This window comes from Oncorhynchus kisutch, linkage group LG30, assembly GCF_002021735.2.
Source record: "Oncorhynchus kisutch isolate 150728-3 linkage group LG30, Okis_V2, whole genome shotgun sequence".
Taxonomy (NCBI): Eukaryota; Metazoa; Chordata; class Actinopteri; order Salmoniformes; family Salmonidae; genus Oncorhynchus; species Oncorhynchus kisutch.
The window spans coordinates 10933726-11077904 of record NC_034203.2 but is presented as its reverse complement, the minus strand read 5'-3'; the positions used below and the strand labels follow the sequence as shown (position 1 = coordinate 11077904).

The 144179-nt window shown below is 43.0% G+C and overlaps 3 protein-coding genes across 6 annotated transcripts; 2 read left to right on the top strand and 1 right to left on the bottom strand.

The window, feature by feature from the left end:
• Window positions 1-15766: 15766 nt before the first annotated feature.
• On the bottom strand, window positions 15767-17542 carry rps28 (ribosomal protein S28). Its single transcript, XM_020467698.2, has 4 exons — window positions 17454-17542; window positions 17106-17153; window positions 16536-16660; window positions 15767-15891 (listed from the first exon to the last, which is right to left on the bottom strand). Exons 1-3 carry the CDS (start codon window positions 17490-17492, stop codon window positions 16538-16540), a joined length of 210 nt encoding a protein of 69 aa, XP_020323287.1. The 5' UTR covers window positions 17493-17542; the 3' UTR covers window positions 15767-15891; window positions 16536-16537.
• Window positions 17543-66078: 48536 nt separating this feature from the next.
• Window positions 66079-129931, top strand: LOC109875218 (small conductance calcium-activated potassium channel protein 2). Of its 2 annotated transcripts, XM_031810304.1 has the most exons (10): window positions 66079-67455; window positions 94785-95228; window positions 101535-101630; window positions 103865-104283; window positions 114517-114658; window positions 114917-115027; window positions 118855-118982; window positions 119649-119657; window positions 121166-121235; window positions 124912-129931. In XM_031810304.1, the coding sequence occupies exons 1-10, from the start codon at window positions 66274-66276 to the stop codon at window positions 125215-125217; spliced, it is 2907 nt and encodes a 968-aa protein (XP_031666164.1). In that variant the 5' UTR covers window positions 66079-66273; the 3' UTR covers window positions 125218-129931. The 2 variants fall into 2 exon arrangements, with proteins under 2 accessions (XP_031666164.1, XP_031666166.1); XM_031810306.1 differs by lacking the exon at window positions 119649-119657 and having other exon boundaries at window positions 66080-67455.
• Window positions 129932-132164: 2233 nt separating this feature from the next.
• LOC109875013 (MARVEL domain-containing protein 2) lies at window positions 132165-139921 on the top strand. 3 transcript variants are annotated; one of them, XR_004206366.1, is made up of 7 exons: window positions 132165-132698; window positions 133282-133439; window positions 134104-135323; window positions 136664-136872; window positions 137106-137273; window positions 137573-137623; window positions 137947-139921. XR_004206366.1 is itself a non-coding variant. In XM_020467136.2 (7 exons), the coding sequence occupies exons 3-7, from the start codon at window positions 134190-134192 to the stop codon at window positions 138061-138063; spliced, it is 1683 nt and encodes a 560-aa protein (XP_020322725.1). In that variant the 5' UTR covers window positions 132422-132698; window positions 133282-133439; window positions 134104-134189; the 3' UTR covers window positions 138064-139921. The 3 variants fall into 3 exon arrangements, 1 of the variants encoding a protein (XP_020322725.1); XM_020467136.2 differs by having other exon boundaries at window positions 132422-132698; window positions 137102-137273; XR_002252773.2 differs by lacking the exon at window positions 132165-132698 and having other exon boundaries at window positions 133128-133439.
• The last annotated feature ends 4258 nt before the right edge of the window (window positions 139922-144179 follow it).

Genomic DNA, 144179 nt, shown 5'->3' with positions numbered 1-144179 from the left:
GTCAGGACATCGCCGACGGTCTTGAGAACATCAACAAGACTGGGAAGCTCAAGCTTTGGTGCCTACAGTTTGGACTTCTCCCCCGGGTAATGTGGCCACTCACCGTCTATGACGTCCCAATAACAACAGTGGAGAAGATGGAGCGAACCATTACCTCATACGTGAAGAAATGGCTGGGTGTCCCACGATGCCTGAGTAACATCGGCCTCTATGGCAAAGGGGTCTTTGAACTACCTCTTACAAGTCTAACGGAGGAGTACAAGTGCTCTAAAGTGAGACTTCAGATGACATTGAAGGACTCCAAAGACCAGACCATTAGCAAGGCTGCACCTCCCCTACAAACTGGACGGAAATGGACATCATCCAAGGCTGTGCAGCAAGCAACATCAGCCCTGAGACACCAAGACGTTGTGGGGAATATCCATCATGGAAGAGGAGGCTTTGGCCCGGCAGCATGCAAACCAACGTTCCATAAGGCAACAACATCTGAACGCAGGAAGCTGGTGGTCGAGGAGGTGCGCAGACAGGAGCAGACTGCAAGAAGTGCAATGGCTGTCTCTCTTGCTAAACAAGGGCAATGGACACGGTGGGAAGGCCTGGAGAGGAGAAAGATCAACTGGAGTGAGCTTTGGCAAATGGAGGCAAGCAACAATCAGGTCCTCAAGAGCCTGGCTGCAGCACTTGAGACGAAGAGGAGTGCAACCAAATCATTACCTCCAAAAACAAGCAATCCCGTCAAAACAACAACATTCATCCGGGAGGGACAGAAAAGGCCCAAGCATCCTCCTACGAAGCCAGAAATTGGACACCTAGTTATGGCCCGGGACTGGAAGATGCTTGTCGATATTGACCAGCAACTAATTTTTCCACCTGAGATTGCTTCTACCAACCTTAGGCCAGACATGGTACTCTGGTCCCCTTCACGAAAGTCTGTGTACATCACAGAGCTCACAGTCCCGTGGGAAACCTCTGTTGAAGAGGCCTACGAGCGTAAGAAACTGCGTTACACAGAGTTGGCAGCAGATGCAACTCAGCGTGGCTGGAATGCAAAAGTCTGGCCAGTTGAAGTGGGATGCGGAGGATTCGTGGCTTCTTCCACCATCAGGTTGCTGAAATAACTTGGAATCCATGGACAGGCTCTGCGGCAGACCGTCAGAGCAGTTTCTCAAGCAGCTGAAAGAGGCAGCCAGTGGATCTGGATCAAACGGAAGGACCCTTGCTGGGCAATAACTTCATGACCCCCCACCTGAGCACCCAATTCAGATCCCTCCAACTTGAGGAGGGCATATGAGGTATGGGGTCAGCTGTAGGGCTGGCTCAGGGAAGAGGACGCCCCTGCCTTGCATAGTCCCGTGGGAAATCTTAATTGGGCATGGGACACAAGCTAAGGCTTGATCACCCTTTAGCTGGCCACCTTTGATGAGGGTGTTTAGTGATTAAAGGCCGAAACACCCACTGATTCGAAGGCACACTACTGAGGATGTGTCCCAAAATGGACATCTTAACCCAGTCTAAGAAATAAACCTCCCATGCCACTCTGTCAACATCACGGCAAATCTCATGTGAGTGCATACCATCTATTGGCACAATGGACAGTTATTAACATCTCGTCCCGTGTTTTATGATTCTGATATTACAAAAGCAGAAGGTAATTAAAGTGCAATTTACATGGGCGGATTGGCCGTCTGGCAATTCTGGCAAATTCCAGAAGGGCCGGACCATCTTTTATTAGGGTGGGTCAGTCAAAACAGCTGTTTCTCTGTCATAATTGTCTATACTGAGCATTTGGCTGACCAGTGGGCAAAGGCTGACCTGGTTTTCTGATTGGCTGAGCCGAGGTGGCGCACATTTACAGTCAAAGTCAAACTCACATAATCAAAGCGAGTGAGACCAGCTCTGACTCTGAGTCAGTCACTCAAAAAAAAAAAACGGAAGGGTGGTGGCAAGAAAGTTAGAGACCAAAAAAGGGCTAGAGGCCGACGCTGCTAAATGTGTGAGGTGAGTGCAGTGGAGGAAGGAATTAAATAGAGACACAGATGTACTGTCAATTCCTTAATATGTTGGCTTTATATGTAATAGCAAATAACACTTAGGAGTGACAGACAGACAGACAGACAGACAGACAGACAGACAGACAGACAGACAGACAGACAGACAGACAGACAGACAGACAGACAGACAGACAGACAGACAGACAGACAGACAGACAGACAGACAGACAGACAGACAAGGAGAAGCAAAGACAGTGTGAGGGGGAGGTGATGTGGGCTGGTGGCTGAAATGCCTAGGCTGAATTTTTGTCCCAGTCCACCCCTGGCAACTTACCTCTGATCACATCTGGCTACTAACCCACAAACAAAAATATCCTCAGGAGTGAAGACATGCTTCACTTCAAGAGCCTTGGTGGAGATGCAGGGTTTGACGGAACGCTAATGGACTTAAGAGTTTTGATGACAAGCTATTTTGAATACATTTCATTGGTCAAGGGGTCGTGAAACCTTCACACTGACGTAAAGGGGAACCAATAGTATCGATTTATGTACAAAAATGAAAATCACAAAATTTGGAGTTGAGGATTTCATCCAACAGCGATGATATAATAATAACCCAGCTACCTGGAGTATACCAAACATTAGGAACATCTTTGTAATATTGAGTTGCACATGTTGTCATATTCTCTTTGTAGGTGTGTCAGTGGGCTGTTTAATTGTAGTATTTTGATATATTTTTTTACGGTCATGAAATTACAGCATTGTTTGTCAATCCCTAAATGAACTCTCTTGGCTATTTGACCAAACATACAATCATTCGATAATTTAATACCGAAGTCCAACATTGATTATGAACATAATACACCTAATATTTCATTTAAAAAATTCAATTTCCTTCCAGTAACCACTTTCTCTTGCTTTATCTTGCAGTGACCAATTTTGACTGCCAACACAACAACTGAAAGCAAAACAAGCATTTTGGAAGTTCTGATAAACATGATCATTTCTTCTCAGACCAAGCACGACCGCAATGTGGCTGATAACAGGGTAAAGCGCTGGGCCCAGTTGCTGGAATGCCAAACAAAGTGAGTCCTAGTTGTTCAGCTCCCAACTCCCTGTTATGGCAATTGAGTGGCGTTGGCTTCGGCAGCGCAGAGTACACAGTTAATCAGCTTCATCACAGCAGTGTTTACTAAAGAAGGGAGGTCATAACTCTTTTTTTATGTGCGCTTTTTTTACAACATGTCTGACCCTGCCTCGTGGCTCCAGCATGCAGTCGCTCTTTGCACCTGCTATTTGCACTGCCACTTTGCTGAGTAGTGGGAATTGTGGTAAACTGATATACAAACAACCGGTATGCGACGTGGGGGACTGCACCTTTGAAAATAAATAGTTCTAGATTTCATTGACCGATCCCCAGTGCTATTTGTATGGGCTGGTGAAAAGCAAAAAGTCTGAAATATTCTAGGGCTGAAGTCCCCTAGCACTCTTTCTCATTCCCACTGTGTCTTACATGGTCACACACATGTTGAGAACATACACACTCAATTCCCCATTCTTCATGTCCTTCTCATGGTCACACACACTTGATCATCTACTGCACAGGATGGAAGTCGGCAGCTTTAGGCAGGTTGTTTACTGGTTATTGGGCTAGCACAAGTTCAGAACATCTTAATGAACGACATGGCATCAATTCAAATTAGAGTATTTGTGCCTTTTTAAAAATGTGTGTTTCTCTTGTCTCTTAACTTAATTTAATGTGCTTTGCTTTCATGCCCCCAAGCTGTGGGAACTTGGCCTCCATCTTGGAGCTTAATTAAACCTGTTGTGCTGCAATTAATGGCAGGAAATGGATTCTCTGTGCTTAAGGTTGCACTGCAGTTCAGAGAACCAGTGAATGTCCGCTAGTTACCTCAGAGGCGGTTGTCTGAAGGCCTCCCTCTGTGTCCTAAGGGCCCCATTAGTAAATATGAGCACCATGACTGGGGCCACTGTCCGGGTCAAGGGCAGTAAATCAGAGGCTCAGCTTCCCCAGGAGGTTCCCTGACCCCACCACAACATGTCCTACTACACAGCATGAGAGTGACAAAGGCTCTGCCAAGTTCCAAAGATGCCTTTTCCCAAATGTCCTCTATATGCAACGGGGGATATAATTTAAACAGTGACACAGACTCCAATTTTAACATTGATAGGGTGTTATTGGCACAGGATCCAATTTTAGCATTGTTGAAGCTTAATACTCCGCTGTCTGGCTTCCAAACAAGGTTATCACGATATGTTAGGTTAGGTTAGGTGGGCTGTCCTGAAGCCATCCTGTTTGTCGTGCCAAGTGTCCGAAGGAAACTTTTCAAAATCACCACTAACGATCTATTGGTCTGATGGAGCTAGTCTTACATAATTGAACCTCCATTAAATATCTCTTTCAATTTGTACATCATGAATTTTAAGTCTGTAAGGTCTGTGATACAATTGTTAGATATAGCATAGTGTGCATAACTTTGGTTCTCTCGGGCCAGAGTGTAGGCCTGTTTTTGTTTGTTACTGCCTAATAATCAGATTGCTAGATGGGTAGCCAGTTATGTGAACTGCCTTAAATCTAATTAATTGCCAAGGACAAAAGAAAACCAGCACAATACAGGAGGTTTGCACCTCTGAAATACATAGAAATTGCTTTACACATCATATACTAAGTGCACAGTAAAGATTACTATATGAGAACTTGTCTCAACAAGTACCTCAGATTCTGTTTTCATGTTTTTCTCTCCGCCTGGCGTGGTGTTGTTGACTATGATATACCCTCAAGACAAGTCACCCTGCTGTTTTTCCCTGCTCTGTGCAAGTAGAGGCTTGAAGGCTTGTATATATATATATATATATATAGAGAGAGAGAGAGAGAGAGAGAGAGAGAGAGAGAGAGAGAGAGAGAGAGAGAGAGAGAGAGAGAGAGAGAGAGAGAGAGAGAGAGAGAGAGAGAGAGAGAGAGAGAGAGAGAGAGAGAGAGAGAGAGAGAGAGAGAGAGAATTAAAATCGGCTTCCTATTTCACAACAAAGCATCCTTCACTCATGCTTCCAATCATACCTTTGTAAAACTGACTATCCTGCCGATCCTCAACTTCGGCGATGTCATTTACAAAATAGCCTCCAACACTCTACTCAGCAATTCGGATGCAGTCTATCACACTGCCACCCGTTTTGTCACCAAAGGCCCATATACTACCCACCACTGCGACCTGTATGCTCTCGTTGGCTGGCCCTTGCTTCATATTCGTCTCCAAACCCACTGGCTCCGGGTCGTCTATAAGTCTTTGCTAGGTAAAACCCCACCTTATCTCAGCTCACTGGTCACCATAGCAGCACCCACCCGTAGCACACGCTCCAGCAGGTATATTTCACTGGTCACCCCCCAAGCCAATTCCTCCTTTGGCTGCCTTTCCTTCCAGTTCTCTGCTGCCAATGACTGGAACACATTGCAAAAATCACTGAAGCTGGAGACTCATATCTCCCTCACTACCTTTATGCACCAGCTGTCAGAGCAGCTCACAGATCACTGCACCTGTACATAGCCCATCTGCAAATAGCCCATCCAACTACCTCATCCCCATACTGTTATTTATTTTAGCTCCTTTGCACCCCAGTGTCTCTACTTGCACATTCATCTTATGCACATCTATCACTCCAGTGTTTAATTGCTAAATTGAAATTATTTCACCACTATGGCCAATTTATTGCCTTACCTCCCTTATCTTACCTCATTTGCACAAACTGTATATATACTTTTTTTCTATTGTTTTATTGACTGTATGTTTGTTTATTCCAAGTGTAACTCTGTGTTGTTGTTTGTGTCGCACTGCTTTGCTTTATCTTGGCCAGGTCGCAGTTGTAAATGACAACTGGTTCTCAACTAGCCTACCTGGTTAAATAAAGGTGAAAAAAATAAATAAAATAATACCAAAATATATGCTTGCTTTATCGACTTCCAAAAAGCATTTGATTCTATTTGACATACAGGACTGTTCTACAAAGTTATTGAAAACTTATGACATAATTAAATCAATGTATACTGGTAATACGTGCAGCATCAAAATTTGCAAGAAAATAACCGAATTCTTTAACCAGGGGCGGGGCCTTCGCCAGGGTTGCAATCTGAGCCCTGCACTCTTCAATATTTACAACGAATTGGCCACTATTCTAGAAAACTCCTCAGCCCCTGGTGTTAGTCTCCACAATTCAGAGATGAAATGCCTGCTCTTTGCAAATGACCTATGCCTGCTGTCACCCACAGCACATGGCCTACAGCAGAGCCTGGACCTGCTAGAGCAGTACAGTGCAAAAATACTAAAATAATTATTTTTCAGAGAAGATCCAGATCTCATGGAATTATACCCAAGTTCTCAATTGGTACAAACTATATAGAGTACTGCACACACTACAATTACTTTAAAAATAAGCTCAACTGGACACCTTCATGATGCAGTGAATGAACTGAGAGAGAAAGCACACAGGGCATTCTATGCCATTAAAAAACTAATTCAAATTGAAATGTGTCATTGAACCAATTCTACTTTATGGCAGCGAGGTGTGGGGTCCACTTGCAAAACAAGATTTCACCCAGTGGGACAAACACCCCATTGAAACCCTGCATGCAGAGTTCTGTAAGAGTATCCTACATGTCCAGAGGAAAGCTACAAACAATGCATGCAGTACAGAATAAGGCCAGTATCCACTGATAATAAAAACTAAAAAAAGAGCAATTCAGTTTTGGAAACATCTAAAATACAGTGACCCCCTCTCATATCATTACCAAGCCCAGCAATACCAAGAGTCCACTCATCCAGCTGGTCCTGGGGCTGAGTTCACAAACCTGTTCTACTAACACACTGAAGCCTCGGGCCAGAACATCCAATCAATCAGAATAAACCAAATTACAACACAGTCAAAACAAAACTACATTACTTATTGGGAAACACAAAGCAAAATGCAGTGCTATCTGGCCCTAAATGGACAGTACACCGTGGAAAACTATTTGACCATGGTTACTGATCAAAACGTTAGCAAAACCTTGACAATGTACAGGCTCAGTGAGCACAGCCTTGCCATTGAGAAGGGTAGACACAGGAAATCATGGCTGTCTGTAGAGGAAAGAATGTGAAACCACTGCACCACAGCAGAACCCAAGACAGAGCTGCATTTCTTGACAAAATGACAGAAATATAAAACAATTGGAGTGTAATTTCCCCAAATTTGAAACCCTTATTCAAGGTTTCTAAGACCTCTCTGATGAGGATAGGCTACCCGTCCTGTTGGGGGAGGACTTAGAGAGCTGTGTGTTGACTTATTATTATTAATTATGTGAATATTTGAAATGTCCAAAGTAAGCTTTGGCAATATGTACATTGTTACGTCATGCCAAAATACGAATTGAATTTGAGAGAGAGCAAGAGAGAGCCATCCCCACACACAGAGAGAGACAAACAGAGAGAGAGAGCCACCCCCACCCAGACACAGAGGGAGGGAGGGAGGGAGGGAGGGAGGGAGGGAGGGAGGGAGGGAGGGAGGGAGGGAGGGAGGGAGGGAGGGAGGGAGGGAGGGAGGGAGGGAGGGAGGGAGGGAGGGAGGGAGGGAGGGAGGGAGGGAAATTGATCAGCAGCTGCTGATCTGAGCTCCTACAAATATATCTATATATTGAAATTTACATGATTTATTTATTTTCAATGTACTTTACTCAAACCAGTTATTATCACTTATTATAAATGAGATAATTTATACTATCAGCTCTTGGAATATCCAGGGCCTATACTCTTCCTATTTTGGTTTTTAAAAAACAAATCCAGAATTTCTTAACATCAAGGGACAGGACATCATAATCTTACTGGAAACATGGTGTCGTGGAGACATAGATACACAGTGTCCCTCAGGCTATAGAGAAAGTTTACTACATTCAGTGCTAAGTCCTGTAATAAGTAAATATCAAATTGGCTTTCTCCCCAACCATTGCACTACTGACCATATATGCACCCTACACACACACACAATGAATAAACACGTCCACAAAAAAAAGAGGGCAAAATCTTTGCTTGTTTTATTGACTTTAAAAAAAAGCAGCATTTGATTATATTTGGCACGAAGGGCTATGGTGGTAAGGTGTATGACTTAATAAAATAAAATGTATGTACACAGAAAACAAGTGTGCAATAAAAATCTAAAACCAAAGAACAGAATTCCTTTCACAACGTCGAGGTGTGAGACAAGGCTGCAGTTTGAGTCCAAATCTTTTCAACTAAATTGCTATCTGGCCCTAAACAGAGAATATGAATTGGCTGATTATCTCTACTCTGTCAGAGATACGAAGCAGAGACAGATTCTTACCAAGTACAGGCTGAGTGACCACCAATTGGCAATAGAAACCGGCAGACATAAAAAATATATAAATATTCCTGACCAAGAGATTCATTATTCACAGAAATTACTACACTTATTCCAAATTTTTACTTATTAAACCCAGAGGAAAAACTAAAAATACTTATGGGCGAAGGAGCAATGGCTCCTCTTGCAGCCAAATGTGTTGTGGAGTGATGAGAAGTAAGCTGACACCTTGTTGTTTTCATCCCTTTCGGAGATGTTGTTGTTGACTAAGAAGTCTGATAAGCATTCAGCTTGGAATCTCTCCCTCTTATCAAGTGCCAGCCTGCTCTTCCTAGTCATTCACATTGGCCCGCTTTCAATTAAACTTTGCCAAGGGTGTCAAATGTGATTGAGACTAAATATGGCTCATAGGTTATCAGCTTATCTGAGAGATATTATATTTATGTCAACTGAGTTGATTACAAACTGTGACAACCAAACAACATGTTGTTTAGAGATTGACATGTATGGTAGTGTCTACTTGGCATGTTTTCCTCTGAGGTAAATATAGAACTGATAGATGGAGTTTCAATAATTGCAGATGGTTTCAATGACCAAAACGTCATTATTAAGACCCTGAGTTTTACCTGAAACTTTGGGCTCTTCTCCCGGGTCAGGTCACATGGTTAGGTTTCATTCAAGACCCTATTCATGATATGTAAACATGAAAGTGGGGTAAACTCACGCACCTTAGTCATTTTGTATGTTGAAATATTACTTCAGGAATGAAAACAATGGTTACCCTTTGGCCTTTCATCCACCTGTCTTCTGAGAAATGACAGCTCACGATAATGCCAAACGATACCATGTGTCATTGGACCCACTCTTCGAAGTCCATGAATAGCTTGGCAAAAGTTGATCCGGTCCATTTGCAAATGTATGCCAGTGAGAGGGGCCCGTAATAGTTTGGAAGTAAATCACTTTGGGTTTCAACTTACATCTTTCTGAGTGAAAGTTTCACCAGGACACAGGGTAGCTAACAGGTCGTTTTGATTGTGTCGAGCTGTTGATCCACTGAACAGTCACAGTACTCTACTAGACAGCAGCAAATGCTGCTCTACGCTGTCAAGTCCTCTGCTCTGTCCTCCTTTTAACATATTTAAAATTCCCTCTTAAACAAGACACGAGAGCTCACATTCTGATTGATTACTTTCATAATCATCATACTGACCAGAAGAGAACAAAACCACAATTGATCGGATAAGAGGAACGAGACATACAAAAGCATTGTAGACAATGATAGGTCAGACACAAGCCATGTTTAAAGGAATTTGTGAGGCATTTGTCACAGTATCGAGAAGCATAATGATAATGTCAATCAAGCTTAATTTAGATAGCATTCATATACTATTCTGGTCTCAAAAGACATACTCCACTACTATGTATTTGGACAGTGATGTCAAAATGTTTCATGAGGTGACAGTACAGAATGTCACCTTTTAAATGAGGGTATTTTCATACATAGACCTATCAAGTGGTTTCATTTCTAAAAAGTAAATCCGATACGCATGAAAAGACCCTCAAATAAAAGGTGACCATCTCCTCTGTCACCCTACAGGACATTTTGGATTTGAGATCAAATGTACTGGAGCCACATTTAACATCAGTCCAAATACATGTGTAGATGAGTGGAATAGGTACCACAAACAGTATGTCCATGTCCTGTAGTTGTTGGAAATAGGTAGACGGTAAGTGTTGCTGTTACAGAATAGAAAGCAATTTCACCACAAACCACACAGAGGTGTTGAAAAGGTGCACATAGCAAAGGGAATACTTTTCTTTTGTTATTTACAGACTTGTTTAACTTTGCCCATTGAGGCTGGAATTCAAAGTTACACCGCAGAAAAAAAACACTATTTAAAAAATATATATATTTACACTGCTTAGTGGGTGAAACACAAAACACACTTGAATTTTGATGAAAGGGTGTATTTTTGCAGCCTTTTGCAAGTTTGCTTGAATCTGGCCCAAAATGTTGGAGACAGGGAGTTCATGAGTTCAAGTTAGTGTATCACTGTGACTGTTCATGGAACATCGGTGTAAAAATAACCCTGTGGCAGATGTCACAACCCTCTCTGTGGACTACTGAAAAGTAATGAGTTAAACTAGGAACAATGCTTCCCTCTACTGGAAATGAGCTAACTCAACATGAACTTGATATGGCATCATAACGAAAAGCCCCAACAGGGTAGTTCCATTACAATTATTTGGCAATTCATGTTGCTACAACAACCTTCAGACAACAAAAAAAAGTGTCAACTTCTGAAAAGAGAAGTTTGACAGTAAAACATTGAACAATAAAGGGTAGGCTAAACTTTGTGGAAATGATAGTGAAATAAGATTTCAACCTGAAATATTTGACCTACGATTCTGGAGCAGTGAAACTCTAGATTTGGGTCTAGCTGTATAAGTCTATAACAAAACAAAAAAACAAATCTGAGGAACGGCAATAGCAACACAGTAGGGAATCAAATCAAATCAAATTTATTTATATAGCCCTTCGTACATCAGCTGATATCTCAAAGTGCTGTACAGAAACCCAGCCTAAAACCCCAAACAGCAAGCAATGCAGGTGGAGAAGCACGGTGGCTAGGAAAAACTCCCTAGAAAGGCCAATACCTAGGAAGAAACCTAGAGAGGAACCAGGCTATGTGGGGTGGCCAGTCCTCTTCTGGCTGTGCCGGGTGGAGATTATAACAGAACATGGTCAAGATGTTCAATGTTCATAAATGACCAGCATGGTCGAATAATAATAAGGCAGAACAGTTGAAACTAGAGCAGCAGCACAGTCAGGTGGAAGTTGAAACTGGAGCAGCAGCATGGCCAGGTAGACTGGGGACAGCAAGGAGTCATCATGTCAGGTAGTCCTGGGGCATGGTCCTAGGGCTCAGGTCAGTTGAAACTGGAACAGCAGCATGGCCAGGTGGACTGGGGACAGCAAGGAGTCATCATGTCAGGTAGTCCTGGGGCATGGTCCTAGGGCTCAGGTCCTCCGAGAGAGAGAAAGAAAGAGAGAAGGAGAGAATTAGAGAACGCACACTTAGATTCACACAGGACACCGAATAGGACAGGAGAAGTACTCCAGATATAACAAACTGACCCCAGCCCCCCGACACATAAACTACTGCAGCATAAATACTGGAGGCTGAGACAGGAGGGGTCAGGAGACACTGTGGCCCCATCCGAGGACACCCCCGGACAGGGCCAAACAGGAAGGATATAACCCCACCCACTTTGCCAAAGCACAGCCCCCACACCACTAGAGGGATATCTTCAACCACCAACTTACCATCCTGAGACAAGGCTGAGTATAGCCCACAAAGATCTCCGCCACGGCACAACCCAAGGGGGGGGGGGGGGGCGCCAACCCAGACAGGATGACCACAACAGTGAATCAACCCACTCAGGTGACGCACCCCCTCCAGGGACAGCATGAGAGAGCCCCAGCAAGCCAGTGACTCAGCCCCTGTAATAGGGTTAGAGGCAGAGAATCCCAGTGGAAAGAGGGGAACCGGCCAGGCAGAGACAGCAAGGGCGGTTCGTTGCTCCAGAGCCTTTCCGTTCACCTTCCCACTCCTGGGCCAGACTACACTCAATCATATGACCCACTGAAGAGATGAGTCTTCAGTAAAGACTTAAAGGTTGAGACCGAGTTTGCGTCTCTGACATGGGTAGGCAGACCGTTCCATAAAAATGGAGCTCTATAGGAGAAAGCCCTGCCTCCAGCTGTTTGCTTAGAAATTCTAGGGACAATTAGGAGGCCTGCGTCTTGTGACCGTAGCGTACGTATAGGTATGTACGGCAGGACCAAATCAGAGAGATATGTAGGAGCAAGCCCATGTAATGCTTTGTAGGTTAGCAGTAAAACCTTGAAATCAGCCCTTGCTTTGACAGGAAGCCAGTGTAGAGAGGCTAGCACTGGAGTAATATGATCAAATTTTTTGGTTCTAGTCAGGATTCTAGCAGCCGTATTTAGCACTAACTGAAGTTTATTTAGTGCTTTATCCGGGTAGCCGGAAAATAGAGCATTGCAGTAGTCTAACCTAGAAGTGACAAAAGCATGGATTAATTTTTCTGCATCATTTTTGGACAGAAAGTTTCTGATTTTTGCAATGTTACGTAGATGGAAAAAAGCTGTCCTCGAAATGGTCTTGATATGTTCTTCAAAAGAGAGATCAGGGTCCAGAGTAACGCCGAGGTCCTTCACAGTTTTATTTGAGACGACTGTACAACCATTAAGATTAATTGTCAGATTCAACAGAAGATCTCTTTGTTTCTTGGGACCTAGAACAAGCATCTCTGTTTTGTCCGAGTTTAATAGTAGAAAGTTTGCAGCCATCCACTTCCTTATGTCTGAAACACATGCTTCTAGCGAGGGCAATTTTGGGGCTTCACCATGTTTCATTGAAATGTACAGCTGTGTGTCATCCGCATAGCAGTGAAAGTTTACATTATGTTTTCGAATAACATCCCCAAGAGGTAAAATATATAGTGAAAACAATAGTGGTCCTAAAACGGAACCTTGAGGAACACCGAAATTTACAGTTGATTTGTCAGAGGACAAACCATTCACAGAGACAAACTGATATCTTTCCGACAGATAAGATCTAAACCAGGCCAGAACATGTCCGTGTAGACCAATTTGGGTTTCCAATCTCTCCAAAAGAATGTGGTGATCGATGGTATCAAAAGCAGCACTAAGGTCTAGGAGCACGAGGACAGATGCAGAGCCTCGGTCCGATGCCATTAAAATGTCATTTACCACCTTCACAAGTGCCGTCTCAGTGCTATGATGGGGTCTAAAACCAGACTGAAGCATTTCGTATACATTGTTTGTCTTCAGGAAGGCAGTGAGTTGCTGCGCAACAGCCTTCTCTAAAATTTTTGAGAGGAATGGAAGATTCGATATAGGCCGATAGTTTTTTATATTTTCTGGGTCAAGGTTTGGCTTTTTCAAGAGAGGCTTTATTACTGCCACTTTTAGTGAGTTTGGTACACATCCAGTGGATAGAGAGCCGTTTATTATGTTCAACATAGGAGGGCCAAGCACAGGAAGCAGCTCTTTCAGTAGTTTAGTTGGAATAGGGTCCAGTATGCAGCTTGAAGGTTTAGAGGCCATGATTATTTTCATCATTGTGTCAAGAGATATAGTACTAAAACACTTGAGCGTCTCTCTTGATCCTAGGTCCTGGCAGAGTTGTGCAGACTCAGGACAACTGAGGTTTGGAGGAATACGCAGGTTTAAAGAGGAGTCCGTAATTTGCTTTCTAATAATCATAATCTTTTCCTCAAAGAAGTTCATGAATTTATCACTGCTAAAGTGAAAGTCATCCTCTCTTGGGGAATGCTGCTTTTTAGTTAGCTTTGCGACAGTATTAAAAAGGAATTTCGGATTATTCTTATTTTCCTCAATTAAGTTAGAAAAATAGGATGATCGAGCAGCAGTAAGGGCTCTACGGTACTGCACGGTACCGTCCTTCCAAGCTAATCGGAAGACTTCCAGTTTGGTGTGGCGCCATTTCCGTTCCAATTTTCTGGAAGCTTGCTTCAGAGCTCGGGTATTTTCTGTGTACCAGGGAGCTAGTTTCTTATGAGACATTTTTTTTGTTTTTAGGGGTGCAACTGCATCTAGGGTATTGCGCAAGGTTAGATTGAGATCCTCAGTTAGGTGGTTAACTGATTTTTGTCCTCTGGCGTCCTTGGGTAGGCAGAGGGAGTCTGGAAGGGCATCAAGGAATCTTTGTGTTGTCTGTGAATTTATAGCACGACTTTTGATGTTCCTTGGTTGGGGTCTAAGCAGATTATTTGTTGCAATTGCAAACGTAATAAAATGGTGGTCCGATAGTCCAGGATTATGAGGAAAAACATTAAGATCCACCACATTTATTCCATGGGACAAAACTAGGTCCAGCGTATGACTGTGACAGTGAGTGGGTCCAGAGACATGTTGGACAAAACCCACTGAGTCGATGATGGCTCTGAAAGCCTTTTGGAGTGGGTCTGTGGACTTTTCCATGTGAATATTAAAGTCACCAAAGATTAGAATATTATCTGCTATGACTACAAGGTCCGATAGGAATTCAGGGAACTCAGTGAGAAACGCTGTATATGGCCCAGGAGGCCTGTAAACAGTAGCTATAAAAAGTGATTGAGTAGGCTGCATAGATTTCATGACTAGAAGCTCAAAAGACGAAAATGTCATTTTTTTTTGTGTAAATTGAAATTTGCTATCGTAAATGTTAGCAACACCTCCGCCTTTGCGGGATGCACGGGGGATATGGTCACTAGTGTAGCCAGGAGGTGAGGCCTCATTTAAAACAGTAAATTCATCAGGCTTAAGCCATGTTTCAGTCAGGCCAATCACATCAGGAATGTTGAGCATGATACTATATTCATATTACACTAGTATGCGGGATCAGGAATATCCATTTTTGTAGACCAATGTTCACACAGCCAGAGATGTAAGAGGAAGCGAGACATCCCACTCTCAAATATATTTTTTGGGTTCATATAATCAAAGAACAGACCAGACCCCGCTACTGTCACATTGGTGTACGGGAAAACCACCCCTTAAGCAGACTAACCATATTCCCCCCAGTGGTAAAGATGTCACTTATCCATCTTTGATTCATGCCTCCCTTACCTACAGTAAACCCTGATCTGATAAAAGAATAAGTATCACAGAACCCTTGCTCTCAAATTATGCCAAATATTGATCAGGCTACAAAACCCAATCGAAATAAAAGGGAAAAACATTCCATCTCTTAATATTTCAATCAAAGTTTAAAAAAATTTAACAAAATAAAATCACTGTAGTGGCATTGTTTAGGCCTACAATTAAACTAGTCTAAAGTACAGCCTGAAATCCACCCTTGCCCTCCTACCCACCCACGTGGATCTGAAACTATTGGATAGGCGTAAGCAATATAGTGAAAATCCCACCAAGTCTAGCCAATCCTTTCAAATCTACAGAAGTGCACAGGGGGGCCCCATGGCTCAATTTAAAATTCAGCAAATGTAGGTGAGCATTCCAAATACTGTACATTAGCAGCACACCATTTAGTTCCAGTGATGACCGAATCAGTACGCTGCTGCTGCTACTTCGTCCCCTTGTACAGTACATTTCTGTATGCTGCTCTTCTGACAAAAGGAGAGCAATCATTCAAATCAAACCTGTTAATGTTTTACTTTAGCACCTGCACACATTTTGCAGTAAATGGGAATTGTATGTCTAAAATACGATCATCAATGCAACAGGTGGCATCCAAACCATATTCAAGGACAAAGTGTACTTTAAAATAAACTACCATTAGTTAACTTTGGTTCACAACATGTCTACACACATTGGTCATTGAACAGGAAAAACACAAATCTTCACATTGAACAAATTTTTATTTTTTCTTAAACTGCACAAGTGAGATGTGGGGCCATTGCAGATGAACTGATGGGGTGTCTGCACCCCAGGCGTTGGTTTGGCATCTCACAACTTCGCCGGGCACTGCAACGAAAGATGCGGGAATTAATTACATTTATGCACATACCATTTTTTTTAACAGCAAAATAACAGACCCAAGGACATCATTTTAACAGACACCTACATATCCCTGGGATGACATACAAGTGGATGTAGAGCCTAATGACTTCCCAGTCCACCAACAATTATTTACCTTATACCCCAAAGTAATACTTTTATAGAGGTCGTGGTAAATGGTTTTGACTTCCCTTGAGGGCCATTGATAGCAACATTGGTTTATAGTTCCCTTGGATTGTCACACCAAAAGCTACTTCAGAAATCCTGCAGGATTGCAATTCCAGCCCTACTGCGACACAACTGATTCCTCTAAACTGCTCTTCACGACCAAGCTTAATTGAATCAGGCTGAAGCAAAAACATGCCCACCCAACTGCTGTCTAGGAGTACACATGACTGACCTAATATACATCAGGGCTCTCCAACCCTGTTCCTGGAGAACTACCATCCTGTATGTTCACTCCAACCCTAGCACACCTGATTTGAATAATTAGCTGGTTGATATGCTGAATCAGGTGAGTTACAGCTGGGGTTGAGTGAACCTACAGGACTATAGCTCTCCAGGAACAGGGTTGGAGAGCCCTGCTTTACATGGACAATAGTATGGCACACCTTTATCGCAGCCTTCTGGCTTCCCTTTCAGACTCCAGAAGTGTCAGCACATCACCCTCTCTGACTGGCCCCTTCACATTCCTGATGATCGACCGGTTGCTGTCATCCATGAACTCCACACGGACCTGAAAGAGACAAGACATGATACATTAGAACATGCAACAGCCACACACTACACTGTTTACAGATTCCATAACACAAAACCAAGGACCTAAATAATACATCTGATCACACCAGGTGTTTAAACGAGTGCATTTCTATAAATAAATTGCATTTCAATGTAGTGACAGTTGGGATACACATGTCATTGATTAACTACCTACCTTGTTTTACCATGACATGTTAGCTGGCTAATTTAGTGACCTTTTGCCACAACCAATCTTGCTAGCTATGCAGGATACTCTTACACATTAGCATGTGGTATAGCCAGAACAACAGACGTGGAATCAAGGAATACTAGTTAGTGCACAATACATCACCATTAGCAAACTAATATTGCTAACCATCGACATAAATTAACTAATTGGCTATCAAGTTAGGTAATACTACTAGCGTTTCAGTAACACATACCTGGGTACACTGTCCCTGGGAACCAGTTCTCCCGAGCACCTTGGTGACCTGGAGAAGAAGCGTAAAACGGTTAGTTAGCCAACTACACATCTGAGATAACGTGGGACGTATGAGTGCCTGTTTTTCAGCTAAATTACCTAGCGAGTGTTAATTAAGCTAGATAAATTAATGGTTGCTGTAATTTAGCACTTCCAGCACGCACAGCTCACCAAGCAATGAGGCTCCGTTCAAGTATAAACGTGGCAGGAACTTTTTTTAATTAAAATGAGCTTAAATGAAACACTGAGTATTTACGAATGTACACATTAATATATTGAAAGTCTCTTGAATATGATTGCGTTTTCTTACTCTTGCAAGCTTGATCGGCTGCACGCGGCTGGCATCCATATTGTCAAGTTGACTGGAAAGGAAGTCACGTGGTGAGAGTACTGTATATATTCAAACTGTAATCCAAATTATTTTCAACTTTTAATACATTTAGGCACTTTATAATTGTATTATTTCATATTATGTATGATATGCGTTTAAAAAATACATATCCCTGGATTAAAAACATAGTATATTTAAAATAAATGTACATTTCCGGTTCCGGTTCCGGTATTGTGGTTCACTCCATGAAATAGGCGGATGGGGGGATGAATAATCAGTATAATGCCTTTGATTTCTAATTATAGTTGCATAAAAAAAACATATTATTTTATAGGTATATTTTAATCGCAAAGACAAAACCTGATTAACTAATTGAAGCAGTGTGGAGTCTTACACCAATATAAAGTTGAATTTCGAAGGACTAGACAAAACAAATGCACTTGTAATGGCACTTACAAATATAGTCTATCAATAAAATGTGTCTATCAATGAAAATTTGAAGGGTAGTTTTTTATTTACATTGTTTTTAAATTAACCTTTATTTAACTAGGCAAGTCAGTTATGAACAAATTCCTATTTACAATGAAGGCCTAGCAAAAGGCAAAAGGCCTCCTGTGGGGACAGGGGCTGGGATTAAAAATACAAAATAAAAATATAGGACAAAACACACATCACGACAAGAGAGACAACACTACATAAAGTGAGACCTAAGACAACAACATAGCATGGGGGCAACACAACATTGTAGCAGCACAAAACATGGTACAAACATTGTTGGGCAAAGACAACGGCAAGAAGGTAGAGACAACAATACAGTGGGGCAAAAAAAGTATTTAGTCAGCCATCAATTGTGCAAGTTCTCCCACTTAAAAAGATGAGAGAGGCCTGTAATTTTCATCATAGGTACACTTCGACTATGACAGACAAAATGAGAAAAAAAATCCAGAAAATCACATTGTAGGATTTTTAATGAATTTATTTGCAAATTATGGTGGAAAATAAGTATTTGGTCACCTACAAACAAGCAAGATTTCTGGCTCTCACAGACCTGTAACTTCTTCTTTAAGAGGCTCCTCTGTCCTCCACTCGTTACCTGTATTAATGGCACCTGTTTGAACTTGTTATCAGTATAAAATACACCTGTCCACAACCTCAAACAGTCACACTCCAAAGTCCACTATGGCCAAGACCAAAGAGCTGTCAAAGGACACCAAAAACAAAAGTGTAGACCTGCACCAGGCTGGGAAGACTGAATCTGCAATAGGTAAGCAGCTTGGTTTGAAGAAATCAACTGTGGGAGCAATTATTAGGAAATGGAAGACATACAAGACCACTGATAATCTCCCTCGATCTGGGGCTCCACGCAAGATCTCACGTCGTGGGGTCAAAATGATCACAAGAATGGTGAGCAAAAATCCCAGAACCACACGGGGGGACCTAGTGAATGACCTGCAGAGAGCTGGGACCAAAGTAACAAAGCCTACCATCAGTAACACACTACGCCGCCAGGGACCCAAATCCTGCAGTGCCAGACGTGTCCCCCTGCTTTAGCCAGTACATGTCTAGGCCCGTCTGAAGTTTGCTAGAGAGCATTTGGATGATCCAGAAGAAGATTGGTGAGATTGGGAGAAGGTCAGATGAAACCAAAATAGATGAAACCAAAATATAACTTTTTGGTAAAAACTAAACTCTTCGTGTTTGGAGGACAAAGAATGCTGAGTTGCATCCAAAGAACACCATACCTACTGTGAAGCATGGGGGTGGAAACATCATGCTTTGGGGCTGTTTTTCTGCAAAGGGACCAGGACGACTGATCCGTGTAAAGGAAAGAATGAATGGGGCCAAATATCGTGAGATTTTGAGTGAAAACCTCATTCCATCAGTAAGGGCATTGAAGATGAAATGTGGCTTGGTCTTTCAGCATGACAATGATCCCCAACACACTGCCCGGGCAACAAAGGAGTGGCTTCGTAAGAAGCATTTCAAGGTCCTGGAGTGGCCTAGCCAGTCTCCAGATCTCAACCCCATAGAAAATCTTTGGAGGGAGTTGAAAGTCCATGTTGCCCAGCAACAGCCCCAAAACATCACTGCTCTAGAGGAGATCTGCATGGAGGAATGGGCCAAAATACCAGCAACAGTGTGTGAAAACCTTGTGAAGACTTACAGAAAACGTTTGACCTCTGTCATTGCCAACAAAGGGTATATAACAAAGTATTGAGATAAACTTTTGTTATTGACCAAATACTTAATTTTCCATCATAATTTGCAAATAAATTCATGAAAAATCCTACAATGTGATTTTCTGGATTTTTTTCCTTCTCATTTTGTCTGTCATAGTTGAAGTGTACCTATGATGAAAATTACAGGCCTCTCTCATCTTTTTAAGTGGGAGAACTTGCACAATTGGCGGCTGACTAAATACTTTTTTGCCCCACTGTACATCAGGCGAAGCAGCCACAACTGTCAGTAAGTGAACATGATTGAGTCTTTGAATGAAGAGATTGAGGTAAAACTGTCCAGTCGCTAGCTGCAGCGAACTGAAAAGAGTAGCGACCCAGGGATGTGTGTGCTTTGGGGACCTTTACCGAATGTGACTGGCAGAACGGGTGTTGTATGTGGAGGATGAGGGCTGCAGTAGGTATCAGATAGGGTGGAGTAAGGCCTAAGAGTGTTTATAAATAAGCATCAACCAGGTGTGATGGGTATACAGAGATGACCAGTTTACAGAGGAGTATAGAGTGCAGTGATGTGTCCTATAAGGAGCATTGGTGGCAAAACTGATGGCCGAATGGTAAAGAACATCTAGCCGCTGGAGAGCACCCTTACCTAACGTCTCCGTAATCTAGCATGGGTAGGATGGTCATCTGAATCAGGGTTAGTTTGTCAGCTGGGGTGAAAGAGGAGTGATTACGATAGAGGAAACCAAGTCTAGATTTAACCTTAGCTGCAGCTTTGATATGTGCTGAGAGAAGGACAGTGTACCGTCTAGCAATACTCCCAAGTACTTGTATGAGGTGACTACCTCAAGCTCTAAACCCTCAGAGGTAGTAATCAGACTGGTTCGGAGAGGGGCATTCTTCTTACCAAACCACATGACCTTTGTTTTGGAGGTGTTCAGAACAAGGTTAAGGGCAGAGATTACATTTACATTGCTTACTAACATTGGAGTAAAACAAGCTTATATTTTGGGGTTGAACTATGCTCCAGAGGCATTTATAAGTTATGTTCTTCAAGAAACAATGGGTACATATCATTAATTTATTAGGTCCAAAAATGGATGTAGTAACAGCAGATTGCTACTTTAATGTAGAAATACTGTCTATAGGCCAGTGGAAATAAGGGGGAATTGATCTGCACGATAAAATTGCAATCTAATGGTATTAACGTGAAATGATGGAGGTTGTAATGAATGCATAGATATGAAGGTATACGTGAGGTTGTTTACTGTGATTCCTTTCTGTCCAGTTTGAACTGCATGTACCTGTAAGCCTTTAAATTAATAGCCCTGTCACAAACGAACGACTGCTGTCTCTGCTCTGCATTTCTCTCCTCCCAGCACCAAATCCTTAAATCACAACACTAATCCTCACTGACAGTATTTTTTACTTCTGTTAGGATAGAAAGAACAGCAATGGAATTAGTGAATCAGTGAGGAGGATGAATCCCCAACTCATGCTCTAGATCTTCTTGCACGTCCAATCAAACGCGGTATAGCTTTTCCTCTCCCTGCTGAATTTGTAAGAAAAGGATGAAGAAAATCTTCCTTTTGTTGTTCTTCGTTTCGTGGAATGGAAAACGTGTGGGATATTGGATTTGCTGGTAATGTCTTTCTTTAATGACTTAACTTTCACTGGGTGAGCAAGATTTATTTTCTTCTCATACATTTCCAATGGAACAACCTTCAAGAAACCCTTGCCACCTAAAAAAGTGAAAGCAGGAAAGCTCTGTGACAGCATGGATGTCTATGGACTACCTAGGCAGCCCTGCTCCTCAGACAGTGGTTCTGATGGAGAAAAGGCCCGAGAAGAAAAGGGAGAAAGAAAAATGTGTTGCCAGACAATCCAACATAGTCACAATAAATGTCGGTGGGAAAGTCTTTCAATTCCCAATCCACCTAGTTCTCCTCTACCCAAAAACCAGGATTGGCTCTCTGGCCCTCTGTACCGATCCTATGAAGAGGATGACGACTATTCGGCCTGCAAAAATGAGTTCTTCTTTGACCGGGACCCCACTTTCTTCAATTACATCTTCCACTTCTACTGCAGTAATTTCATGTGGGTGATGCCCGCTCAATTTTGAGGAGGAGATTATCTTCTGGGGTCTGTGCGTTAGGGACACTCCGAGGTGTTGCCACATCCTGTTTGAAGAAAAGGTGGACGAGATCAAAGATGGCCTGAAGGTCAACCAGGAGCTGATCGACTGGGGGGGGGGGGGGACGACTTACATGGAGTGTGTGGAGATCGTCTCCATCGTATTCTTCTCCTTTGAGTACTTCTTGAGGCTGCACACCACCTGTGACATCAAACACTTTGTGAAAAGTGCTCTAAACTTTGTGGATCTTTTGGCTGTCATACCCTACTTCATCCAGATAATTTTTTTGATTTTCACAGACGTAAATGATGCCAGTGCCCCAAGGACCTGAAGACCATGGCCCGGGTCAGCAAGGTTAGCAAGGTGCTCAAGGTGGTCAAGCTCCTGCGCATCTTCCGCATCCTCCAGCTGGCCAATCATTCCACAGGCATGCGGGAGTTTGGATTCACCATCCGGCAGTGCTCAGAGCAGGTGTGCTGCCTTTTCCTGTTCATTATCCTGGGCATCTTCACCTTCTCGGCCCTCATGCACACTGTGGAGCTGGACCAGCCAGGCACACCCTTCAGCAGCATACCTGACGCTTGGTTGTGGGCCGCTGTGAGTAAACAACTCCATCTTCTTTATGTTTTGTCTTCTGTACAATATGCTCTACATTTCAGTTCTTCTCCTATGGTATGCCACTTCTATTTTAGCAACATACACTACATGACCAAAAGTATGTGGACACGTCAAAAATCTCATTTCAAAATCATGGGAATTAATATGGAGCTGGTCCCCCTTTTGCTGCTACAACAGCTTCCACTCTTCTGGGAAGGCTTTCCACTAGATGTTGGAACATTGCTGCGGGGACTTGCTTCCATTCAGCCACAAGAGCATTGGTGAGGTGGGCACTGATGTTGGGCGATTAGGCCTGGCTCACAGTCGATGTTCCAATTCATCCCAAAGGTGTTTGATGTGGTTGAAGTCAGGGCTCTGTGTATGCCAGTCAAGTTCTTCCACACCATTTCTGTATGGACCTCGCTTTGTGGACGAGGGCATTCTCATGCTGAAACAGGAAAGGGCCTTCCCCAAAATGTTGCCACAAAGTTGGAAGCACAGAATAGTCTAGAATGTCATTGCATGCTGTAGAGTTAAGATTTCGCTTCACTGGAACTAAGGGGCCTAGCCCGAACCACGAAAAACAACCCCAGACCATTATTTCTCCTCTACCAAACATTATAGTTGGCACTATGCCTTGGGGAAGGTAGTGTTCTCTTGCGTTGGCCACCGGTGGAAATCTGCTTTGGAGACCGGTGGAAATCTATCCTTTGGTCTGATGAGTCCAAATTTGAGATTTTTGCTTCGAACCGTCTTTGTGAGACGCAGAGTAGGTGAATAGCTGATCTCCACATGTATGGTTCCCACCATGAAGCATGGAGGAGGAGGTGTGATGGTGTAGGGGTGCTTTGCTGTTGACACTGTCTGTGATTTATTTAGAATTCAAGGCACAGTTAACCAGCATGGCTACCTACCACAGCATGCTGCAGTGATACGCCACCCCATCTGGTGTGTGCTTAGTGGGACTATCATTTGTTTTCCCACAGGACAATGAACCAAAACACACCTCCAGGCTGTCTAAGGGCTGAAGTACTGCATCATATGACCTGGTCTCCATCTGGCCTCCACAATCACCTGACCTCAACCAAAATGAGCGAAAGAAAAGCAGCCAAAGTGTTCAGCATATGTGGGAACTCCTTCAAGACTGTTGGAAAATAATTCCTCATGAAGCTGGTTGAGAGAATGCCAAGAGTGTGCAAAGCTGTCATAAAGGCAAATGATGGCTACTTTGAAGAAGCTCAAATCTCAAATATATTTTGCATTTTTTAAAACACTTTTTTGGTTACTACATGATTCCATATGTGTTATTTCATAGTTTTGATGTCTTCACAATTTTTCGACAATGAAAAAAAAAGTACAAATAAAGAATAACCCTTGCATAAGTAGATGTGCCCTAACTTTTGACTGGTACTGTATACGATTTATTTGTCACGCCCTGGTCTTAGTATTTTGTGTTTATATATTTATTTTGGTCAGGCCAGGGTGTGACATGGGGTTATTTTGTGTTGTGTTGTGGTATTGGGGGTTTTAGTAGGTATTGGGATTGTGGCCGAGTAGGGGTGTCTAGCATAGTCTATGGCTGCCTGAGGTTCTCAATCAGAGTCAGGTGATTCTCGTTGTCTCAGATTGGGAACCATATTTAGGTAGCCTGGGTTTCACTGTGTGTTTGTGGGTGATTGTTCCTGTATCAGTGTGTTTGTATTCACCAGACAGGCTGTATAGGTTTTCACGTTCCGTTTCTTGTTTTTTGTTGTGTTTATTCATTTCATTAAACATGTATCGAACTAACCACGCTGCATTTTGGTCCGACTCTCCTTCGACGGAAGAAAGCCGTAACAGAATCACACACGGACGAAGCGGCGTGGTGACAGGCAGCGACAGCAGAAATGGCGAAAGGAGGAATGGACATGGGAGGACGTTTTGGATGGCAAAGGTTGTTACACTTGGGAGGAGATACTGGCTGGAAGAGATCGCCTCCCATAGGAACAGGTGGAGGCACTTAGGAGAGCAGAGGCAGCCGGAGATAGGAGCCGACGATACGAGGGAACACGGTTGGCAAGGAAACCCGAAAGTCAGCCCCAAAAATGTATTGGGGGGGGGGCTCAGGGAGAGTGTGGTAGAGTCAGGGTTCAGACCTGAGCCAACTCCCCCTGTTTATCGTGAGGAGCAGCGATCAAAGGACTTCTGGACTTGGGAGGAAATATTGGACGGAAAAGGACCCTGGGCAAAGCCTGGTGAATATCGACGCCCCAAAGAAGAACTGTAGGCGGAGAAAGCGGAGAGGCGCTGGTAAGAAGAGGCAGCACGGCGACGCGGATGGAAGCCCGAGAGTCAGACCCAAAAATGTATTGGGGGGGGGGGCTCACAGGGAGTATGGCAGGTAAGAGACCTGCGCTAACTTCCTGTGCTTACCGGGGGGCTAAAGAGACCGGGCAGGCACCGTGTTATGCTGTGGAGCGCACAGTGTCTCCAGTGCAGGTGCATAGCCCGGTGTGGTACATACCAGCTCTTCGTATTGGCCGGGCTAGAGTGGGCATCGAGCCAGGTAAGGTTGGGCAGGCTCGGTGCTCAAGAGCTCCAGTGCGCCTGCACGGTCCGGTCTATCCAGTGTCACCTCCACACACCAGTCCTCCGGTGGCAGCTCCCCGCACCAGGCTTCCTGTGCATGTCCTCTACCCAGTGCCAGCACCACGCACCAGGCCTTCATTGCGCCTCGCCTGTTTAGCGCTGCCAGAGCCTTCCTCCTCTCCAGCGCTGCCGGAGTCTCCCGCCTGTTCAGCACAGCCAGAGCCTTCCTCCTCTATAGCGCTGCTGGAGTCTCCTGCCTGTTCAGCGCAGCCAGAGCCGCCAGCCTGCATGGAGCAGCCTGAGCCGCCAGCCTGCATGGAGCAGCCTGAGCCGCCAGTCTGCATGGAGCAGCCAGAGCCGCCAGTCTGCATGGAGCAGCCAGAGCCGCCAGTCTGCATGGAGCAGCCAGAGCCGCCAGTCTGCATGGAGCAGCCAGAGCCGCCAGTCTGCATGGAGCAGCCAGAGCCGCCAGTCTGCATGGAGCAGCCAGAGCCGCCAGTCTGCATGGAGCAGCCAGAGCCGCCAGTCTGCATGGAGCAGCCAGAGCCGGCAGTCTGCATGGAGCAGCCAGAGCCGCCAGTCTGCATGGAGCAGCCAGAGCCGCCAGTCTGCATGGAGCAGCCAGAGCCGCCAGTCTGCATGGAGCAGCCAGAGCCGCCAGGATCCACCAGTCAGCCAGGATCTTCCAGATCCGCCAGTCAGCCAGGATCCGCCAGTCAGCCATGATCTTCCAGATCCGCCAGTCAGCCATGATCTTCCAGATCCGCCAGTCAGCCAGGATCCGCCAGTCAGCCAGGATCTGCCAGAACCACCAGCTAGCCAGGATCCGCCAGTCAGCCAGGATCTGCCAGAACCACCAGCTAGCCAGGATCTGCCAGAGTCTACTACCTGCCTGAGTTTCCTCTCAGTACTGGGCTTCCTCTCTGTACTAGGCATCCTCTCGGTGCTGAGCTTCCTCTCAGTGCCGAAGCTTCCCCTCAGTGCCGAAGCTTCCCCTCAGTGCCGAAGCTTCCCCTCAGTGCCGAAGCTTCCCCTCAGTGCCGAAGCTTCCCCTCAGTGCCGAGCTTCCCCTCAGTCCCGAGCTTCTACCTCAGTCACGAGCTGCCCCTCAGTCCAGTGGGGTCCTTGGTGAGGGTTATTAGGCCTAGGTCGGCGGCGAGGGTCGCCAATCAAAGGACGCGTTACAGGGGGACTAAGACTTGGTTGGAGTGGGGTCCACGTCCCGAGCCGGAGCCGCCACCGTGGACAGACGCCCACCCGGACCCTCCCCTATGGGTTTTAGTGTGCGGCCGGGAGACCGCACCTTGGGGGGGGGGGGGTTCTGTCACGCCCTGGTCTTAGTATTTTGTGTTTATATATTTATTTTGGTCAGGCCAGGGTGTGACATGGGGTTATGTTGTGTTGTGGTATTGGGGGTTTTAGTAGGTATTGGGATTGTGGCTGATTAGGGGTGTCTAGCATAGTCTATGGCTGCCTGAGGTTCTCAATCAGAGTCAGGTGATTCTCGTTGTCTCTGATTGGGAACCATATTTAGGTAGCCTGGGTTTCACTGTGTGTTTGTGGGTGATTGTTCCTGTCTCAGTGTGTTTGTATTCACCAGACAGGCTGTATAGGTTTTCACGTTCCGTTTCTTGTTTTTGTATTTTGTCGTGTTTATTCATTTCATTAAACATGTATCGAACTAACCACGCTGCATTTTGGTCCGACTCTCCTTCGACGGAAGAAAGCCGTAACATTATTATATATTTTTTTTACACATATTTAACCAATGTTTGGGGTAGGTACAAAACTACCATCATACCTTCATTCATTAAAAAAAAAAACGATACCGCTTTCCATAGAGGGATAATAGTTTGTAGGTCAAACCGTTCTGATGCTACAGACGTTTTCGTGAGTAGACTGATGTCTGAGATGTCTCATGGTCTGACAAACGCTGCTCTAGCTCTGACACCTTACCCAGCATACCTCTAGCTTTAACTGACATATTTTTATGGGGATTTTTTAAATTATGTAACTTAGATTGTGCGTCAATCGACTCTAGGGGGTTAACTATAAAATGTTACCACAACCAGTTAATCAGTGATAAAGTGGAAGGATGAACTACAAAAAATAACTGCACATCTGTGTGGGAAATAATAATACACGTTTGATTTAAATAACAATCAAAACAACTTTCTGCTCTACATTGGTAAAACGTATTTGACAATATTTAAATCTATATTCAAGGTTGAAATGTGTGTCTCACACAACTACAGACAGAATATTAAGCTAAAAGTGACAAATTGAAACGTTGTGCTGTCACGACCTCTACCGAAGGTAACTCCTCTCCCTGTTCGGGCGGCGCTCGGAGATCGGCGTTGCCGGTTTACTAGCCGCCACCGATCCCCTTTCTGTTTGTTTTGTCTGTGATTCTTTTCACACCTGGTTTAATTTGCGCTTATTTCTGTGTGTATATAGGGTACCTGTTGCCTGCCTTAGTTCGTGCGGGATTAGATTTGTGTGTATTGCGCTCGATTGTATTTGATGTTTGTTGTTTTCACTATTACGCACGTGTATGTAAAGTGTCGGAACTGTGTTTGTTCCTCCGTGTGTTTGCACGAGTTTCTGAGTATTCGAGAGCGTAGTTTTTGGATTTTCGTCTGTGTTCTTTTTGTATTGGTGGACTATATTATTAAATACGCTTCTCAGACATCCCTGCTCTCCTGCGCCTGACTCCTACACCTCTCACCGAGACGCACGTTATCACATGTGCGCTCTCTGATATGACATTAATTGAAATCATAATCATTTCAGATATAATAGAATGTGATTGATAAACAAAAGTTTATTTCACCTTCCCAGCTGTCCACCTTGACAATTCCCCGTCAGAAGAAGCATAGGTTGATTTTGGCAATCATGTGCTTCACTCTGAAATGGCCAAGATGCATCTCGGTCAGCACAGCCTCCTTCTCCTCCTTAGTAAAAAAAACACCTTCCTGTGTGGCTGGCCATCCTTCCCTTGTAGGTACATGATTGCCTAACAAGTTGGAAGAGAAGAGTTGTTGACATACTCAAGTCTCAGTACATTTGCACTGCTGTCTTTATTTGTCTCGCTCTCTTCATCTCTCTCTCTGTCTCTCTTCCCACCTCTCTCTCCTTCTCTCACTTTCTTTCTCACCCCCTCGCCTCAGCAGCCTCCACTATAGCTAACAACATATAGATGACCAACTAACTAGATGGAAAATGGTTGTGCATAGCTTAATCTGTCCAATTATCTAATAGAAGTTTCTCTGAATGTTGCGCCTCTTGTCGAGATCAGTGGTGCCTTCATAGTACTTCGCCTGGTTGGAAAGATACAAGAAAATCTCCTCGAGGGATGCCATTGAAGTGCAAGCCACATACAAACAGAAAGCTACAATAACAGTTACAGTAGCTAGCTAATGTTAGCTAAATAAAACTGTCTGGCTAGCTGGTCGACTAGGCAGGCTGAGGTAAATAAGTACAGTAGCTAGCAACGTCAATCTATTGTCATGAATCTTGCCCTGGAATGACAACTGAAAGATTTCTGCTAGATGGCCAATTTGCAAATTCAAAATTGACTATATTGTAAAAATTCATGAAAACAAAAATGAGCTGTTTTGGTCTTAATTTAAGGTTAGGGTTATGCATTAGGGTAAGCAGTGTGGTTAAGGTTAGGTTTAAAATCTGATTTTATGACTTTGTGGCTGTGGTGCCAGGTAGTGACCAGTCTGCAGAGCTGCCTCCAGAACAAGATTAATGACGAAAAATGTTCCACATCAATTAAAGCGAGAAGCCAGTCGCCTGGCGGTGTCTTCTAGCGTCAACCTGGAGCCAAGTAGGGAAAGACAGGGAATGCACCCAAGGCTACACACACACACACACACACACACACACACACACACACACACACAGTGAAAGGAGTCCGTGTGACGGCTGTGACTCCACCATGGGACTCCTTGATATTGCTATTCTAGATATGATGCACTTTGAATTTTATTGTCTGCATATTTTATTTTAAAGCGAACAAAACAAGATGTAACTGAAGCTCAATGCCAAGTACCGCATAATGTCCGTATTCAACAAATGTTTGAAATATGAAGCTGTGGTATGAATGCGCATGGTAAGTCATTATCCTTGACTTTGTTTTGCACCTGCATCCTGATTTTATTAGCTCCCCTTCTTCTAGATAAGTCCAGACACATAGCCACAGTTGGTAAATAACACTTCTCAAAGAAAATATGCAAACTAATCACAGAGAATACATACACATATCAACATTTTCAAAAAAACAACAAAAGAAAGTCCCTAAATGTGAAGATTTACAGAGTAAGTTATGCGCCATATTTTCACAGTAGAGGCTCATCAGGGTTAGATAATGAAATATTTCATAATGGTAGGATACAACACAGCAACTTCATTGTCCATATGTTACAGAGAACAATGGAAATTAGTCTTCCACCCACTCCCTTTTTCTCAGCGCCTGGCCCAGGATTCAAACCAGCCACAGGTCCAACTCCTTAGCCACTGGGCTACCTATAACAAAAATCAGATGTATTATTCATCAGGTCAATATATGGATCACCCTATGGTTTTGGGGCCATAAGAGGCTTTTCTTGAATATGAGTAAACTTAATCTTTATAATGAAAAGGAAAAACTATTTCAGATCACCTGGAAGTATTCATTTTCCTATACTTGCACCACTAACCCCAGTTCATAAGCCCCATGCTATAGATCACCATTTGACATGTATTTATCTCAAATGAGAGTTCCAGCCTTGAGGGGAACTCTCTTTGACATGTAGTGATCTCAAGATCAGGACATCCTTTTCCTTGGCCAAGGGCGAATGGCTCCTTATGAGAATCCCGGGTCTGGCATAGACAGCAGGGCACTATATAAGGCTCTAGGAAGCTCTCCAAAGCTACACATCACATCCCTCCTCATCGTACCATACCTGCTGCATCGATTTGTTGTTTGTGTGATTCACTTGGGCGCAAACATCCTCATCAACATCATGGATGCTAAGTGTCTTGTGTCTCTTGTGGTAGTTCTCATGGTTGGGGTGTATGGGACCCACGGGCAGGATGCCAGGGTGAAGCTGTGTGGGAGAGAGTTTATCCGTATGGTAGTCACATCGTGTGGGAGCTCCAGACTGAGGCGCTCCACTCCGGAGCTTGGACAACACCCCGTCAACCACCACAGTGAGTACAACTCTCAAGAACCTAATAGCTTGTTTTCATATGTTTATTATGCTGCTGTTTGTGCCGGAGTTCAGTTTAGTTGAATCTGAAAGGCATACATGTATTTTCTATACTGAAACGCATCCAACTGGGTACACACGGGTTGAATCAACATTGTTTCCATGTCATTTCAAAGAATGACGTGGGATAGACATTCAACTGACGTCTGTGCCCAGTGGGACGAGAATGGAGGTTGGAGGTAAATGGAATCCTCTTCTCAAACAAGCTGACATCCAAAGCACGAAGTATATGAGGACGGAGTTGGAGAACCCCTCCCGAGAACCCTTACGGGAGTTGTAGAATTAAGCATTTTTCAATCACCTGGAACAGAGCCATAATCATCATTCTTTTTTTTCTGCATAGGTTATCTCAGCATATCTTCTTCACCTGTCCCATTGTCATTTTAATGAGGGTGTCCTTCTGACTGTAAATCACACATCTCAATATACAGCAATAACATGCCTAAGATATTACATACAAATGACAAAACAGTACATGGGATCATAACACATATCATCAATACAGGCACATATCATGGAGTCATAATTAACACAATAATATCATGATATTTCAACACTTAGCGTGCCAGATTACATTTAAAACAAGCATTTTTTCTGCATATCTAAGCTTACCTCTTGAGCTGTCTGTATCCTCCTGACTGGTGGTTCTTTTTTCAAGAAACTAAATATGTTTACTCTGTATCTCTGCAAAATCTGGTTAAAAGATTTAAAGGAATGTGAGTCTTAATCAGTACATTTAGTAATTGGTTGCTAAAGTCTAGCAACCTTCCAGCAGATAGCTAAGATAGTTAGACAATCTACTCTAATTTGATTGATAGCCTGAAATGGCTTGTTAGCTAGTTAGAAGGTCGGGAGATTGGGAACCTATCTGGCTAGCTAGCTAAAGCCAACTTTATAAAATTGCTAGGTGGTAGTATTTCAGAGAAACAAAGAAACATTTTTGTTTTATTTATTCATCAAGAAGGAATGAATAGGCTACGTAGCTTGATCAAATTAATTTACAAACATACCTCCTGTGAGTACTGCCCATCACTGACTACTAAAATCAAATCAAACCCTGTGTGTCACTCTTAACTCTTTTTCTTGCTCCGTGGTGCACCTTCGAAGTAACCACTTTTTAGGGAGAGTAGGGGGTTCCAGCCAGAGTGCCCCCTCCACAAAATACCACTGACAGATATTTTTATAAACAATTTTGATCAAACTTGGGCTTAAAAATTAAGTTCAGTAACTCATTTAACATCTACAAAATGTCAAAACAGGACAAATCTTGAGTGGCGCAGCAGTCTAAGTATCTTAGTGCTGGAGGCATCACTACAGACCCTGGTTAGATTCCAGGCTGTATCACAACCGGTCGTGATTTGCAAGTCCCGGGTTTAGCAGGAGTAGGCTGCATTGTAACTAAGAATGTATTCTTAACAGACTTGCCTAATTAAATAAATGTTAAATAAAAATAACAAATTCAATTCTGAGGGGGCATGTGCTCTTGTGCCCCCTATAGGCATGACACCTCTGCTGACATCTGCCTACATTGTGAATGATGCCTAATTCTGTTTTTTCCTTCTACAGGGGTAATTCTGGATTGGCTGAACAGCAATCAGTTTTCCAACCTGAGGACTTCAGAGACTGGTGAAGATGTGGTGACACAGCAAGATGACCAGGACTCCACAGAGAGTATGACAGAAGACCAGCAGACCCATCCAGGGTTTCCCAGCACACCGCAGGTCCAGGGGGACATGGAGCCTTCAACCGTCCCTCTGGGGTACACCGTGTCCTCCCGTACCCGCCGAGACGTGGGGCCTGCTGGGGTGTGCTGCCGATCCGGCTGCACCATGAGCGAGCTGGTCCAGTATTGCTAAGCTAAAGCTAATGCTAGACTAATGCTAGGCAAGAATAACATTCCACAAGGAATTGTTGGTCAGCCATTGCTTGGTTAGCCATTGGAATGACGGAATAGGTTAAAATCAGGTTTATTTACATTGGTTGGGATGTTTGAAGGGCCATTTTGCAGTTGCCAAACCTTTGCATTAGAGCTAATGCAGTTAGTTCTACCGAAATGTTCATGTTGTTTTCTTGATATCATGAATTGTGTGTTAATCTAATCATTAGAGTATTGTTGTGGAAGGACTTGTAATGATAAAATCAAGACGGAAAGAATGTTGTTGAAAGAGGCTTTATTTATCATAATAATAATTTGTATTATTTATCACATTAATATTATACTTGATTCTCACCTGCACAATGAAGGACAACAATGAATGCCAAATGAGAGTTGTCAAGAAACCTTCCTGTTCATCTTGAATCACAATGTAATAAAGCTTTTGAAGATCATCGGTGAGTGGAGGTTACTTAACAGTTGTCTGTCTTATGCAAACCATGCTTTTCTGACTTCAAACAGGGACAATAACCCCTCACTTCTCCACAATGTGTTGCGAGCTCCATGCCATGTTGAAAGTGCTTTGAAACCTATAGCGACATGTGCTATACAGTAGAAATGCAATCGATCCATGTGTCATAGAGAAGGCATCACCCCCACAGAGCATCCCCCTCTAGTAAAGATCAAATGATCTGCCTGCCCTCTCACTCCACTTGAAACCATTTCCATTCTCATTACAATCTTCATCAGTGTACATCATTGAAAAAGGCAGAGAAAATCCCTTCAAAAGTCTGTATGGCAGTAGCCAGATTACAGCTCCCAAATCATACTCGGTCTGAATAGACACAAAATCCAGTTGACGCTCTCTGATAAGGATGAATCGGATTGGGCCAAGTGCTCCAACTAAGACACCATAACACAAATCCCTTTAACCCTTTAATTTTGCATGAAATGTATTAAAAACATTATTTGGAAAAAATAAATATCTTTATAAAACCAATTTTTTGTTTGTTTTATTGTGACACCTGGTGATTACCTGTAATTTCACCAGCAGAGTAGCTTTCAGGGGTTAATGGCAATATGGTGCCGGTCACTAATTAACTGGCAGGTGGAACTGGCAGTGATAGACACCAAGCAGGCCTAGAGATACAGTTTTCAACCATGTCAATCGTATCTTGCTGTAGCCTTTCATTTATGCCAAATTTATTGGCTAATTTTGAGCTAAAAAAATGATAATCACCTGTGGATTTTGTTCAATATCTCCAATTCCATTGCATTACACCAATGCTGCCCAAATGCTCTGTCTATATGCGAATACACATCGCTTGCAATACAGTTTTGGAAACATTTAGAACTTAACGTTCATGTGAGCAAGAAAATACTGTTTTTAATATAAAATATAAACTTACTGTATGCAGTTTAGCAAAGTTGCACCAGGCAAGGTTTCAAAAACCGTAACGCTAGCGAGGATTTAATAGCGTTTCTAAACGTTAAAACATAGCGTTGGGATTGTAGTTCACATTAGCCAGATGTGGTCCGTATCAACTGAGAACCCAAGGGGGAAGGCTATAAAGGCGTCCCATACATAGAACTTGGCTAGGCGAAGCGAACGTCGGTGCTCGCAGACTCCCTAAAGACCTTCGCTTGAAAAAAACGCAATATTACCGTTGTTTGTCCTTCTTGAGCCACCGTTGCAACAAGATACCCAGTAACACTTCTTCAAAATAGTCTGAATTAATCTAAGATAAATCAAGAAATCTGGATTTAACTTTGTCTGTCTTAGTCGCGCAATTTTACATCTAGCTAAGATGTTTGGTGCAGTGAAAAAATGTGGATGAAAACTAGTTACCACAGCCACAAAGTTATAATTTCTCTTCTCTCATTGCTGAATGACAGCAAACACTTCATTGAGGAATCCCGTCCATAGTTCCCACCCCTACTGTTGACCAATCACCGACGAAGCGGTGTAGACATCGGCTGCCGAACTTCGACTTTATGTGCACAACAGCTGAAAAAAAATAGGTTAAGGTTAGAGAAAGGGTTAGGGTTAGCTAGAATGTACAACAATTCAATTCTGCCGGATTATTGGGGAACAAGTTGGAGCCTACCTGTATACAGAGCAATAGGAATGGTGTATTTATGTAGGCACTAACTAGGCCATGGTTTGTTGGACAACACCTACTGGATAAACGCTGAAAATAAGGTCTGTGGTAAACACAGGCTTAGGAGATCTGGTACGTTTTGTTCTATGAGATCATCTTCATCAGCAGACATCCCTTTGTGTGAATTTTGAAGCATTTATGTATTTAAAAAAAGCACATAAAAGGCTTCATAACTCCTAAAGGTCATGTTAACTGACTGATATGATCTCATAGAACAAAACATATAAGATCTCCTAAGCCTGTGTTAACCTCCGACCTTATATTCGGCGTTCATCCCAAAAGCATTTTCCTTCCTTTGCTCATAGGAATGGCTAAATGAAGCAGAGGTGAATCATTTCCGTTTTTTAAGACTACAAACTGGCAAGCTCTATTTTGGTGTCTGTTAGAAGTGGCTATATGGAAAAATACGGATGGTTGGTTTCCTGGCTTAAAACCAGGGGATAGTTGTTGAAAGGGACAGCAGGTAGCCTAGTGGCTAACGTGTTGGGCCAGTAACTGAAAGGTTGCTAGATCGAATCCCTGAGCTGACAAGGTAAAAATCTGTCGTTCTGCCAAAATTGTATAGGGGTGCACATGTTTATATTTCAACACTAATGGGGGTGCCTCTGGGGGTAACCAGCAATTCTTTAAATTTAACCCTATATATTAGGCCTACTGCATTTCCTGCAAGGTTGATTAACTTGAGAGAGAAACAAATATATTGAGAATTTCTTGTCATGTCCTGAAATGAGTTATATTAAATGGGATTAACCGTCCACAACCAATACTGGTTGGTTTGGGTCATGGCTAGAAGGTAACCAGTTTTTGTCAAATTAACGTTATATTTCTTTTACGTTAATTTGACAAACGCTGTATCTCTTCTAGGCGTGACCATTGGGGTTGGAAAGGCAAGTAGTGTGTTTGCAGTGTGTTGTCGACCACCAGAGGGCATCAGATATCTATTGTATATGAACATTGCGTTGTCTGCATTTCACTATTATAGTTGCTCTTATTTTACCAAATAGTGAGTAACTGAGAACCACTGATTTGCCAGATATTGAGCTCATTCTGTCACTTCTATATCTAATTGCTACCAATGTCCTTCCTGTCTATATTTTGTTTCTACAATCCATATAACGGTGCCATTTACCTTCAGATACTTGATCTCTTCCTGATAAAATCTCCAATCTGATTATAAGATCATCATCAGTATAGCCAGTAATTATTCATAATGAACACAACATTAAATAGCTTTGGATAAGATTCGTCACCCAAGTCATAGACTGTTGTCTCTGCTACCGCACGGCAAACGGTCCCGGAGCGCAAAGTCAGCCAAACAATTAACCAAATGGCCACTGGATTATTTACATTGAAACCTCCCACCCACCATTTATTTTTTACAATGCTGCCACTTGCTGTTTATTATCTATGCATAGTCACTTCACCCCTACAAATTACCTCGACTAACCTGTACCCCTGCCGGTATCCCCTGTAAATAGTCTCGTTATTGTTATTTTATTGTGTTACTTAATTATAATTTTTTTTACTTTAGTTTATTCGGTAAATATTTTCTTAACTCTTTATTGAACTGCACTGTTGGTTAAGGGCTTGTAATGAATCATTTCACTGTAAGGTGTTGTATTCGGTGCATGTGACAAATAAAGTTTGATTTGATTTAGATGACTACCTCTGTACACTTTTACTCTTGAGAGAGACACTGAAGGTTCTAAACTTGCAATGGTAATGAATGGAAACTCTCTATAACGCTGCCCAAGTTTTAAAGTTGAAGAAGGCTGCATTAGAGAATAGCACCTTCTCCTAGTGCCCACAGTCTAACACACACACACACACACACACACACACACACACACACACACACACACACACACACACACAGGCCAGGAGAGTACGTTGGAATGGCGGGTGTCGATTTTCATGTAAATTAAATGACTCACAGGACTCCTGTTTCCAACAGTAAAAGTGTCTTGGTTAGAAACGTTAGAAGTGTGTGTGTGTGTGTGTGTGTCTGTCTAGGTATACATGTAGAGTATGTGCAAGCATGTTGGAATGCATGTATGGGTACACAAAGTGTACTAAATTCATCTCTCCTCTCTCTACCTGGGCTCTGTGTTCGGTGGTGACTGTTAAAAGACATGACCAGTGACAGCTGCAGCAGGAACATCCTGTGATCATGCCTCCCTAGGGAATCTCCTCCTCAGGTGCAGAACAGCAGACTGGGACAGTTTTGCCTGCAGCCCTGTCTCAGGCTGTTTTGATATGCACTGATGACTGGAGGTGCTAGGACTGTGTTATCTGTGCCTTATATAACACCTAATAAACACTTAGTTGAAAACATCTTTGGCACATATCATACGAATGGGTTGTTGTTGGGTTATATCAGGATCTTTTTTTTTGCCCAGCATCGGGTTCGTCTTGCAAGAGGCCTAAAAAAGTGAAACACGTCATACGACGCAAGATGAAACCATTGCTACGGTGTCCATATTAGGGCTGCCGCAGTCTGAGACGGACTTGGTGTCATGCAAGACGAGTATCTTAGAATCGGAAGGACGTGACAATGAAATGATCAAGTGGATGATGGTGCCCACTAGTTTACAGGATGGCCTCTGGTGAGTGATGGTGGGCTGTGGCTGGTCGTGACACGTCGTGATCACAGGAAGGTAACAGTGGCCTTGTTGGGTCCCTCGGTAAGACGAGTTGCCCACGTCCCTGCCTGCTCAACCATCCAATGTCCAGGGATTTATGAATCCACTTAATTTGGTTAAATACAGTTTGTAATGTCCAGATACACTTTTGATGTGACATTTATAAGACATTTCAAAGCATTATTTTTTGAGGATGGAAATGGGTGAAGGGAATCATCGCACAATTGTCTAATAGTTCCTTTTTTGGTGTACTTGTATAGATCCCAGTGGTGAGGTACTGTAATGGGGGAGATGAAGAGACTTGATGCACGGGGACCATACCATAAGTCTAAGTAGCCCTTCGACCCTATTACTTTACACTATAGCCTATAGGCTCCCCCCACTACCACTATAGACCAAAATCAATTCATTAACTGTACTCCCTTAATCCCTTCTGGCCCTATAGTCTGTTCATCCATATGCAAGTCATTATATCCAGTTAATCAGGTCAGCACAATGCCGGAACACATGTATATATACATATATACACACACACAGTCTTGTTGGGACACACAATTCAGTTCCATTCAAAATGCTATTTTCCCTAACCCCTAACTCTAACTCTAACTCTAAACCTGACCCTAACCCATACTCTTACCCTAAACTCAACCCAAAAACCTAACCTTAACCCTAGTTCCTAACTCTAATCCTTAACGTCGTTCTAATCCTAACACTAATTCTATCCTTAACCCTAAACCCCTTAGAAATAGCAATTGACCTTGTGGGGACTAAAAGAAATGTCCCCGGTTGGTCATACTTTTGTTCGTTCTGGTCCTCACAAGAATAGTTAAACACGTCCACACACACACATCTAAGACATTATCAGTGCCTTACAATAACCTTGGCCACTGGGAGGTAGTGATGCTGAACTAATAGACTGAGCTGGTAGAGGGCAGTATGGGAGCAGCGGACTACTGTTACTGCAGGCCTATTTTGCTCTAACGTGATGCAATCGCTCCTTGCTGCCCCAAGACTCATCTGATGCTATTGCCCTATGCTGTATCAGCTATAGGATACGTTACATCTGATCTGTTTAGCAGACGCTCGTGCCCTGACTGACTTACGCACAGGTGTAATGCGATAGACCAATGTCCCAATCTTCTTTATGTAAATAGCATCCTCTTATGTTCTCCTCCATAGCCACTGATTGAAAACTGCCTGACAGGTAACAGCTACCTGACCGCAGCAATGTGGTGGCATCCCATCCAGTCTTCTTATCCTTCTGTACCAATAAGGTAGGGAGGACTAAGTGAGGGGTATTCCTCGAGTATTGTTGTTGTGATGTGGCTAACGCCATTATTATCCTCGGCTCTCTCCACAACTACGAACATGGTTAACAGGGTGCTCACTATTGCCTTGTTTTTGTATCCTAACTGTGATACTATGCTCTCTCTCTCTTTCTCTGCCTCTATGTTTACTCTACAGTGATGCTATCGCTCCGTATGCTGCGATAACTCCCGACGTGATGCCATTTCACTTGGCAGCGCCAGCTCTTAATGTGATGCAATTACTAACCAGCCCTGTGCTCGCTCTAATGTTTGATGGCGTGGCGGGTGTGTTCTCTGAGGGGCCTACTGTTGATACTGATTGGAGAGGTCATACAGATTCAGCTGTGCCAGCATCTGCCCTGGAATGCGGTGGCGGGTGCCTGTGCCAGGGAAATGCCTTCACCTCTCGCTAGACGATGTGACCTGCCACAGACTCTGAGAGTGGGGAAGAGAGAGAAGGGAGAGTGTGTGTGTGTGTGTGTGCGTGTGTGTGTGTGAGAGTGAGAGGGAGCGAAAGAGGGAATGAGGGGAGAGGAGGATGAGAGAGAGAGAGGGGGGCGGGGGGGGGGGCAAGGCCCCAGACACGATTACCCCAGCTGCTCTGTCACAGCTGCTCCCCATTGCACCACTGCACCTTCCATCTCTCCTGTGACTGAGCTGTTTACTGCCAGTGGGATGTTGAGAAAATACTCCTGGATGCTGGTGCTTAGCTGGTGCTGTTTGCTATTCATTTGGTCTGTCTCTTTCTATGTCATAATAGTGGAATAATTTCAATACAAATCTTTAAACACTTATTTATTATTATTTTAAATGACAATCAGATCTGGAATAATTAAATGACACTTATTACTATTCATTTAACACTTACACTACCATTCAAAAGTTTGGGGTCACTTAGAAATGTCCTTGTTTTTGAAAGAAAAGCACATTTTTTGCCCATTAAAATAACTGATCAGAAATACAGTGTAAACATTTTTAATGTTGTAAATGACTATTTTAGCTGGAAATGCCGATAAAAAAAAAAAATGGAATATCTACATAGGCGTACAGAGGCCCATTATCAGCAACCATCACTCCTGTGTTCCAATGGCACGTTGTGTTAGCTAATCCAAGTTTATCATTTTAAAAGGCTAATTGATCATTAGAAAAACCCTTTTGCAATTATGTTAGCACACCTGAAAACTGTTGTTCTGATTAAAGAAGCAATAAAACTGTCCGCCTTAAGACTCGTTGAGTATCTGGAGCGTCAGCATTTGTGGGTTTGATTACAGGCTCAAAATTGCCAGAAACAAATAACTTTCTTCTGAAACTCATCAGTCTATTCTTGTTCTGAGAAACGAAGGCTATTCCATTTGAAAAATTTCCAAGAAACTGAAGATCTTATACAACGCGGTGTACTACTCCCCTCACAGAACAGCGCAAACTGGCTCTAACCAGAATAGAATGAGGAGTGGGAGGCTCCGGTGCACAACTGAGCAAGAGGGCAAGTACATTAGAGTGTCTAGTTTGAGAAACAGAAACATGTCCTCAACTGGCAGCTTCATTAAATAGTACCTGCGACACACCATTCTCAATGTCAACAGTGAAGAAACGACTCCGGGATGCTGGCCTTCTAGGCAGAGTTGCAAAGAAAAAGCCATATATCAGACTGGCCAATAAAAATAAAACAGGGGGCGGCCTGTCATACTTGAGTACCTTAATACACCTTAATAGAAGGTTACTCAAGTAAAAGTGAAAGTCAGCCAGTAAAATTCTACTTGAGTAAAAGTCTAAAAGTATTTGGTTTCAAATGTACTTAAGTATCAAAAGTCAAAGTAAAGTATAAATCACTTACAATTACTTATATTAAGCAAAGCAGACAGCACCATTTTCCTGTTTTTTAAATTTACGGATAGCCAGGGGCACATCCCAACTCTCCAAGATTATTTACAAAAGATTCATTTGTGTTTAGTCCACCAGGCCAGGGGCAGTAGGAATGACCACGTGTTCTCTTGATAAGTGCGTGAATTTGACAATTTTCCTGTCCTGCTAAGCGCTCAAAATGTAACGGGTAATTTTGGTTGTCAGGGAAAATGTATAGAGTGAAAAGTACAATATTTTCTTTAGGAATTTAGTGAAGTAAAAGTAAAAGTAGTCAAAAATATATAAATAGTGAGGTAAAGTACAGATACCCCCAAAAATGACTTAAGTAGTACTTTAAAGTATTTTTACGTAAATACATTACACCACTGGTGATGGACAATGATATTGTCACCTCTACCTTACCTGACACCCTAGACCCACTTCAATTTGCTTACCGCCCCAATAGAGCAACAGATGATGCAATCGCCATCACACTGCACACTGCCCTATCCCATCTGGAGAAGAGGAATACCTATGTAAGTTCTATGCTGTTCATTGACTATAGCTCAGCATTCAACACCATTCTACCCTCCAAGCTCATCATTAAGCTCGGGCCCTGGGTCTGAACAGGCCTGTGCAACTGGGTCATGGACTTCCTGACGGGCCGCCCCCAGGTGGTGAAGGTAGGAAACAACACCTCCACTTCGCTGATCCTAAACACAGGGGCCCCTCAAGGGTGTGTGCTCAGCCCCCTCCTGTACTCCCTGTTCACCCATGACTGTGTGGCCACGCATGCCACCAACTCAATCATCAAGTTTGCAGACGTCACAACAGTAGTAGGCCTGATTACCAACAATGACGAGATAGCCTACAAGGAGGAGGTGAGGGCTCTGGGAGTGTGGTGGCAGGAAAATAACCTTTTACTCAATGTCACCAAAACAAAGGAGCTGATCGTGGACTTGAGGAAACAGCAGAGGGCGCACGCCCCTATCCACATCGACGGGACCGCAGTGGAGAAGGTGGAAAGCTCCTCGGCGTACACATCAATGACAATCTGAAATGGTCCACCCACACAGACAGCGTGGTGAAGAAGGCGCAACAGGGCCTCTTCAACCTCAGGAGGCTGAGGCCTCTAAAACCCTCACAAAATTTTACAGATGCACAATCGAGAGCATCCATCCTGGCAACTGCACCGCCCACAACCGCAGGGCTCTCCAGAGGGTGGTACGGTCTGCCCAATGCATTACCGGGGGAAGACTACCTGCCCTCCAGGACACCTACAGCACCCAATGTCACAAGAAGGCCAAACAGACCATCAAGGACAACCACCTGAGCCATGGCATGTTCACCCTGATATCATCCAGAAGGAGAGGCAAGTACAGGTGCATCAAAACTGAGAGACTGAAAAACAGCTTCTCTCTCAAGGCCATCAGACTATTAAATAGCCATCACTAGCCAGCTTCCACCTGGTTACGCAACCCTGCACCTTAGAGACTGCTGCCCTATATACAGTACATAGACTTGGAATCAGTGGCCACTTTAATAATGGAACAATACTCACTTTAATAATGTTTAAATAATGTTTACAAACGGCTTTACTCATCTCATATATATATATATTGTATTTTATTCTACTGTATTTTAGTCAATGCCACTATGACATTGCTCAATGTAATATTTATATATTCCTTAATTCCATTCTTTTACTTTCAGATTTGTGCACATTGTTGTGAAATGTTAGATACTACTGGGGCGGCAGGGTAGCCTAGTGGTTAGAGCATTGGACTACTAGCCGGAAGGTTGCAAGTTCAAACCCCCAAGCTGACAAGGTACAAATCTGTCGTTCTGCCCCTGAACAGGCAGTTAACCCACTGTTCCTAGGCCGTCATTGAAAATAAGAATTTGTTCTTAACGGACTTGCCTAGTTAAATAAAGGTAAAAAAAAATAAAAACTGCATTGTTTCAGCTAGGAACACAAGCATTTTGCTACACCCGTAATAACATCTGCTAAATATGTGTGTGTGACCGATTTGATTTTAGTAGCCTAAAGGACTAGAACTGTGGGATGGATGTACGGACTATAGGGCATGAGGGGAGAACAGCATTGTTGTTGTGTACCGGTAGCTCTCTCTCTTGCTGTCTCTTTTCCTCAAGTTAATTGGAATTCTTCGTCTGCAATCTGTCCCCGGAGACGAGGAGAGATTAGATCAGTCCTTGTTAGCCGCCAGATCCGGCGGACACCGAAATAAAAAAGCCGAGCAGAGACTCATCCAGGACGCCGGTGGAAGGAGGAAGTTGACGTGCCAATCCAGGGAGGAACACGGCTGCCGAGGACAACTGGAGTGGGGATCAACGCAGACAATGCCTTTCCTAAAGTTACGTTTGAATGAGACTCTATTGCATTTGAGTGTTTCTGAGTATTCATTTGCTTTGTCCTGCTCCTTCCAAGTCATCTCCGCTGGTCTGGATTCGGATGCCCACAGAGATGCTGAAGCACCCGCCTACGGAGAGAGCAAAGCCGAGGGAGTTGAGAAGGGACAAGCGACAACGCACTTCCTATTGTCTCTCTGAAATGCGTGAGTCTCTTCTACTGTCTGTTTGTCAGGCTTTCCATTGAACCCTGCTTTGTGTTCGCTCCTCCAGTCACTACTAACTGCCGAACTAAGCAAGCCGGAAGCGCCACTTCCGTGTTTACCGCTGTTACCACGGAGACTGTCGCAGCAGAGTGACGTCAACTACTGCGAGAGAAGAACCCCAAACAGACTGTAAATAAATTCCCAAAAGCCTGCACAACTCGGACAACTCCATCAATCTGAGGCTTTTCTGGTCTGGTGAGATGGGCAGTGTAATAATGTATTATGTTTTGGTCGGTTCTGACTGTGAACGAGAGGAAGTACCTTTACTTTGTACATTCACAGCTATTTACCCACCGTGAATCTAGCCTGTGGTGGCTGGTTCGGTATCCTGATTGGCTGCACTTATTTATAGTACTCAAACTTGTCAACATCTCTAAAGAGTGAGGTTAGGCTAAAGATGCTTTATGCTTGGTTTCCTCTGGCTAGTTTTGGTACCTTGTTTGCCACTCTCACGTGTGATATTGAGAAAGTTGCATAGTTTGCTGTGCCATAGTGTGTTGCGTTGTTTCTGTGTTTTAGTGTGCTCCTCATTGAAACAGAATCGTGTGGGTTTGCATCCCAAGTTTGGGATTTGCTGTTTGATATTTACTTTTTGCTGCATGAATTTGCCCTTTTGGTTTACACTGCCTGTCTGTACCTCTGGTCATTGTTAGGGTCAGTTCTTGCCACTGTAGGGCCCTAGGTGGCCCCACTGTCCATGTGTGTTAGTTTTTGTTTTGCCCTACCAACGAGTACTGTCTACTCCATATGAATTTTCTACAATAAAGATTGTGTATTTAACAGCTACCCTTTGTGCAGTATTGTCTGTTCTGGGGATCCAAAATAGCCTGTACATTTTCCACCTTTGACACTTACTGCACCTGACACTTAACGCTCCAACACCAAGTCAGTGCCGTATTGTTTTTTCAACAAATCAGAGTACCTCTTCACAGAGTATCGTAAACAGTTGAGGCTGCTGAGGGGAGGACTGCTCATAATAATGGCTGGAATGGAGTGTTCTAGCTGGAATGAAGTCAATGGAATGGTATCAAACACATGAAAACTGTTTGATACCATTCCATTATCTCCATTCTAGCCATTATTATGAGCCGTCCTCCCCTCAGCAGCCTCCACTGATCATAAATCATATTTTCCTACTACAACTGACTTTGCTGATTATTATTATGTATTGAGGAAAAATGTACTGACTACGACTGACGTGTTGGATTAGCCCCTTGTTTTCAATTTTCGCCTAAAATGACATCCCCAACTCTAACTGCCTGTAGCTCAGGCCCTGAAGCAAGGACATGCATATTTTTGGTACCATTTGAAAAGAAACACTGCAGTTTATGGAAATGTGAAAGGAATGTAGGAGAATAACACAATAGATCTGGTAAAAAATAATACAAAGAAAAAAAAAGTTTTTTTGTATTTTTTTTGTACCATCATCTTTGAAATACAAGAGAAAGACCATAATGTATTATTCCAGCCTAGGTGCAATATCGATTTTGGCCTCTAGATGACATCAGTGTATGTGCAAAGTTTTAGACTGATCCAATGAACCATTGCATTACTGTTCAAAATGTTGTATCAAGACTTCCCAAATGTACCTAATTTGTTTATTAATAACTTTTCATGTTTAAAATTGTGCACTCTCTTCAAACAATAGCATGGTTTTCTTTCATTGTAATAGCTACTGTAAATTGGACAGTGCAGTTAGAGTAAGATGAATGCACTAATTATAAGTCGCTCTGGATAAAAGTGTCTGTTAAATGAGTCAAATGTAAAAATGTATCATATTGAGGATGTTCACAAATGGGACAGAGCCATATATAGTGGTTCCTCCTTTAAAAATTGCGTCGCACTGGAGCACACCTTGCGGGCTGCTGCAAAATGTTTTTTCTGTTAATGCAAGTTAGTGCTAGTTTGACCACCAGAGGGCATCTTTGAGAAGCATTTGATAGTCTTCCATATTGGCATTACCAGAGAATTTAAAACCTTTTTTTGTAATAACATAGCATATGGGATTGATTTTAAGAAATGTGGCTTAATTAATTTGATTAACATTATGGTGTTTCTATTCCGAGAAAAACAAAACCCTCAGGGTTTCCGTTAGGATGGAATGGAAAATATGGTGCTGTACAACGTGACATTGGAGGATTCTAAATGTATTGCCTTCATTAGATAACTTTGTTCCAGTATTTCTGTAAATTAGTGATAGTTATCCAATAGTAATTCGTTACGGATCCATAACTAAATCAACATCTGCATTTTGAAATAGTATTTTTATCATTATTTTATTAACGAAGGCATAAAGATGCTTATTAGGCTACTGTGCAGTCTGACAAGTAAACATAACCTACAATACATACTGTAGTAAACATGGGAAAGTGCCTAAGAGCAGGCCATATCTGTACTAGAGAATGCGGCACGCAGGAGACCGGGATTCAATTCCCTTACAGGGAGGAAGGGGTAGGCAGTCCTTGTAAATAAGAATCTACTGGAGACATTTAAAAAATACTGGTAGACTTGGGGATTTTGGTCACGGACAGTGCTATTCGCAAACACTATCATCAGATGCCTGTTTTACACCGTACTTAAAAGCCCAGGAAAATGAACAGGTACCGTAGGCGACAATACCGTAAAGTAGGCCTAATAATGCCTAAATAAATCGACTGCTGGTCTTTACTGATGAATGAAGATGATAATCGATCGGCAAAGGCCATCTGTAATCCGCTGGCATCACGGCACAATATCAACATCGCACTAATCACAGTCAGAAGACGATTGAAGAAACTGGCATGGACTTATGGAAAGGCTCGGTAAGACATGTTTTATATATACAGTTGAAGTCGGAAGTTTATATACACCTTAGCCAAATACATTTAAACTCAGTTTTTCACAATTCCTGACATTTAATCCTAGTAAAAAGTCCCTGTCTTCGGTCAGTTAATATCACCACTTTAAAGAATGTGAAATGTCTGAATAATAGTAGAGAGAATGATTTCTTTCTGCTTTTATTTCTTTCATCACATTCCCAGTGGGACAGAAGTTCACATACAATCAATTAGTAACAATTTCGTTATTGATTTAAAAAAAAATAATGTCACAAATGTATCATTTGTACAGTTCTTTATTTAAAAAAAGTTATTTGCTACATTTGACTGTGTACAACCTAGCACAACTACTTACTTCTCTGAGAGTGAGGCCGATAGACAAATAATCATGTTTTTTGCTAAAATGCTATCTGGAATGAAACCAACAAGAAATAGATTTGAAACAAATATGTCGGTCATTGAACAACCCCATGCCATGATTAGAGAGTGAAAAAAACACACCAATCCCTTTCATAAGTTCGTTAAAACAATAAAAGTTAATTCACCAATATTTCTGAAAATGTATATATAGTTTTGCACAAACTCTTCATATTATGATTTTGATGTTCTCATATTCCTTTAGAAATAAACGCAGGGTAATAGAATCACCTATGGGTAGAGTGCATGGGCCTCTTCTGTGTGTGTCCACAGCCCACGGCCCATGGCCCATGGCTCACCACCCACACCCCCACAATCGCCCTTGAGCTCTAGGTCTGGACACAACCCACACTCCCCCAACCTCCACCTCCTCACCCCTCTGCCCCCTCATCATCCTACATGCATTGGATGCTCTCTCAATTCAATTTCAATTCAAGGGTGCTCTCTCTCTCTTTTTGCTTGCTCACTCTGGCTCCCATGCATAATTAAGGCTCCAGTGGAGTGGAGGTGTTCTCTCTCCCTCCCTCGCTCTCTCTCTCTCTGCAGTGGTGGTGGTTGCCGACGGGCGAGCAAGAAGCTTTAACTTCTCTCCCAGGCCTTTACAGTAGAGACGGGCCTGTCTCATCAAGTGAGCTCGTTCAAATGTTCAATCACACCCCCTGATACTGCGGGGGGCTCTGGTTTCACTTAACACTGTCATCTTATCCACCCGCACTCATCAATACACAATGTAGGAGCTGCTGCTGTGGTGTCGTAGCAAGAGCCTGGACCTGGACCTAATGCAGGCCTGCAGATGATGGGTGGCCCGTATACTGGACACAGGCTAGGGCAGCAAGGCACAGTTTTATCAGTTAATGCATTTCCTGCCTCTCTCCACCAGCTTATTACCAGAAGAAGATAATCTAGTTAGCCAGGTGTCAGACCAAGGTGGTTCTTATTTTCAAATTCAATCTTCCCCTTTTAGCTTTGTGGGAATAACATTCCTGTTTCTTCACCATACAGCGTTACTGAAGGTATGCTTACACCTAATCACTTAGAAACTCTGAATATTGGTTCTGATCATGTCTTGTCCTATATCATCAAGCCATGGAGATATGAATATCAATAGTATATTAAAGAGATAGTCATGGTGCATTAAAGGGATAGTTCACCCCCAAATCAAGTTTGTTAAAAGCTTACATACTTCCCTGTGGTCTATAGGCAAGCTGAGTCCATACTCTGTGCCATCTGTTGTGCAGATTCTGTTAGCCTGCATTATGCTAATTAGATGTTGCCAATCTTTCCCATTTATTTGGAAATTAAGCCTGCAAAATTCTCCCTGTGCGTTTACACAACAGATGGCATGGAATATGGACTTTGAGGTACAAACATGTCTGGAAACTGTTTCTAATCCCTGTAATAATAATGCAATACTGTATAGAGCGATATAGTGGAGATTAATACATTTCCCTACGACAAAGAGTTAGTATACTCTCTCCTCTCATGGGGCAGAATGCTACAGTGCCTTCAGAAAGTATTCTTTCCTTTGACTTATTCCACATTGTGTTGTGTTACAGACTGAATTTAATTTTTAATTTTTAATTTTTTTTATTTCACTAGGAAAGTCAATTAAGAACAAATTCTTATTTTACAATGACGGTATACCTCGGCCCTAACCCGGACGACGCTGGGCCAATTGTGCACCACTCTATGGGTCTCCCGACCACGGCCGGTTGTGATACATCCTGGGATCAAACCAGGGTCTGTAGTGATGCCTCTAGCACTGAGATGCAATACTTTAGACCGCTCCGCCACTCGGAAGCCCCAAAATGGATTCAATAGATTTTTTTCCCCACCCATCTACACTCAATACCCCATAATGATAAAGTGAAAACACGTTTTTAGAAATTGTTAAACATTTATTTCAAATTAAATATCTAATTTACATAAGTATTCACACCACTGAGTCAATACTTTGTTATGTCGTTTACGTGCGGACACGACAATGGACTCTTGAGTCTGACATTTTGTTGCTAGCTAGCTGGGAAAGCTAAAGTACCTAATGTTCGTGCAGCTAAACCATCAACATGTCTTTAAATTGATTAATGTGCGGCTGCGATTACAGCTTTGTGTCTGTCGTCTTGGGTGTGTCTGTATCAGCTTTTCACATCTGGATTTGGGGATTTTCTCCCATTCTTCCTTGCAGATTTTCTCAAGTTCTGTTAAATTATATGGGGAGCGGCGGAGACCAGCAATCTTCTAGTCTTTCCACCGATTTTCAATTGGATTCAAGTCTGGACTTTGGCTGGGCCACTCAAAGACTTTCACATTCTCATTTTGAATTCATTCCAGCATTGCTTTGGCTGTATGCTTGTGGTTATTGTCCTGTTGGAATGTACATTTTCACTCCAGTCTAAGGTCATTTGCACTCTGAAGCAGGTTCTCTTTAAGGATTTGCCTGTATTTGGCTCCAATCATTGTTCCCTGTATCCTTACTAGTCTCCCAGTCCCAGCCGCTAAAAATCATACCCATACATGATGCTGCCACCCCCATGCTTCATGACAGGGATGGTGTTGGACGGGTGATGAGATGTGCTGGGTTTTCTCCAGACATAGCGCTTTTGTCTCATCAGACCACAAAATATTTTTCCTTACGCTCCGAGTCTTTCACGTGCCTTAATGCAGACTCCAGGCGGTCCTGTCATGTACATTTTTCTCAGGAGTGGCTTCCGTCTGGCCAATCTCACATAAATCCCAGATTGATGAAGCGCTGTCAAGACTGTTGTCCTTCTGGCAGGTTCTCCCATCTCAGCCAAGGAACTCTGTAGTTCTGTCATAGTGGTAATTTGGTTCTTGGTCACCTCCATGACCAAAGTACTTCTTTCCCGGTTGCTCAGTTTGGTCGGACGGGCAGCTCTAGGCAAAGTCTGGGTAGTTGCATATTTTTTTCAATTTCCCAATGATGGAGGACACTGTGCTCTTGGAAACTTTCAACACTGTAGAAATTGTTTTCTACCCTTCCCCATCTCGGAGATCTACGGACAGTTCCTTGGACTTCGTGGTATAGTTTCAGCTCTGACATGCACTGTCAACTGTGGGACCTTATAGAGACAGGCGTGTTTCTTTCTAAATCACATCCAAACAATTGAATTGGCCACGGGTGGACTCCAATCAAGTTGTAGTGACATCTCAAGGATGACCAAAGGAAATTGGATGCACTTGAGCTCAATTTGGAGAGTCATAGCGAAGGGGTGTGACTAATTTCTCAAGGCACTGTAACTTGAGATAAACGTGCATAGCTAAAATGTTCACTCACATCTCCCACTGATATAATTGAATTTATGCCTAAATCAGAGTTAGGCTACACAAGCGACACTCAAATTAGGATTCTGCCCATGAAGACAAAATTGGTAATGGGAACACCCCACACAAGACTTTACTCCATTTTCTACATTTCTCTTAAAGGTCTGGCTTAGCCGTGAGATGCTATTTCGGCACTTGTATGTCAAATGTATCCTCAGTGTTTCGCCCCGTGCTCTTTCAGACACACACACACACCGAATTGCTGATGCACAGCTTCTTTCTCTCTTCTCACGGAAGTAAACTTTTAAGCCCTGAAATCCCTCTGTACGGTCGAGGCTTTGCAATTACAATCCTGCGCAGTTCATGATGAGAAGGCAAATCCAATTGGAGGTTTCATGGAGATACAGATGAATACATTTCTCCTTCAGCCACATGACATCCACCCACAACACACACTGTGAGGGAATTCATAACTGGCGGGGAATCTCTGTGGGCAGCGCTTCACTGTTGAGTGTGCATCACCACCTGCCTTACTGTGAGCTTCCCTGGGTTGAGGCTTCATCCGCTTCCTATCTAATATTTATTAGCTGCTGCGATATTCCTGACAAGGAATCAATTTGATAGGCTAACAATACTCTGTGGGTGGTGTGTATATGTGTGAGACAGAGAGAGAGTATGCACAGGTGTGCGTGTGTGTGTGTGCGTGCGTGCGTGTGTGCGTGTGTGTGTGTGTATATCTTACTGTGTGTATGAGTGTGCTTGGGTCTGAGTTTGTGGCTGTTTTGATTTGGGGGCGGCAGGGTAGCCTAGTGGTTAGAGCGTTGGATTAGTAACCGGAAGGTTGCAAGTTCAAATCCCTGAGCTGACAAGGTACAAATCTGTCGTTCTGCCCCTGAACAGGCAGTTAACCCACTGTTCCTAGGCCGTCATTGAAAATAAGAATTTGTTCTTAACTGACTTGCCTAGTAAAATAAAATTTAAATGTGTTTTTATTTGCATAAATTGCATCTAAAAAATGTCCCACATCTTTAGGATTTACACTCAGTGGGCATAATTTTACTGAGAACTTGAGCAGAATTTTTCAAAGCAGCAGCACCGAACGTGTTTACCAGACATATTCATTAGTTCACGTCATAGAAAAACATGGAAAAAATGAAAGCAGGCATTTCTTATTGTACAAGTTGACAGTGCATAGTACCACGCCAAATGTAAGACAGTTTGCCTCTGTTTTGTCTAGTGAATACAACCCTGTCCCTGGGATTTCACGTAGTAACCCCCACGTCCGCTGTGATAGGCGGATTCACTTGTCAGTCACAGTGGTCTCCTAGCTACAGCCTACAGAGCCTCATCAACCACGCCTCTCAACAACTATGTCTGGCTGCACCAGCACCTCATTGTTTGACTCTGTACTTGGTTTCATTCTTCGCTCATGCTCCACTCCTATCTGTCTAGTTGCCTGCCTCATAAGAGAGCCAACACAAATTTTCATGGAAAATGAGGTATGTGTTAATAAAAACAGTTTAGGCATCCTTTAAAACTAGCAAGAAAGATCCAATCTATAGCTAGCTAACAAAACTACTAACATTAGCTTTAGGAGCCTAGCTAGATCGATAGCTAGATTTCATTAGCTAGATAGGTTGATGCAATCATTCTACCAGCAGCTAACGCTAACAGTCTACACAGACAATATCCAACCATAACAGATGGATGGCTAATGCAGAAAGAGAGAATTGATGGATCGTAGCGCCACCATAACTTTAACAAATAGGCCTACGGAGACAGGCAGCCGTAATGGCGTCAGTCTTTTCTGATTAGCTAGTGCATAGTGACACCTATTGATATGAACTTGAAAAGGGGGATATTATTTTAAATTAAAATGTTGAAAGTAGTTGATTTATCGATAGAATATATGGATTTTTACAGGCAATCAGTTCCTACCGTGAGCACCAGGGAACCAACCTCTGGTGGGCCGGTGGTTATATTTTTTTTGTGAACAACTTTTTGGTTAGGTTTGTCTTTTTTTCAAAGGGGGGTTACAGTTACAAAAACAATCCATTAAAAGTTAACCCATTCTCAGTCCTCACCAATTGTCTAGACCAGGGTTTCCCAAACTCGGTCCTGGAGCCTACTCTGAGTGCACATTTTGGTTTTTGACCTAGCACGAGTTTGGGAAACCCTCTAGATATACAGTGTATTGACTTTTTCAACATTTGGTTACGTTAGCCTTATTCTATTCAAAAATGTATTACATACATTTTTCCCTCTTCAATCTACACACAATACCCCATAATGACAAAGCCAAAACATTGAAAAAAAATTTTTGGGCAAATGTATGGAAAATAAAAAACTGAAATAGCTTATTTATAAAGGTTTTCAGACCCTTTGCTATGAAACTCAAAATGTATCTCAGGTCCATCCTGTTTCCATTGATCATCCTTGAGATGTTTCTACAACTTGATTGGAGTCCACCTGTGGCAAATTCAATTGATTGGACATGATTTGAAAAGCCACACACCTGTCTATATAAGGTCCCACAGTTGACAGTTCATATCAGAGCAAAAACCAAGCCATGAGGTTGTAGGAATTGTCCATAGAGCTCAGAGACAGGACTATGTCGAGGCACAGATCTGGGGAAAGGTACCAAAAAAATGTCAGCAGCATTGAAGGTTCCCAAGAACACAGTGGCCTCTATCATTCTTAAATTGAAGAAGTTTGGAACCACCAAGACTCTTCTTAGAGCTGGCCGCCTAGCCAAACTGAGCAATCGGGGGAGAAGGGCCTTAGTCAGGGAGGTGACCAAGAACCCGATGATCACTCTGACAGAGTATGAGAGTTCCTCTGTGGAGATGGGAGAACCTTCCAGAAGGACAACCATCTCTGCAGCACTCCACCAATCAGACCTTTATGGTAGAGTGGCTAGACGGAAGCCACACCTCAGTAAGGCACATGACAGCCCGCTTGGAGTTTGCCAAAAGGTACAGAAAGGACTCTCAGACCATGATAAACAAGATTCTCTGGTCTGAGGAAACCAAGATTGAACTCTTTGGCCTGAATGCCAAGCGTCACATCTGGAGGAAACCTGGCACCATCCCCACGGTGAAGCACGGTGGTGGCAGCATCATGCTGTGGGGATGTTTTTCAACGGCAGGGACTGGGAGACTAGTCAGAATCGAGGGAAAGATGAATGGAGCAAAGTACAGAGAGATCCTTGATGAAAACCTGCTCCAGAGTGCTCAGGACCTCAGACTGGGGCAAAGGTTCACCTTCCAACAGGACAATGACCTGAAGCACACAGACACATTTCTAACAAGTGAAGGGGCCTGAATACCTTCCGAATGCACTGTAGTAAAATGTAAACTGCGTATAATGAGATGAAATGATCTGTAGATTTTAGAGTAATTTGTGTTATTTCCTTCGATTGATGAATTTGCTTGAGCCAGGGCTTCCATGGATATTTCAGAATAGGAAAGGCGAAATTGGATCACCTTGTCTGCTGCTTCTGGTGATTCTGAACAGAGCAGAACAGATACTGCCTTTTTTTTCTGCATTGAGAGACAATACAGCCCAAAGAGCTGTTGTTTTTGGTGAAGCATGTAAGCTCCCTGTAGGTAATAGTTGACAGAGGTTATCCGAGGATAAACACTTTTTAACCTGACAAAGATGTTGGTTCCCAATTGGGGATCAGCCCCCCCACCGTCAGCTGGAACGGTGGCGCACGGAATGCAAAAATATTCTTAGAAATATTTAACCTCCACACATTAACAAGTCCAATAGCTCAAATGAAAGATAAACAACTTGTTTATCTAGCCAGCAAGTCAGATTTCTAAAATGGTTTACGGCGAAAACATAGCACAAATTTATGTCAAACCACCACCGAAGACACACCGAAGACACAGCTAATTTCCATAGCCAAATTGAACAAAATATGCAATCACCAAACGCAGGATTAAAAGAAAAATAATTTCACTAACCTTTTGAAATCTTCATCAGATGACAGTAATATAACATGTTACACAGTACATTTATGTTTTTTTCAATAATATGCTATAAATATCCATAAATCTCTGTTTACAATGACGCCATATTAAAAAAATGCTACTCAAATGTCCGGAGAAATGACGATGGCTTCGGCTCATGCCGTCAGCTAACATGGAATACACAACATAAACTTTGACTAAATATGCATGTTCTACATATATATAGAAAGATACACTTCTTCTAAATGCAATCGCTGTGTTACATTTATTTTTAACGTTACAGATTTCGTTCACTAGGCTATAATGTGAGTCGGCGCTCAGGAATTAGCATTTTGGCTCCTCTATCTCCGAGTCCACAGAAACCCAAATTTAACACATAAATATTCCCTTACCTTTGCTGTTCTTCCATCAGAAGACCTGGAAGGGTTTATACTTACCAAAACCAGCTTTAGTTTTGAAGTCTGTGTCTTTCGGTTATCAAACACGACATATTTCGGTTGAAATGCAGCCAAAAAGTAAAGTGGATGCGCACCAAAACGTCGAAATTACATATTATATGTCGACTAAACTTGTCAAACTATGTTCAGAACACAGCGTTAGCATGTTATATAGCTTCACAGCAATTCTCAGGACGAAGAGAAACACAGGCATCGTTTAATCAATCTTGGAAGAAAGACACCACCGGAGCAGAACGCGCATGAGAGTAACCTGTTTTCTCGCGTGACCGAAAGGATTCGGCCCGCCAATACTCTCGTGAGCTCGTGATTCACACAATGAGAAGCCCCATTGAAAGCGGACACCGCGCTGAAGGCATAGAAACTGTTCCCAGGACTGTAGGTGCTTGGGAAGGGTGGGGGCGATGACGTCAAAGTTGGGCCAACTTTTATGATGACAAGAGAGAGTTTGGGAGAATGAGTGCCCTGAGAGTTCTGCTTTACTTACAGACATAATTTAAACGGTTTTAGAAGCTTTAGAGTGTTTTCTATTCAATAATAATTTTTAATTGCATATATTAGCAATTTTTGACAGATTTTTTTTCTGTTTACTATGGGCACGCAATCACCCCAAAGGGGGCAGCAATCAGCCCAAGTCCATGTGGACCAATTTAGGTAAGTCCCAAAAACAGTTTAATATGTGTGCTTATCAAAGATAGGGGGCGATAGTGAGAACACGTTAACATCCTTACCTTTAAAAAAATCTCACCCAAATGAACCGTTGTGAATGGCTGTATTAATCATTTGAGCAATAGTGGACCTAATTGATTCCAAAATGTTAAATAGACCTCCGGAGGAATACCGTCCCATCCAGGTGATTTTGCTTTTATTCATGCTATCCAATGCCCTTTTGAGTTAATTGAGAGAGATTTTGGCTCCCAGCGAGGTGGCTTCCTCTTTTGAGAGAAGAGGAGTTCATAATTCCTTTAGAAAGGACTTAGTCTGTGTCACGATCGTCTGAATGAATGGACCAAGGCACAGCGTACTTAGAATTCCACATGTTTAATAAATATGAAACTCACCACAAACAATATAGAAGAAAACAAAATGTTTTCTTATTAACATTAAATTACCTGGCAACAGCTCTGGTGGACATTCCTGCAGTCAGCATGCCAATTGTGTGACAAAACTGCACATTTTAGAGTGCACTTTTATTGTCCCCAGCACAAGGTGCAAGTGTGTAAAGAGCATGCTGTTTAATCAGCTTCTAGATATGCCACACCTGTCAGGTGGATGGATTGTCTTGGCAAACGAGAAATGCTTCTAAGAGCGATGTAATCAAATGTGTACACAAAATAATAAGCATTTTGTGCGTATGGAACATTTCTGGGATCTTTTATTTCAGCTCATGAAACATGGGATCAAAACATTTTTGTTCAGTGTAGTTCACTAAACTACACTGGCTCTTTTGATATCAGATTCAGAATTAATATTAACAAGGTTTGTGGTAGTTTGATAGGGCTTGATCCACCTTTGGCCAGGAGTGTTTCCAATTCACATGATCTGACAAGAAAAACCCAGCCCTATAGTCAAAGGACAGATGAAAAAGGAAGCTATCTATAATAATAATATTTTGGCATAGCCTACGAATAAGATCCAGAGTTTTACCAGACCAGTTCATGAGATCAGGAAAAATTCCAGGCCCCAGAAAAAACACGCATGAATTCTGCCACACCACTTTTGAACCTGTGGTAACAACTCTGTATGCATACATACCTACAGTAGGTGGTAAGTAACATTCAGGCATACCATGCCACGGTATGGTGCCATACCATGTACTATCAGTGTCATTGCATGAACAGCATGAGAGCTACATTCCTAGAAATACAGTGATAGAGCAGATGTTGTCTGTGAGTGGGCATTTCGTAACACTTCTTAGTGTGTGTATGTTCGAGAGAGAGAGAGAGAGAGAGAGAGAGAGAGAGAGAGATGGTGGCGACTGGCGTGAATCGACAGGGGACTTCTTTCTCACTTACATTCCCACAGTCTGTCGTCCACACACACACAATAAAAGAAAACTCACTCCCTCTCTCCATCTCCCTCTCGCAATCCATCACCATCTGCACGGAATGAATCGCGAAACAGATTTCTCTCACATACATTACGGTTAAGAAAAGACTGGGGAATGTGTTTTATATCGGGTTTGATTTTTATGTGGAGTTTTGAGGTCGTCCATCATCGTGCCAAGTGGCACCCTTGTGCAGCATGACCCGTAACGAGAGGTTGTCATGCTGCGTCATCAATCAACCATCGGTCCTGCGCCGCCGCCAACCTCTCATGCCCGATACGCCGAGGTGGGCTCGGCTGGATTCCCATCGTACCATCCCTTTACCGCCACAGAGGTCATGCAGACATTCACCGCCATCCGTCATTTGAATGGCGTTGAAACAGTGTTTTCTCTTTCCACGTGAACCCTGGTAGAAGTTGCTTCTCCCACGTGCCGAGGTACAATATCAGAGGGGTTGAGAGATAATTGGCCTCCGGGTTGTCAGGTGGAAGGGAACACTTTGTGTACATTTGGCTGGACTTGTCTTCATTTACCTGCGCAATGACACTTGGGTCAGAGCCTTTAAGAAAACACGGGGTCACCTCTATTATATGGTATGGGTAAAACCCTACTGTATAGACAACAGGGGTCACCATGCCACTTGGTCCCATACAAAGGAGATTATACTAAATTGCATTATACTAATATATTAAAGACATACAGAGCAGAGACAGTAGAGTACAAGGCTTAGATTGTAAAAAAAAAAAATGTATTTTCAGCCACAAAGCCCTAGGACATTGAAAGGCTTCTTTTAGGAAACACTCTTGATGTTTGAATATAATCTTTCAGAGTCAAAATCTTCGGCGTAGAAATAGACACACGATGCAGTGGGAGCCTGCACATGGACACGCAGGGTAGCGCTCGACTAATCCTTTTCCTGTCAAAGTCAGGGGGATTATGATTTCAGCAACACTCCTTTTGCCCTTCACACTCACAGGGAAAGTCACCAACATCCATAATTAGGCCAGATCAACCCCCATCCACTTAATGTCCTGTGAAATCATATTTCACTCCTCAGAGGAAAAGGGATTAAAAAATAACGGTGTGGGGGGGGGGGGAGAAAAACCACATTTTAAAGAGAAACAGGGCTGTGAAGTGATAGAGGGCAAATGGAGATGCTGTGGGTCGTGAGACAGCTGGACGAGTACATTTCTGTTGGCCCTCTTGGTTTTTCCAATCACATATACAGTTTCGGTGTGATGTGATCATTAGCATAAATGGTCATGTCATTTTTATCATTTACTAGCCCCTAATCTCGTATAGACTAATGTGACTGCTATATAGTCAAAGCTGTAGTGCGTTTGGCAGTGTTCTTGATTGATCACCCATAATGACTTCTCCAGCAAGAATGGGAATGATGCCTCAGATGCTGTTAATCAGGCATCTGGCATGTGAATAACTATAAGAGTTGACAAGACAGCACAAATAGACCTTGGACCAGGCTAGTCCATCACCAATTTATGTAACAAATGAGTCTTTCGGTGTGACAAGACAGATCATCTATTAAAAAGTGTCTGCTTATCAGTTCAGAAAGTTCTGTAATCAGATTATCAGGCAGTGTCAAAGCCTTATTTTCCCCAAACCCCCAATCACTAATTACCACACCACCCCTTCTTCTTTAAAAGCAGAAAATCGAACTTTAAACCTGCGGGCCGAACAGCAAGCACTTCTAATTACAGTGCTGTGGGGTAGGGACTGAAGAGCAGAATCCAGTCAGTGTCTCAGGCGAGACTACCTTGAGGAGACTAAGGCAGAGAGCTAGCTAATCCTCCACTGTGATTACTCAGCCAAACCTTTCAGGAGGAGCACACAGCAGCCCCACATACTCTCTCCTACCAAGGGGAGAGGATAAAAAACATTCAGGGGCCAGATTGGATCTGGGGTTTTTCATAGGATGTAAGGCAGTATTATCGACCAGAACATCTGAATTTACCCCCCCCCCCCCCTTGTCACTTTCTATCTCTCCTCCCTCATTCCTAATACAATCCGTTTCCCCCCCCCCCCTCCCTATCAGGCTACCTCCTGTTTTATCCGTTACCTCATTGGACCTCTTCTTCCACTCCATTTTCTTCTCTCCATAGTGCAGGATGGAACGCTCTTTTGGGGCTTGTGGGGTTTTAATTAGAATTTTGAGCCTCATTTCTGCTTATAGACTCAGTGGTCCTGAAGCTTGAACTTAATAAACTAAGGTATCCAATCGAGTGAATTTGTAAAAATAAAAATAAATGATTTAAATAATTTAATTTGCAGCAAGGTGTTCCTTTCACATTCAAGATACACTACATGACCAAAAGTATGTGGACACCTGCTCGTCGAACATCTCATTCCAAAATCATGGGCATTAATATGGAGTTGGTCCCCCTTTGCTGCTATACAGCCTCCACTCTTCTGGGAAGGCTTTCCACTAGATGTTGGTACATTGCTGCAGGTACATGTTTCTATTCAGCCGCAAGAGCATTAGTGATGTCAGGCACTGATGTTGGTCGATTAGGCCAGACTTGCAGTCAGCCCCTAAAAATGATGTTATTTATATCAAAATACTGCGTTAAACTTCAATTGTTTTCGACATTTCAACACCAACCACATTTCAGCATTTTATCATGAGCAAAATGACAGCAATGTCGCCAGCCAAAAGACGCAAAAGCTCTGTGAAAATGACACTTTTCAGTTTTTAAATTCTGATCCGGTTACCTGGTCACGATTCAAAGATTCACCGTGGGGAGCTTTGTATTCGTGCTGCAGTTGGAGTCTGCCTGCCTGCATGGGAACCTCCGCGCCCCTTCCTCCCTTCCCCATCCACCCGCGCACGGCTCTCTACCGCCAATACCTAAAAATAGAACCAGGAATCCCTGCATTATTTTAGAAGAGGAACGTCACGTATATTACAGCAACTGTCAGCATTTCTTTAAGAAACCCATCTTCGCTGTCAAATATTTGGTTTTTGGATTGGATTTATAATTAATTTCACTTCAGGACGGTGGACATAATCCTTTATAATGGAGACACGCAAGCCCCACACTTAAAAAAAAAAATTGTTTATGCAGTGGAAGTCTGTCGTAAGCATGCAAGTGGCGCAAGCTAGTGCCATGGAAAAAAAATACAAGAGAGAAAAAATACATTAAACACCCACGTTGGGAATAATTTGACCAATGACGCTACAATTCCAATGTTACAGTCAAACATGCTTGGCAACAATATTTCATCGGGTTATTTTACCCAGAGCCCCAATTGGCACAGACAACAAAACACTTTCAGCAGAGCCTAAAGGCCTACACCCAAAGTACTATATCTAAGTATGATCATTGATTTTCTTACTGTCATTTATAATCTCCGTAGATGTTTCTTCCTCCTGGAGAAGTCTGCACAACCCACAGACGAATCAGGTAGGCTATTTCTCTCACATTATATTGAGATAAAATATCTTTTTTTACTAGAATAACAGTATAGTGAAATGAAGAAAATGCATAGAATTATGCTGAATAGAGAAGAACATTTGTGATAGCAGTTACAAAGTCAATGTTTTGACCTAGAGGCTTGGCATATGATTTTGCACAGGGGAGTACATGTGTAGCACTTAAATCAGGAAGGCTGTTGTTTACTTTCAATGGCCAAGCTAACAATATGGTTCCACGGTTCTAAGTGCTTGCTTGCTGTGGTCAGTTCCCTTCTTTGTGTTGCTGTTGTGGCTCTGAAGGGATGAGAGGCTCGGGTGAGTCTTTGAACCTTGCATGAATGATGAGTTTCTCTTATACCTCTCATTTCCATATTTCACCTAGATACCCTCTATTCCACACAGACCTCTCCACCCACACACACTCTCTACCAATACACACTTTCAAAGCACTGTTGTGTACGGAGCTCGTTCCTGGCCATCTCTGACATCACAAGCTTCAGACCCCCTTCAGAGTGGCCTTCTCTTTCATTGTCCTTATCCCATTCAACATGTCCATTCTCCTGTCCTTAACCGCTCCTCCAACCTGCTTCCTCTGGGACCACAATATTGGCTCAGTGGAGGGAATCTGATGATTCGGCTCCTTGGGGGAGGGGGGTCAAATGATGAGCATCAGGGGAAGCTCCTGTGTCGTTGTTAGAGTACTGTACATTCTGCTTTGTCGACATGCACCTCACTGCATTGCATAATAACTATAACCCCTCCCTCATCCTCCATCCAACCATCCATCCATCCAGCCATTAATTTAAAACCTCATATCGCCATCGGGCACACCAACCCTACCACGGTGTACCCCCTCCCTAATGAGAAGACATGATCACGTTCAGGCAGTGTGGAGAGGAGGATGCCTTCCCCTCGGCCATGGTAACTAACTGGTTATTGGTCCCTTATCTTTGCATTGGCGCATGACGACATGGCGTAACAGTAACAGTTACAGGCTTTCTTTCTGACGGCGCTTTCACAGTGGCGTATGAACTTGAATGCTCCTCAGAATATCCCTTTAACACGGATCTGATCTGGCTGAGCCGGCGCCAGCGTGCTGTACTACAGCTGCCGCCTGCATGTGGCACTTTATCATCCGGCGGCCCACTTCTTTGTGGCTGCAATGGAAAACACTTAATCAAAGTTGTCCGCCCAGTGCCAGTCCATTCATTTATGGGGGCTTGGATACTAACACGCAAACTGATATTTAACAGTGGCTTGCCATGTACCTGCCTTGCCCTGAAGGATGGCGGGATGCTTAGTCGTTTGAGTAGCCTTAGCAAATCTAACTGATGATCTAGCTGTCAGAGAAATTCTATTCAACCATTGGGTACTCGGCTGTCAGTGCCGCTGCCTGCCAGTATCTATCTGGTCGACGGTGCCTACCCTTACAAAACATGTATTTATTTTTTTACATGAATCAGACACGTGGTTTTCGGACACATGTACATTTTTCACGTGTTTTTCCCTCATTCATTTCTTTCTCACACGTGATATCTATTTTCTTTAGCTCTTCCAGCTACATCTGGGGACAACCGGGACAGACCCTGCTTCGCTTCAGAGGCAAACCAGCAGTGGGATGCAGGGCGCTATGTCGCTGGAATGAATGTGCCAAAACTGGAAAAAAGACAACGAAACAAAGGCCAGGGTAACATAACTAAAGATAGGGGAAATGGCAGGAAAGAAGGAAGCGTGTTATTTTATAGCATTATCATAAAAAATAATCACTGAAAATGATTTTTACAATTCATTTGTTTTCGCATTTGGAAAGGATTTCCTTGCAATATTTTGTTTTGCTATCAATACTTTTGGGTTTGTGTTAAGCTTTCGATACCATTATTTTTGTTTACAATAGGATGACATTTTTTCCTCGCCTTCAGAATGTTCCATGATATTAATAGAAAAAAAGATTGCTCACTCACTTGAGGATTGCATCCCATAACGCTATTACTCTATTAAAAGTGTTGAAAGTCTTCTCCCCGCCACAGTTTCAGTAAAGCTGAGGGATGGGGCTGGAGAAATGCAACCATTCTCAAATCCATAGGCCACGCTATATGCATACAAGTACTGCCCATGCATGATATCAAAAATGATGGTTTAAACATGTGTTTAGGCTATACAGTGGCGCTTTACATTTACTTTGTTTACAAACATAGGGGTAAACAAGCGTATGCCTTGGGTTCTGATGGGTTACGACAGTTGAACTAAGCTCATAAAGGTATTTATACGTTTTATTCCTAAATGTTCCATGGCTTCATATTATTAATTTATAAGTCCAAAAGTGTATGTAGCAACTAAGGATTGCCCCTTTAACAGGCAGTGACCTTTATACAGCAGAACCATGTTGCCAGTTGAATGTGATCCATTAACCAACTCCCCCCAAAAATGTAATCACACATGTGAAAGTAGGATTTTCGCATGAGAATGTTTTTCACTTGGGAAACTGCATATCACGTTTTTAACGTGTGAAAATGCACATTTCACATGTGAGGTGAAAACATGTTATTCTCCTCACATGTGAAAGGGTGGTGTTAACATGTAATACATGTGAAAATGCTAGGGTATGCCTCTCTCTCTCTCTCTCTCTCTCTCTCTCACTCTCTCTCTCTGTGTGTGTGGTGTGTGATTGGCAGGCCTGTTTGAGTCACTGTCTCATATCTCTGAGTTCAGGGGTCATTCATCATGCTATTGGCAATGCTGTACAAATGCATCACTTCTATTGGATGTCACCTCTGTGTGTCATAACATTGCACCAAGGACCCTCGCCCCCTCACTGCTTGTAAGAATCACCATTGTTAGTCATCGCACTCGAGTGAAGTCGTACGAAGTTGCTTTGAATTGACAGACAGTAGTCCAAGATGGCCGTCGCTCCTGTCCATCACATGAGAACTCCCCTCCATATAAGGCAGAGGAGCAGGGATTTATTTGAAACGCGGCTTGTCTCTTTAAATGTAAAAAGTACAGCCTCCCAACACAGGCTCTTCTCGCTCTCCTGTTTCCACAACAGCTGTCGGCTCCACCGCTTCCCACAGTGAGCACAAAGAGAATACGAGGGAGAAGGCAACTCTCATTACACATGGATAGATTCACACAGAGCCTGTTGGACTCAGAGAACAGACAGGCACAGAGTGTGCACTGTTTAACCAAATCATGTCATGCTACACATGCATAGGTGTTGAGACTGACGAGACATTGGCGGGTTGAGGTCGTAGTGAAAACGCTATCTTTATTGCAGAATGCAATAGGGCATACCTACAGGTCATACACACAGAAGATGTGGAGAACTGATAGATGCATACAACGTTCCTATTTCCCCTGTATCCTCACTATTGTAGTTGAATCCTTATTTTTGTTGACTTCGTTGACCACAGCACAACATAGTTTCCATTTCCCCTCTATTCAATATAATGTGTTTTATTTTCTCTAACCTGCACCTGCACTTATTATACTGAAAAAAAATAGAAACACAACATGCAACAATTTGAAAGATTTTACTGAGTTACAGTTCATATAAGGAAATCATTCAATTGAAATAAATTCATTAGGCCCTAATCTATGGATTTCATGACTGGGAATACAGATATGCATCTGTTGGTGCAACGGTCAGTATCTGGTGTGACCACAATTTATCTCATGCAGCGTGACACATCTCCTTTGCAGAGTCGATCAGGCTGTTGATTGTTGCCTGTGGAATGTTGTCCCACTGCTCTTCCAATGGCTGTGCGAACAGTGGTATAAAGTACTTAAGTAAAAATACTTTAAAGTACTACTTAAGTAGTTTTTTGGGGTATCTGTACTTTGCTATTTATATTTTTGACTACTTTTACTTTTACTCCACTACATCCCTAAAGAAAATGATGTACTTTTTACTCCATACATTTTCCTTGACACCCAAAAGTACTCATTACATTTTGAATGCTTAGCAGGACAGGAAAAGGGTCTAATTCACACACCTATCAAGAGAACATCCCTGGTCATCCCTTCTGCCTCTGATCTGGCGGACTCAAGAAACACATACTTTGTTTGTAAATGATGTCTGAGTGTTGGAGTGTGCCCCTGGCTATCCGTAAGACAATCAAAAAACCACAACATGGTGCCATCTGGTTTGCATTATACAAGGAATTAGAAATTATTTGTACTTTTAATAGTTAAGTATATTTTAGCAATTACATTTACTTTTGATACTTACGTATATTTAAAACCAAATACTTTTAGACTTTTACTCAAGTAGTATTTTACTGGGTGACTTTCACTTTCACTTGAGTCATTTTCTATTAAGGTATCTTTACTTTTACTCAAGTATGACAATTGGATACTTTTTCCACCACTGTGTGCGAAGTTGCTGGATATTGGCGGGAACTGGAACACGCTGTCTTATATGTCAATCCAGGGCATCCCAAACTTGTTCAATTGGTGACATGTCTGGTGAGCATGCAGGTCATGGAAGAACTAGGACATTTTCAGCTTCCAGGAATTGTGAACAGATCCTTGCGACACAGGGCAACACATTATCATGCTGAGACATGAGGTGACGGTGGCGGATGAACGGCACGATAATGGGCCTAAAGCTCATGAAACATGGGACCAACACTTTACATGTTGTGTTTCCATTTTGGTTCAGTGTATATACAAGTTAATCTGTGATTACGGTCTTCTTATCTACTTCCTGTGTTAGGTATAACTGCTTCCCTTGTTCTCTACACTACCATTTATGCGTCACTGAGCTTCCACAGTATTTCTTATGGGATGTCACCAAGGCTAGACACACAACATGCTTCCTAATGCAAATAGTCAAGCTAAGAAGGATGGGTTCTGGTATGTGGGCTAAATCCAAGAGGAATTAAATAGGCATGCCAGTCTTTTTTTGCTAGAGAGAGAGGGTGGGAGGAGTGGAGTGTCTGTGTGAGTGAGTGAGTGTGCGTGCGTGCGAGCGAGCGAGCGTGTGTGTTTTGGAATGCGCACTCTTGTGCTTGTGTGTGTTAACACTCGTGTTCGTGGACGTTTGTGTTTGTGTAAGAGTTGTAACGTTTGATTTAATTATTTACATGGCAGCAGTAACATTGCATCCCAAACGACCAAATGAAACTCCATCTTGCCAAGGAACCCACACAGGTCACAACGACCAATTACTTAATGAAAATGATCAGGTTTCTAATGTGATGCTGGCCAGGGCTACTCCAAATTCCTTCAGTCTTTCACAGGAGCTATAAAACAGAGTGTACCTAAGCCTTCCCCCCAACTATTGACGAAAGGGTCTACATCTGCAGTCTGAGGCCCATCAAAACTCAAAATGGCTGAGCCAGCTTTGGAAAGTATTACTTATTAAGAAGTACTCCTAATGTATGATGAAAACGAGCTTGCTTCCTCTCTCTTGCCCACCCACTCTCCAGCTTCTACGCAAACTGTCAACATGTCATTTTTGAGTTTTATGACTTATGTCAGTTTTATAAAGTTAGGCCTATAGGCTATTGTCAGTTTTATTTTGAAATGTGTTTTTCCCCTTCGAAATGGATAGTGAACCACCACCCCCTCCTTTTTTTGTCATAAACACAGATCATCATTCACATATAATTTTGGGTTTCCCCCTCTCCTCCCTTTCCACCCTCCTTGGTCGCTGTCCTTCAGTTAGTTGCAGTGGAGGATTTAGGAATAGGCAACATGGGCAGCCGCCCATGGCGGGATCTTGCCCAGGACGGCACGGGGCACCCACATGAAAAATAATGATAATAGTAATAACAATAATAACATTTAAACAATTTAAAAACATATTCTGAATGGTGACATTTGCACAATCGGTTTTATATCGCTCATTTGCACGTCATGTTAATGACATCATGCCTTTCCCACTCAGAAGTACGAGATAGGGAGGGGGGTGGGGCTAGGTTGACCTCAGGTCACCCCACTGGAAGCCCGAGGTAGGGGAAGCGGGGGAATCTATCAAATAGCACACCTATAACTTTGTACAGTACTAATGCAATCAGTAATGCAATTAGTAGTGTAATAATCAGGTTAGCTTCTTTATAGGTGTGTTATTCTATTTGTGTATTATAGGATGGTACTTTTTTTTTGGGGGGGGGGGGGGGGGGGGGTGCTGAAGGGGGGCGGCATACAAGCTAGAACCGCCACTGGTGAGTATTTTTGTCGCTCGCTCACCAGCTATCTCTTTCAGAAGCTTGGGCAGCGCTCTCCCTCTCTTTGCCCTTCCCCTCTCCCTCGCTCTTTCCCTCCCTCGGATCTATCGGCAGGTTGTCTTAAAATGGCCTACACAACAAATCCTACCATGTTGCCAGACAACCAAATGCTTTTATATCATTATGCTTTGTGTGTAACGCAATCCGACAGCAGCTACAGTGTTTTTACATAGGCCTTGTGAGCACCTCTTATGGTTGCACATTTTGTTGTGCTCCACCATGCAGGCTGTGCATGATATCATGCCGATTTTTTTTTCTGCCTGGTAATCCAAAACCATGTCTACTCATGATGAAATATTAAACACTGACCTGCAAGTCTCAACGATAAGATAGGAGGGTTTTCGACCATTATTAAAAACAATTTTCTCGAATGGACTCTATGGACCAAGTCTTTTGAGGTGTCGAGAAGTTATTACATTACTTTTTAATTAGACCTTTCAGTTCATGCTTATGATGAGTGGTTGGAAGTAGAGTTTTATAGAACCTCGTATTATAGACCTATAGACCGAGTAGAACCACAACCGAGTAGGCTAAGCCTAGTTATGGTATAGCTCTCAGGGTAGACAGCTAAAGCAGATTCAGTTGGAGGAAAAGTGATCGCCCGATGACATGGTGGTTGTGGCAACACTGGATATTCGATAGTCAAGATCCAATGCGTTTATAAATTATTGGCCATATAGATCAAGCCTTGGTTGTCGCATCAACTAAATCAGTTGCGCGCATCGTTGTCGTTGAGGCTCTATACACTAACATGTGTGCATATGTGGCTACCAATATTCTAACGAATGCGGTGTTTTGGCCGTACGGTGACGTTTTAAGGCAGGTCCTGGTCAAACCTACCAATGAGACGAGTCGGCTCTATTCTGCTGGGACTGATCGCAATGAACGGGTGTCCGAGCTATACAAGGCAAAGGAGCATCCACAGTAAGACGCGGCTATTAAGGGGATGAGGCATCGATACGCGGGAGCTGTCTATCAGCACCAAATCCCCGACGAAGAGCGAGGCAGCGTGCAGAGCCAAGACCCAAACCCAGTCGCTCCCGTTTTCAGTCTGCCGCCCCCTCCTCCGTCTTTCAGAGAGCGTTCGACTACCACCTCGCACTACCTGAACCACCACCAACTGCCTTGTCTGAGCAAGCCCTCTCGAAGAGGTATCCATGCCTGTCAGCCGCAGCACGGCGACCCCCCGCCTCTGACAAGCTACGACATCGCCCAGCGACCTTCACACCGGGTCTGTGAACCCGCAGGGCAGCCAGCGCACCAACAACAGAACCTTTGGGCCGCAGCCGGTTCCCAGCTGCAGTCGGAGCAGATTTTTTTTCAGAGCTGCCACTGCAATTTTTCCGAGGAGGCGAGCCTTTCTCACCAGCGCCAGCCCCTCGCTCACCCGCCGCAGCCCTCCCCATCTTTGCCGCCGTCGTCCTCTCTGCTGTTTTTGCAGGAGTCTAATCACGGGGATAATTTGCAAAGCAGTGACAATTATCAACAGGCGAGCAAAGTGGAACGCTACCGGGGAGGAGGAGGAGGCGGGCACCGCGACCAGAAGCAGTTGTTGCAGCAACAGCAGCAGCAGCACAGCAGACTCCAACACAGGGACCCCTCCCCTGAAACAACCCGAGCAAACTCACAGAAGGGGCGCACTATAAATGTATGTGAGTCAATCGAGGCTAATCGGCGAGCATTCGAGTCCCAGACTCAGGACCTGCAACAGCTACAGCAACTCCCACAATTGCGAGCTCAACAACAGCTACTGGTGGGGAGCAGCTTCCCTGTCTACTACTGCGCCAACGGTTCAGGAGAGCTCTGTCGGAATAACCAGGCACCACTGCTGCAACAGCATCAGCAAGACGCACAGGGGCGTCCGCAGCACTGTGACCAAGACCGCAATAAGCCAGAGAGGACAAACCAAGCCAACCAGCCACAGCACCCCAACCAGCCACAGCACCCCAACCAGCCACAGCACCATTGCCGCGACTCTCGTGTAAACTCACCAACGCAGCCGTACGGAGGGAACTCGTCTGCGACTGGCAGGAGCAGCAAGAGCAGCCCTAACTACGGCTCCAGCTATCACCTGTGGCCCGAGAGCCCGCATAAGGGAGAAGAGAGGATACTCATCGATCATCATCAGGTACATTTCACATTTGCTGATGCACCATTGATACAAATAATTATAGGGTCTGATAAACCTGTAACCTGTAAATGGGCTATTATAACGTTAACATTCCATGGCCACGCCTGTCACATGATTATTTGATATCGGCCTAACAGCGTTTCATGTGGGTTATTTGGATGGATGGATAGGTATGTGTCAGTGCATATTGTTTCACAGGTAACATTCGTAAGGGTCTATGTAACTGTTACTGCTTCTTCAAAAAACACGAATGTAACCTATGACACACCCCCCCCCCTCACGCACACACGCACGAACGCGCTCTCTCATTCTCACACTCACCCCCTCTTTCCTAGAATCTCTTTCACACACGCACGGACACACACACACACACCTGTTCCATGTTGCAATAACAGCGAGTCTTTTTTTGCGCGTTGAAAAATGTAAATCTGTTCTCTCGCAGCCAGAGATAACTGTCTGTTAAATCTTCACAGTAGGCGACTCTCTCCTGTTACACGTTTTGGCATAGTGCCACAGTTATGACAAAACATTTTGCTTTGAAGCACCTTACCGGAGTCCAGTTTTTCATTGGATCCTTTGTACTGCAACGTACAAACTAATGAACGGGTTGGATGCAAATACTGTGCAAAAAAACCAACCCATGACATAATGGATATGTAGCCGAACAGTAAATAATAAATACATGCTCAAATATGTTTTCATCCGAGATTGTGGTATTTTAAGTGATATCATTTTTTAAATGTAATCTCTGCCAATAAATCCTTTAAAAAAATGTACCTCTTGAATTTAAATTGCTGTTACATTAAACTATATGCATTTCCATATTATGCATGCACCCTGGCTCATCATAAAATAACCATAGCAAAACTGAATATAACAATGCTTGAATTGCCTAGATTATACATATGCATTAAATGCTTGTCTAGGCCCTAGTCCATCAGACGTGAACAACTACTACACGTTTTCTGATACACTTGCAGCTTTCTGGTTCTACTTTATTGACTTGCCCTTAACGAGTCTGCTCCCCCTGTTTGAAATCCCTTAAACAAAACAATTGTGACAGCGCGAGACTGATACAGTGTATACCATCACAGTATCCTGCAACCCCCCCCCCCCCAATCCCACTAGCTGCTCCATATTGACAGCACTGTGATATTGTGTCCAGCTTCAATAACATGTGCTTTGAAATGTAACTTGCTGACCCCATTGTGAGTCTCGTGTAAGTACTCCTGAACCTCTGCCACTTATTGATAGCGAACCACCCCCCCCCCCCCCCCCCCCCCACACACACACACACACACACACAAAGTGAGTGGCTCCGGCTGCAGACTGGCTCCGGTTGCCAGCCTATATACCTCTAAAAGGGAAGATGGGGTCGCGCGTGTCATCGGCAGGATGGATGGAGAGACGAAGGGGAAAGCTATTACACTAAAGCCTTTGTGCCGCTGGTGCCAAACTGGAGTGGCACACGGTCATAATCACCCTATGTGAGCCATAGGAGGTCAGTAGGGTATACGTCACCGTGCCACTGCCACCAACCTGATGCCATATGACATGACATAATGCTTGGATTTATATTACGGCTGTGCTGCTGTGTTTGCACCTTCGTTGGCTTTTGCCTTTTTTTTGGCTCGGGGGTTTTTAGAGAGAGTTTTTTTTCTCTCAAAGGAATGTGTTCTTTTCCAAAATCGCATAGGCTCGTCAAGGCTAGTTGTTTTCTAAGAGTAGTCTTTTCACGGCTACCGCTATTAGGGCAGCATGTATTCAGGCTACACGACTAGACTTCGGTAATTGCGATTGTGTGACCCACGAGCCTGCAATGTCGAACAGATCCCCTACTTTGCTATGATTAGCGATGCTGTTCAAGGCTCCATCCGTTGCCAGAGGAAACAACATTTGTTGATCTGACTCTCTCAATCAGTTCTCACCAGGCCTGTTCTACAAGGCACTTTGTTTTAGCTCGATTGGACGTGCAGTGTTGTGCATGTTTCCACTGGCTACCTTCCCATCCTCAGGCCTAGGGCAGCCAACACCTTGTAAGTAAACACACACCAATGAAGAAATGTCACCCTCATTCATTACGGGGGTGGAACCCAGCCATATCCTGTATGCTGGGAGTGAATGGCCCGATCTCTGATAACGCATTCACATTGAATTAGGGGGGGGGGGTCTGCATTTAATTGCTGCTACTCCACACTTGGTAACTGAAATAGATTTATGTTTCTATGTTTGTTGCTATGGTGAGGAAAACCTGACATTGTATAGCTGGGCCTCTTTAAAGACATTGCCTACGTACAGAGAATGAAGGGAAGAAATGCGCTCCAAGGTTTTACATACATTGTACACGCACACACACGCATGCACCCACACACTGGACAGCTGCTATGGTTCTTCTAATAGGTGATGGCTTCCTATCCTCTCCACGTGCTCAGTTCACATGACTTTCTTGCGTTTCATCTGAGTGATTTCTCACAAGGAGAGGTGTATTGAATAGTGTGCAATCCAGTTAGATACAAAGAGTGGGGGGGGGGGTTCCTCAGTAGCCCAGAGCAACGCTGCCGTAGACCACCATCGCTCTACATGCCAGGTGTTTTTGCTCCGGTCACCCAAGTGCAATTTGTCGCCTGTATTTGACCTCTGCTGCGCTCCCATTTTAATGCACGCTGTAACATGCCATAATTGTCAGGGTTTGTCACTCTGCCCAGATGCCGCTTTGCTCGATAAATGACCCAGGTTCCTTCATATGGTATTTTTTGCGCGATAGTGGCCAAGTTGTGTCAGCCATATAATGTATCACAGCAATGCATGTGGTTGGTGGCTAATTATGTTATTGATCTTGCCTGGGTTATGGCATGATCAGAGGACAGGAACCTGGAGAGTATGAATAATGTCACTGTAATTTGATATTGATCATTCATCATGATATGGAGTCTGGAAAGACTTGTGATATGCTCCAATTGTAATCAGTGTGATGTGTTTCATTACATCTGCTAGAATATCATGTTCAGTGTTTCTGGCGCCATCGCGGAACCGTACCAGTTGGCAGGTGTTACTGAATAAGTACTGTAACGCTATTATAGTTCATATTACAGCAAATTGCAATTCACTGTGAGAATGAATAAGATCGCCTTTACAGCAGAGATAGTGTGCTGTACATCTTACACTAAATCAACTCATGGTTCCCTGACTACACTACAATATGCACGTCTGAAAGCATCTCTCACCACTGTGATTTACCGTTTAACCCAGTTACCGCATGTGTACTGTAGCTTTCCCCCCCCCATTGTGCGGCTACCCAGACACTCACTGTATTTCACCCATTTGGTTTGAAGTCTTAACCCCGGGCTAAGGTCCTGGTGCCCTAAGGTTTGGATTTGACTGGAGATACTGCACCACTTAATTCTCTCCCGCATCAAACATATCACCGTTTCTGTAAACCTCACGAAAAACCCTTGAGCAGATTAATAAATATTCTGTGTAAAACAGAAGGCGCCATTGAGCGGAAAGAGGACTTCTCACACTCAGAAACTGCCCTGAACCACTTTTAATTTTTATTTTTTATTTTTTACAAAGAACATGAATATGAATGTGTTAACTTTTCCATAGAGATGTGTGCCAGTAGGAGGGTGTCCAGTCTGTGTGGCGTATTTGAACACTTTCACACTGAAATATGTATTAGCTGGTTCTGCCATAGAGCTAAGGACTTAGCTATTATAGAGAATGGATGTTGTGTGGCATTTATTTGAATTTATAGAATGCAAATGATAATTATTCATCATGAAAACAATATTTGCGTGCGTGTATTTGTGTAGCTGTCATAGAACAAACGTACAATGCATGCCATTGTAATGAGTACCGGTAGGGGAATCGTTGTTTGCGTAGTGTTGAAATTATTTGTCCTTATTTGCACGTCATTTGAATGGGACTCAGTTGATCGACGGTCTCAGTCGAATGAAGCATTGCAGTACAGTATGTGCTCTCTCACTGCAATAGTGCCTAACAGTATCTGTTTAGGAGAGCTCTCACTAGATATTGTGCGTGTGTGTGTGCGCGCATGTGTGTGTGTGCATGATAGAGAAAGACAAATACTGAGAGAGAGTGTGTGTGTACTTGTGAGTGAGTGGGAGGGAGAGTTGTTAGTATACCATTGTCATCGCCATGCCACAATCTTTCCTTAAAAGGTGTAAAGGGCATACAAACTCTGTTGAAACACCAGTTTTCTCCACAATGATGTTGTGACGCGTTTCATTTGTCTTTGGGGAGATTCTCCCCTCCGAGTCCTAACAACAGCCTCCGTATGCAACTCGGTTCACGTTTTCACAAGAAGGAGGGATTTTCGACACGATTTCTCATGATGGTGGTAATAGCTATGTGGTTTGATGTGTTGTTTTTAGTGTGAACACACACACACACACACACACACACACACACACACACACAGCTATGTAGTTTGATCTGTTCTTGTGAACACACACGGTGATGCTCATTGCTATGTGGTTGCTATGTGGTTCAGTATATTATTATTGTGAACAGTGTGGCTATAGACCTTTCCATCTCTAATATCTTGTTGTATTGTGCGACACTAAGTATAGTATACATGAGAAGAATAAGGAACCCCCCCTCACTGTGTTTCTATAGCGAAAGTCCCCGTTGTAGTTTCACCCTGTGGCTCCGTGGTACATACAGCTGCACAGCCCTTCATTAGGGTCATCTGATTGTTAACCCCTTAATGGACTCTGTCCCGGCTCCTTTGGTCACCTCACTAGCTCCTTTTTATTCAAACCTTTCATGGCCAGTTCCGGGGAGAGTCCATTTTCTAACCGCCTTTTCTCTCTCTCTCTCTCTCTCTGCAGCCATCTATTTTCTCTTCTCAAGTAAAAACTTTTTAAATAGAATCAATTTACACTAAAGGATCCCGAGGGCATTAAAAACCGCAGCACTTAATTTTACAAAAAAAAAAAAAAACACACAAAAAAAACACATCATAGAAGCAAACTGTATCTGAGGGCTTTGACCACAATTCCCAGGACTTTTATCTTGTCGGACTTAATAGCCGGGCATGGGAAGAATCCTGTTGAGCATACAGGGATATAGCCGCATGTATTATACGTGGGCCTCCCAACCATACAACAACCTCAAAACAACAGCGGGTTGAGCGAGTAGTACAGTATGTTAGTGAACTGACTAAGTGTCTGGGCGGGGGGGTTGGGGGGGGCAGGTGAATACAAATGTGCCGCTATTCCAAATGGCTTCTCTTTCATTTAGCAGAAAAAGAGGGTTATAAAGCAGATAAGGAAATTCAATTCAATTCTACTGGGTGCTGCCGGAGTCAGAGCCATGTTACGTGACATATGGTAAGGGCTGTCTCTTAGACTAGGCCTTGGAGGACAGATATCATGTTTCAACTTACGTGTTTCTGTAATTTTCCTGCTGGACTCGGAGGCATTGCAAAAGGTTTGCAGCTGTCTTTTTCCCAAGAAAATTGAACATAGAATGTGTAAAAAAAAAGTAGAACAAATGGTATGTGAAGGAATAAGGCATTAAAGGGATACTTTGGGATTTTGGCACTGAGGCCCTTCATCTACTTCCACCCGGGTCAGATGAACTGTGTCCAGTATGAAGGAAGTAAGAGTTAAATTCGTGAGCTAATGCTAATTAGCATTAGCGCAATGCACTATTGCTAGTTAGGAATTTTCTTAAAACTGGATGCAGAGACATAACAATGGTATCCACGAGTTCATCTGACTGGGGAAGTAGATAAAGGACCTCATTTGCCAACATCCTGAAGTATCCTTTTAAGGTAACGCATACCACAAAAACAGGTGTGAAACGCTAAGTACGACCTGGGTCTTATCTCCATGTTAATGCATTGCTCTTTGAAACGGAGAGTTTCCATTATGCTTTTCTCTCTTCTCAGAACCATGGAGAGAACTCTCTCTGTCTCTCTCTCGCTCGGCTGAAACTCTGTCGTCTTGTCCTCCTCACATCATCAATCTAAGGCTGGATGGATCCACAGAGTTCTCGAGTCAATCTTGACTGAGTTTGTTATGGTATTGATCCATCCTATGCTATAGGTTGTGCTGCACTCTCCCTTGGTATTGATGTCTCTGCCTTGGGAGAGAAAGAAACTTAGTGGAGGCTCGTTTAAAAAATGACTTACATCCTTCAAAATGAACTCTGAAGTTGGATTGTTATGCATTGCCATTGCATTCCGAGACAGTAAATTCGGCGCCGTGAGACAAAGTTGTGCCATTGCACCAATGAAGGATATTGCCTGTTGTAATAATCTCAGAGTAGAATTTATGACCGTTTGTCCCTATGATGTCAAATAGTCACGAGGGCTGCGTAATAGGATGATGTAGTTTACTGGGTCGGCAAGTGTTTGTATGTGTAGAAGCAGAGGGGCCTTTACTGGTATGAAGTGTGTGTGTGTGTACATGTGTGTGCGAGTGTGTGTGCTTATGTGCATGTGTGTGCCTGAATGTCTTTATTCTAAAATGTGTGTACCGCCAAAACCGAGGGGGACACAGGGAGAGACTGCCAGCAATGAAGGTGGCTGTGTGTGCATATGTGTGCATATCGACAATGTCTCAGAGTCTCATGTCAGAATTAGACGTTCGTTCATGTTTCTGAAATGTCAAATTGCTCAGTTGTTCTAAACGTCAAAGTGTTTAAGGTTAAGTTTAGGCATTAACTCATAATTTTAGGGTTAGGATTAAGTTCAGGCATAGTCTCTTAATACCTATAAAAAAACTAATCTCTATCGCTGGATTCAAACATGCATCTGGCCCTTTGGAACCAGAGGCAGATGCTTATGCCCATCTGCCATTCCTGTCCACAACATCCTTTCAAAACCAAAGCCTACTTGAAGGTAACAGCACTCACCATTGACCCTAGTAGCCGGTTTCCACGTAATTTCCCGATGTCCGTTGAATATTGACTTGTATCACAGGTTACCTGCCTAGGTAGGATATTCCACCTAATCAAGATTTGATCTATATCAATCAAGCAATTACGCGGTAATTGGAGTCTATGGAGGGGAATGGGCAAATAGCACAGATTAGCAAAGGCAAAGAGGAACGTGCTAGAGAGGATAAGCAGAACATTAAAATGCTGGCCCCATGCCATTTACATATTCAACAGCAAGGCTAAATTAGACTAGGATTGGGGTCACACATCAATCTTTAGTTTAGTGAGAAAAGCCATGATTTGTTTTTGTCACATTCTGTCACGTTCCAATTCCAAATTCTGAGAGGACCTAGAGAAATTCTGCCAGCCAGTCCAGAGCTGTGAAGCATTACACTGTACAACTTTTCCCTGTACATTTACAGCATTATACTGGCCGCTGAGTTGCCAGCTAAATACGGTACTTTTGATTTACAGTAGGGATGCTGTAATATGTTTTACAATAAGAAAAACCGTGCAATATTATACAATGCAGCATTATACTGTAAATGAGCCTACAGCAACACAGCTGTATTATATTTTTAACGCGCAATGATTAAAACAAAATGAAAACAGTTAAGCAACTATAAAATTGTTGTTGCATAAGTATTCACCCCCTTTGCAAAGACACGCCTAAATTAGTTCACGAATACAATTTGTCTTAACAAATCACATAATAAGTGACACGGACTCACTGTGTGAAATAATAGGTGTTGACATTATTTTTGAATGACTACCCCTTCCTCTGTACCCTACACATACAACATCTGTAAGGTCCCTCAGTTAAGTATTGCATTTCAAGTGCAGATTCAACTACAAAGACCAGGGAGATTTTCCAAAGCCTTCCAAAGAAGGGCAGTGATTGGTAGATGGGTATTAGTAACAAATCAGACATTGAATATCTCTTTAATCATGGTCAAGTTAATAACTATGGTATTGAATTGAGCTGCACGACAGGAAGGAAACTGCTCAGGGATATCACCATGAGGCCGTTGGTGATTTTAAAACAGCTACAGTGTTCAATGGCTGTGATGGGAGCAAACTCAGGCTGGATCAACAACATTGTAGTGAATCCACAATAATGACCTAAATGACAGAGTGAAAAGAAGAATACAAATATAGAGAATTAAAAATGTGCTTTACGCCACACCCCTAAAAAAATCGCCAGGAGATGGGATTGCACCCCTCTCCAGCATGGCCACATGGTGAGTAAGACTGTCTGCAAATATTATTTTGAAAATGAATGAATGAGCAAAAGAAAGATAGCCAGCTATATGTTAGCTTCTTTAAAGTCCAAAATAATTGACCCAAATTGACCGAAACGTTCACCCCATAGAGATACATAGAGGTCTCATCTTTGTATCTGTGCCATTGTGGCGACTGTGACATCACGGGCATTTTAAAGTTGCATACACCATGCTCTACCAACTGAGCTAAAGAGGACCACCATGTGGATAGAGGACAGGTGCACACACAAATGTAGAGTGTTGAGATGCATAGCCAGCAGGGGGGCTCCAACCCTCCAAGAGGCCAAACATTGATATCTATTTTGTCAAAATCTAGACATCTATAATGTGCTATACTGTACTGTTCTCTACTGTACTATACTGTACTCTACTGAAGTGGTTCCCAACATTTATTGTACCCTTTGATAGGCAAAACAATTCTGCAGCACAATTTATTTATTTAGTTGTAATGACCTCCATCTCATCTGATCCATACTGCAAATCATCTATTTTCTGTGACCATTTTTTTCAAATAGATGAAATATGCTATATTTGAACTATTTTCATTTTTACTCGTTATGACTAATTTCCCGCAACCTGCGCCAGCTCCTGTAAAATAGTTACTGAGTTTTGAACGGTTTGAGCAGTTTTCTGCATCGTAAAGGTGCAACCACGGAAACAAAGGCATGCCCCATTTGTTTCTATGGCAGAGGCTGTGGTACAGCTAAGCCTAAGCAGTGCTAATGATTCTCACAGTCGAAGTAAAATGATATAAATGACTTGCTTGTGATGCGCGCCCCTCAAATGATACACATTTAACAACAGCCTGAGCGCACTGGACTTGAAGCAACGGCACAGATGTAGCCTAACCATGTGCCGTTCAGTTTATTATCCGAACGGCACTGGTGCACTCCGCAGGTCACGTTTATAAGTGAGTGAATGTTAGGAAAAGTGTGCCGTTTAGTAACCACTGCTGTTGTGCTGTATTATACTGTACTGGATTGTGCTTTTGAGGTGCTTTTATTGTCCTCTACTGTTCTCGGTCTTTAACTTGTCATGGTCTCAACTCACTGGTTCTGTGTATGGATCTTGGGGCCATTGTCCTGATATAAATCTTGGCTCCTGGATATTACCTTAGTCTGTGGCTTACAAAGTATAGGTAACCTAATTTGAAGAAGATAATGCTCTATGATAACTGGCTAATCACTCCCAACCCATTGGAATCCCTAGCCAGTTGACTACTTTTAAAATGGTGGAAGACCTCAGTGGCAACGTCTATACTAAAATGAGTTATATTTTTAAAATTTAACTCGGGAAGTCAGTTAAGAACAAATTATTATTTAGATTGACGGCCTACCCTGGACAATGCTGGGCCTTTGTGCCCCGCCCGATCACATCCGGATGTCATAACAGCCTGGATTTGAAACCAGGGACTGTAGTGATGCCTCTTGCACTGAGACGCAGTGCCTTAGACCACTGCACCACTCGGGAGCCCATTATATCGACCTAGAGTCCTCCATTTATCTCTATGATTGACACTTGACACTGCAACACCTTTTATTTTGCCAAAATAAAGATAGGTAAAGTGATAAACATCTAGCAATATAATGAATTCGATGTATAAGTCATTCAATAAATCAACAAGTTTCAGATTCATACAATCAACATTGAATATTTTACAGAGAACAATAGATTTGATGTTTCTCTAAATTCACTTGAAAAGTTTTGAAAAGCAGGTATAAAAAATTGTTTTAACTATTTATTTAATGTGGTAAACATTCCTAAAATGAATCTGTTAATCGAAGGTTAATCAAAATGATCACTAATTGAGTGGGGTGGTGAGGAATTCAGATATTTAAATATCAAAACATAGACCTTACAGTGAAATGCTTACTTACAAGCCCTTAACCAACAATGCAGTTAAGAAAATACCCCCCCCCCCAAAAAAAAAGTTATAAAAGTAACAAATAATTAAAGAGTTTGGCAAATTCCAAGCGAGCTGTTATGTGCCTTTCACTGAGGAGTGGCTTCCGTCTAGCCACTCTACCATTAAGGCCTGATTGGTGGAATGCTGCAAAGATGATTGTCCTTCTGGAAGGTTCTCCTATCTCCACAGAGGAATTCTGGAGCTCTGTCAGAGTAACAATCTGGTTTTTGTTCACCTCCCTGACCAAGGCCCTTTTAATCCCAATTGCTCAGTTTGGCTGGGCAGCCAGCTCTAGGAAGAGTCTTGGTGGTTACAAACTTCTTCCATTTAAGAATGATGGAGGCTACTGTGTTCTTGGGGACCTTCAATGCTGCAGATCTGTTTTGGTACCCTTCCCCTCTACACAATCCTGTCTCGGCGTTCTAAGGACAATTCCTTCGACCTCATGACATGTATTTTTTTCTGACATGCTCTGTCATCTGTAGTACTTTATATACAGGTGTGTGCCTTTCCAAATCATGTCCAATCAATTGAATTTACCACAGGTGGACTCCAATCAAGTTCTAGAAACATCTCAAGGATGATCAATGGAAACAGGATGCACCCAAGCTCATTTTCAAGTCTCATAGCAAAGGGTCTGAATAGTTATGTAAATGTGATATTTAAGTTTATTTGTATTTTTATGCATTTGTAAAATTGTCTAAAAAACAGTTTTTGCTTTGTCAATATGGGGTATTGTTTGGAGGATATATTGGCATGGGTGTTGTTAAGCCCGAGACAAAACATTCAACAATATCACAACATTGTTGAATACTAATTTCTGATTGGTCAGAAGGGCATTCTAGAATGGACATTAAAACCAGATAACGGGACAGTTGGAAAAGATATTGGGACTCGGCTCCACCTCATCCCGCTGCGTCGTCCATTATTTCCAAGGTAATGTACAGAACGTCAACGTTTATCCCTTACATATCAGGGCATGGTTGGACCTGCAAATTGTATTGTTAGGGGATTTGAAGGACCACAGCCACAATCACTGTGCTCTTAGGTACATTTTTTTAAATTTTTGGGGCAATTTCAGCAGAAACGTTGCAGATGGGGAGGTTCAAATCCCTAATGACACCCCATGGTATAATAGAGGGATGTTTTGCAGATGGAAATGGTAGAATGATGATTTACTGGGAAAGATGGGCTGATCTGTGGCTGTCTGAACGTTGGAATTAATGTGTGTGGAAATAAATACATGCACAGTATCAACGTTTGAAGTCCTCCAATCAGGGGTGAGGGTGGGAATGTGATTATTGTATATTTTGTGTTTAATTATTTCCGTTTTCTGTTTTGGTTTTACGCTGTGAGCGGTGTGTGTGCTGGCGCGCTCGCTTCCACGCCCGCCCATGCATCTGCCGGGGATTGGTCCTTCCCACCCTTGGAAAATTCCTTTGGGCTGGGGGCAGGTGGGGGCAAGCACACCCAATGATCAGAGCACCCACTGATGGATCGGCCATTCCAGAGGAGAGTGACGTGTGGGCCCAATAGATCAAACGGTCGCGGACAGCAAACGGAATGCACAGACGCCCAGCTGGACACTGGAGGGGAGTGGGCTCTGTATGTAACGCCCGCTCGATGTCCGCGTCCAGCACCCACACTACCGGTGCCACCAGGCAAGAGGCCGGGAGTATGGGTGTGGGATCCATGGACCTTGAAAATAAGAATTTGTTCTTAACTGACTTGCCTAGTTAAATAAAAGGTAAAATACATTTTTCTTTAAATGTACTCCAGATTGCGGTGGTCCGTCCAGATGAGAAAAGGGTGTTTAGCTCCCTCAAGCCAATGTCTCCACGCCTTCAAAGCCTTGACGACAGCCAACAGCTCCCAGTCCCCCACGTCATAGTTTCGTTCCGCCGGGATGAGCTTCTTTGAAAAGTAGGCACAGGGGCAGAGCTTTGGTGGCGTACCCGAGCGCTGAGAGAGCACAGCTCCTATCCCAGCCTCGGACGCGTCCATCTCCACTATGAACGCCAAAGAGGGATCTGGATGGGCCAGCACCGGAGCCGAGGTAAACAAAGCCCTCAGGTGACCAAAAGCCCTGTCCGCCTCAGCCGACCACTGCCATCGCACCGGTCCCCCCTTCAGCAGTGAGGTAATGGGAGCTGATGCCTGACCAAAACCCCTGATACACCTCCGGTAGTAGTTGGAAAACCCTAAAAACCGCTGCACTTCCTTTACCGTGGTGGGAGAAGCGGTCACTCTCCATCTCCATCTCCCTGAAGTGGAAATGCGGTACCCTAGGAAGGAGACAGACTGTTTAAAGAACAGGCATTTCTCAGCCTTGACGTACAGGTCATGCTCCAACAGTCGACCAAGCACCCTGCGCCTCAGGGACACATGCTCGGCGCATGTAGCAGAGTATATCAGAATGTCGTCGATATACACCACTACCGGAAAATCTTGTTTACAAAGGCCTGGAAGACTGATGGAGCATTCATCAATCCGTACGGCATGACGAGGTACTCATAGTGCACTGATGTGGTACTAAATGCCGTGTTCCACTTGTCCCCCTCCCGGATATGCACCAGGTTGTAAGCGCTCCTGAGATCCAATTTTGTGAAGAAGCGCATTGACTCGATCGCACTGGCTATGAGAGGTAGCGGGTAACTGTACCTCACAGTGATTTGGTTGATGGCTCGAAAGTCAATACACAGAGATTCGGAGACATATGTTTCCATAGCCGCCGTCTCCTCTTGCGACAGGGGATACACGTGACTCCTGGGAAGTGCTGCGTCTACCAGGAGATTTATCGCACAATCCCCCCGCCGATGGGGTGGTAATTGAGTCGCCTTCTTCTTACAGAAGGCGAGAGCCAAATCGGCATATTCAGAGGGGATGAACACGGTGGAGACCTGGTCTTGACTTTCCAACGTAGTAGCACCGACGGAAATCCCTAAACAACTCCCCGAGCACTTTCGTAACCACCCCATGATAGCCCTCTGTTGCTACAAAATAGTGGGGTCATGACAGGCCAACCAGGGTAGGCCCAGCACCACGGGACATGCAGGAGAATCAATAAGGAAGAGACTGATTCTCTCCTTGTGACCCCCCTGCGTAGCCATGCCCAGTGGAGCGGTGGCCTCCCTAATTAGCCCTGACCCTAATTGTCGACTATCTAGGGCGTGCACCGGGAAGGGCATATCCACAGGAACAATGGGGATCCCTAAACTATGGGCAAATGATCTGTCAATAAAATGTCCAGCTGCGCCTGAATCTACGAGCGCCTTATGCTCTGAATGCGGGGAAACCTCAGGAAAATTAAGAGAGTGCCCTGCCTGCTGCCTCGACTCCCAGAGGAACCTCCCCAGCACCGACCGGCAGTGTGCCCTCTGCGGCCACAGATGGTGCATGGAACGGCCCCTTCTCCAGTCGTCCTAAGTGCAGCACCTCCCAGCTCCATGGGAGTCGGAGCGGCGGTGCTGGGTGATGGAACCTAAAGACCCCGATCTGGACGTCCGCGGGTAGCCAGCAGGTTATCCAGCAGGATGGACAGGTCCACCAGCTGGTCGAATGTGAGAGTGGTGTCCCTGCAGGCCAACTCCCGACACACGTCATCACGCAGACTACACCGGTAGTGCTCGATCAGGGCCCTGTCGTTTCATCCTGCGCCAGCGGCCAGGGTCCGGAATTCCACCGGAAACTCCTGTGCGCTCCTCATCCCCTGCCTCAGGTGGACGAGACGTTCACCCGCCACTCTACCCTCAGGCGGGTGGTAAAAGACTGCCCGGAAGCGACGAGTGAAATCCTCAAAGTGGTCCAACACCGCTTCTTCTTCCCCCCATACAGCATTGGACCACTCCAGGGTTTTCCCTGAGAGGCAGAAATCGAGGGCAGCCACGCTCTCACGGTCTGAAGGAGCCGGGTGGACGGTTGCCAGGTAGAGCTCTAGCTGGAGCAAGAACCCCTGACAACTCGCCTCCGTTCCATCATACTCCCTCGGGAGGGCGAGCCTGAATCCCACTGGGCCGAGCGAAGGAGGGGTGAGTGATGGTGAGACTGGTGGTGCTGGAGGGACTCTTCTCTCCCAGCGCTCCATGGTTTGTAGATCTCGATCCATGGCGCTGCCGAGATGCTGTAGCATGGCGGCGTGCTGCTGGACTCGCTCCTCAACCCCTCATGCAGGGGCACCTGCTACTGCTGACTCCATTCCGAGTGGGTGCGTGTTTCTGTCAAGGCTGTGGGTAACTGGTGAAAGGAGTCAGGCGCAGGAGAGCTGAGATGCGTGGACAAGGTATTTAATACAAGATATCACCAGTATAAACACAATACTATGGTGTGGAAAAAATACCGGTACCAAGAAATAAACGGCCGTTATAACAAAACCCAGCAACAAAATACCAGCTGTCAGTAACATCCTGAACAATAAAACAAACACGCACACAAACATGGGGGAAACCAGAGGGCTAAATAATGAACATGTAATGGGGGAATTGAAACCAGGTGTGTAGAAAATAAAGACAAAACAAATGGAAAATGAAAAGTGGATCGGCGATGGCTAGAAGGCCGGTGACACCGAACACAGCTCGAACAAGGAGAGGGACCGACTCCGGCGGAAGACGTGACAACAAGGTTTGGACACACTTACTCATTCAAGGGTTTTTCTTTATTTTTACTGTTTTCTACATTGTAGAATAAAAGTGAAGACAAATTTCAAATGTATGAAATTTCACATAGGAGTCATGTAGTAACCCAAAAAGTGTTTAACAAATCACAAAAAAAGTTAGATTTGATATTCTTCAAAGTAGCCACCCTTTGCCTTGATGACAACTTTACACACTCTTGGCATTCTCTAAACCAGCTTAATCTGGAATGCTTTTCCAACAGTCTTGAAGGAGTTCCCACATATGCTAAGCACTTGTTGGCTGCTTTTCCTTCACTCTGCAGTCCAACTCATCCCAAACCATCTCAATTGGGTTGAGGTCAGGTGATTGTGGAGGCCAGTTCATCTGATGCAGCACTACATCACCCTTCTTCTTGGTCAAATAGCCCTTACACAGCCTGGAGGTGTGTTGGGTCATTGTCCTGTTGAAAAACAAATGATAGTTCCACTAAGCACAAACCAGATGGGATGGTGTATCGCTGCAGAATGCAGTCGTAGCCATGCTTGTTAAGTGTGCCTTGAATTCTAAATAAATCACAGACAGTGTCACCAGCAAAGCACCCCCACACCATCACACCTCCTCTTCCATGCTTCACGGTGGGAACCACACATGCGGAGATCATCCGTTCACTTATACTGATTTTCACAAAGACTTGGCGGTTGGAACCAAAAATCTCAAATTTGGACTCCGTCCTTCTTGGCCCAAGCATATCTCTTCTTATTATTGGTGTCCTTTAGTAGTGGTTTCTTTTCAGCAATTCGACCATGAAGTCTCCTCTGAACAGTTGATGTTGAGATGTGTCTGTTACTTGAACTCTGTGAAGTATTTATTTGGGCTGCAATTTCTGAGGCTGGTAACTCTAATGAACTTAACTCTGGGTCTTCTTTTCCAGTGGCGGTCCTCAGGGGAGCCAGTTTCGTCATAGCGCTTGATGGTTTTAGTGACTGCACTTGATGAAACTTTCAAAGTTCTTGAAATGTTCCGCATTGACTAACCTTCATGTCTTAAAGTAATGATGGACTGTCGTTTCTCTTTGCTTATTTGAGCTATTCTTGCCATAAGATTGACTATAGGGCTATCTTCTGTATACCATCCCCTACCTTGTCACAACACAATTGATTGGCTCAAAAGCATTAATTAGGAAAGAAATTCCACAAATGTACTTTTAACAAGGCACACCTGTTAATTGAAATGCATTCCAGGTGACTACCTCATGAAGCTGGTTGAGAGAATGCCAAGCGTGTGCAAAGCTGTCATCACGGCAAAAGGTGGCTACTCTGAAGATTCTCAAATATAACATATATTTTCACGTGCCCCCGAAAACAACAGGTGCATCTTACAGTGAATTGCTTACTTACAAGCTCTGACCAATAGTGCGGGAATAAAATAACAAAAAGTGTGTGTGTGTGTGTGTGTAGGTAAGTAAAGAAATAAAACAACAGTAAAAAGACATTTGAAAATAACAGTAGCAAGGCTATATACAGACACCGGTTAGTCAGGCTTATTGAGGTACTATGTACATGTAGGTATGGTTAAAGTGACTATGCATATATGATGAACAGAGAGTTGATTTGTTTAACACTTTTTTGGTTACTACATGATTCCATATGTATTATTTCATAGTGTCACTTTCTGACCTTAGTTCTTTTGTTATGTCTTTGTTTTAGTATGGTCAGGGCGTGAGTTGGGTGGGTTGTCTATGTTAGTTTTTCTAGGATTTGCTATTTCTGTGTTTGGCCTGGTATGGTTCTCAATCAGAGGCAGCTGTCAATCGTTGTCCCTGATTGAGAACCATATTTAGGGAGCCTGTTTTCTATTGTGTTTCGTGGGTGATTATGTTCTGTTTTCTGTCGTGTGTCTGCATCAGCCAGAACTGTTTTCGGTCGTTCTCTTTGTTATTTTTGTTATTTCCGTGTTCATTTAATAAAAATGGACACATACCACGCTGCACCTTGGTCCTCACCTTCTTCCACCAACAACGGCCGTTACACATAGTTTTGATGTCTTCACTATTATTCTACAATGTAGAAAATAGTAAAAAGAAAGAAAAACCCGTGAATGAGTAGGTGTGTCCAACCCCTTGACTTGTACTGTATGTATATAAATAAATGTAACCTCTTGCAAGGCATGCCTCAATATGTTAATGAGCCAGAAACAACAATACCATGCACCCACTACAGTAAGGTACTGTATTCTGTGGGGTGGATTTACAGTGCCATTTGAAATACAATATTACAATTTCCTCTGTAGTAATGGTGCAAACATAACAGTCTGTTTATTTCACTGTGGCACCCAGAGGCTGCAGTATAGTGAAAGCCTAATCATTACAACAATCATTATCTAGGTGATCTTTTTCATCTTTTAACAGTCTGAGCTTCATGCACCTCGCCTGTAATTGAAAATGTGAATCTATTGTAGGCCTAAGTTATTACTGTAATATACATTTTTACTGTAATAACAATAATAAGTATTTTTCAGCATTTTACCCATCATGCAGTGCAATCTACAGCTTTAATTCTATAAAACATATTCAGGGTATTTTACTGTGCATCTTACAGTGCTTTACTGTTGAAATTACAGTAAAGTCTTATAGTGTACAGATGAAGAGTCCTGCAATGCAGGGCATTTTAAACTTGTAGTTTATTTGAGGTTTACAAAGGCTTCTGATGTTTGTAATTTCCACTTAGACATTTTTTACCTGATTTTCCCCCATGAAAAATATATCAACCCCTACAAAAAATATCTATGAATTATAATCCACATAATAATTCACATTTCCTGTTTCTGCAGGATTATTTTCCTGCTGTAGCAAACTGGCTCAACACCTGTATGTACTAATACACGGGTAGTGCCAGCATTATCTATGTTTACATTTACATTCTGCAATCGACTTACGTACTAATCACATTCAGGGAGTCAAGTCAACTATCAACTCCAGTAAATTCCAGAATTGAGTACAATTTGAATTCATGACTTCATGAGATCTACGGACAATTTTTGAAACCAAGAACTGAATTACAATTCATTCTACGAATTGTCTGGAATTGAACACGTTAAACATGCTACTAATGAGGTCCTATTTGTCTCCCAAGGGAGTCCTAAACCCTTTAGTTATATCACTCTGATCTCAGTATTATTCTCTGTGTCTACTGTGACACCTTGGTGCATACTAATTAGTGCTCTATTGTGATGCTGTTGAACGCCTAGTGCATTATTAGCTCTAACAATGGCCATTCAACACCGGCAAAATACCTGTCTTGTCATCTCCGTGGGGAGTTTTGTCTTGTTTAAGCCATAATTCATTTTTCTTTTCATCTCCGAGGAGGAGATGGGGATGAGAATGCTGCTTCAGGTAGCCTGTAATTGTGACTGCTATCAAACTGCAGTAATTTTCACCAAAGGCTTTTCTCAAAGGACGGCCCATACTGATTCCACTGAGGAAAACTCCTCTTGTACCGCCTTAGAAAGACTAAACATACAGTGCCTTGCGAAAGTATTCGGCAACCTTGAACTTTGCGACCTTTTGCCACATTTCAGGCTTCAAACATAAAGATATAAAACTGTATTTTTTTGTGAAGAATCAACAACAAGTGGGACACAATCATGAAGTGGAACGACATTTATTGGATATTTCAAACTTTTTTAACAAATCAAAAACTGAAAAATTGGGCGTGCAAAATTATTCAGCCCCTTTACTTTCACTGCAGCAAACTCTCTCCAGAAGTTCAGTGAGGATCTCTGAATGATCCAATGTTGACCTAAATGACTAATGATGATAAATACAATCCACCTGTGTGTAATCAAGTCTCCGTATAAATGCACCTGCACTGTGATAGTCTCAGAGGTCCGTTAAAAGCGCAGAAAGCATCATGAAGAACAAGGAACACACCAGGCAGGTCCGAGATACTGTTGTGAAGAAGTTTAAAGCCGTATTTGGATACAAAAAGATTTCCCAAGCTTTAAACATCCCAAGGAGCACTGTGCAAGCGATAATATTGAAATGGAAGGAGTATCAGACCACTGCAAATCTACCAAGACCTGGCCGTCCCTCTAAACTTTCAGCTCATACAAGGAGAAGACTGATCAGAGATGCAGCCAAGAGGCCCATGATCACTCTGGATGAACTGCAGAGATCTACAGCTGAGGTGGGAGACTCTGTCCATAGGACAACAATCAGTCGTATATTGCACAAATCTGGCCTTTATGGAAGAGTGGCAAGAAGAAAGCCATTTCTTAAAGATATCCATAAAAAGTGTTGTTTAAAGTTTGCCACAAGTCACCTGGGAGACACACCAAACATGTGGAAGAAGGTGCTCTGGTCAGATTAAACCAAAATTGAACTTTTTGGCAACAATGCAAAACGTTATGTTTGGCGTAAAAGCAACACAGCTCATCACCCTGAACACACCATCCCCACTGTCAAACATGGTGGTGGCAGCATCATAGTTTGGGCCTGCTTTTCTTCAGCAGGGACAGGGAAGATGGTTAAAATTGATGGGAAGATGGATGGAGCCAAATACAGGACCATTCTGGAAGAAAACCTGATGGAGTCTGCAAAAGACCTGAGACTGGGACGGAGATTTGTCTTCCAACAAGACAATGATCCAAAACATAAAGCAAAATCTACAATGGAATGGTTCAAAAATAAACATATCCAGGTGTTAGAATGGCCAAGTCAAAGTCCAGACCTGAATCCAATCGAGAATCTGTGGAAAGAACTGAAAACTGCTGTTCACAAATGCTCTCCATCCAACCTCACTGAGCTCGAGCTGTTTTGCAAGGAGGAATGGGAAAAAATGTCGGTCTCTCGATGTGCAAAACTGATAGAGACATACCCCAAGCGACTTACAGCTGTAATCGCAGCAAAAGGTGGTGCTACAAAGTATTAACTTAAGGGGGCTGAATAATTTTGCACGCCCAATTTTTTAGTTTTTGATTTGTTAATAAAGTTTGAAATATCCAATAAATGTCGTTCCACTGCATGATTGTGTCCCACTTGTTGTTGATTCTTCACAAAAAAATACCGTTTTATATCTTTATGTTTGAAGCCTGAAATGTGGCAAAAGGTCGCAAAGTTCAAGGGGGCCGAATACTTTCGCAAGGCACTGTATATCAGTATACAGTGAGTTTATACTGTTCACTGTGTATACGGTAAAGTATACAGCAAGGATCCTATAAGTAATTGGTTACAGTGTTTACATGGAAGCGTTGTAGTTTTACTGCATCAAAGTACATTAAGATCTTTCCTTAGAACATTTTCTGGCAAGGACGCAGACAGGCTTAGTCTGAATAGGCGGTGGTGCGTTACATCTTTACTAATTAGACGTGCTTAGATCCTGGCTGGTGCTCTTGGTCGGGTTGGACAGCCCAGCCCTGGTGCCTGCTGGCCTGTCACAGAAATATGACAGCGTCTGTGCAATGTGACAAACCGGCAACTATAGCCTACAGCTCTCTGTCTCAACAGGAGCAGGCTGGGGAGGTCCCCAGGGGTCTGTCCTGTCTTTCTCTCTTTTCCTCCATCTCTCCCTCCTCCCTCGTGTCCCTCCGTTTTCTTTGTATGAGTCGGCCCTCCTTCACACATGCGCCTCATGTCCGAATACACACAGGCTGGCAGGCAGGCGTACAGGCTGGCAGGCAGGCGTACAGGCTGGCAGGCAGGCGTACAGGCTGGCACGCAGCCGTGCAGGCAGGCAGGCGTACAGGCTGGCAGGCTGGCATGCAGGCGTACAGGCTGGCAGGCAGGCATGCAGGCGTACAGGCTGGCAGGCAGGCATGCAGGCGTAAAGGCTGGCAGGCAGGCATGCAGGCGTACAGGCTGGCAGGCAGGCATGCAGGCGTACAGGCTGGCAGGCAGGCATGCAGGCGTACAGGCTGGCGTACAGGCTGGCAGGCAGGCGTACAGGCTGGCAGGCAGGCGTACAGGCTGGCAGGCAGGCGTGCAGGCGTACAGGCTGGCACGCAGCCGTGCAGGCTGGCAGGCAGGCGTACAGGCTGGCAGGCTGGCATGCAGGCGTACAGGCTGGCAGGCAGGCATGCAGGCGTACAGGCTGGCAGGCAGGCATGCAGGCGTACTGGCTGGCAGGCAGGCATGCAGGCATACAGGCTGGCAGGCAGGCATGCAGGCGTACAGGCTGGCGTACAGGCTGGCGTACAGGCTGGCAGGCAGGCGTACAGGCTGGCAGGCAGGCATGCAGGCGTACAGGCTGGCAGGCAGGCGTACAGGCTGGCAGGCAGGCGTACAGTCTGGTAGGCAGGCGTGCAGGCGTACAGGCTGGCAGGCAGCCATGCAGGCGTACAGGCTGGCAGGCAGGCGTACAGGCTGGCAGGCAGCCATGCAGGCGTAGATGCCATTCTGTTCGCACCGTTCCGGCCATTATTTTAAGCCGTCCTCCCCTCAGCAGCCTCCTGTGATGCACACACTCTTATGCAACATGTACACACCCCCACACACACGGGTTGGCTGTACAGTGTACTATTTCAATTCCAAGGGATTGTGTGTGTGCATTCAAAAAGAAGGAGGGTATTCTATTAGATTGGAGCCGGCTGGAGAGGGGAGTGAAGGAGGGAGGGAGCTAGAGGAGGAGATAGGCAGAGAGTTGCAGTGCTTCATTTCAACTGTTCTGCACTGTGTCTTTTCAATTTGATTAAGAGGCTCCATTTCATACAGGCTGGATGCTGTGTGCCATTCAGAATGAAAATGGAAGCGTTCGCCAGGACAGACAACTACCCCATGTCTCCTTCTGAAGGATGATCAGCGGACAAAGGCAACCGCGGCTTGTTGTGCCCTTTCACGTCCCAAATGGCACCCGATTCCCTATATGCTGCACTACTTTTGACCAGGGCCAATAGGGCACTATATAGGGTAATGCACTATTTGGGACGCACACTTTTTGTCGGGGTGGGAAACGGGAGAGGGCACCCGTTTGCATGGTAAAGAGCTGGGTGTGGTTTCTGGTCAAGAGTAATCCACTATTTAGGCAATAGAGTGACATTTGGGATGCACAATCTTTTCAGCTGTGGAAAACGGGAGAGAGCACTCTCTGCACGGCAAAGAGTCGGGTGTTATGACATGATGATGATACTTTTGATTTCTTCTACGGAAGTCAAATACAATGAACTGAAATGCATGGAGATCAACCGAAATGAAACGCATCACAATAGAGGAGCAGTAGTTCAAATGCCAAAATGGAATAGATGATGTGTTGTGAGTTGGGAGGATGGTACAGAATGAGCTCTTTTGGGATATCCATGTGGGATTTGCCTGTAGAAAAAGATTGTGTTACTGTACCTCCATCTTACCTTCTTGTATTTCTCTTGCGCCGTCTCCTATATGGTATGGACAACCCCATCTAGGAGTTAGTTAGTCAGTCAGCGGTCAGTGGTATATTTTCAGCCACCAAAAGAGCCTGCAGCATAATGGTCAGAAATGGTGACCGAGAGCCAAGGGGAGACATCAATATTGTTCAGTATGTTATTAGAATAACCTGTCATGGCTCCTTTCTGTTTACCTCCTTTGGTCTGATACGGCAGTCATATCCATTTGCTTTGATCGATTGTCCTTTAATCACTTAACAAAGCAAACTTTGTCATTGTGTTTTATTTTCGGCCTCAGAAGGGTAATCTTATTGGGGAAATGAATCATGACAAATAGGCGTCGCTAGGGCACTGTAATTGTCCCACCTTTTCTAGGTGGAAAGGGAGGTGCTATATATACACTGCTCAAAAATATAAAGGGAACACTTAAACAACACAATGTAACTCCAAGTCAATCACACTTCTGTGAAATCAAACTGTCCACTTAGGAAGCAACACTGATTGACAATACATTTCACATGCTGTTGTGCAAATGGAATAGACAACAGGTGGAAATTCTAGGCAATTAGCAAGACACCCCCAATAAAGGAGTGGTTCTGCAGGTGGTGACCACAGACAACTTCTCAGTTCCTATGCTTCCTGGCTGATGTTTTGGTCACTTTTGAATGCTGGCGGTGCTTTCACTCTAGTGGTAGCATGAGACGGAGTCTACAACCCACACAAGTGGCTCAGGTAGTGCAGCTCATCCATGATGGCACATCAATGCAAGCTCTGGCAAGAAGGTTTGCTGTGTCTGTCAGCGTAGTGTCCAGAGCATGGAGGCGCTACCAGGAGACAGGCCAGTACATCAGGAGACGTGGAGGAGGCCGTAGGAGGGCAACAACCCAGCAGCAGGACCGCTACCTCCGCCTTTGTGCAAGGAGGAGCAGGAGGAGCACTGCCAGAGCCCTGCAAAATGACCTCCAGCAGGCCACAAATGTGCATGTGTCTGCTCAAACGGTCAGAAACAGACTCCATGAGGGTGGTATGAGGGCCCGACGTCCACAGGTGGGGGTTGTGCTTACAGCCTAACGCATTTGCCAGAGAACACCAAGATTGGCAAATTCGCCACTGGTGCCCTGTGCTCTTCACAGATGAAAGCAGGTTCACACTGAGCACATGTGACAGACGTGACAGTCTGGAGACGCCGTGGAGAATGTTCTGCTGCCTGCAACATCCTCCAGCATGACCGGTTTGGCGGTGGGTCAGTCATGGTGTGGGGTGGCATTTCTTTGGGGGGCCGCACAGCCCTCCATGTGCTCGCCAGAGATCCTCAGACCTCAGACCCCTTGTGAGACCATATGCTGGTGCGGTTGGCCCTGGGTTCCTCCTAATGCAAGACAATGCTAGACCTCATGTGGCTGTAGTGTGTCAACTATGTAAAGAAAAAAGTATTTAATAAGAATATTTCATTCATTCAGATCTAGGATGTGTTATATTAGTGTTCCCTTTATTTTTTTGAGCAGTGTATAATGAAGTTTGAGGTCTTCCAATTCCAAGCAACCTTATGGTTTTATGGTAGGAATGTGCCACTATCTGAGATACATTTCAAAAAGGGGTCTTAATGACACAATGATAAAACTATTTAATACAGTAAAGGGGATTAGAACACCCTGGCCCCCTCTAATCCTTAACCTTTAGTCCGGTCTGTGTCAGGCGATAGTGTCACTGGGCCCGACTTAGTACATTTCCATTATGGGCAATCAGACTTTATTTCCAAACACATCTAGAGGCATTAGGGAGCTCACTCAAGCCAAATAAAAGGCAGTGTTGTCAAACACCCCCGTTATTTTGGAAAATGCACGGTTCCATGTGAAGTCAAGTTTTACAAGCCATTAATGATAAACTGAGTGAACTGCCTGAAGAGCTGTGGAGATGCCACTGGAATGCACGCCAGGGTAGTACTCTACTAGCTAGCATTGTACACTACCGTTCAAAAGTTTGGGTCACTTAGAAATGTCCTTGTTTTTGAAAGAAAAGCACTTTTATTGGTCTTTAAAATAACATCAAATTGATCCGAAATACAGTGTAGACATTGTTAATGTTGTAAATGACTATTGTAGCTGGAAATGTCTGATTCTTTTATGGAACATCTACATAGCCATACAGAGGCCCATTATCAGCAACCATCACTCCTGTGCCATATCTCAGACTTGCCAATAAAAAGAAAAGATGGGTAAATGAACACAGACGCTGGACAGAGATATGGCTTTTTCTTTGCAACTCTGCCCAGAAGGCCAGCATCCCGGAGTTGCATCTTCACTGTTGACGTGTTTTGCGGGTACTTTTTAATGAAGCTGCCAGTTGAGGACTTGTGAGGCATCTGTTTCTCAAACTAGACTCTCTAATGTACAGTGCCTTGCGAAAGTATTCGGCCCCCTTGAACTTTGTGACCTTTTGCCACATTTCAGGCTTCAAACATAAAGATATAAAACTGTATCTTTTTGTGAAGAATCAACAACAAGTGGGACACAATCATGAAGTGGAACAACATTTATTGGATATTTCAAACTTTTCTAACAAATCAAAAACTGAAAAATTGGGCGTGCAAAATTATTCAGCCCCTTTACTTTCAGTGCAGCAAACTCCATCCAGAAGTTCAGTGAGGATCTCTGAATGATCCAATGTTGACCTAAATGACTAATGATGATAAATACAATCCACCTGTGTGTAATCAAGTCTCCGTATAAATGCACCTGCACTGTGATAGTCTCAGAGGTCCGTTAAAAGCGCCGAGAGCATCATGAAGAACAAGGAACACACCAGGCAGGTCCGAGATACTGTTGTGAAGAAGTTTAAAGCTTTCCCAAGCTTTAAACATCCCAAGGAGCACTGTGCAAGCGATAATATTGAAATAGAAGGCGTATCAGACCACTACAAATCTACCAAGATCTGGCCGTCCCTCTAAACTTTCAGCTCATACAAGGAGAAGACTGATCAGAGATGCAGCCAAGAGGCCCATGATCACTCTGGATGAACTGCAGAGATCTACAGCTGAGGTGGGAGACTCTGTCCATAGGACAACAATCAGTCGTATATTGCACAAATCTGGCCTTTATGGAAGAGTGGCAAGAAGAAAGCCTTTTCTTAAAGATATCCATAAAAAGTGTTGTTTAAAGTTTGCCACAAGCCACCTGGGAGACACACCAAACATGTGGAAGAAGGTGCTCTGGTCAGATGAAACCAAAATTGAACTTTTTGGCAACAATGCAAAATGTTATGTTTGGCGTAAAAGCAACACAGCTCATCACCTAGAACACACCATCCCCACTGTCAAACATGGTGGTGGCAGCATCATGGTTTGGGCCTGCTTTTCTTCAGCAGGGACAGGGAAGATGGTTAAAATTGATGGGAAGATGGATGGAGCCAAATACAGGACCATTCTGGAAGAAAACCTGATGGAGTCTGCAAAAGACCTGAGACTGGGACGGAGATTTGTCTTCCAACAAGACAATGATCCAAAACATAAAGCAAAATCTACAATGGAATGGTTCAAAAATAAACATATCCAGGTGTTAGAATGGCCAAGTCAAATTCCAGACCTGAATCCAATCGAGAATCTGTGGAAAGAACTGAAAACTGCTGTTCACAAATGCTCTCCATCCAACCTCACTGAGCTCGAGCTGTTTTGCAAGGAGGAATGGGAAAACATTTCAGTCTCTCGATGTGCAAAACTGATAGAGACATACCCCAAGCGACTTACAGCTGTAATCGCAGCAAAAGGTGGTGCTACAAAGTATTAACTTAAGGGGGCTGAATAATTTCACACCCAATTTTTCAGTTTTTGATTTGTTAAAAAGGTTTGAAATATCCAATAAATGTCGTTCCACTTCATGATTGTGTCCCACTTGTTGTTGATTCTTCACAAAAAAATACAGTTTTATATCTTTATGTTTGAAGCCTGACATGGCAAAAGGTCGCAAAGTTCAAGGGGGCCGAATACTTTCGCAAGGCACTGTACTTGTCCTCTTGCTCAGTTGCGCACCGTGGCCTCCCACTTCTCTTTCTATTCTGGTTAGGGACAGTTTGTGCTGTTCATTTCTCAGAACAAGAATAGACTGACGAGTTTCAGAAGAAAGGTCTTTGTTTCTGGCCATTTTGAGCCTGTAATCGAACCCACAAATGCTGATGCTCCAGATAATCAACTAGTCTAAAGAAGGACAGTTTTATTGCTTATTTAATCAGAATGACAGTTTTCAGCTGTGCTAAAATAATTGCAAAAGGGTTTAAAATTATAAACTTGGATTAGCTAACACAACGGGCCATTGGAACACAGGAGTGATGGTTCCTGATAATGTGCCTCTGTACGCCTATGTAGATATTCCGTTACAAATCTGATGTGTCCAGCTACAGTAGTCATTTACAACATTAACAATGTATACACTGTATTTCTGATCAATTTGATGTTATTTTAATGGACAAAAAAAATGTGTCTTTCTTTCAAAAACAAGGACATTTCTAAGTGACCCCAAACTTTTGAACGGTGGTGTACATACTGTACATTTTTCTGCACTTCCTCTGCTTTCTCACCCCATTTAACTCTTGCCTCTCCTTGAACCAGTGATGCAATGCAATCACACTCTGGTTCAAAGATAGCACCGAAAGGTCAGAGCAGGAGTCCTCTTCAATTTAGATGCTGTTTTTGACAAACAGATGACGAAGACGCGTCTTTGGCTGAAGAATGTCCTTGATTTCCCTTTGTCTGATTAAAGAAAAGCAACTCAGTCGCACAGTCATTTGGACACCCCATCTCTGCAGGAAAAAGTGTTTCTTTAACAGGAAACATAGTCATGCAGCACATAAATCTTTCATACTGAAATTTGTGCCGCACAAAGATTAAACGTTCTGCACTTTGTAGGGTCCACTATTAGTTATATGGCTTTATTTATGCATCCATCTTCATTCACTGTTCATGTTTTTTTGCCCTGTTGATTTGAATGCATTATTTGTGAGGGACAATTGATGTGTGCCATGTGCAGCAGAACAATAACACAGATATTGTCATCCCTAAGCATTGATTTAGTGCAGAGCAGTGTTTCTAGTTCGTACTTCTGACTCCGGCCCATGGGATATTGCTCAAATAGTCCTCAAAAGAGGACTATACTGTATTTTCCCAATCTCTGACACCAGACCGATTGGTGAGATATTCCTCCACCCTCAGACACTGATGCACTGTTGAGTTTGGTTTCTGTTTCTCTAACATCCTCCTGTCTTTTTTTCCACCAGGCAACCACTGAGCAAAAGAAGCTGAGCCATGCTGGATCCTCCCTCTCCGAGAGCAGCGGCCGACTCCCTCAGATAGCCATGAACACCTGCAAGCACAATGGCGGTGTAGTGAGACCACTGGGCAGCCTGGCGTCGTCGCGGCACAACCTAGCAGAGCTCGACTCCGAAACACAGCCCCTCCAGACGCTGCACAGTTCTGGCCTGGAGGTGGTTGTTTCCAAGGGAAACAGTGAGGACCCCGGCAAGGCGTCCAACGAGAGCCTGGTCAGGGACGGGAACGGTGCTCCTGTGAAGAAGAACAAAGACATCGGCTATAGACTCGGCCACCGGAGGGCGCTCTTTGAGAAGCGAAAGAGACTCAGTGACTACGCACTCATCTTCGGGATGTTTGGGATTGTCGTCATGGTGACGGAGACGGAACTGTCCTGGGGAGTTTACGGCAAGGTAATTAGTGTGGGTGGTCTTTTTGTTTGTTGCCTACCTCCAATACTATTGGGTCGTTCCACATATAGTGTACGTATTGCGTCCCTTAGATATTTTAAGTATACTCAACAAAAATATAAACGTAACATGCAACAATTTCAACAATTTTACTGAGTTACAGTTCATATTAGATAATCAGTCAATTGAAATACATTCATTAGGCCCTAATCTATGGATTTCACAGGGCAGGGGCAAAGCCAATCAGAATGAGTTTTTCCCCACAAAAGGGCTTTATTTACAGACCAAAATACTCCTTAGTTTCATCAGCTGTCCGGGTGGCTGGTCTCAGACGATCCCGCAGATGATGAAGCTGTATTTGGAGGTCCTGGGCTGGTGTAGTTGCACGTGGTCTGCAGTTGTGAATGTACAGTGCCTTCGGAAAGTATTCAGACCCATTGACTTTTTCCACATTTCGTTACAGACTTATTCTAAAATGTATTAAATAGTTTTTTTCCCTCATCCATCTACACACAATAAGGTATTTCTGTTCTGTTTTTTATCTTTAATACATTTGCAAAAATATCAAAAAACCTGTCATTATGGGGTATTGTCTGTAGATTGCTGAGGAATTTATTTTATTAAATTCATTTTTGGAATAAGGCTGTTACGTAAAAGAATGTGGAAAACGTCAAGGGGTCTGAGTGCTTTCCCAAGGCACTATATAATAAATTCAGGTGAGCTTTTTCTACTAATTTTAGCCATTTCTGGTGTTTTGTGGTGGAAAACTCGGTGCGTCGAGCATAACATAACATGCCAACCTGTTACTCAATAGATAGATAGGATAAGCTAGAAATATTTAAACAAAATTTTTTGGGGGGTGAAGCTTGTATTTAATTGCCCCTCCCTGTTGTACACAACAAGCTTCCATTCCCCCTGTCACAAGCGGATTCATGGCTGATTTAAGATGAAAACATCAACCCTGTTATTTTATTTGGCACTCTATTGGCTCGTTGTATTTTTTATTCAACGTCTTGAGATGGTAAAAACATGTTTTTTATTAAATTGCTCTTTATCAGAATGTTCAAATTAGGTGACTTTTCTTTTCCGTTTCTTTTTTTTTACTTCACTACCCAAAACGTACTCTATCGGTGGACGACCCTCCTATGCTATGTGTAGATATGTAGTAATGCTAAACATGGTGAACACAGTCAATTTCATAAAGATATATGTGCATTAAAGTAACAAAAACAAAAAAAGGATGGCCTTTTTGAATGGTTTGATTTCGTATTGGAATAGACAACTGCTGCCGTATCAGAGGGCAGAGCTTGGCCAAACGACTGTCTTCATTAGGCTGCTGATGGTATCCTGAGAATTCAAACAAGACGCTGCATAATCAAGCAATAGAGAGAGCTACTTCCAAGTGTCTGACCCCTGCAAACAATAATGAGTTGTTAGGACGTCCCCAGGTTTTCTCTAGTTCCCGGTTGGTTCCGTGGACGTCCCCGAGGACGTTTTTAGGAAATTCTTGGGACATTGTGTCCCCAAAGAACGTTCCCTTAGGACCATCACGTAATGTCCTAAGAACTAGTCAAATGAAAGCCCTGATAACCTCCTAAAAAGGTCCTGACATGGTCCTCAGTGACGTCCTGAAAATGTACAGGGAACCAAACAAAGGTCCCCCAGAGAACGTTCCCTTTGGGACCATCACGTGATGTGATAACAAAATAATGTAGCGGCAAAACCGTATACGGACCTAATGGGAAGGTCATCTAATGTCCTCAGGACGTTCAGTATTTGCTGGGACATTATCTCTGAGTGTCAGGACAACCCAACATGGGGGAGGCTGCTGTAATTTCATAGTTTTTTATTAACATAATTGGTGAAGCAAATGGAAATTCTAAACTGATCTGGGAGAATCTGAAAAAAGTTAACAGGGAAAGGCCATAGTAACACTGCAAAAAGACTAGAAATCATGGTGAATGACAATCTAACACAGGATGCAGTCGAAATGGCAATAGCCTTCAATTCCTACTTTATTGACTCTGTCAGGGTACTGACACAGAACCCCTCCACTGGTTTCTTGGGCTCAGTGCTAGTGAATGACGCTCAACTTGCCTTCATCATATTGGAGGTTTCTGAGTCAAAGGTGAACAAGGTGATTAGCTCACTAAAGAACTCTAAAGCCAAAGATGTGTTTGGGCTGGACTCTACCTTTCTTAAAAACTACAAAGAGTCACTCATTGGCCCCATTACTAAGGTCACCAACACATCTATTGGTCTCGGGTGTTTCCAAGGGTATGGAAGTCGGCCATAATAACGGCCATCTTTAAATCAGGCGATCCTGCTGACATGAGTAACTACAGGCCCATTAGTATACTGCCTGTGGTGTCAAAACTGTATAGCAGAAAAACTGATTGCCCACCTCAACAACAGCCCCTTCACAATACACTCCATGCAGTTTGGCTTCAGAGCGAAACACTCCACAGAAACGGCCACCTGCTTTCTTCTGGAAAATGTGAAGTCCAAGATGAAGGCAGAACTTAGTGTGTCAGAGATGAAGGCAGAACTTAGTGTGTCAGAGGGAGCAATGAGTTGTCGCCCACTCTTAGCTATGAAGTGGGCGTGCTCCAAGGGTCAATACTGGGGCCCCTCCTGTTCAGCCGGTACATTAATGATCTGTCTTCTGTCTGTACTGGGTCTGAAGTTCAAATGTATGCAGATGATACAGTGATACAGTGGGGCAAAAAAATTATTTAGTCAGCCACCAATTGTGCAAGTTCTCCCACGTAAAAGGATGAGAGAGGCCTGTAATTTTCATCATACACTTCATCAACACTTTCCATGTTGTCTGTTGTCTGTAGCTTGTGAGGTGTGAAAACACTTCGTTGCTTTTATGCTTTTATGAATTTTGTCTTGCTGATTTTTGTTCTATGTTGCTATGTCTGTATGCTACGTCTTGCTTGTGCTATGTGGCTCTGTCTGTATGCTATGTCTTGCTTGTCATATGTTGCTCTGTCTGTATGCTATGTCTTGCTTGTCATATGTTGCTATTGTCTATATTGTAATTGGTTTTAATAACCTGCCCAGGGACTGCGGTTGAAAATTAGCTGGCTGGCTAAAACCGGCACTTTTACTGAAACGTTGATTAATGTGCACAGTCCCTGTAAAAATAAAATAAACTCAATAATCTCAAACAGTCGCATCGGCCTGGTCGTGACTCCCAGACCTAACATTCGCTCTATCAACCAATCAATTTGGATTTGGGCAGTGCTTTCTGTCCAGACATTTTTTCAGAGTGCACTTGGGGAAAGGTTCAGCCCCAATGTTTACAAGGCTGCACTGTTGGCTAGCGTCACCACATAGTCAATGCTACGAGCCAGCATTGATTGCCCTAAGTAATAGCTGGAACGGCTACTCAAATTTTTTTTTTTTTACAACTGCATGAGGTAAAGATACAGCAGCAATGTGTTGGTCAAGTCCAGCCAATTCCATAAATTGATTTGAATTGAATTGATTAATCCAATATTGCCTATAGGTGTTTATAAGGTTTCTACCCTGCAAACGAAAATAAGTCGTTAGGACGTCCCCAGAACTTCATGAAATGGTCGCCTGGAATTTTTGTCTAGTTCCCGGTTAGTCCCATTCCTCTCTGCAGATGCTCTCAAAAAATAAAGTTACACACAGGGAACGGGCACCCTAGCTTCATTAGAAATCACCCCTTGTTACTGTTGCCAATCCCATCAAGGACCTGATTGGTGAACCTCTGATCCATTCACAGCTCTTTGTCTTATTTATACAGTAATTATTATTCAACGTGTCCTCATCTGGAATTTAAACTCACAATCGCTTGGTTCTCAGCTGCTTTCTTTGGTCCTATGGCTACCACGCTGTAACAGCATGAAGCGGAGCCCGTGTACATGCGCAGATATTTTGTGGGACCGTGTGTGACTGTGTGAGAGCAACATCTTGCATCTCGCTCATCTCAATATCTGTGGCGCTGCTCGTAGCAACGTCATTTCGCTGAGTCTACCTTTAAGAGAAAGTATTATGTTTATCATAGTGATAAAAGTGCCCACCTAATTATTATTATATTTGTAAAATGAAAGTACTAAAAAGGTCCTGACATGGTCCTCAGTGACGTCCTGATAAATGAAATGGAACTACAGTACACAAAGGACCACCAGAGAACGTTCCCTTGGGACAATCATGTGACGTCCTCATGACCATCACGAAACGTCCCCTTGTGATCATTGAATGTCCCATGGATAACGTCCTCTCAGAGCCAAATATGAACCTTTTCGTAACGTTCCCTGATGGACATCAAAATACCTAATTATTGCGTTATACTGCGACCAAACCCAGACCTGTACTGAACGTCCTCTTATGGTCCCTAGGTAAACGACATGTTTTAATGTTCCTAGAACTTTCTCAGAATGAAAACCTTTAAGGGACCTAATGGGAATGTCACCTAATTTCCTTAGGACGTCCCTTGTTTGCTGGGTGTTAACCAATTGTTTTAGAACATTTAGATTAATTTTTGGAGTTGACCTAAGTTGAAATTGAACTGACCCCATCCCTGAGCGACAGGGCACTCATCCCACATAAGACGGGCAACAATACGAATGAGCCATTTTCTATCTTGCATGTCACATCACATGGGGCATCAAGGTTTTCCGAGCCCTTCAGGAGGGGAATGCGTTAAAGGGAGTGAGCTTTGGGACTGAAAAATCCTTGAACTTCTGGCAGGTGGATTAATTGGTTTACTCAATGTTATTTCACTGGGGACTTCTCAAAACAATTTCAGACATTAGGGTGTCTTGGGAGGTACCAGAGACCTGAGGGGCAAAGCAATTTAGTTGATTGCTAAAAATACATTCGCTAATTTTCTCTCCGCCTACTATGTCTGTTGGCTGCATGGTCAGTGTAATGGCTCACATTCTAATGCATGCTTCCTTGACCCCACCCCAAGAGAGCATATCAATATCCATTTACAACGACTTGGACGTCTGAGGGCCTTGACAACCTAGTAATGGGCAGCTTTTACAATCGCTAGTGACATTTATGAATGATTCCAGTTGTTGTTTTTGTCGCCGTTGTCAGGATCGTGATTACAACCCCACGTCATTACCATAACATGTTTTACTCCCCACCACTATTACAGCTGATTTATCAAATTGCTTTTTACCCACAGAGGGAACTCGAGTAGTGCAGGCTCTCATTCCAAAGATCTATGATTCCTTTATATACGTTGCAGCTCTAGCATCCCAACGACCAATTCATCACTCGCACCACTCATCTAGGGTCACGTCTTGCTAATGCCAGGATATGCCCAACAGAACGGCGCCGTTTCTGCATCTACTATTAGATTGAAAATACCTCTCTCCCCTCTTAGTGGCAGCGTTTATGAATTAGTAGTTAGCATTCTGTAGACAGCCAATGTTTCACCTCTGCTTTCTGCCACTGCCATGTTTGAGACAACACTTTGTGGTGCTCTCTCGTTAGGTTTTAAGCTAATAAAAGGTGGTTTTCACCAGTTTGTTGTTGCCCGCGCTGTCAGTGTTTCTCTGCTACTACAGTCACTCCAAAGAAGTTAAAAGTTGGAAGGATTTATTTGCTCCATCCAACTAGAAATCTGAAATCAACATGCTTTGCCCACCATTTCTTATATTTAACTAGGCAAGTCAGTTAAGAACAAATTCTGATTTACAATGACAGCTTAGGGACAGTGGGTTAACTACCTTGTTCAGGGGCAGAACGACAGATTTTTACCTTGTCAGCTTGGGGATCTGATCTATCAACCTTGTGGTTACTGGCCCAACACTAACCACTAGGCTACCTGCTCTAACCACTAGTCTACCTGCTCTAACCAGTAGGCCACCTGCTCTAACCAGTAGGCCACCTGCTCTAACCAGTAGGCCACCTGCTCTAACCACTAGGCTACCTGCTCTAACCACTAGGCTACCTGCTCTAACCACTAGGCTACCTGCTCTAACCACTAGGCTACCTGCTCTAACCACTAGGCTACCTGCTCTAACCACTAGGCTACCTGCTCTAACCACTAGGCTACCTGCTCTAACCACTAGGCTACCTGCCACCCCATTAAGACTGCTTGAGACTGATTGACACAGGTGAAGATTTATTAGGCAGTTTATATGAATGCTTTTAGGTATGACCCAGGTATGACCACTCTTCTGAAAGTCAACATAGGTTCTACACGAATCATCAATAAAGAACTAAATATATTGTTCATATATTTTCTGTATTTATGTTTGTCGTCAATATTACTGTCTCTAAAAAAATATTTTATGTCTTTGTCTCTCACTGCAGGAATCTTCGTACTCATTTGCACTGAAATGCCTTATCAGCCTTTCCACTGTTATATTGCTTGGTCTTATAATAATGTACCATGCCCGGGAAATCCAGGTGAGTCGAAACAATGTTGCAGTAAATACCATTTCATTATGCCGTCATTTACAGTGCCTTGCGAAAGTATTCGGCCCCCTTGAACTTTGCGACCTTTTGCCACATTTCAGGCTTCAAACATAAAGATATAAAACTGTATTTTTTTGTGAAGAATCAACAACAAGTGGGACACAATCATGAAGTGGAACGACATTTATTGGATATTTCAAACTTTTTTAACAAATCAAAAACTGAAAAATTGGGCGTGCAAAATTATTCAGCCCCTTTACTTTCAGTGTAGCAAACTCTCTCCAGAAGTTCAGTGAGGATCTCTGAATGATCCAATGTTGACCTAAATGACTAATGATGATAAATACAATCCACCTGTGTAGAATCAAGTCTCCGTATAAATGCACCTGCACTGTGATAGTCTCAGAGGTCCGTTAAAAGCGCAGAGAGCATCATGAAGAACAAGAAACACACCAGGCAGGTCCGAGATACTGTTGTGAAGAAGTTTAAAGCCGGATTTGGATACAAAAAGATTTCCCAAGCTTTAAACTTCCCAAGGAGCACTGTGCAAGCAATAATATTGAAATGGAAGGAGTATCAGACCACTGCAAATCTACCAAGACCTGGCCGTCCCTCTAAACTTTCAGCTCATACAAGGAGAAGACTGATCAGAGATGCAGCCAAGAGGCCCATGATCACTCTGGATGAACTGCAGAGATCTACAGCTGAGGTGGGAGACTCTGTCCATAGGACAACAATCAGTCGTATATTGCACAAATCTGGCCTTTATGGAAGAGTGGCAAGAAGAACGCCATTTCTTAAAGATATCCATAAAAAGTGTTGTTTAAAGTTTGCCACAAGCCACCTGGGAGACACACCAAACATGTGGAAGAAGGTGCTCTGGTCAGATGAAACCAAAATGGAACTTTTTGGCAACAATGCAAAACGTTATGTTTGGCGTAAAAGCAACACAGCTCAACACACCATACCCACTGTCAAACATGGTGGTGGCAGCATCATGGTTTGGGCCTGCTTTTCTTCAGCAGGGACAGGGAAGATGATTAAAATTGATGGGAAGATGGATGGAGCCAAATACAGGACCATTCTGGAAGAAAACCTGATGGAGTCTGCAAAAGACCTGAGACTGGGACGGAGATTTGTCTTCCAACAAGACAATGATCCAAAACATAAAGCAAAATCTACAATGGAATGGTTCAAAAATAAACATATCCAGGTGTTAGAATGGCCAAGTCAAAGTCCAGACCTGAATCCAATCGAGAATCTGTGGAAAGAACTGAAAACTGCTGTTCACAAATGCTCTCCATCCAACCTCACTGAGCTCGTGCTGTTTTGCAAGGAGGAATGGGACAAAATGTCAGTCTCTCGATGTGCAAAACTGATAGAGACATACCCCAAGCGACTTACAGCTGTAATCGCAGCAAAAGGTGGCGCTACAAAGTATTAACTTAAGGGGGCTGAATAATTTTGCACACCCAATTTTTCAGTTTTTGATTTGTTAAAAAAGTTTGAAATATCCAATAAATGTCGTTCCACTTCATGATTGTGTCCCACTTGTTGTTGATTCTTCACAAAAAAATACAGTTTTATATCTTTATGTTTGAAGCCTGAAATGTGGCAAAAGGTCGCAAAATTCAAGGGGGCCGAATACTTTCGCAAGGCACTGTATGTGGTGGTGTGGTGATTGCCTGAATTGCTCGAAAATGACATTTCATGGATGCAGTAATGCATGCAGTGTAATTGAGTTTGATTATCTTATTGCATTGATTATGATGCCTATTATTAATAAATCGTAATATTTTTTATAGATTTTTTTTAGGATTCAACCATTACACAGGTCAGCTTAATTGGGCACATTAGATATTTTTACTGTCTTTCTTCAGTTGATTGATATGATGGTACTTACTAAGAAATTGTGAGACAACAATGCAATGTACTCTCAATAAGGTGCCCTCTGATACTTATTTTAAGACCATATTTTAAATAAGGAGGGCCGTCTATTAAATATTTTATCACGTTTGTACGGTCTAAAAACCTGGTATAAAGCTAAGCACGGTGGAGCAATGTGTACCCACACTGCAGTAAAAAACTACCTGCTTATATAATTACCTGGTAAATGCATGGGTTTAGCACCGTATCTGTTTAGTGTGACCAACGAAGACGGTCAAATAAAGTATATCAAGACTGTAAAATAAAGCATAACCGAGCTATTTTGTGCTCCTCTGCAGCTGTTCATGGTGGACAATGGGGCGGACGACTGGAGGATAGCCATGACGTACGAGCGCATCTTCTTCATCGTGCTGGAGCTGCTGGTGTGCGCCATCCATCCCATCCCGGGCCATTACCGCTTCACGTGGAAGGCGCGGATCGCCTTCACCTACACGCCGTCGACAGCCAACGCCGACGTGGACATCATCCTCTCCATTCCCATGTTCCTGCGCCTCTACCTGATCGGCCGCGTCATGCTGCTGCACAGCAAGCTCTTCACGGACGCCTCGTCGCGCAGCATCGGCGCCCTCAACAAGATCAACTTCAATACGCGCTTCGTCATGAAGACCCTCATGACCATCTGCCCCGGCACCGTGCTGCTTGTCTTCAGCATCTCCTCCTGGATCATTGCCGCCTGGACGGTGCGCGTCTGCGAGAGGTAAACAACAGCTAGGGAGTTCCCTAGAGAGGGAAAACCACTGCCGCACGCCACAGAAACGCACGCCCCACCGCTGTGCACTGTGTGTGTCGGCACTCCCCTGTCTCTCTTTCTCCCTCAGTCTCATTTTCTGTTATCGGTGTCCTGTTGTGTTGTCGTCCCCCCCCCCCCCCACACACACACACACACACACTACTGACTGAGTGAGAGAGTAAAACATGAGTTTCATTAGCTCAGCGATCACTACACGAGTCCCTACTCCTTGTTTTTATGCTATTTTAGCAGCTTTTCCATAATTCATGAGTGTCTAATTGTTTGTTTGCTGAATGGTTTGTTTTGGTAATGCTGAGCAGCCCCAAGGATCCCCGTTCCCTCCAAAACTGCACATCAGGCTTTATCTCAAGGGGGCGGTGGGGATTCTCACAGATTCTCAGAGAAAAGGGAGGAGGCAGGGAAGAGCGTACTTTTTTTTTTTTTTTTCAGACCCCACGCTTTATGCCGCGAAAATTTGAAGTTTATAATTTATTTGATGTTAAGTTGTTTCGTTTGTAGGGGCTGAGGGAGGTGGGATGGGTTGACGTCAGCTCCCGTAAGGCTCGTTATGAAAAAAGGGCTGCAAGTCAAAAAGTCAAACAGACAAATCAGTCAACAGGAATGCTCACTGTCAGTCTGTCATGTTGTCAGTCAGTCTTTCGGTCAGTTGCTCTCCTACGTCTTGCCTGCTTTTTTATTTTATTTCCTCCCTTCTCCCTCACACTTCCTCCCGTACTTCCTCCCTCTGTTAACACCACTAACAAATTCCCCCTGCACCCTCGAGCCATAGGGTCCAGCAGAGAAAAGAGTGTTTGACCTTTGGGTCCACCTCCACATGAAAAAGGAAAGCAGTATGGTGAGGCGAAACTCGCATCCTAGTTCACCAAGTAGTTTTGTTGGCACACATTCAAAAGAACACTCTATTCATCATAGTCTACAGGAATGAATAGAAAGTTACTTGCATGACACCATTTTAAAGTGGTACTGTCACAAGGATGGATATACTGGTATTTAAGTCTTAATTTAACAATGAGAGATACATGTGTTGCCAAATACAGTGGAAATCATGAATCGAAAGTATGGATGGCATTGTTGATGGTGTTTTATCTGTCTAGTAATTTCCAACACTACAAAGGAAAACCATAGAACCACAGAGAAATGTAACCAAGCTCTTTAGTAAATATTTAACGGTATCTATGGTACTACGGATATGTATGGTACTTGAGCCCAACATGCGGCTGGGGTCAACACAATAGAGTGGCTAATAGAGTCAGGAGAAATCATATCCCCATCACCACTCCGTGCCAAACTAGTCCGCAGCAGTGCATGTTATATGAGACAGTCCAATTATGGGTTCAATTTGAAAGTAACATGTTTACGTGTGTTTGGGTGTGTATGTGTTTGTCTTTTGTGTGTGTGTGTGTGTGTGTGTGTGTGTGTGTGTGTGTGTGTGTGTGTGTGTGTGTGTGTGTGTGTGTGTGTGTGTGTGTGTGTGTCTATAATGTTATGTTGTACTTTCTATTTCCCCATTATGCTGCTCCATAGGGATACCATGTGAGTTCTCGCTCTCTAGTGGAAAACGCATCATTTTGCACCGAGCTGGCGCCACTGCTGCCCTGAGTGGGGGAGGGAGGGGGCAGGGGGGGGGGGGGGGCGTGGGGCAGCCACCCCCAAAAAACTGCTATCCTTTCCAAACAGAGTATGGCAAAGGAGGACTAGGTATTTCCCTATTAGCTGGCATGAATAATAAATAATAAAATAAAAAAATGTGATCAGAAAAAAAAAACATCCTGGCTTTTAGTGGCTAGGAGCATAGGGGAAACCTATGATTTGAACAGCACTTTGAACCAAACGTCTCTTTCTAAACTGTTTTATGGTAGCAAAAAGAAGGAGGAGGAGGCAGAGGCGGAGGGAATTTGTGATAAAAATGGAGCAGCTCCTTCAAGTCACCTTCACGAGCAAGCCTGAGAGCAATTCTCGTTTTTTAAAAATGTGTTCCTCTTCCTTATGCAATTGTTATAGATCCATAATGTGCCCACTCTTTCCAGCATCTACTTCAAAGATTTTGCTGAGGAACAAAAGCTTTTTAGTCCTTTGGGTTCACACACATTACCATTTCATTATGTGTCTCCCCTCACAGAATTGATTGAGTGATGTCATAATGGTTAGGTATTCAACAGGCATTTGTCACTTTTTACCAGCTGATTCAGTTTGCTCCAGACGTGTCAAAGGAAATTCATTTGAGATAAATATTCACACAAGACATCCGTGCTTATTTGAGGTGAAAATAAATCGGGTCAAAATCGTTCGTGTGGATTTGAGCTTGATTTGGACACATTTGTTAACCAAAGTTCTAACATTTAACCATATTATAATAAACCCATTAACCCGTAAACATTGTACGAAAAGCTCTACAGCTAGGATGGGAAATAGTGAGAGTGTTGCCATGCATTCTAGCACAGTTTCAAAAATGGAGTTATGAGGAGATTGTTTTCTTCGAGGCAAAGGCAGTGTCTCCAGTTTGAGGTTTCAAAACATGGATTGAGTGATCACCCGTGGTAAACAATGAAACAGCATGGGAGTCTTCATGTTTACTGCTCTCATCATTCCAACAAAAAGAGGCGCTTGTTTTCCAAAGTGCTGGGTGTGAGTTAGGAAATGAATCTGCTGGTGCGCTGTTACATTGGCCACGCTCCTGAGCCAAAGGGCAGAACGATGTGAGAATGGACAAGCACAGAGTCTATCTGCAATACACCTAGACGGGGGGGGGGGGGGAAGGGTTGACACATGGTGGGTGGAGGGAAGGGGTGGGTGGCGGAGTTGGCAGGAACCGTGACGGTACAGTAGATGGAACCACTGCTGGTCACTGCAGCTCCAGAGCTCCCTACTTTATCTAAGCTCCTCAGTCTTTTGGCTTTCCTATCAAACTCCCTCCCTTTTACGTCATGATCCTTTATGGATATCCTCCTAGTGTAACCATCTAACGTGGCATGCTTGCATGCTTTTCCTCATCCTCCCCACTTATTTCTCTTTCCTTATCCATAACCAGCAGGCCTAATCCAGTCAGAACTCAGATACTCTTGCATGCCTTGCATGTCTCCCTTCCGGTCCTTTCTCTTCTCTCCAACTCTCTCTTCCTCACTCTCTCTCGCTCTGAAAACGAAACACTCTTCTTCGAGGCTACATGAGACCGTTGTTTTTCTTCTCGGTCTCCCTTTGGACCTCTGGCCATGTAACAAGCTTTGGAAAGTCAGGAGACTTTCCCTTGCCACAGATGAACAGGGTTGAGTTACTAGACGGTGACTGACTGATATCCAGTGTGTGTTGTTGTCACTCGGTCAAAAGATACAGTTCACAGCAAGGGTGGAATCCTAACTTGAGATACATGTGTGCTTGAACTTGAACTTTCACGACAACTCAAGTTTCGTGTAAATCACACATTTGTGTTTGGGTAAAAAGTTCACGTTCTGTGTACTTTTCTCAAGTTTGGATTTGGCTGTTAATGAAGTACAGGCCATATCCTGACTTGAGAGATATGTGTGTGAAACTTTGAAATTCCACAAAGATTTCATGAAGGATATGTGGGTCTGTTCAAGTTTGCTCGTATGCAGCTCGGGCTCAGAAATGGCCCTCTTGGATTCATTTACCTAGCCTTTCATAAACTCTCAACATGTTCTCATTATGTGGTGATGTAACATTTAACTCCACGCACACAAACTGAACACACTGTATGTTGTGAGAAAGATGGTCCAGGTAGACTTCTAGACCTTCAAGAGAAGTTATTCTGAGTTGTATTTTGTGTACTATTGGAGTATACCCCTACTCTCTGTAATTATCATGCCATTGATATTCCATGCAGTTTTATTACTGACAATGGACAAGCTTGACCGAACAACATTCCGAAACATGGAGGATGTTTATGTTTGTCAAAGATAGCTTTTGTAGTCACTACAGTACTTTTCCATGAGGCTATACAAAAGCTTTCCTCCTCAGGCCAAAATGGCTGCTTAAAGGAGATATGTTCTGTGTTGTCTTGTGCTATCTGATACTTTTTTTTTTTTTGGTTGCGTTTGCTGTGGTATGGCTTGTTTCGCTTGCGGCGTAATGAGACTTAGTTTCAAATAGATTTAATTACAATTTCGTTCAGTAAATGGTAATGAAAAGATATAATTTCTAGAATGCTTGTGGAGTGCTTGCTTTGCATTTTGACTTGATGTGCAAACACAATTAGGATTAAACTCGACTGCAAACCTATCTGTATATGTTTACTGCCGCTGACATCCTCCCCTCTTACATTTCAACATATTTGTCCCAAAATAATCTATGCCACTGCTCAAAATCAAGGAGACTCGTTAAAAATCCTTAAATGTGCTACGATTTTTTGTTGTTGCTGGATACAGTATGATGAATTACTGTAGAAAAGGGCTGCTGTTTTTACACGGACAAGCTAAGGCATATGACAAGTCACATTTGAATGTTCTATCCCCTGCAGAGGCTAATATTAGGAGCAAATTAGCCTGTCCAAAATGTTGCCTGCTCTGGGCCAAGGTGGGACCAAGTCATTATTATTTGAGTCACAAGCATGTCTCAAGTGTCAAGGGCCAAGTCTCAAGTTGAGTCACAAGTAGAACGGGCGACTCCCAAGTCAAGTCCAAGTTGTGCATTCTAAGAGCAAGTCAAGTCAGGTCATACGTTTTTTTCAAGTCAAGTGAAGAAAATTCTATACAGGCAATGACTTGTTCAACTACACATATATTACTTTGTCTTCAACACACTTTGATTATGCAATAATTAATTTTAACAACAATTTCTAAATGCAAGCTACAATAGTAAATTATTAATTTCAAGCAATTTTGAAAAAAATTGCCAAAAGACCGGTAGGCCTATGCTAGTAATTGTTGCGTGATGCCCCATTGCTGGTGAGCTTGCAAAGTAAACCGTTCATTTTCTTGATCACCAAACAATTTCTGGAGATGCATATTTCTTCTCTCCCTGCAATTTGAAGTTTGCGCTGCACCCGATCATATAGCTGTACAGCAAATCAGCAATCTGTTCACTAGCTCAGTGGTTTTCAAGCTTTTTGACCTTCGATCCCAAAAAAGGAGTGGTTCAAAGCTTCCAGCCTACGCACGCGCACACAGGGTAAACTCCAGCGCAAAATCGCTATGCAAATGTAGCCATAAATGGTGATGCGTTTTTCAAAAGGCAAGATACAGAAATAAACTGTGTTTTACATCTGCATTTTGAGCTGAAGGTCTTTAATGTTAGCAGTTAATATCAACTGGGGATATCATGTCACATTGTCACTCCTATGAAGTCCAGAGCAAGTAGGATCATATGGCCTACCTGCAATGATGTTTATAAACCATGGATCGCTGATGCTATGTATTGGCCACCGAGAGGCTTTGAAGCCACAGGTCGGCCATATTGGCACTCCCCAGTAAAAGCATTCCTCCATAGAAATGAATTAAATGTTTCAAAGACAAAATTACAAATCCCCCAAAAATTGTAGTGGGGACAGTAACATTAGTAATTTTAAAAAGTATACTTTTTTATATTACATTTATATTTTTAGCTCACATAATCTAATTTAAAAGTATGTATTAAAGTGTCTGTAATATAACACGTGGCAAAAAAATACTGCTTGCTGCTCCATATACAGTATTGTGTCCACAATTGCCGGTTAAACCCGTTTTTCTCAATTTCAGGTTTAATCAGACTTGCATGCAGCATGCCATACAAGCAACAAATAATGCTTTATTTGGCATTATCATTGTCTACTGTGTAATGTTGTCTTTATACTGTATGTAACAGTTACAATTCTTTCCGAACCAATCTTTTTTGGTAAATGTATATATGTTACATTTTATTACTGCATAGAACTGACAACAGGATTTTGGGAAGTTTTGAATACTCATGACTGAGAGAGGCCTTTTGATTTCATCCCTTGTTCATGAAATCCCTCCAATAGCTTAGAGGACGCATTGTCAGTTATTGCTACTGTATATCCCCGGGACAAACCATCTGTCTCTTGCATGAGCTCATCCAAACATGGTGAGAGAGGGAGATAAAGAAAGCTGGGGGAGATGGCCAGGGTTAAAAGGCTAGATGACACAAAGAGGAAAAAGCAGCCCACGGCCATATCACTGCATCCATTTTTAACCCTTTCCCATCAGGGATGAGTTGTGTACATCCAACCTGATCTATACCTAAATCTGTCTCCCTCCATTTAGTATGATATGTTACGTATGGTATGTATTCATTTATGGATGTCCATCATCCATTTCATGAGATGTTATGAAACACAATTCGTATGATATGTTACGAATTGCAATTAGTACAATATGTTACGAATTTGCAATATGTATGATATGTTACAAATTCCTATTTGTTGTGGCTAACGTTAGGTGGCTAAATGGCTAATGCTAACCTTAGCTAGGTGGATAACGTTAGCTAGGCTAGGGGTAGGGTGAGGGTTAGCTAACATGATAAGTATTTGCAAAGTAGCTCAAAAGTAGTAAGTAGTTGCAAAGTTGCTAATTAGCTAAAATGCTAAAGTGGTCTCTGAAGAGATTTGAACACATAACCTTTGGGTTGCTAGACATTCACGTTTTATGCCCCCATCCACCCTCCTTTTGTTTTTGCCTTAAAGGCATACTTCAGGATTTTGGCAATAAAGCCCTTTATCTACTTCTATTTTTATGTCTGCATCCAGTATGAAGGAAGTTAGAGGTAGTTTCCAAGCCAATGCTAACTAGCATTAGCACAATGACTGGAGGTCTATGGTATCTACTATCTTGCTAGCAGGTACAAATAGACTTCCATTCATTGCGCTAACGCTGGTTAGTAATTGCTCTAACACTAGTTAGCAACTTCCATCAAACTGTGCACAGAGGCATAAAAATGGTAAAGGACTTCATTGCCAAAATTCTGAGGTATGTAACCATACCAAATGTAACTTACTGTATATTGTACTAATTTGAGTGTACCGGATTTACATGTATTATGTTACATCTAGTCTATGAGACCAGGTTGGTACTTCAACACCACCCAGGACAGTGATGTTGTTTATGACAATTACGTTCTTCAATGGTCTCTTTTGTGTTGATGCGGTAGATATATGGTGATGTCACAGGTTAGGTTGTTTTCAACAGTGTGAATCAAGTGATTTTCCCATATTCACATGTTCTAAAGCCCTTTTTGGTAGGTGTATTTATATCTAGTTTTCTCAACTGTGTGTACTTGCAAATAGAGTTGCTGACGAAGTAAGGAAAGGCAGAATTTTTTTGATGGAGTGATCATACAAACAATGAAAGGTCTATAACAAAAGGATGTTTTGAAAGCCTACTTCTATGGGATATTTTGCAAGGGTGGGAGACATTTTATTTCAGACAATTCCAATTGTCTCGCACTAGGTCGAAAGTGGTGCCAGCTCTTTTCCATGCTATGCCAACACTACACAGTATATTGAGAGCTTCAAAATGCCATCAATAGGTTCTGCTTCCGTAGCTTCTAGTGCCCACATCATTGTAGTCCCCCCCCCCCCCCCCCAAAAAAAATGTAATTCCACATCCAACGTAGTCCAGCCTTAAATGTAGAGATTCACAATAAGACGTATTCTTAAAGCAAACATATCCCGATACAGAGAAACATACACTGTGCAATGTTATACCTTTACGGAAATTGAGAGCCCTCTAGCAACCTCTCGCATTGTGTAATGCTCTAACCACTTTCACCAGCCTGGAATCATTTGGACACTACGGCATTTAAAATACTCCTCCTACAAAGGCGTCACTGGTGCCGTCAAGAGCATCCATGCAATTTGAGACAGTTCCTGTGTGCAAACGACACATCGACCCAACCCCCGATGAACCGAGCTGATTGAGTGGAACTCATCATGATTCACGAAACAATTAACACGACGTAGAAGCAAGTCACTTATAAAAGGACATATTTCACCTCTGCTTTGCTACTTAACTTCACATTAATCAGAGGGTAAAATAGGAATCCATGTATTATGCTGACGGACGACTTCCATCAGGTTCTGTCACATAATTTGTGACCTGGAATGACTCATGTCTCTGCCCGTTTTAAATCGTAGATTGTCTAAAATGAGCAAATTAGTCACTATTGCGGCCCCCTTCCTTGCTCCAAAGCCTTGTCAGACGGCATGCTACTGAAGGCGAAGAGTCCAGGTGAAATAGACAGGGACATCAAAAACATTGAGCTTCTTAATGCGTTTTTACAGCTGCTTGCAGATAAAACACTGTCTAAGTAAATATTCAACCCCCATCCAACTTGACAATATTGCGATATTTGTCAAGGATGGTTTTCATTTCTAAATAGATCTCAGGCTTTGTTGTCGCTCTCTTTGCTCTCAATATACTGGCTTTTCAGCATGCAGGATGCGGACATCTTTTTAATGCCTGCATGGTATTGTATCGACTTGCTTTTTTTGCATGCCATACGGTGGCTTGAACCCACGCTATTCACTCTGAGGAAAAAAGGATCATGTTGTTTTTCCTGACATTGAGCATGAAACCAGAGTTGAGTTAATAAGAGTTTAGCAGCTGCTGAAGGCATGACTAGTTGGTTAATGAAAGTGAACTGTCTAGGAGGAGATTTTTTAAAGAAGCCTTTCTTTTGAGGAAACTTTGAGTTCCAACGTAGTTCATCTGCCCCAGCTGTTCCAAACTCTATTTCTGCCTTGAATAGGTGGAATTGTTCCGGCCATTTGAATTCCACATGCTGGGTCACAACTGCATAATCGAGGCATTAGCATATTCCTAATTGGTATAACAAGGGTCCCTTTCGGATAAAATCTCTGCGAGCAGAAAACATCATCCTCTATATCAGGGGCGGACTCAGACCAGAAGTCATCTCTGGCATTTCAAAACATTGGCCCTTCTTTTCCCTTAAGGCCCCCACTATGGCCCATTTATTTCCTTGAGGCTCCCATCATTCGTCAGATAATTCTTATTTTGCACAAAAAAACCTGCAGGTCCACTACATCAAAAATGGACCAGCCCATTTGGCATTTGCTCTATATCCTTAATAGTCACCCTGTGTACTTTTGAGAGTTGTTAGTAATCCAAATGTACAATGAGCCTCAGTATTTTAACTCCTCCTAGACAGCTGCTTAGCCAATCAGAGAAATGTTATGTAAAGAAAGGGAGGGTTGGGCTGAACATGCATATTTTGGGACTTTTCTCCACAATGCAAGGGAATGGGAATGTCTTTATCAATGTTCAATCAATGATATATCTGCTGTGTTTTTGGGAACATTTGGCTATCGCATGGTTGTCTGCCATTTTGAACAAACCAAAAAATGAAGTGAAGTGACAAAGTTTGAAGGGATGATGTTCATAACCAAACCTTTGTTGGGGTAGTTAAAACTCTTCACATTAGAGATCCAAAGTATTTTTTCCCCTATCATGTTGGAAGAAACGAGAATTGACTCTCCAAAATTATGTCGATGGACAATTTTATTTTGGTGCATTGATTTTGTATTTGTTGGAGATGAGTGCTGATCAAAATGGTTATTGTAATTTAGAATGCCACTGGTTAGTTTGTATTAAATCCCTGTAAAACTTCAAGTTAATTGCCTGCGGTTCTCATAACGCTTAAATGCATAGCTGCATAACTTACTGTATGTTACTTCCTCATTCCAATCATCTTGTAATTTCAGGTGTACGTCTGGATTTATGTCCATTTTTAAATGCTTCTCAATTGAAATCATCTATCTTCTCATGTTGATTGATAGACACTGATACATATAGTATATGTTCAGTGTTTTGCTGTGGAGAATTCTCCAACCACCATCAGCATTTGATCTGATTCTTTAAAAGGATTATAGAAATCAATTATGTTTTCCATTTCATTTTAATTTGGCTACTCATTGAATGATTGAATGTTGAACTTAATTTACCACAGCGCATTGACAAAAAAACTATGGTAGTTTGGAATGCAATGGCACAACGTCATAACGTTTGACCATTTTGTTTCCAACATGGATTGGGTGCCTTTTAGATATTTAGTACAGGCATGACGAAAGGTGAAACACTTTGCACATATTGTATAGCTTCTTTAACAGCAACCACCTCTGTTAGTTCATGGCCTCTCCAGCATGCTCAGGTTCCCTTTACAGTATTGGGTGTCACTGATGGGTATCTTCCTCTGTTTCTCTCTTCCTTACTTTAGGTATCATGACACACAGGAAGTGACCAGTAACTTCCTGGGAGCCATGTGGCTCATCTCTATTACCTTCCTCTCCATTGGCTACGGAGACATGGTACCTAACACGTACTGTGGGAAAGGCGTATGTCTGCTTACAGGGATCATGGTATGTTATCGGTCATTGGAAATGAGGTTGTGTGTTTGTTTCATGCACTCTTTCATGACTAATAGGCATATTATTCCACATAACAGCCACGTTTGAAATCTGAAATCATGTGTTTCTTCAACTTGATTTATTCTAGAGCAGCTCAACATTTCCTCCAAATGGTCACCACCCATACAGTACTAACACAATGACCCAACTCAGTAGTCACCTTTCAGAGGTTAATTGATTAATGGCCCTGACTATGTTTCTGACCAATAGGGAGCGGGCTGCACTGCGCTGGTGGTCGCCGTGGTAGCCAGGAAGTTGGAGTTGACCAAGGCTGAGAAGCATGTCCACAACTTCATGATGGACACACAACTCTGCAAACGAGTGAGTCACTCACGCTCACGCACTAAAGTAAATGTCACATCACTTACTGTATGGTAGGTTGTCTAAAAATAATACAAGAACTGTCATTTATGGTTCATGATGGAACACGGTATTACTAACTGTTAAAAAGTACAAACAAATTCTTGTCCCTGTTGGTCCTTTGTAGTTCAGTTGGTAGACCATGGCGCATGTAATGAACAGTGGTGAAAAAAGTACCCAATTGTCATACTTTAGTAAAAGTACAGATAAATTACTTTAATAGAAAATGACTCAAGTAAAACTCACCAGGTAAAATACTACTTAAAAAGTTCACAAGTATTTGGTTTTAAATATACTTAAGTATCACAAGTACGTTTTCCCGATTGGTGCAGTGGACTCAGGCACTGCATCGCAATGTTGCGGTGTCACTACAGCCTGGGGTTCAATCCCAGGCTGTGTCACAACCGTCTGTGACCGGGAGTCCCATAGGTCAGTGCATAATTGGCCCAGCATCGTCCGGGTTAGGGGAGGGTTTGGCTGGGGGTGCTTTACTTGGCTCATCGCGCTCTAGCAACTCCTTGTGGTGGGCCAGGCACCTGCAGACTGACTCGGTTGACGGTTGAACAGTGTTTCCTCCAACACATTGGTGCAGCTGGCTTCCAAGTTAAGCGAGCGGGTGTTAAGTGGCTTGGCGGGTCATGTTTTGGAGGACTTGACCTTCGCCTTTCCTGAGCCCGTTGGTGAATTGCAGTGATGAGACATGATCGTAGTCATGAAATATATAAATCAAAACATTTCTATAAAGTATCACAAGTAAATTTAATTGCTAAAATATGCTTAAGTATCAAAAAGAAAAAGAAATTCAAATTTCTTATATTAAGCAAAACAGATGACACCATTCTTGTTTAAAACATTTCCAGATAGCCAGGGTCACACTCTGACACACAGACATAATTTACAAACAGAGCATGTGTGTTTAGTGAGTCCGTCAGCTCAGAGGCAGTAGGGATGACCAGGGAGGAATTGGACCATTTTCCTGTCCTACTAAGCATTCAAAATGTAACGAGTACTTTTGCGTGTCAGAGTAAAAAGTACATTATTTTCTTTAGGAATGCAGTGAAGTAAAAGTAAAAGTTGTCAAAAAGAAATAGTAAAGTAAAGTACAGATTCCCCAAAAAACGACTAAAGTATTTTTACTTAAGTACTTTACACTACTGGTAATGCCAGGGCAGTGGGTTTGATTGCTAGGACAATCCATATGTAAAATGGATTGTTAGGTTCTAATTCTCAGAGTTAAAAAAACTTTACAGACATTATGAAAGCTTAACCAAGTTTATTCTGACCAGAGGATAAATATAGCTGTATTAGACAAAACATGTTTCCACCACAACAAGTATATATACTCCAATTTAGGCACTCCTCCTTCTCTCCAATCCTTACATCAATTATGCTCCGACAGGAAGACGAAGTATTGGGTAATAAACCATAAGGTTTAAGGGGATCTGACCTGGCCTCAACCCCTCATTTGCCTAATCCACAGATGTCCACCCGTATCCCCTATAGGGATCCTGTGACTTCCTCACATCCACCCAGCACATTCCAAAGCCATCTGGCTCCTACATATAACCATGAACCTTTCTAGTGCTCGACAACATTCCGCTGATAAGGCAGTGCGCGAAATTCAAAAATATTTTTGGGAAATATGTAACTTTCACACATTAACAAGTCCAATACAGCAAATGAAAGATAAACATCTTGTTAATCTACCCATCGAATCCGATTTAAAAAATGCTTTACAGCTAAAGCACAACATATGATTATGTTAGGTCATAGCCAAGTCGACGCTAGCGTACCGAACGATCCCAGAGAGGTTCATCTCCACTGTTGCATATCAAAGTAGTGTAGTGGAGGTATACGATTTATTAAGCCTACACAATCGCAAAGCATATATTTACATGCGCTCAGCACACATAGCCAAGTTTCAGCAGAATGTCATCTGCAGCCAGCAAGAGCGCACAGCTCTCAACTGGTTGTCCACGGAGCAGCTCACAGAAGAATGACATCTCTAGCCGGTAGGTAGGAAAGACGTTTCGACTTATATTTACCAGTAAATGCTAACTAAGTCAACAATGGGTATGTAAAAGACGTATTTAAAAGGTTTGGGCCATAGTCTTAGTTATTAGGCTATTTGTGATGTGTAATCCAGTCATCATGGCTGTTTGCATTGTTAGGTTCTAATTTTCAGAGTAAATAACTCACACACACTAGAGAAGCTTAACCAAGTGAAATGTTTCCCAAAGGGTGGCGTCTCCTCCTCATCGCTAGACATTGCATCATTCTTGCTAAGCAGGGAGCTAAGTGACATGATCCTTCAACAGTTTCTCCCTTTATCAGTACTGGCACATGCGATCGTGTTCCCTGCACTCAGCCCCTCCCAAGCTTCATTATGGCACCCCTCGTGTCTCTTTTGTAACTAATGTTCCTATACCTCTGAGTATAACAATGTTCAAAGTTACACCCCGAATCCAACAGCGTGAACATTTCTAAAGGCTTTCCCCTAAAAACCGCTCCAATTAAATGTCGAATACAATGTAGGCCTACCTGACAGAATAATATAACTCTGATTTGTATCAATGGGGAGGATTGTTTTGCTCAATTTAATTAAAGGGCAACGACACCCAAAACGTGTGATTTTGAGAGTGAAAATCAGAAAAATCCATAGGAAAACAGGATTTTTAACACAGGACCCACTTCTCCAGGCACCCCTACACCACTGCATAGGGCCGATGGAAAGAAAACAGTCCATTCACTGAGACATAATAAGCATAATAAGCCCAATCATAATACAAAAACACAACCATTAGGCTAAGCATCTCCCAGTCGAAATGGACAACTATTACTTCCCATTGCAAAAAAAAACATTTTATGTATAGCACACAAAGTAACCAGTGATCTAAAGTGTAAAAAATGTTTTACACACGTAAGCTATTTTCAAAGAGATGGCTAACAGCATGCGAATTGCAGTAAAGAACACAGTTCCACTCACCAGATGATAATCATTTGAAACTTAACTTCTTGTTGAAAGTTATTCTTGAAAAGGGAGAACCTAACAAATTAGCAACAACATCCTCTTCGATAACACCTGCTGCAGCTGCTGCAAACTAGCCTACAACAAAAGCTAGCCATCTAGACCGTGGGAAAGCTACTGCTTGCTATTGCACAGTGACTTGTTGGCCTTCGAGAAGGCAAAAGTTTCCATACTTTCTGTAAAAACGGTCCCACCCATTACAAGTCAATGTGATTGGTTGATTTCACAGTCACTCCAACATTTTGCCCTAATACAGTTAATGGCAGATGCCTTCTATCAAGCTTCTGATGGCCTAGCCAATGGCTGACTTAGCTAGCTAGAATTATCTCCCCAGAGACCACCAAAGTAAAATCCTGCGCCCGGGTATGGGCGAGGGGACGGTCTAAAGTTATACTGTTACATTAGTAAAAATGTGAGGAGTGGCTTTATTTTCCCTCAGCATGCTTTTTTTTCACCATTCTGAATGTCTAAAGAATCCATATGTTGTTCTGAAATATGAACACAGAAATATTAGACATTTTGAAATCTTATGGTGACGATTTGACAAAATTCCAATCATGGTCTTGAATTGGACTCGCATTTTTTTGGTCTCGGTCTCGACTCAGTCTCGCCCTCCTTCCGGACTTGGTCTTGACTCAGACTAAATTCGCTCCGGTCTTGTTCTTGAATCAGTCTCGCTTTAGGTGGTCTCGAACACAACACTGCGTGACACCTTGCCCATGTTGTAAGGATTCACATTTGTTTCCTCATTGTTCCGCAGGTAAAGAACACAGCTGCCAATGTACTCAGGGAAACATGGCTCATCTACAAACACACTAAGCTGGTCAAGAAGATAGATCACGCTAAGGTGCGCAAACACCAGCGGAAGTTTCTACAGGCCATCCATCAGTAAGTACCATTTCCCAAAGAATATGACTTCCTTGTAAGCATGCCTGAAGCCTATGTGAACACTTAGTTGTTTTTTTTACCACCTGTTCAAAGTTGTTAAATATATGTTATTGTCTTTATTGTTATTTGTTGTTGAAGCAGTAGGAAGTAATAGTGATTGTAGTTGCACTGCTATCATACTAACAGTATTTAGCTGTATTTGTGTATTCCTAACAGCACTCCTAGCCAGCAGCACTACTGGTAGTGTTTGTTATAATGTCCTACTTTTCCTACTCTCGCTGCCATTTCCTGTGACGATATCCTATGTGTTCAGTTAGCAAGTTGTGTTATTCAATAGTATACCAAAATAATAACACACACACATAAAACGCAGCTGCACCTGACACACACACACACACACACACACACACACACACACACACACACACACACACACACACACACACACACACACACACACACACACACACACACACACACACACACACACCATCCTCAGTCTAAACTACAATGGCTCCCCTGCCCTGCCCTGCCCTTCCCTTCCCCTCTCCTCAACCCTTACCCTGTGCTTACAGTGAGAAGTGTAATGGTTCACTTGTTTCGTGGATGTTGTGGGGTTTAAAACTTTGTATTGTGTTCTGTCTTTGTTTTGCTCTATCACTGCAGAGCTCAGAAGTAAGTTGAGTCTTCTATGTTCCTCCTGTTTCCTCTACATTCTCTCTCTCCATGTCTACGTTTGACATGCATGAACCTTCAAATGCTGGATGCCGATTGTTTTGGTTTCCTTTTAATGTTCCATTTACCCTCATCCTCTGAATGGAATGACAGAAAGCATCCACATTACCACTGATGATGACATGGTAGTGGGGTGTCTGAAGAAAGTCAGAGGCATCTGGCAGTATGAGCTTGTTGGGGCTTGTCGGCTTGGCCAGAGTCCATTCATCAATGAAGTCGCCATCTATGATGTTACCATGATTAATATAGCTACAATATGTAGGCTATATTAACCTGCATTGGCAGTCCCATCCTTGCTCCTGATTTTGTATTAAACACATATCTTCAGGGTTCAAAAAGTCTGTTTTTGTTTTGGGGTGTTTTTTTACATTTTTACGGCAAATCAAAACACTCAGCCATATCAGACACTCACAATAAAGAGCACAAATCAAGTGGTATCTTTACACACCATAGTAGTACCCTGGTAAACAGTTTTAGAATATTTTTTGTACCCCGCTCGGGTCCTTTCCTTCACAGGCACGAGCTAGAAAGGACAGTGGCAAACTGAGCCTCTCTCATTAGATGAACCCGAAAACAGAGCCTTTGCTGTGATCTCCCGATTTGCACATGAATGAATGTCCTTGAATGTCATCGCATCAGAATTAGCCCAATAGAGGACTTTCTACCTGATCAAGTCACCAGAATGTTGATCCACTGATTGACTGGCGTCATCCCTCCAAACCAACGCACAAATCTCCAAGGTATTTCAGTAGCCATTGAAAGTGAGACACCATTCTCAAACCTTTATTTACCTTATCCTAGATAAGGAATCTCATTTCCAAGGGCGACCAGATCAAGAAGATCAGTGTTATAGGAAGTGTAGTACGCCAAAATCATCAAAATCAACAAAGTCATTTAACTGTGTTTTATCGGTCGGTGCCATAGATTGAATTTAAAGTGCCACTGCAAGCATTATTGTATGTCACATTCACAGGCTCTGGCCCTTCCCCCACTAGCACCCTCCACACCATAAGTGCACGTCACTCACAAGTCATTGCAAGCTCACCCAATGACTGATGTGTCTCTGACGGCCTGCCACTCAGCTAGCTGGAAAGGTGTGACAGCTGGAAGCATACAGAGTCATGTCACCTTTATGAAAGGCTTTATTTATACATTTTTATTGACAGAAATGTGTGGGGGGGGGGGGGACTTATTTTGTTTTGACTCAGATTTCTTTGCATTTTTTGCATGTGTTGGTATGGCGATGATCAAGACTGGGAATGCTTATATATGCATGCAGGCTCTCTCTCTCTCCTCAACGTGCTCTCAGAGAGCATTCTCCTGACAAAGATGTGTTGCTTCTCCCCCCCCCCCTTCCACCCATCCACCTTCACCCTGATGACCAACCAACCAACCCCTGCCCTCTATCCCCACTCTCTCCCCACTCCAAACCCCCTGCCTCTGCCCAGACTACGCAGTGTAAAGATGGAGCAGAGGAAACTCAACGATCAGGCCAACACGCTAGTGGACCTGGCGAAGGTAAGAAGACTGGGGTTTTTCAAAGGGCCGCAGCTGGCCGCCAGCCACTGCATTGATGTGGGTGGCATTTGCACTCCAGGTGTCTGTTCTAAAATGTTCAGAAGATGGTGCTTTAATGTGTGTTTGCACTGCCGGACCCCCACCCCTCTCTCTACACATGTGGTTAAAGCAGTCTGTCTAGTCCTAGTGGATAGAGCATTGGATAGCCATGTAAATAACAGGTAAACTCTGCAACTGTATGTGCATTATTCAAACTTATCAGTAGTCATTATCTTGCAAACAAAAATTAGTTGTTAGGACGTCCCCGGAACCTCGCAAAATGGTCGCCTTAAGTCATCAGGATGTTGTGCCATGGTCTTGTGGAGGTTTTGTGTAGTTCCCGGTATATTCTCAGGACATCCCCAAGGACAATTTTAGGATTTTCTTGGGATGTTGTGTCATGGTCCTGTGGAGGTTTTGTCTAGTTCCTAGGTTGTTCCGGGAACGTCCCCAGGTACGATTTTAGGATGTTTTTATCTTTGACTCGTGGATGTTTTTGTCTAGTTCCCAGTTTGTTCCGGGGACGTCCCCAAGGATGTTTATGGGATGTTCGTAGAATGTTCTGTCATGTTCCCCTGGAGGTTTTGTCTATTTTCCCGGTTTGTTCTGGGAAAATCCCCAAGGACGTTTTTAGGACATTCAAGGGATATTGTGTCATAGTCCCCTGACGGTTATCACATTTCAGGTAAGACCCAAATGCATACTGTGTTGGAGTAACAGTGTTTATTACAGCAACAGTGGCAGGCAAATGACAGATCAAGGCAGGCAGGGGTTGATAAGACAGAGTAGTGGGGCAAAGGTACAGGACGGCAGGCAGGCTCAGGGTCAGGTCAGGCAGAGGTCAGTAATCCAGAGTAGTGGGGCAAAGGTAGAGGACGTCAGGCAGGCTCAGGGCGGGCAGAAAAGGTCAAAAACTGGAAAAACAGGAACAATCAATAGACAGGAACAGAGGGAAAAATGCTGGTAGGCTTGACAAAACAAAACAAACTGGAAACAGACAAACAGAGAACACAGGTATAAGTACCCAGGGGATAATGGGGAAAATGGGCGACACCTGGAGGGGGGTGGAGACAAGCACAAGGACAGGTGAAACAGATCAGGGTGTGACAACCGTTTTATCTAGTTCCCGAGTTTGTTCTAAATGTTCTTGAGATGTTGTGTCATGGTCGCCTGGAGGTTTTGTCTAGTTCCCGATTTGTTCTGGGGATGTCCCCGAGGCCATTTTTAGAACATTCTTAGGATGTTGTGTCAAGGTCTCCTGGAGAGTTTTGGGAACCATGACACAACGTACCGAGAACATAATAGTAAAACTGAGACATGGTCCTCACGGACGTCCTGGTAACTACAGGGACAACAGGGAACTAGACAAAGGTCCCCAGAGAACATTCCGTTGGGACCATCATGCGACGTCCCCTTGTGGTCATTAAATGTTCCATGGATAACGTCCTATCAGAACCAAATAGGAACCTTTACGTAACATTCACTAATGGACATAAAAATAACCTGTACTGAAAGTCCTATTATAGTCCCAAGGTTAACATCATGTTCAAATGTTCCTAGAACCTTCTCAGAACATCAGTGGGATAATGTCTCGCAAAAACCCTTAAAGGGACCTTATAGGAACGTCGCTTAAACTGTTATGGCTGCAATCCCCCTATCAGGATAAGTGTTATCAATCAACAACCGCTGAATAGCATAGCGCTACATACAATAAATATTACTATAAATATTTATATTCATGAAATCACAAGTGCAATATAGGAAAACACAGCTTAGCCTTTTGTTAATCCACCTGTCGTGTCAGATTTTGAAATTATGCTTTACAGCAAAAGCAATCCAAGCGTTTGTGTAAGTTTATCGATCGCACGATAAAACATTAAGTACACTTAGCATCAGGTAGCTCGGTCACGAAAATCAGAAAAGCAATCAGATTAATCGTTTACCTTTGATGATCTTCGGATGTTTTCACTCACGAGACTCCCAGTTACAGAACAAATGTTCTGTTTGTTCCATAAAGATGATTTTTATATCCAAAATACCTCTGTTTGTTTGTCGCGTTATGTTTAGAAATCCACAGGAAAGAGCGGTCACGACAACGCAGACGGAAATTCCAAATAGTTTCCATTATGTCCACAGAAACATGTCAAACGTTTTTTTATAATCAATCCTCAGGTTGTTTTTAAAATATATAATCGATAATATATCAACCGCAAATGTCTTTCACAGTAGGAGAGGGAAAGGAAATGGCTGTCCGAATTCTGTTGCGCAAGCAAAACTCATGTGGCCACTTGACACAATGTTATCATTCTGGCTCATTTTTCAAAATAAAAGCCTGAAACTATGTCTGAAGACTGTTGACACCTTGAGGAAGCGATAGGAAAAGGAATCTGGTTCATATCCCTTTAAATCCAGCAAAGGGAGGCTATGGAACATGGAGTTTTCAAAATAGAAGCCACTTCCTGTTTTGTTTTTCCTCAGGGTTTTGCCTGCAATATCAGTTCTGTTATACTCACAGACAATATTTTGACAGTTTTGGAAACGTTCGAGTGTTTTCTATCCAATACTAATAATAATATGCATATATTAGCAACTGAGACTGAGGAGCTGGCCTTTTACAATGGGCACCTTTTCATCCAAGCTACTCAATACTGCCCCTGCAGCCATATGAAGTTAATGTCATTAGAACGCCCCCTGTTTGCTGGGTAGTAGCCCGTTCAGTTAAACACACAGAAGTGAAGTCGTTTGTAGATTATTCCCTCAGCGTATGATTCTGTTAATGACAGATATATATGATGATGAAAAAGGACCAATTAGCTCAGAGATATGTATTCTCTCATTAATTTAACTGCAGGGCTATTAGTCTACGTTTTGACAAGACATCTTTGATCCTGAATTGTCCCAGAACTAGGACCGGTGGAATTTATAGAACACTCCCAAAATGCATATGTATATCAGGGATCATCAACTAGATTCATCTGCGAGACGATCTTTTCTTGAGCGGATGGTTAGGGTGCCGGGAACATAATCATTTGTAGACTGCAAATTGATCGCTTGTAGCACAAACATATATCATATTTGACTGAAACAAAATCACACCAGTTGGGGAACCCTGCTGTATATGAATACACTTCCAGTGATTGAGTGTTTAGAAATAGCTGATAAAAAAAGATCCCCATCAATTTGTGCTTGCCCTAGTTACTACCCCTTCTACCCCAGATATATTTCTCTTTCCTGTCAACTCTGATATTGAGATCCTTAGATTCAGATTCTAGTTGTTTGCTTGTTTACCCTAACATGATTTATGTATTTATTTATTCATTCATTTGTTCATTATTACCTCATAAGGGGTCATGCGCAACTGATGTGAGATCAAAGCTACTAGGCTAATTTCTATCTTTGGCTCTTTGGCAGAAAGATGCACCATACAATAATACTGATAGAATACAGTATTTACATATACATGCTTTGAGTGTAATTTATGGACCATACCAATAATACTGATAGAATACAATATTGACTTTTTAGTGCAATTTATGACAACTGTCAAACGACGACATTTTTATATACATAGTAAATTCAGTTAGCATACAGTATACCGTAATAGATCCATCACCACCTCTCTCTCCTCCTCCTGCAGACCCAGAACGTGATGTACGACCTGGTGTCAGAGCTGCAGGAGCGCAGCGAGGAGCTAGACAAGCGCATCGGCATGCTGGAGGACAAGCTGGACTCGGTGACGGGCAGCCTACAGGCGCTGCCCTGCCTCATCTCCCAAGCCATAACCCAGCAGCAGCAGGAATTTCTGGACGGTTTCCTGCACCGCTTCCGGCCTGCCTCGCTGGGCTCAGAGCGCTCCGAACGCTCAGAGCGCTCCTGGACCTCCACCGCCCGCCGACGCCGCTCGCCCTCCACGGCGCCACACACCTCCTCTGACAGCGGCTAGCCCTTGAACCTGCCCTAAACCGCACCACCCCCGACTACAACTTCTCCTTTGGAGCCCCATAGCGTTCCCCTAACCCCCCTAAACCCCCTCTGCCTTCACATCCAAAAACAAACACCGCTGTGACTGAACTCCCAGGGCAGGACTGAACTGGAAACTGCTCCAATGCGAATGAGTGAAAACTTCGACACATCCTCTAAACAACAACCTAAATGACTTAAACCGAGACAAGTAGAGATATGGTTTATTTTTTAGCCATTGTATGGCTGTTCAAGTTAGCTTTTTTTGTAAAAGCCCTTGTATAGTTAAACTGACTGAGTTCAGGTTTGCTGGGGTGAGAGCTGGCTATCACACCTGGGTGGGGTGGGGGGCTGCCTGGAGGACAGAGGACACCTGCGTCTGCACGGAGGGAAACTTAAAAACGGTGGACATTTGCCTTCGTTGTCCCCGTAAGTCAAGGTGGCGGTTTAAGAGGGCCTCTGAAAGCTCTGACGTCAGTTCAGTATTGAAACGCACTTAAAGGGAGGGGGGAGGGGAGGGGGGTCATACAAAAGGAGAGCAAGGGGAATGCACATGACATTACTACTGAGTAGGAAAATTTACACGAATGCCAATTTCAAAGTTTCAGTTTCCTTGTTCTTACCAAGGGAAAGTTGAGTGTGACTATCTTTTTTAGTTACATATTGACATGATTTTTCAGTGCCTGAATGTACAAATAGTAGAGGGTTATTTAATTACTAATTTCAGAGCAAGTTTTTTTAATGAAGTTAACACTCTGAATACAAGCATTGCATTCCTTTTTCAGATACATTCCTCTTCAAAAACGCAAAGAAATTGTCTTAATGTAATGCATAACATTGCCTCCATTACACAATATCTCTAAATGTTTTGAAAACCTTTTTTTCCTCTTTTTCTACTTCTACTAAACCACTAAAATCTGAGTAGGTCAGAGAGAAAGACGAGTGAGAATGTGTCAGAGAGAGAGAGAGTTCACTTCAAGCTCGATGCTGTGCACTCATGCTCACACAAAACTATGAAATGTAGTCTACCTTTTCCATCACTACAAATCAGAGCTTCCACAGGTCTTCAGATAATGGCATGGCTTGAAGTCTGCTGGTAAATAGCGACAGGCACACTACACTGACCGAACTGAGAAACCAACCCCACCCCTTGCATGGTTCTGTGCAAAAATGACGATGGAGCAAAACCTTTTGGATGGCTTGAAAATTTACATTTAGATTTTATGCTACTTTAGTTTTTTTTTTTTTTTTTTACTGAGATTTCTTTTTTATTAGGAAACTAGAATTTCTATAGTTGTAAATCTAGAGAGTTTCAGTAATGTGTTACTGTATAACAAATGCATTCCCTGTTTTAAAATGATATATATATATATATACAGTACCAGTCAAAAGTTTGGACACACCTACTCATTCCAGGGTTTTTCTTGATTTTTACTATTTTCTACATTGTAGAAACACTATGAAATAACGCATATGGAATCATGTAGTAACCAAAAAAGTGTTAAATAAATAAAATATATTTTATATTTCAGATTCTTCAAAGTAGCCACCCTTTGCCTTGATGACAGCTTTGCACACTCTTGGCATTCTCTCAACCAGCTTCATAAGGTAGTCACCTGGAATGCATTTCAATTAACTGATGTGCCTTGTTAAAAGTTAATTTGTGGAATTTATTTTGTTCTTAGTGCTTTTTGAATCAATCAGTTGTGTTGTGACAAGGTAGAGGTGGTATACAGAAGATAGCCCTATTTGGGAAAAGACCAAGTCCATATTTTGGCAAGAACAGCTCAAATAAACAAAGAGAAACGACAGTCCATCATTAGTTTAGGGTCAGTCAATCCGGAAAAGTTCAAGAACTTTGAAAGTGCATTCGCAAAAATCATCAAGCGCTATGATGAAACTGGCTCTCATGAGGACGGCCACAGGAAAGGAAGACCCAGGGTTACCTCTGCTGCAGAGGATAAGTTCAAGTTACCTGCACCTTAGATTGCAGTCCAAATAAATGCTTCACAGAGTTCAAGTAAGAGACACATTTCAATATCAACTGTTCAGAGGAGACTGTGTGAATCATTTATATCATTTATGGTCAATTATTGTAATTTTTTTACCATTATTTAACTAGGCAAGTCAGTTAAGAACAAATTCTTATTTACAATGACGGCCTACCCCGGCCAAACCCAGACGACACTGGGCCAATTGTGTGCCACCCTATGGGACTCCCAATCACGGCTGGATATGATGCAGCCTGGTTTCGAACGAGGGACTGCAGTGATGCCTCTTGCACTGATGCACTGATGCAGTGCCTTATACCACTGCGGTACTCGGGAGCCCCAATATTACTGCAAGGAAATCACTACAAAAGGACACCAATAATAAGAAGAGACTTGCTTGGGCCAAGGAACACGAGCAATAGACATTATATCAGTGAAAATCCAAATTTGAGATTTTTGGTTCCAACCGCCATGTCTTTGTGAGACGCAGAGTAGGTGAATGGATGATCTCTGCATGTGTGATGGTGTGGGAGTGCTTTGCTGGTGACACTGTCTGTGATGTATCTAGAATTCAAGGCACACTTTACCAGCATGGCTACCACAGCATTCAGCAGCGATACGCCGTCCCATCTGGTTTGCGCTTAGTGGGACTATCATTTGTTTTTCAACAGGACAATGATCCAAAACACACCTCCAGGGTATGTAAGGGCTATTTCACGAGGAAGGAGAGTGATGGAGTGCTGCATCGGATTACCTGGCCTTCACCCAACCACAACCCAATTGAGATGGTTTGGGATGAGTTGAACTGCAGAGTGAAGGAAAAGCAGCCAACAAGTGCTTAGCATATGTGGGAACTCTTTCAAGACTGTTGGAAAAGCATTCCTCATGAAGCTGGTTGAGAGAATGCCAAGACTGTGCAAAGCTGTCATCAAGGCAAAGGGTGGATACTTCGAACAATCTAAAATACGTTTAGATTTTTCGGTTGCTACATGATTCCATATGTGTTATTTCATAGTTTTGATGTCTTCTAATATTCTACAATGTAGAAAATAGTCAAAATCAATAAAAACCCTTGAATGAGTAGGTGTGTCCAAACTTTCGACTGGTACTGTATATATAAACAAGTACTAAATAAATACTTGGATGGTTATAGACAGTAAATTGGTTCACAGTACCAAGGTGTCCAAGATACTCATTACCTTGACCTCCTTCAAAAAGGTCATGGATCTCCCATTAAAAAAAAAGATTTTTACGTTATCACTGTATTACGATATGGCTTTAGTAAGGAGAACAAACCAGGTCAGCAAGTCTGTTAGACGTTGTAGTCTGACTTCCTCCGACCAGTCGACCAAGTTTGTACCTGTAAGCGTCCGCCAGCGGTCAGGCTGTCCAGAGAGAGAGAGAGCTCTTGGTTTAATAACATGTTCAGGTTGATGTGAATTGGACTTAATCAAGCGTGAATCTTTTTCTTTCTTAAAAAAAAAAACTTGATTTAATCAAGCATGACTCTTCTCTGCCCCCCCCCCCCAACACTCTAACCATCCTCTCCAACTGAGGGATATCACTCCATTACGTACAGTCTCTCTTTAAATCAGTGTTGCACCTTCAAGATGATTGGAGGGCTACTCCATTGTGCTCTCACCTGTTCCAAGCATACCGGGGTTACCCTCCTTGTATGTTTGAGATTTAACTCCTTCATCTGTCATCACCAAAAATAAAAGCTCCACAATGAATTATATTTTTCATTATGTTTTTGCTTCAACAACCGTTTTGATGGTGTGAAAATTTGGTCAATAGATGGGGGTACCCCCATGTCCCTCTCCACATTGCATTTAGTATGTGATACTTAGTTTAGCACCAGTAAACAGACATCAGAGGTGCTTGAATGTCCTCTCCAGAGAGTAGAGGTACTTCAGCTTGCAGAGAGGAAGCAAATAGAGAGAGAGAGAGAGAGAAAGATTAGAGCTATACCTAATTTACTGACAGATTTCTGTTTTGCCCCATGGGGTTTGGAAGCAGTGAGAGTGGGTGTCCCGTGAATATGACCTCATTGTGGAAGTCACAGAGCAAATGGGACTAATGTAATAACGCAGGGGCAGATGCAGCGGGGCGCAATGTTCAGAACATTACAGAAATCTAAAGAATAAAGTAATGTATAGACAGGGTATTGCTCTCTGTATTTCACATTATACTAGAGAACTCAGTTCTAGACGGTATATTTCCTTATGACATGCCCCAGGGTTTTTCTACACGCTAACTGACGAAACATCATTACAATAGCTGTTACAGCAAAATAGAGTCCTCGTTTTCCGAAAATGGAGTCCTCACTAAAAATACAACAAATTTGCAAAGAGAGAGAGGGAAATTGATATTAATATGCTGATAATATCTGGTTCGGGCTAATAATCTGAATATAATAAAGAAGTGGTAGGTCTCTCAAAGATAACATGCTACTTCTCAAAGCTGGCATCTGACTATGTTTAAACTGGGTTAAACAGGATGAAAACTCAAAAAGTAAAGTATACCATTATTATGTGTACACTGCCACATAATGCATTTTGTAGTAGTGGAATGAACCAGCTTTAATGGATGGCAAACGGGGATAGTATGTGCTCTGTATACAGTATGTTGTTCTTTCATTTGCAGGTGACAGTTGTACCCCAATGAGGAGAACGTCTGGTCATTAAAGACTATCTTCAGCTATGATTTCGCTCTCCAATTTTTGACAAACATTGGGATAACTAATATTTTGAAGGAAAAGTATTTGACAGTGTAAATAGTCCTGTAAATACTTCTAAGTTAAACAAGTGTGTGGTACTGATCACCCTCACTACCTCTACAACCACACCCACAGTACATACTGCACCTCAGATTCCCTTTTGATAGAATAAGGTATCATCATAACACATTTCATGTGGTAATTGTAACTGAATGTGTGTTTGGCATCAGTTCTGTAAATCCATATTTGACAGTTTCCTCCATCCTCTCATGAGCACATTTGTTTTTGAGTGGAGCCCCCAGGAGCAGAGAAACTGGAACATGCTGTGCCAAGTGCCGACAGAGAGCCAGAATGGTGCTGTGTCAGCCACAGAAAACGTGTGCTCCTCCTGTAAATAAATCCTGTGGAGGGGAATGTCCTGAAACATTACCGGAGTCTGTATTGAAACATAAACACAGACCTCCAGAGAACATCTGGCTGCTTAGGCCCCATTCTAAGGTTAACTATGAGCTGTCGTCACAAATGGACAGGCTACGAGGGCACACCCATTAATGTACAGGCCCGGCTTAAAGAGGCTATTTATGTTTACATATATAAAACAATCCCCTGACGCTAATTATATACAGAGTGGCCAATCATGGGAGAGGTCATGACACACCTTTTTTCCCCCAATAAGTGTGGCCACTCCCCCCTCGGTATTACACAAGACTCACAGAGGCCTTGAAGTGTAAAAAGGTCCGTTTGGGACATCAGCCCTGGCATAGGAAGTCATTTATTGAATTATGTGCCCACTGCCACTCCCTGTCTGCCCTGGAGGCTACTACCAGCTGCAATATGCTAATACTCCTCCAATCACCTTCCACTAACGTGGTTGGGCATACACTTGGAGATATCAAAGAGGATAGGAATTTATCTATATATTTTCAGTCTTTTTTTTTCGACGGACAGTGGTGAGTCAGAGGAGGAGGAGAAGTATAGGGGGCTTCCTGTGGAGATGTTTCTTTGAGCGAGCGTCTCCCATTCCTGTATCCATCATCCTGCTCACTCGAAGGTCTGAGGGAAACAGGATGAAACGCTACAAATGAGCTTGTCTGTGGCAGGCTGCCGTGGCTCCTCTGCTTCCTTTAGCTGTGAAGAGGGAGAGGCCCATTTCCGGTGCCATGAGCCATCCGTCAGGGCCGGAGCCATGAAGTTGTGTGTGTGCATGTTTGTTGGACATGTCCTCCATCTGGCACAATCGCTCCAACCAAGGCCAGTGATTCAGATCCATGATCATATCTCACAATCACTCCAACCAAGGCCAGTGATTCAGATCCATGATCATATCTCACAATCACTCCAACCAAGGCCATGATCATATCTCACAATTTTAAAATGTTGCATATTGTTCATTGTCCATTTACAGTAATATCGAACACTTGCATCACTCCGCAGCCATCTGAATTGGTGTTTTGTCATCCCTTACAACAACCTCTTCTCAGTGATCAAAGTCAGAGATACCAATACCGTTTAATAAACAAAGGAAGTCACTTAGAGCAAAAACATAATATCACTTACAGAGAAACGTAATGTAAAGAACAGATCTGATCCTCTGTCATGTGGAATAGAGTTCCCAGCTGTTCATTCTCTATCTACGTTACATTTCTATCTGCAATGCTCTCAACGTTGTTCTCAACTGAACAAGTGACCTTCACCTTTCTCAAAAACACAACATCAACAGCAGCTGACTAGAAGTACAATGTACTTAACAGACACGATCCACTGCCACCTGGAAAAGAGATTCATATCTATTCTATGCATTCCATGTCTATGTGTTCCCAACTGAACAGCAGAGGCCAGGACTAGATGAGGTGGCTTGAGGCTGGGTAAGACCGTGGGGGGATACAGTGCTCACTGAGGGGGTAGGAGGTTGCATGTGAGGGGGTTTGGGCTATTCACTTCTGATGTCCTTGCCTTGAGGTTTCTCCCCATATAAATGTGCACATGGAACAAACGTCACGTTGCTTTGCTTAACGAGTACCACTTCCCCGCAATATTCGGCTCATACCTGGCTCAAACTCGGGACCTCTGCTTTGCTATCACATGCGACCACGTTCCTTGACAACATTCCAACGGTTTGCTTCCCCCTTCCACTCGTGACATTTCAAGCTAGCTGTCGAGTGAGCTTAGGGTACATTCTTAATATTGTACAATACCGTTGACCATGGAGGAAAAGCTAGCTGGATGATAAAACAATGTCATTGCGCAACCCACTCTCATATCCACACTCATCATAGTGTCAGTTGGAGTGTCAGTGAGGTGCAACGGAATGGAGTTGCTCTATGTGCATTGTTGAGAGAAGACGATAATATCTTGATATCATTACTTAAAAAATATAAAAAATCTTATTCCATACAGAAATGGTGTGGAATGTAACAACCTCTGAGTGGTGCAGGGTGGAATCGGATTGATTGACTGATGGGTGGCTCAATACAGGTGGCGCTGGCCATTGTTTTGACGAATGTCACAGTCACGGCAGATGCTGAAGAACATAGACACAGAGGCGAGCATGAGGCCCAAACGTCATGCCTTACTTTCTATATCAGTCTAGGCATTCCAGGGGAAGCAAAATCTAGTTCGCTCAGCATCAGCACTTCCTAAATCATTCCAACCCTGGAGGGAAACTCCTCACTACAGGTGAGGTCTTGCGAGCTGCTGGTTTGGATCGAGGCACGGAGGGATTCAGGCTCGGCACTGAACCTGACAAAACTGAAAGTGAGTAAAGACAGACCTGTAGTCCAGCCATGTTCATATCAGACGGAGAAAGTCAAAAGCCTTTTTATAATACAGTACATGACTGAGGAAACAGAGGCAAGAGAGGCAGGAACATGGCTGCTGGGGTTGTGCTCTCAGAACTGGAGTATGGTGCCCTCTAGTGTCGGACTTGGCTCTGTTTAGGTTATGATAATAGAATAGAATTATAGATAATGGGATAAGCTATTTTGTAGATCTTAGATAGTGGTTGTAATGTGATTAATACCATTTGATTGATATCAAACTGAGGGGATGCCCCTGATAAATGTTTAGCGTGTATTTTATATTACCAGAGATAACCTTTTCAGAATATAAACGTAACTCTTTCACAGGGAAATGTGACGTCTGTTCTCTTCTTAAACACATTCAAACACCTGTTGAAGTAAAATACACAGAGCGTCAGAGAAGTTTGGGAAGCTCTAGCTTTTGAATGTAAATATTTATAGCTGTTCTCCCACAGAAATTAGCCTAGCGGTGTCAGCCAATCAGCAGCATTAACAGAAGGCTGTTCAGGTTTAATGTTTAAGCTCTGCTTCCCTCTCAGCTCAACAGCCTGCAATAACAAAACTGAGTCACCTAAGAAGGTTTGGCTGGGCCTGCTGTAGAGGCATCCATTTTGAGAAGGGTTTTTGCCTCACAGCACTCAAATGTCTGCTAAACTCATAACTGGCCAGTGTGGAGCTTGCCCTTAGCCACAACAAGGTAAGCTGCCTACATTTTAAAGGAGTTTTTTAACTTCCACATTATGTTATATAAATCCGATTTTCACTGTAAAGAAAATCCTCAAGGGATTTATTTAAGACTTTATTTGAAGGTTTTATGTTGACAGTTATAAGTTGATCATTTGTGGAGACGTTAAGCCTAAGTGTACATTTATTGTGAAGGAGCCAAAGGTCCGTTTTAAGTCTCTTCTGTCTTGTGTGTTGAGTAGCCAACTGTAAAAATGCAGGGTCTGGACCAGAAAGTAATTTGGTTTTCTTCTTTTTTGAGTTGTGAGCGACTTTGACTTTACAATGTGATAAATGAGTTTTCCTCAGAACCCTGTGAGAAGCTATTGTATGCTGCTTTCCTAATGCTGTAAAGAAAAAAAGTGTTTCACAAACATTCCACCATGGTCATTTTCTTTCTTAAGATGAAATATTCTTAGGGAGCACTATTTACAGCTGACATATTACTTATCTGTGCTACAGCATAAAGGGGAGTGAGTAGAAAATTATGTCATATAGGATTAATTGGTCGAAAAGTTTGTCAATATCAACCATTATTACAAGCAAAAAAATACACAGCACACGTATTCAAAAATGCTAAATCCTTATTACGATAGGCCTAACCCTGTTGTGTTTGTGCTCCTCTTTGATTCACACAGTTCTCTACGACAGGAAATGGTATCTTTCTTCCATCCTCAATGATTAACTAAACCCAGAGCCCCCTTACTGGATATCAGCCCGTAGTATGAAAAGCTGGAATAAGATATTCAAGAGAGGAGACCCGGAGAGTGTGGATGGGAACTCCTCTTTGCAGAAAAACTCCTTGAACAACGCCCCGCTAGAGCTAACACCTCAGAGGGCCTCAGATGACGACCTTTCAGATGACGCAAACTCCACTGCCCACTCATCCAGCACTCCCCCATATGTACAAGGAGTGGGGGGTGATGGGGACGAGGGGACCCTTAAGGACAGGTTGAGAACTCTCCTCCCCCAATCATGGGGCAGTATTCTCCAGAAATGGAGCAATGGGGATGCTGACTCTGACCTGGGCTCCGCAGGGGTCAAGATTGTGCCCAATGGGACCAGGGTGAGTCCACCTGTCAGTCCTATACTGGAGAGGAGGTACTGGGACACTCAGGACTCACTGGGGACATCCAGCAAGAGTTCCCAAAGGCCCTTGTTGAGGGACGTTCCTATAGACAATGACCTACTCCATTATCTTCCAGAGGAATCAGAGCTGACCAGTATCCATCCAGCTGAGTACTATGCTGAGAAGGTGGAGGTCTACAAGCAGAAGTACTCCTATATGAAATCATGGCCTGGGTTACTGAGACTCCTTGCTGGGTTTGAACTTCTCTTTGGCGGTATGGTCCTTGCCTGTGTCTGTGCCTACATCCATAAGGACAGTGAGTGGTCGAACTCCTATGGACTGTACAATGGTGCGTATAACAATGGATATGGCACATCGGGGAAGTCCTATAAAGGACCTATGACCCTATTCGTGATAGCGGTGGTTGGGGTGGCGTGGATTGTAACCATCCTCCTACTGGTAATAGGGCTGACTATGTACTACCGTACCATCCTCCTGGACTCACCCTGGTGGCCTCTCACTGAAGGCGTCATCAACGTCGCCCTGTTCCTCCTCTACATGGCTGCTGGTATCGTGTACCTGAATGACCTCAACCGTGGGGGTTTGTGTTACATGACTATAGGTATTAACCCCATAATGTCCAGCCTGTGTCGGGTGGACGGGGGCCAGATGGCTGGCACGGCTTTCATCTTCATCAACATGCTGATGTACCTCATCAGCTTCCTGGTGTGTCTGAAGATGTGGAGGCACGAGGCCACCCGCAGGGAGATGGAGTTCTTTGAGAACCAGGTGGGTGGTTGGATTTTTGTTGAAATCCCAGTGTTCACTGATCCTTTATCATCTTTTAATTTTATTTTTTGGAGTTGTCATTTAGCAGACAGGCATCTCACCATTCAAGTGAGGTACATTTAGTGTATTAATCTCATTTGATACTCTCTGCATTGGCCTTTCCTCTGACTGAGGTATGACACTTAGTACAGCAGGAACCTGACTCATGGTATTTCTCTTGCCCATTGGCGTCTGGAAGTTGTTGTGGGAATGGTGTCAGATTAATCAGCACTTAGAGGTCACGGAATGTACCGTTACTCCTGGGAATGAGCCAACAATGCCTTGGGTCTCAAAACAACAGCAGTGAAACTACTCATGTGGATACGTATGGGGACACCATTGTTTCATATAGCAGTGCAGCTGGCTGTTACAGCCCGAGTTTATTACTGTTTTTAAATAGTCCAGCTGATCAGTTCTCGCAGCAGCCAACTATAGGTAAAGAACAACAGAGATAATGCATTAATAGGATAAGCACGGTCGGAAGGTGAGGAGCGAAAACGGCGATTGCATCATTAAGTTGAGCTAATGTAACCAAATAAGCTTAGTTTGCCAACTGAAGACAACATATCGGAACAATATGATTCTCTACCATACGTGTTGCATCTCTGGAGGGAGACCGTTAAAATGATTTATTTAGATAAAACTGAACAATGTCATACAGTTACATACGGTACATAACTTCACACAGCTGCAGTTACTGTAAAGCAGGGATGGGGGTGGGGGCCACAAAAAAATATCTCAACTCATCATGAGGGGTCGAAGTGACTCGAGGGTCTGAGTACCCACATGTGCAGTTAACAGCTAGTTTCCTGCAATTCTACACATTTTGCCACGGGGTGGAGATTATAGGAGGCTGCTGAGGGGAGGACGGCTCATAATAATGGCTGGAACGGAGCAAATGGAATGGCATCAAACCATGTGTTTGATGTATTTGATACCATTCCCATGATTCCACTCCAGTCATTACCACAAGTCCGTTCTCCCCAATTAAGGTGCCACCAACCTCCTGTGGTGGAGATTCTTTCTCTCACAGTTTTTAATATGATATAATCTGAGAGTGAGAGTGAGAGTGACTATAACAAAATCAATGTGGGTCCACCGGTCAGTAATTCAACCATAATTACTACTAGTTCAGATAGCTGGCTAGACTAATTTACCAATCTAAAAAATGTGTGATCGCGTAAGAATGAGACAGGTTGCTTTCGCTCTTTCAGCACAGTGTACATGTGTCATTGGATGCTCTGGTAGCTAATATACTCTGAGTTGCTAAATGATACCTTATGCTTCAACTTTGGCTTCAGGAGAATCTGAGGCCCATCCCTGTGGCCCAGACCAAATCTCCCAATCCGCAGACCAAGAGGATTGTGTTTGAGGATGAGATGGACAGCTCAATGAGGGCAACCAAACTCCTCCACGTCACAGACTTTCAGCAAGAGGAGCCAGGCAGCCGGAACAGAGCCATCCCCACAGGGTACGCCCAGAAGCCCAGAGTCATCGCCGATTATGTCATGTGAGTGAGAGGACCTATGCCGAATATCCTGAGACAGATTCTGAGCAAGGATGACCGGCTCTCACTTAAGCTGAGGTGCATACGGAGAGACAAACTCAATGTCATTAGTGACTTTTAAAATGACAGAGCGCTCGTATTTCGTGTAAATGTATTAAGCTTGGTGTAATGATGGTATGGTAGGTATGGTAGGTTATCTATCATAGTCTTGTGTCTTGTCTTATTCCGTAAGGAAGTATCCAGAAATCTCCTCTTTGGAGGATAGGGAGAAATACAAAGCTGTCTTCAACGACCAGTATCAGGAGTACAAGGACCTTCACAAAGACATCAGTGAGACCCTCGTGAAGTTCAGAGAGCTGGATGCCATGATGGGTAAACTCCTCAAAGATGGCAACAGTCATGAGGTGAGTGATTTCATCTGCCACTTTAAATCTGGGCCTGGAGGCTTGATGGCGTTTTTTTTTCGATCTCACTATGATAAGATACACCACGATAACTTTCCTCTGTCTGGAAGTGTAACTGCACTTCGCATTTTCGCATTTTTGTTATCTCACTGTCACGGCCACTGATCAATAAGAGGTATGTTCTGAACAAAGGTTTCCACTAAAAATAGCATGTAAACGTCTGGATGATACTATTTTTAAACATAAATATCTGTCATCCTTTTAACCATTTGAATTGCGGGTGTTTGTTCTGTCTGTAGGAGCAGACGAGAATCCAGCGGATTTTGAAGAAGTACGAGCAAAAAAAGAGTGTAAGTGATGGGCAGAGGTCCCTAACATTCCTCTCACGTTTCCTCGCTCACGCTGAGACAATTCCAAAAATCATTCAGCAATCATTTTCACATTCAACTGAGATTTATTAGAATTGTTACTGTTGTGTAAACACCCAGGTAGTATTATCTTTTTCAATATAACTGCCCATTCATGCGAATAATACTGCTGCCACTTTGAAATGGGGCCTCTGGAAATTGTAATTTACCACATATACATCACAAACAAAATCTGGGGCTATGAGGGAAAGCTGTGGAGTGATAGAGCTGCAGTCAAAACGATGTGTTTCTGTGTGACTTCACAGGACCCTGCCTTCCTGGAGAAGAAGGAACGATGTGACTATCTGAAAGCTAAATTAAGCCACATCAAGAACAGGATCCGCAATTTCGACCAAGACACCATGGCAAAGGGTCGGACGTGAAGAAATAGCACGTACACAGAGGAAACAAATGGGCCATTATTATTCTGTTCCTGTCACGTCTTCTCTGTGAGACTGTTATTTCAGCTCTAATTGTGTTTTTGGCGTGTTACTTAAGTAGGTTTCAGTAAATGGCTGTTCAAATCAGTAAACTGTGTGTTGTTACATTATAGCCTGCAACACTTTTTGTGCTTACTGTAAAGATGACTTTCCCACGAATATTGTGTGTGAGTTTCAGTCATGAAGTGAATGAACTCATGAACTCATAAACGGAGCGCAGTTGTGTACATACCTTTGGACTTTTGTGAACAATGCTAACAGGGTCAATTTCCATTGCATCGGCAAGCATTGCATTTACACTTGTAGGCTTAAAGGGCAATACACTATCAAATCCTTGGAGAGTTTTTCATATGAAATTTAAAATATGAAATGCTGAAAGGGCAGTCGAGTACCAGCAATCAATTTGAAGCTGTTACACAGTAGGCTAATGACATGCCCCAGCTAGCACATTTGATTCCTTGGAAGTTGTGGGAATGTATGTTTTTGGTTTCACATTGGTTGTGGAGATGAAGCCATACGTTTTCTGACCGGTAAAACTGAACGTTTAAAAAAATAATTCTCTGAGAACAGAAATGACAATTTCGCCTGTTCTGGGAACGTTTAGTTTTAGGTTGCAGGGAGGTTCTGAGACCGTTTTACCCTGGTTCCATGAATGTTCCTGGTTCCATGAGGTTTTATTACAGCTCTGATAATGGAAATCATAGGTTAAATGGAGGGTTTTAATTAACTTCCTTTAAACTTTCACTGAATGTTTCAAAACGACTTTTAACAAAACTACTAGCTTTTTTGGGTTAACTTTTTTGAACACCAATCACAAATAAGACACATGGAAATGTATTTCCTTAGGCATTAATCGTGCAAATACATTTATTTTGTATTGTGACACAGTATCAGTGAGATCCAAACCTATAATCTTTTGTTCTCGATCATTGGAATAAATCCACTAAGTCACCAAGATGGAGATAGCATGACGTGTTTTTTACGCATAAAAGGCTGTTCCTTTTAGTCTATTCAAACAGACCCTATTTCAAAGGAAACAAGCACTCATTAAGATCAGAGATATATATATATTCCATTCTCAGCAGCAACAAAACTCTCTAATCTCTATCTTGTTAAGTGTGTTCAGGTGTGATGGCCATCCCCACTAATTGGCCAACACACCTGAACACACTTAACAAGATAGAGGATAGAGAGTTTTGTTGCTGCTGAGGATGGAATATATATGTTTTTAAATAACAGTCTTAGAATATTCTCTGAAAATTACTAAAGTTTTATAGTGTTTTTTATGGAATGTTTTCTTAACGTTCTCTGAACATAACTTTAAATAGAACCATGAAGAAACATGTAAAAAATGTTCCGCAGAAGTTCTGAAATTCTAACAGAGGAATGTTGTTTCTTAACGTTCTTGGAACAATTTGAGAACATGACTTTAAATAGAACCATGAGGAAACCTGTAGAAAATGTTATGCTGAAGTACTAAAATTCCCACAGAATAATTGTTTTTCTTAATACTCTCTAAACTATTTGAGAATATTCCCAATGTCAAACCAGTTGGAGAACATTCCTAGAACATTACCAACATTTAATGTTTGACATTTCAGGAAAGCTTATGTTAAAGTAATAAGTAATATGTTGATTTGTAGCTCAGTTGGTAGCGCATAGCACTCCTAATGCCAGGGTAGTGGGTTTGATTCCCAGGAGCAACCATACATAAAATGAATGCACGCGTGAGTGTAAGTCGCTTAGGGTAAATGCATCTGCTAAATGACTTACACTATTAATAAAATATCAAGAAAATAAAGTTTGTTTGTCAAGTTCCTTAAATGTGCTGAGAATGTTCCAAAGCCAAGCAACTATCCTGCACCATTCCCAGAAAGTGTGGGGAAGGTTATATGCAAAATAATTACAGGACCACCACGCTATCACCAAGCTCTAAGAAACATATGGTTCTCAGAACATTATGTGCTAGCTGGGGCAATAAGAATGGATGTATAAACATTTATTTGAGCAATTTTCATTGTTTTGTGTTGAATAAAAATGTATTAATGTCAAGAGTTATGCAGCTAGCCTATACAGCAGGTGCAAATGACAAAATATTCCAGAAGTGTCATATCTCTTCCATCTTTCCAAATACCTCCACATTTTGAAGGAGAGAGCAGTCGTTTTGGAGCAGACACAAGAGAAGGTAGGGTGCACATTCTTGTAGTTACGACTTGTAACGCCGTTATGTGATGACTCTAAAGTCAACATTACGGCTTGGCTAAAGTAAAACACCACCATGTAATTTTTCAACTAACCTGGTCTTGGCGATACTTTGTTCATTCTCGATATGGTGTCCAGTTGCAGATCTATTTTTTTTTTATGGAGAAAATTCCTAAATACACTGCTCAAAAAAATAAAGGGAACACTTAAACAACACAATGTAACTCCAAGTCAATCACACTTCTGTGAAATCAAACTGTCCACTTAGGAAGCAACACTGATTGACAATAAATTGCATATAATGTTGTGCAAATGGTATAGACAACAGGTGGAAATTATAGGCAATTAGCAAGACACCCCCAATAAAGGAGTGGTTCTGCAGGTGGTGACCACAGACCACTTCTCAGTTCCTATGCTTCCTGGCTGATGTTTTGGTCACTTTTGAATGCTGGTGGTGCTTTCGCTCTAGTGGTAGCATGAGACGGAGTCTACAACCCACACAAGTGGCTCAGGTAGACCGCTACCTCCGCATTTGTGCAAGGAGGAGCTGGAGGAGCACTGCCAGAGCCCTGCAAAATGACCTCCAGCAGGCCACAAATGTGCATGTGTCTGCTCAAACGGTCAGAAACAGACTCCATGAGGGTGGTATGAGGGCCCGACGTCCACAGGTGGGGTTTGTGCTTACAGCCCAACACCGTGCAGGACGTTTGGTATTTGCCAGAGAACACCAAGATTGGCAAATTCGCAACTGGCTCCCTGTGCTCTTCACAGATGAAAGCAGGTTCACACTGAGCAGATGTGACAGACGTGACAGTCTGGAGACGCCGTGGAGAACGTTCTGCTGCCTGCAACATCCTCCAGCATGACCGGTACGGCGGTGGGTCAGTCATGGTGTGGGGTGGCATTTCTTTGGGGGGCCGCACAGCCCTCCATGTGATCGCCAGAGGTAGCCTGACTGCCATTAGGTACCGAGATGAGATCCTCAGACCCCTTGTGAGACCATATGCTGGTGCGGTTGGCCCTGGGTTCCTCCTAATGCAAGACAATGCTAGACCTCATGTGGCTGGAGTGTGTCAGCAGTTCCTGCAAGAGGAAGGCATTGATGCTATGGACTGGCCCGCCCGTTCCCCAGACCTGAATCCAATTGAGCACATCTGGGACATCGTCTCACTCCATCCACCAACGCCACGTTGCATCACAGACTGTCCAGGAGTTGGCGGATGCTTTAGTCCAGGTCTGGGAGGAGATCCCTCAGGAGACCATCCGCCACCTCATCAGAAGCATGCCCAGGCGTTGTAGGGACGTGGCACATGGAGGCCACACACACTACTGAGACTAATTTTGACTTGTTTTAAGGACATTACATCAAAGTTGGATCAGCCTGTAGTGTGGTTTTCCACTTTAATTTTGAGTGTGACTCCAAATCCAGATCTCCATGGGTTGATAAATTTGATTTCCATTGATAATTTTTGTGTGATTTTGTTGTCAGCACATTCAACTATGCAAAGAAAAAAGTATTTAATAAGAATATTTCATTCATTCAGATCTAGGATGTGTTATTTTAGTGTTCCCTTTATTTTTTTGAGCAGTGTATATTAAATCCATGCTTTGTACTGCGTGAGGAGGTTCCTCACCATCTTAGCTGCTGCACATGAGACAGCTAGCATTTCCGAGCATCTTTGCAGGAACCAGTCGTTTCGATGTGATGATGCCTCGGACATGTGGATTTAATGTTTTTCTGAATATTCCCTGTTTTTGGAGTACTGCACACAGACATTTATAAGACACAACTGTATTCCAAACAGACACACAAAGAAAGTATTGCCAAGTTTAAAGGTCAGCTGAAAATGTCCTAATTACAGCTCAATAGCAACCTATGCACAACCTCAGACAGCTCTGCTGCTCTCTGGTGAGGTTTGTGTTGACATGGCTAATGTTTTTGATAGTTTGAGGATATGTACATGCATGAGAAATAGATGATAGCCTCGGAAAGTATATTCCAAGTGAGAATAACTGTAATGTTAAACTTAAAATACATCCGGAACTTTTAAAATATAACAATGCGATAATGCGAGAAGAAACATGACATTACAGACATTTCAGGGAAGTGAACGTTATCAGTTGGAACTACCATTGTTTTTGCTTGGTGATACGGAATTTGGAATGTAATTTAATAACTCCACCTCTGGGGGGTTACATGATGCAGAGAAGCTAGGAAGAAGCTTGACTGAGAATTCCCGATGAATCTTTAACAAATTTATCCTAAAACTTGATAACTGGTGATATGCCTACAAGACAGAAAAAGGTTAGAAAAGCACTAAAACAGACCAAAAAAGGATGGAGAAAGAACCTCTGACAATAGCCTCCTGGGAAACCCAAGATGGCGCCATTACACATCAGCAAGAAGCTAGGCTAGCCCCCATCCTGATCACAGAAGGCAATAACTCCCTCACAACACAATTTAACTTGAAAACGGCTGAGATTAGCTGCTCCATCTCAGCACAGCTGGCTGAAATCAACAACTCCATCTCAGGTTTGACAACATCAATCAACAAGCTAGGATCACGAATGGAAGAGTCTGAAGAGCCTGTCGGCAGTGCTGAGGACAAGCTAGAGGGCATGGGGACGAAATTACAGAAACTGCGCAAAAAACAACGAATACCTGATGAATAAGGTCGACCATTTTGAAAACTACAGTAGGCGAAGCGACATTAGAATTATCGGCCTCCGCAAGGGCTGTGAAGGGATGGACCCCATTGATTTCTCTGCTGCCATTATCCCCTTCCTTCTGGGCAAAGAACATTTTGCTGAGCCCCTGATCATCAAATGGGCACACAGGTCACTCGCCCACCCCCTGATCAGAACCCACAACCCTTACTTGTCCAGTTCCTGAGGTACCAGGACAGAGAGAAAGTTCTCAGTTCTCGGCCAAACATTTCAAAGAGAAGGGGTTGATCCTATACAATGAGGAGTTAATTCAATTATTTCCAGACATGAGTCCCGGGATGGTAAAACGCAGGAAGGACTTCTACCAGGTGTAAAGATCATTTACCTCCAAGACCATTCCCTTTGCGCTGCTTCAACCTGCAATGATGAGAATCATCCATGGTGGACAGAGAAGATTCTTCAAAACGCCCAAAGAAGTCGCAACATTTCTCTGTGGACTGCAGGCGATCGGCTCAGGAAATGGTTGATGTATTTGATACTATTCCACTTATTCCACTCCAACCATTATCTTCCCCAATTAAGTGCCACCAACATCCTGTGCTGGGCTGTATCCCACTAGCATGCCTTATTACTTTCATAACCGGTAGGACTGCTTTGCTGGATTATACTATAACTTCTTTGGGACTGGGGGGCATTATTGAGTAGCTTGGATGAATAAGGTGCCCAGAGTAAACCGCCTGCTACTCATGCCCAGTTGATAATATATGCATATTATTGGTAGATTTGGATAGAAAACACTCTGAAGTTTCTAAAACTGTTTGAATGATGTCTGTGAGTTTAACAGAACTCATATGGCAGGCGAACACCTGAGAAAAAATCCAACAAGGAAGTGGGAAATCTGAGGTTTGTAGTTTTTCAACTAATTCCCTATCGAAACCACAGTGTCTATGGGGTCATACTCCACTTCCTAAGGCTTCCACTAGATGTCAACAGTCTTTAGAACCTTGTTTGACGCTTCTACTGTGAAGTGGGGGCGAATGAGAGGGGAATGAGACAGAGGTCTGGCAGAGTGCCATTTGCTGACCACACGCGTTCACGTGATAGTTAGCTTGCGTTCCATTGCTTTTCTACAGACAAAGGAATTCTCCGGTTGGAACATTATTGAAGATATATGATAAAAACATCCTAAA

Bases quoted from the DNA above. Each gene is read 5' to 3' on its own strand.
- rps28 (XM_020467698.2), bottom strand. From the start codon at position 17,492: ATGGATGCCAGCCGCGTGCAGCCGATCAAGCTTGCAAGA. The intron at 17,154-17,453 runs GTAAGAAAACGC...CTTCTTCTCCAG, and splicing joins AGCCGATCAAGCTTGCAAGA to GTCACCAAGGTGCTCGGGAG. The intron at 16,661-17,105 runs GTATGTGTTACT...TGTCTCTTTCAG, and splicing joins CCCAGGGACAGTGTACCCAG to GTCCGTGTGGAGTTCATGGA.
- LOC109875218 (XM_031810304.1), top strand. From the start codon at position 66,274: ATGAGGCATCGATACGCGGGAGCTGTCTATCAGCACCAAATCCCCGAC. The intron at 95,229-101,534 runs GTAATTAGTGTG...CTCTCACTGCAG, and splicing joins CCTGGGGAGTTTACGGCAAG to GAATCTTCGTACTCATTTGC. The intron at 101,631-103,864 runs GTGAGTCGAAAC...GCTCCTCTGCAG, and splicing joins ACCATGCCCGGGAAATCCAG to CTGTTCATGGTGGACAATGG.
- LOC109875013 (XM_020467136.2), top strand. From the start codon at position 134,190: ATGAAAAGCTGGAATAAGATATTCAAGAGAGGAGACCCGGAGAGTGTG. The intron at 136,873-137,101 runs GTGAGTGAGAGG...TTATTCCGTAAG, and splicing joins GTCATCGCCGATTATGTCAT to GAAGTATCCAGAAATCTCCT. The intron at 137,274-137,572 runs GTGAGTGATTTC...TTCTGTCTGTAG, and splicing joins AAGATGGCAACAGTCATGAG to GAGCAGACGAGAATCCAGCG.